This window comes from Sturnira hondurensis, unplaced genomic scaffold (genome assembly GCF_014824575.4).
Source record: "Sturnira hondurensis isolate 20B ecotype Veracruz unplaced genomic scaffold, ASM1482457v3 Scaffold0002640, whole genome shotgun sequence".
In the NCBI taxonomy this organism is placed as follows: domain Eukaryota; kingdom Metazoa; phylum Chordata; class Mammalia; order Chiroptera; family Phyllostomidae; genus Sturnira; species Sturnira hondurensis.
In genome coordinates, this window is record NW_028075271.1 from 81,098 (window position 1) to 221,764 (window position 140,667).

Below are 140,667 nucleotides of genomic sequence, written 5' to 3' on the forward strand. Positions count from 1 at the left end.
ATTGCAACCGGGAGCCTTTCAAAAAAACCGATCAACTTCCCAAGCTTTTGCTGACTAATGATGGCTCTCCCCCAGCTAGACTGACAGGCCTCTGTGGTCAAGCACCCCCATGTCCCCCAGTACTCTGGTACCAGAAGGCGAGCAGAGCTCCTGGGGAGACCCCCATGCTCCTGGGATGACGTCTTCTCGCGGCGCCCCCTGGAGGGGGTGTCAGTCTGTCAGTGGGATAGCCTCCTGGCCAAGCAGGCAGCTCGCGCTCCCCAGGTCATTAAGCTCCATGTCTAATTCTCCTTGCTCTCTTCCTAATTAACAATTAGCTAAGTACCGACAATAACACTCACGTGCAAAACCTGAAAGCAGAGAACAAACCCTCAGGTGGGTTTTTAGGGCATCTGAGAGAGATCTGAGCAAGAAATGCTTGGCCGTGTGGACCGCCTGGGAGGTCGGCGCGGGGCAGGTCCCTGACGTGGTGGGGCCTCAGCGTCCGTGCTCGGCTGCCTTCTGCTCCCAGCCTTTCCCAACAGCCACGCTGGAGACGTTTAATGTTCCCATCGGCAAAGACCCTCTTCCCCACTAAATGCTGCTCAGGCTCCTCTGAACTGTTCAGCGAGGCCATGATGTCAGGGCGTTCGTGTTTGTCTCCGCGTTGTTCACTTTTAGCAAGAATCCTGCTAAGTCAGTTTAAGCAGAATCCCCCCCTTTGATATTTGATCCGGTTTCCTCCCCTGCACCATCCCCAAGTGGCGCTCATCACCCCGGGCCTGTCTGGTCGGCTTGGCCGGAGACCCCACCCCGATGTCTCCCTGACCCTGCTGACCCCGCCCTTCTCCCCGGCTGTGAACCCCATCTTCTCATGTTGCATTCCGAGTGGAGTCCAACTCCCGCCCCAGTCGGTGGACCCTACAGCTTCCACCCTGGCCCTGCTGACTCGAGTCCCCCCACCAGGCTTACCCAGGGCCACCGAATCCTTTCCCCTTCAGCGTGATTGTGACTGGAATCACTCTCCTGCTGTGTGCAGCACCGGCCGGTGCCACAGCCGTCATGGTTACTGCTACTGACACTCAGCCCGGCGGGGCAGCTCCGTGGCACCCCACAGCCTAGATGGCAGCTTCCCCACTGGTCGGGCTTGGGTCCTGGAACCCTAAACTCCAGTGCCTGCTTCCCGCCCAAGGCAGAAAGGAGGGCCTTTCTAGTTTGAAGGATTCCGGGAGCGTGAAAGTTAGTGTTGGTGCTGAGCGTGGGGTATAACTTTGATGAATTTTGATTCCCGACCCAGGAATCAGGGTAGTTCCATCTGCGGAGACGGGAAGTGTGAGCCCCACCACAGAATGTCAGCTGTGCCCCCACGAGGACCACCACCCGAGCGCTGTCTGAGCTTGGAAAGGCCCCGGGCGTGGTGTGCGGGTATCTGGGCCAGATGTTGACCAGGGGAAGTAATCCAAGCAACTCGAAGGAGCATTTAAAAAAAAAAAGATTTTATTTATTTATTTTTAGAGAGAGGGGAAGGGAGGGAGAAAGAGAGGGAAACAAACATCAGTGTGTGGTTGCCTCTCATGTGCCCCCACTAGGGACCTGGCCCACAACCCAGGCATGTGCCCTGACTGGGAATTGAACCAGCGACCCTGGGTTCTCAGGTCAGTGCTCAATCCAGAGCCACACCAGCCAGGGCTGAAGGAGCTTTTTACAGCCACCAAGCCCCGTGGCCAGCTTGTGTGTCATCAGAGAGTCCACCCGCTTCCCACAGGCTCTCTGAGCCTCTCATTCTCATGGCACATCTCAAACACACTGCCACTGGGCCACACCCAGGGCTAAAGGAGACCCCAGAGGAACAGAATTGGGAAGGGGCTCAGAGACCCCACCGTGACGTCAAGGAGCACAAAAGAAGGGACCAAGGAGACTTCAGCGCCCATCTGTGCTCTGTGGGGGTGGCCAGGAAGCTGCCACTGAAGGGTGATGGCTGAGTGTCTGGGACGAATGCTGACCTTTATGAAATGTTCCCGTGGGGGACACCTCAGAGGAAGCTTGGGGGAAGGAGGGTAGGGATCATATGACCGGGCCCAAATTCTGGGTCAATTATTAATACCCATGTGACCTTGGAGGAGTCACCTCTCCTCTGTCTTCACTCTCCTCATTTGTACAAAGAGGCAATCGGGCAAGGTGTCCCCGTTTTTAAGCCTATAACCAGGTGACATTCTTTAACGCTGGATGTCCCGCCTCGGCTGCCGCAGGGCACAAAGAAGGGTCTCGGCTGCAGCCACTGCCAGCAGCTCGGGAGCAGCTGCCAACGCCCGAACAGATGGAGGAGAGAGTAGTGTCACCGTCCCGCACAGTCCACATCCAAGTGGGGTGCACGGCTACAGAGCCCGCCGTGGACATTGCCGGGACTATTGAGACAAGCAGCCAGTGTGCCCCAGACCGCTGGGGCGCCTGGGCAGGCTCAGGTCTGCAGAGAAGGCCCGTCCCTTCCGCAGAAGCACGGCCCGCACGAGCCTCCGATTGACGTCCGAGGTGATGCTTCCGTTTGTGGCCCCATGTTGCTCTCCTGCTGGTCTCCCACCCTTCCTCTGTCCACACACCCACCCGTCAGTCCATCCACCCGTCCAGTCACCCACCATCCCCCACGCGATCTTCCATCTATCGCCCTTTGAAGTGGGCACTGGGTATGTACTCTGCAGGGGCTGTGGCGGGCCCTGCGTGGGACACAAGGGACGAGTCGCAGGTGGCCCTGCAGCAGAGGAGCCCCTCGCAGACCTGGAGAGATAGCCACCGAAGCACTGAAGGTGATGAGGCGAGAGTGGCCATTGCCGAGGACAGTGCGACAGTGTCCTGGGGTCCTCTGGACGCCCCCTCCCATCCCCCATGTTCTCTTGGACACCTGTGCAGCTGACCTGTCCCTGCTAGACTGCAGCACGAGGAACTCAGGGTCCCTGCAGACACCCACAAACTCAAGGGAGCACCTGCAGGGGCAGCAGAAGGTTCCAGTGGGGGAGGGAGGGAGGGTCTGGCCTGGAAGCAGAGCCTGCAGCCCAGACTCGGGCAGCCCACCGACACCACAGGAGACCCCCAAGCTGGAGTTTGGGGCAGGCAGAAGCAGGGGGAGGAGGAGCCACGGAAGGGGTGTTATCAAGGTCCCTGCCGGGGCAGGGGCTGCGCTCCCACGGCAGAGAGGGGCCTCCCGAGAAGACGGAGATGCCTTTCCAGATGTCCTGCTGGAGAGGGGGCGCTGGCCACCGAACCCCCATCTTCTCTCCGTACTGGCTCCAGACTGCCCGGGTGTGTTACCTCACCACGCCGCCACGCTGTACTTGTGTGAGAGCCAAGGGGCCCGCAGGCCCGGGCTTCAAGGTGAGAGCTGTGTTAAAGTGTGTGAGGGCGCAGGGGTGAGGCGGGGACCCCAGAACCTGGCGCCGCATCTGCAGCTGAAGCAGGGCGGCTGGGGGAGGCGCATGAGGAGGGGCAGCAGGGGACCCACCCTAGGGGGCAGTTTGGCCCCATGAACAATTTAATGGACAGGGCTGGCATTATTTTTATTTTAAAACAGTATTTTCACTTATTTATTTTTAGAGAGAGGAGAAGGGAGGGAGAGAAACATCGACTGGTTGTATCTCACACGCACTCCCAGCCGGGAACCTGGCCTGCAACAACCCAAGCGTGTGCCCTGACCGGGAATCGAACCAGCGACCTTTTGGTCAGCTGGATGACGCTCAGTCCACTGAGTTACACCAGCCAGGGTGACTGGCAATTTTTTAAAAACAAAGTCAAATAGAATAGAGGCGATCAAACATATTACGTCTGAAAACGGCATTTCAGAAACTGAGCCCCATGACATGTTGAATATGTCCGTGCGCACGTGCATGTTCTGAGCTGCGACATGCGTAAGACGTGTTCGCCCCCATGGCCCACAGTGGGGGAGGCCGCTCTGCCGCAACACCCCTAAGTCCCCCAGAAAGTGCAGTCCATTTCCAGACCAGCCTTAGTGGAGCAAACCGAAGGACGCGGCACCCCGGAGGGACGCCCAGGAGGATGTCTGAGGCGATTCACGCCCTGGTCTTGTCTCTGTGTCTCAGGAACAATGCCACCCGGGACCCTCACCTTGGGTAAAGGACTGAGTTTAAGGAACTGGCTCACGCGGGGGCTGGGACTGGCGAGGCTGGGGGTGCAGGTGAGGTTTGTGTGTCGCTGTCTTGACACCCAATTTCTTCTTCCTAGGAAGCTCAGTTTTCCTCTCACAGCCTTCACCGGGTTAGAGGCGGCCCACCTGCCTCCGTCACCTGATTGCAGCTGTTAACGACATCTGCAAAACCCCCTATCAGTGCAGCTAGAGGGGAGTTTGGTTACATCACCAGACCGGACAGCCCAGCCGCTGGATCAGAGGGTGGCCGTCCCCCCTCCCCCAGGCTCAGGGTTTAGACTGGTGGCCGCCTCAGTCTCCCTGCCACCAGGCAGCTCCTGGGACGGGAGCTCATTCTCTGACAGCCTGGAAGCCGCGTGCTTCATGGACAGCGCAGTCTGCAGCAGGCAGCCCGGCCTCTGTCCCACAGTTCTGGACTGTGGGAGCCCCACCTTGGGCCTGGCCTGCCAGGTCAGAGGTCACAGGAGCAGAGCGTTCCACCCCCACAGCAGAGGTCCCACCATGAACCTGTGGCCAACCCCTTGCTCCCAGGGCACAGCACATCTTTCTGAGCAAGAGTGATGGGTCCCAAAGTGACAGTGCGCCACAGCAGGGCAGAAGGAGATGCTGTGTTCTCACAGCTCTCGGCCCCCGGGGGAGCGGCCTCGTTCTGTGACCAAGAGCAAGGGGACAGTCATGTTTCTGCCTGGCGGGGCACATTACTGCGAGCACATTTTGATGGGGAGCTGGCCTGCTTCCCCTCCTCATGGGAGGACCCGAGGGGTTCTGGGAGGAGAGGGGTGGCAGCTTTTCTGGGAAATTCAACCTCCTGTGACTGGTGGGGTTTGTCATCATAGCCAGATGTGTGAGTGTGTCCTGGCCCTTCCACCTGGCCGAGGGCAGCTGCGGCCCTCCCAGGCCTGGCACAGAATGGACAGGCTCTGGGGCTGCGGACGCACTGGCCTTTGTCCTGACCCTCCCTCCCCTAGCTCGCTGGCTGTCCGGCCATCCACCCAGCCAGCGCCCAGGCTCAGCTCAGGGTCCCTGGTGGCGCCCAGGCAAGGCCAGGCCCAGTGTGTCCTCCGTGGCCGTGACAGCCTGCGTCGAAGCCGCACTCGTATCCGTTCTGTGTGTTGGGGATCTGAACGCAATCCCATCTGCGAAAGGCGAGCTCTGCCCTCATAGGAACAGGGGCCCGAAAGCCATTGCCGGAACAGCAGGAAGCTGTTCGGGGAGACGGGTTCTAAGTGTGGATCACGTGGACACAGAGGAGAACAATCAGCAAATCGCACGGACCTGCAACATGCCTTCGCTCAGCACCTGTGCTGCTGGTGTCCCTGTGAGAGTCAGGCACGCCTGCCACACTCAGAGGTGGCTGGGGGAGGGTGTCCGGACGGAGGGCAGTCACACCACCTGCAGGTGCCACAGGGCCTGGCCTGGAGCCCAGCGGGGTGCACCTGGATGTGGGAAGAGAGATGGAGTTGGGACACGGTGCCTCTGATCCCCGGCGGCAGCCCGTGTCCTGGTGTCCCCAGCCCCTGAGCACTGCGTCCCCTGCGGGCCGCAGCCTGTCCACCACATGCCCAGCAGGCTCCTGGGGCGCCCCGACTCGAGGAACACAGTGTCCTGCCTGAGCACGGCCTGCACCTCAGGGGACGAAAGCCTGGGTCTCCAGGAGCCTCGAGCCTTACTTCCCCCACGGGCATGCAGTCGGCCAAAAGGGAGGCACCGCCCGGCCTCAGGCGGAGCCCAGGCCTCTGAGACTGCAATACTGGCTGGGACGTCGTTCTGCCACAGTCACTCCCGGGCAGCAGCAGTGCCAGGGGTCACAGCCCCATGAACTCAGACGGCACCTGGAGGCTCTGTCCCCAGAAGGGGCAGTGTCCCCCCCCACTGCTGCTCCGGAGCTGGCTTCTGACCAGTAGGCGGGTGGCAGGGGACAGCAGAGAGTGGCACCTGGGAGGCGAAGGGCTCCTGGGACAGCGGCAGCAACATAGCGTGGGGGCACCGGGCGGCCTGGGCTCCGAAGGTCAGGGCAGCAGCCCCGCGGGGCCACGCTGGGGCTTCAGTGACCCCCTGGTGGGGGCAGGTTTTCTGCCTCCTGGTCCCCCACACAGCACCTGGCCCCACCAGCTGGTCCCATCTCCGGTCCCAGGACAGAAGGGCACTCTGCCTGGGGCCTCGCTCCAGGGCGTGTCTTCAGCTTTCACCTTCCGTGGGGACTGGTGGGCGACTGTGGCCAGGTACGACTCTCAGAGAGGATTTCCCAGTTCGCCAACGTCCTCTGCTCCGCTGCTCACTGGGGGGCCCCTTTGGCTCCTGATAGCAAAAACGAAAGAAAATCCAAATAAATAGAGAAATGCATTCATGGACTGGAAGGTTCAACATAGCAAAGATGTTGCTTCTCCTGAAATTAAGCCAGAGAGTTAACAAATTCCGATCGCTTGTTTTTTTCTAATCGATTCCCAAGCCGCCTGATTAAAGGCGTGACCAGTGCGTTTGGTCACCTCTCCAACCAGCACGCTTTGGAGAATTCTCTTTAATGGGCGACCGAAGGCTTTTTTCTGCTTCTGACTATTCCTTTTCAGGGCTTCTCTTGGACCAATGTGTGAGAGGACACTTTTTCAGATTAGGAAACAATGTGAGGTAGAAAGGGTCAAATAACGCCACTGGTAAGGGAGCTTGTGGGGTTTGGCTGGAATTTTGTTTCAAAGGGATTCGGATGAGTGTAAATAGTAATCGATACTAAAGCCTGAATTTCGGTTCCCAAAACTCCTGTCCAGATCAGAAGGTGGGAAATCACCACAGGCAGCAGCGCACAAAGCCAGGTCATGGGAGCCGCTGGGGCCACCAGCCGCACGGGAGAGTGAGCGCAGCCCCGCCCGGCCAGCCCGTCGTTGGATCGTCCGCCGGCACTGCTGCCTGCCCTGCAGTCCTGCAGGTATTTGGTTCCCCGGGCCCATTGGAAGAGGAGCCCTGGCGATCAGAGTCCTCTGCCCGGCCACGCTGGGTGGTGGGGAATTCAGAGCTGCCCTGTGGGAGCCACGGGTGAGAGAGCAGAACACATTCAGCCTGGGGAACCGGAAACTGGAAGAAAGAACAGCTGGCCCTAAATATTGAAGGGATTCCGTGTGGGCGAGCATCCTGGTCTTGCTCCTCCGGAAAATGTACAGAAGGCAGAGGGGTGTTTGACAAAGACCTGACTCCCCACACCTGGGGTGGGCGAGAGACTGAGTGTCCGCCCCCTGGGCCAGCACACTGGGGCCAATGCCAGGACAGCTCTGCCCAGACAGCTCTGCCATGTGTGGCTGCCACAGGGGCGGCTGAGGGACAGACCCAGCGTGGGAGGCTGGGGACTAGGAGGGAGGGACTCCGGGCTGCTCTCCAAGGTGGAACCGCTGAGAGAGAGAGAGAGAGAGAGAGAGAGAGAGAGAGAGAGAGAGAGAGAGAGAGAGAGAGAATGAGAGAGGGAGGGAGAACAAAGCCCAGGATCCCCAGATCGAAAGGGGAGGAGGACGAGTTTCCCAGGAACAGGGAGGGAGGACGCCTCCATGAACAAGGCCTGTCTGACCAGGACGTGCAGGCAACAGAGGTATGAGAGCGACCCAGCGTCGCTGTGTGCAACAGCATGCAGCTGCATCCCCGCCCCCAGCCCCGTGCAGCCTCGTCTGACTCGGGGCCTCCGGTCACCGGGACAAACCATTGATGGTGAGACAGGCTTTCCTCCAACACCAGGCCGGTTTGCGTCTGACCCTCCTGCCTTTCAGGGACCAACAGCTGAGGTTTTCAGGGGTCTACAGCTTCGTGAACAGGGAACACATCGTCCCCAATCTGCGGAAGAAAAAACTCCCCAACAGGAGCTGAGCCACTGGCCTGAGACCCCAGGGTGAGGGGCGGGGCTGGCCCTGGCGGCCAAGCGTCTGGCTCCGGCACGCTCAGCTGGCATCACAGAGCTGCCCACACGGGGCTGAGGACTGGAGCCAAGATGCGCGAGACCGGTCTTCTCTCTTCCCCATGGAACCTTCTGGAAACTCAGCCTCGAATTCCAGCGCTTTGGTGGGACGGCTTCTTGTTGGGCCTGGGAAGCTGCCAAGTCTTGCCTAACGGGACCAGCAACGAACACCGAGGTGCGTGGAAGCAGCCATGTGCAGGCCGCACTGAGGCTGCAGTGAGGGGCGGTCCCTTCCGAGTGCAGAGCGGAGGCGAACTGGCCGTTGCAGCCTCTTCTCCCGACCCAGCAGCTTCCTCACACATGCGACCCGAGACCAGCTGGCCGGCATGTCACAGAAGGAGGGTCTGAGCCCCTTCCCGCATCTGCTCTGGAAACTCAGATGAGGCCGTGACACCCCAGCCACAACGGCCCCCAGGCCACCACATCCTACAGCCACCGTTTCCTTCTTGTCCCCACTACGTGTCTCTCAGGGGTCGGCTTCGCCCCCACTCACATCTTCTTCTTCTGAATCCAAGCTGGTGACACAGCCTCCTTCTAGACCGCCGTCCTCCTGGTGGGAGAAGGAGGGAGGAGCAGCACCATGCCCTGCTGCTTTGCCGGGAGGCGGCAACCCCAGGCCTGGTGCTGGGGACAGGAAGAGGGACGGCAGAGTGTCACCCCTTCAGGGAGGGCTTGCAAACACTTCTGAACAGCACTGCCATCTATGAGTCTCAAAGCATTAATTCCTTGTGGACGGACTAAAAGTCCTATCCCAAGCACCATGACCCAATAAAACGTCCTTGCCCTTGATCATGAGGCGTCCTGGGGCGCGGGGAGGGAGTAGCAGAAGGGAAGGGGGCAGGGAGGAGCCGGGGAGGCCAGCAGCAGGAATCAGTGTTGACAAGGGGAAGGCACAGAGCAGCTTCGGGGCGAGCGCCCTGGGCCGGGCGGTGCGGGGAGGGGCCGGGGCGGTGCGGGGAGGGGCCGGGGCGGTGCGGGCACAGAGGGAGCGGTGCAGAGGGTGGGCTCGGAGGAGGTCGGCCAGCCCTGCCTGAGTCTATTACTGTCTCGTTGGAAAATGGAGCGACTACTTTCCTGTGACCCAATTTTAAACCTGTGAGTTCTCAAAGAAGCTGGGGTGGGTGGGGGTGGGGGGGTGGCAAACTTTAATCTCTAAAGGAGCTTAATTTCTCCAAAAAAGAAAAAAGAAAAAGAGCACGTCTGTACAGATAAGTGACGCTCAGTTCAAGTCTGAGAATAGAAACATTCAGAGAGCAGGCCAGGGCTGGGCTTGGGGGGCGCTGTCCCCAGCTGTCCCCATTCAGAGGACCAGAGGGCAAAATGACACAAGGGGCTGGCATCCAGCCGAGGGGCCCCCGAGGGCTGTGACGATGTTTCCCCACAAAAGCCGTGGCGCACACACTCACACACACTGTGTGAGCCGGGCCAGAACCGAGAAATGACAGCTGTCCTGACAATCGGGGCCGTGGGGCTTGCTCCCGGTCCCAGACACAGGGCCTGCTCAGAGGGCCCTCTGTAGATGGGCCCGGAGGGCCGGACCTTCCCCGTGGCTGTCTGAGAACCTGAATGTCTTCGCAAGCATTTGGGCCAACTTCCTGGGTGTAAGAAACCGAAAACGGCAAATTGCGCTGGTTAGCAGGAAAAGCCAGGCAATGTGAGCGGACATTTTGACAAGAAAGGGGAAGTTCAAGTTTAACACTCGTGTTTTTCAGGGACCACTGGGGTGCGTGGTGAAGAGCAAACCACTTACTGATTCACGCAGGGTCGGCTGGTTCAGACGCCTCAGCAGAGGTGAGACAGGACGGGAGGCCCATCTCCAATCCGAGCTGCCGGGGGCCTGGGGCCATGCTTCTCTCTGCCCCTCAGCTCCCTGCGGTGTCGCCCCATGGGACCTGGTCCACAGTCCGTCCCCACGCCCACTTTCTAGCCTGGATACGGGTGCGCAGAGCAGGCAGCTTCCCTGAAGGGCAGGGCCCTGGGGCTGGCATGTCACTTCGGCAACGTCCTACTTGTGGGGACTCAGTTGCATGGCCATGGCTGGCTGCAGGGGCGGCGGGAAGTGCCGTCCCGAGGGGGAGTCCTGCACCTGCCAGGTGGGCGGGTGGAGCCAGAGCCAGAGCCAGGCTCCGTGAACAGCAGTGAAGGACGCACATCATTGTGCGTCTGTAAACAGAAATCACACGTTGTTGAAAGCCCCCGAAGAGCAGGCCCTGGCTGATAACGGTGACTGGGACCGTCTCCCAGCGTGACAAGCGCTGCCAGACATTCTTTAGCTGCGGGGTCTCCGGAGCCCCTCTCCAGCGTGCACGTCCAGCAGTGGTGCCCCAAAGCCCCCTACAGGCTGCTAAGCCCCCGACGTCCCTCCCCCCGCCCCGAGCTTTGCCACTGCCGCACTGGGGCAGCATCCTGGGAGTCTGAGGTGGCCACTCCCACCGCAGGTCCTGGACCCCCCAGGGGTTCCCCCTGGGGCTGAAAGACTCTGGCCAAAGCTGACGCCTCTGCTGCCTGCTTGGGCGCCTTTCTCTGTGCTTCCTCCCCCACCTCTCTCCCCATCACTCTCCCTACGGGGGTGACCCCAGGGCCCAGGCACAGCAAACCAGAAGCCCCATGTGGCTGTCAAGATCGTCCATTTAAATGTCAGTCTGCTTGCACTGCTTCTATGGCCCATCCCACCTCAGGCAGGGACTCACGGCCAAGAAAACAAGCCCGGGTGGGGGGGGGCAGGGACATGAGGGTATGTGAGTGCGCCCCCTGCCCACAGACAAGGCCCAGTGCAGCAGGCCGACCACTGTCCCTCAACTCTTGGCCTCTCATCCAGGGCCTTTCTGGTGGTTCATCCAAACCCTGCTAGAGTCCCTGGGGGGGCACGCAGCATGTCCTTAGCTGTCCGGGTGCACACCTCACAAAGCGGGACCAGCAGGCTGGCTGTTCGCAGTGGGGCGGGTGTCCCGTGGTGGCTCTGCAGGCAGGTCCCAGAGGACAGCGGGGGCCAGGCCAGCGTCCCTGCCAGCTCAGCGGCTGCTAAAAACGGCAGCAGAGACGAGGTTTGTGAGGCAGAAGGACATTTGGGTTGAGACTGGCCTCCGCTCCCTCCCGGGAGCTGGTGCTGTCTGGGAGCTGCGGCCAGCTGGTGCTGTGCTGGGCAACCCACATTTGCAGGTGTCCCGCTGCGGCCTCCTGAGGAGATGGACAGACGGACAGATGGAGTCGGGAGGGGTGGGGGCAGGGGCAGTGGAAAGGAGGCACCGGGGAGAGGACCTAAAGCAGAAGGAAGAGAGGAAGAAGCAAGAGGAGGTGTGGGAAGGGAGGGGCGGGGAGGGCGTCCTGTTAGCTCAGCCCAGGGTTCTGGCTTTCCCCATCCAAACCCTCCTCACCGCTGGTGTTATGGTCACATCGGATCCTCACTCCCACCGTCCAAAATGTACAGTGAAGCCCTGCTCCCAGGACCTCAGGGTGTGAGCTTACTTGGCAGGAGGACCACGACCGGCACGGTCAGCTAAGACGCAGCCGCACTGGAGCAGGGCAGGCCTGGCGTCAGTGTGACTGGTGCCCTTTCAGAAAGACCAGAGGCACAGTGAGCAGCCCCATGGGGGTGGGCAGCAGCTGCAGTGCCCGGAGCCACCAAGCTGGAGGCAGCGGGGGTGCTTCCCACTGACCTCCATCCAGCCTGCGGTGGAGGGGGCTGTGTTGTCCAAGCTCCCCAGCCCAGGGCCCTTTGTTGCAGCAGCCCCAGGGGACAAAGGCACAGGATTGTGGGGGGGCCTGGGGCCAAAGAGGAAGGCAGCTGCCCCCAGGGCCACAAGCACACTGCCAGGCGGGTCCCTGGGGGCTGAGTGGCCGTGGAGAGGGTCCTCAGTGAGAGGCTCACTGTTAGGGGGTGCGGGAGGGGGGAAGGGGAGCGTCCAGGGTCAGACCTGGGCACCTGATGGGACACTTGCAGCTTGTGGGGCTGGAGCTATGAGCTGGCTGCGGTCCCGACTGCAGGGCGGCTCCTGGGCACCAGGACGATGCTCCTTGTCCCTCTGCAGTGGCCAGGCTCCTGGACTCCTCGGGACTCCCATTATCCCCCTCCCTGCACCTGCCCTGGAAAAGTGCTCCTCTTCCCCGCACATGCTTTCGTGCGTAATCTCTGGTCACTCCTTAAAATCAGAGGACACATCAAAGGCCTCAGGGAAAACAGAGTTCCTGTTTTTGGCGCCTTCTGCAGGGGGTTTCTTCTGCACAACCATGCCTGCTCCTTGCAGGGGGAGGGGTGGTGCTCACACTTCAGCGTGGGAGCGCGCCCCTGCCAGGAACCAAGTGCCAGGTCCGAAAAGAAAGGTGGGTTGGAAAGAAAGGAGAGGGAGGGGGCAGGTGGTCTGCCCCGCACAAGCCAACCTGGAGCACGGTGTCTCTTCAGCGTGTGGTCAGGTTGAAAGCCCCCAAAGTTCACCCGATGGAAACTCGGGCTTCGGGGCTCATCCACGTCCTTTGCTGACACAGACCCTGCTTCTAACATGGGTGAGAAGCTCTCTGCCCCTGCTCTCAGAGCGAGAGACACAGGGGGCGGGGTGTGTGGTGACACCATGGGGAGCTGGGACGCTGGGCCGTCCAAGCGTCAGGGCAGAGCAAGGGGCTGCCCGATACAGGATGGAATACTACGCAGCAGAGAGAAAGAAGGAGCTCCTACCCTTCACAACAGGATGGACAGAGCTGGAGAGGATTACGCTAAGTGAAATAAGTTAGGCGGTGAAAGACAAATACCATATGATCTCACCTAGAGGTGGAACCTAACCAACAAAGCAAACAAGCAAAATAGAAGCAGAGATATGGAAATTAACTGACAGTAACCAGAGGTGGGGAGGGGATGGGGGGAGGGGAAAAGGCTTTCAGGAACGACTATAAAGGGCACACGGACAAAGCCAAAGTGGGGTGGGACTGAGGGTGGGAGGTGGGGATGGCTGGGGTCAGGGGGAGCGGTGTGGGGGAAGTGGAAACAACTGTACTTGAACAATAAAAAAAAGTTTAAAAAAGAGGGAAACGAGCCAATTAGAGAATGGGCTGAAGACCTTGTCAGACACGTTGCAAAAGGAGACATGCAGAGACAGGTGAAGAAGCCGTGAAACAATGCTCTGAGTCACGTGGCACTAGGGAAATGCAAATTGAAGCAACCACGAAGGAGACACCGCGCACGCCAGCCAGGACGCCGGAGATCCGGGACAGCGGCACGCCCAGCACTGGCGGGGGTGGGGGTCCGGACCAGGCGGAGCGGGACTGTCTCCGCCGGCCGGCACTCATGCTCTGTGTTGCTCATCCAAAGGAGCAGAACACGCGTGTGCACACAGCCCTGCGCAGGGTGGTCACGGCAACTTCGCCCATCGTGGCCAAAACCTGGCGGCAGCTGGGATGCCCCTGGTGGGTGACGATGAACACGCCGTGGGCCGTCTGACTGTGGCACGGTGTTCGGCGATCAGTAGAAGTGAACTGCCAGGCCCTGAAAAGACTCGGAGGAAACTTAAGTGCACAGGACGAAGAAAGATAATCACGGCGAGCTGGAACACAAAAGAAGGATTAACTGCAGCGTCAAACGTCACTGAAGTCTGGGCTCGGGTCTGAGATGCAGCAGGAGGTCGGCTCCTGGAGGCCAACGACTTGCCCGTTGCAAACTTGTGCTTCAGACCAGCAAGTGGATGGCGGCGGGCGGGGACTTCACCAGGGGGCAGGCACAGAAAGCAAACAGACCACATCTGGGGACAGGAGTTGGAGACGCTGCATTCCCTCGGCCCTGCTTCGGCCGGAGCAGCATGGGGCCCCCACCGCAAACCGTGGGCACCGGACACACACGACCAGGCTGAGGAAGGCGCTGAGGAGGTGCCAGCGCCCGAGGTAACGTAGATGACACTCGTGACGGGTTCAACGTCCGAGAACCAGAGGGACCGTGGACCACAACAGGAAACGTTATTCAGGAAGAAGGCGAAGACAGTGCAGGAGCTAAAAAGGAAGGCAGACTCGATGTGGCAGGCAGATGACACCCCGACCACTGTGAGTGACCGGCAGGGACAAGAGCGTAAGGTGACAAGAGCCCACTTAGTCCCGAGTGCGGCTGTTCGGCACTGGCCAACGTAGGGAGACAGAAGAGGACATAAGGGGAAGAACGAGAGCCTGACTGGGGGCCCCAGGAATGAAAGGGACACGGAGCCCAGACGGGGAAGGCCAGACAACCCAGCAGGAGGAAGGCATGTGACCAGGGAAAATAGAGGGACTGGCGATCCGCACATGAGAGACGAAGGACGACAGACACGTCGACAGAAGCTGCAGTTCCAGGAAGCGCTTGACCGCCGTGCTGAGGACGGGAAGCCACAGTCAGGACAGAATACGGACGCAGAAGGGTTCTCTAGGCAAAGGGGTCGGACGAGGGCGTCTGACCACCCCCCCCCCCGTCTGCCCACTCTGTGCACAGAGTGCACCGCGTGAAAAGCTGGGCCGGACTCAGAGGACGGAGGTGTCCCTACTGGGGAAGGACCGTCGGGAGCTCACAACCTGCCGGGACACCACCTCACTGGCAGGAAGCAGTGATGATCTGAAACAACATCTGAGCAGGTGAAAGAGGAAAGTGCCCCCGAGGGGCTGCACTTGACCTTCAAGACGACAAAGGCGCAACTGCAGAAGGAGGTCCCAGCTTTAACACAGACCACCAACATGTCACGGGGTTAGAGGCTTTGCTCCCAGTGGCCCCATGGTCTTCTCAACGGAGAACTGGCCAGAAACCAGGAGCAGCCGGGCTCGGAGTGGCCGCGATGGGGGAACCAGGGTGGCTCCGTGACTGGACAGACGGGTGAAAAATGGGAGGTTTGCAGTCATAAAAGAAAAACATAGTGAAATGTCATCGGCAGGGTTCCAGCTGTGGGCACACGACGTCCCCGCTGCACACTCCTTACAGCTTGGCGACGTGTCTGAGCGTTTTCATGATAAATTAAAGCCCCATCGTGAGGTGGTTTTAGGGCCACGGTTGTTTCCCGTTTCTCCCCTGAAGTGCGAGCTGCCAAGTGCATGTGCCAGGCGGGCGGGCTGCTCTGTCCCGTCTGCTCGCTGGGTGGGTGGGCGGGGACTCCATCTTCTTCAGGCTGTCCAGTCACGGCTCCATCATTCTCTGGACTCGGGGACACCGTCCCCCCGCCATGCCCACAGCTGGACCCTCTGTCCTGGCTCTCAGAGGCGGCCCGTGTGCTGAGGCCTTCACACTGCTGCGGACAGTGTGCCTGCTGCGTGCCACCCATGCAGACAGCTGAGTCCCATCGCCATGCGTGACCCCGAGGAGGCTGAGGGAACCCCAGCTGTGCACTCACCCAGGATGAGGGGACAGTCTCTGAGAACACACAGGGACCACTTACCACCCACCCAACACCCACCTGGGGGCCACCCCAGCAGGTGGCTGACCCCTCGGGGGCAGAAACAGCGCTTCACCCATCTTGGGATCGCTGGAATAACCGTGAGGCCCAGACGAGACGGGTCCTAAGGAGACACTTGCCAGACCAAGCGAGGAGTAACGGACGGACTAACAAAGTGAAGAGGGGCCAGCACGGTCCTGGACCGCGGATTTCCCTGCCTGCGCCCACTGTAACCCCGGAAAACAAGCCACCGCTTGACCTGCAGAATCTGTAATATGTCAGCTCATTCAAATCCAGGAAGTCCTTGTTCATTTAGGAGTCAATTCCTACCCCTCCACTTCCACTACCTTCACGGGGACAAGGGTCATCATTTTACAGAGTTTACCCAACAACCTTAGATGCCTTGGAAGGAAAATGTTTAAGCTGGTTAAGAATGGAAAGTATTTTCCACGTTATTGAAGCACCAGGGTAACAGCCATTTAGGCTGGTACGATGCGAAACGGCGAATGAAAAGTGTCGGCTTATTACAGTCGACCCGTAAGTCTTCCACTTGGTCTGTAAAAATCTATGCAGACACTTAGAAGCATGTAATTATGTTTCTCCCATTAAATTCCCCAATTCTAACTTTCATTAACTCTCATTGAGTTCTTTGCCAATTGACCCAAATTATTGCGTTTTTACCTCACTTCTCCAACATTTAATCTGAGATTCTGAAATATGATACTACTGCAAATGGCATTCAGCTCAAGTACTAACTGGGTCACTACTGAAAAAGGCATTAGAGGAGACCTGACTTTCTGCCCCGTGTCTGGTAGATGTGCCTTCCTTCTGAAGGCCGCCTGGCCGTCCTTCCCAGTTCTCTCCGCACTTCCTCCGAGCGAGTCAGGGCCGCCTGCGTCTCTGCACTCGGCTGCGACGCCCTCGTGCGGGGCTGTGGTCCGCAGTGCATTCCACCTCGTGTCTCACGTCCATCAGCAGGCGGGCCAGAGGCTGGCCCCGAAGGCAGGGTGGATCCTGATGGTCACGCTGGGGGACCTTGTTTGGACAGGCAGGAGGAGCCTGCAATGAGGGCCCAGTGAGAAAGCAGACTGACCCAGAAACGGGAGCCATTCCCACAAGGGGGTGAACGGGAGGGCGAAGGAAGCCCCCCTGAGGATGCAGCAGGAAGGCTGTGGGGGCGACTAGAGGTTAGTGGTGGGGGACTAAGACGGGACCCGTGGGCCAGGACAGGAGGAAGACCAGACTGTCCCCATGGCCTGGGATGAGGATGCGGACAGCTTCTGGGAGCTCCAGCCTGGGAGGCCCGAGCCCCGTTTGGGGGGGCGGAGTTCCAGAATCCCAAACCATAGTCTCTTCCGTCCCCGACAAGTAAGGAGTTTCCAAGACCACACTCCCTGACGCCACCTGCCAGCTCGAGGGTCCTCAAGCCCACCCTCAGGGTCAACCACTGGCTGGAAGGACTCACAGAACTGGGGGGAGCCGTGACACTCCCGGTGACAGTGTGCGAGAGAAGGGACACAGGCTCAGACAGCCAGGGGGTGCTGGGTTGCTGGGCCCAGGGAGGCAGAGCGGACTGGCGGTGAATCGATGACCCCTGAGCCGCAGAGCGCCCAGCCAGAACGAACCTCTTCCCAGGCCGGAGAGCGGTTCAAACTGCACGTTCACACATTTTCATAACGCCCACAGAACAAGACACTTTCCCCGAAGTTGGCTGGAGTGCTCTTTCCTCTCCCACTCAAATCCCACATTCACCTTCAGTCCCGTGTCCCCTTGGGCTCTGTGGCCGCAGAGTGGCCGAAGCGTTTGGGAGGACAAGTGAAGGCGCAACGTGGAATGAATACACTCTGCTTGCACGAAGCTGCCCACCTTAATCCTGGTCAACGTTAAACCCAGCTTGTTACTCTAACCTGATTTTTCTCTCAAAACTAGAGCTTGTGTGTTCAAAGGTTTTGGTTTTTGGAGAACGTTACAGCCCAGCAGTTCCCGTTCCCCCGTGAACCTCGGGAGCGGCCAGACGGGAGGCCGGGCTGACACGGACGCCCAGACACAGCAATGTGCTGGGATCAGAGCTCGCGGGCCCAACCGTGACAGTCCATAGGTGACCAGCGAGGACACTGCTCGTGCGTCCCTGCCGCCCCCCCCCATCTCTGTTCGGCTTTCCCCCGCTCCCCTTACACACCTGCTGCCGCACTGAGAGGCCGAGATGGCCGTGGGGCCGGGAGCCCCCATCTTGAATAAACCTCCTTCCTTCTTCACCAGCACTTGTCCTGAGAGTGTGGCCTCTGGGGTGGCAGACAGCGAACCTGCTCTTGGTCACAGAGGGGGGAAAGCTGGATTGGGAGCCACCCAGTTTGGGTTTGCCGTGACCCCTGATGGCTCATAATTACTTTTGCAGGCCACGGCCTGGGGTCAGAATGGCTGCCAGGAACGTTTCTGCCACTGACTGTGCCGAGTCACCCAGCCTCATGTTGCGAAGGAACCGGGCCACAGTTTGTCTCACTGTGTAGACATGTTCTCAGCCCAGGAATCACGTGGAGTCTGGAGGACGATGAGGTTCCAAACGCACAGAGTCGGAAACCGTCTACAGAACACCCTTCTAAGTCTTCCCAGCACAAATGGGTTGTGAGAGAGGCTTTGCCACGTCTGACGACAGTCCTGCAGTGTGACATGACGTGACGCTGCTGACAACAGGTATGGAACGGCAAGAAACTTTTCTCAATTATGAAAAATGCGAAACGAGTCTGGATCACAGCCAGGGGACAAAGTCGCCATGGTCGGTGGAAGTCCTGGTGTGGCAAGTGCCTTGACCGGACGGGATGACAATGGTGCTCCGTCTGGGTGCCCCTCCTCCCCACGGCCCAGGGCCACAGTCACGCCTAGAGAAAGACGTCAGCCGAACCCAGCTAAGGGTCAGTCTCCCAAACACCCGGCCAGTCCTCCCCGAAACTGCAAGGCAAGGGCAGTCGGAGAAACGGTCCCAGGGAGCCTGCGGAGACACGATGACAATCTAATGGGCGCCCTGGACAGCACCCCAGAACAGGAAGGAGGGGGCCAGGGAACCCAGTGAAATGCAAACGGAGTCTCAGTTTCAGCTGAAAATCACGTGTCACGACTGGCTCTTCAGCTGTAACAAGTGTCCGAGACGGGAAGGAGGCGAAGGACATCCGGGACCCCTTCCCGCTGTCTCCACGCCTTTCCTGTAACTCTCGGGTGCCCGGTATCGCCGAGGTTGCCAGAAGAGAAATTTGGATGAGACCAGGCCAGAAGAAAGACTGTATTGTGTATTCTTTCCAGAGAAAAGATCATAAAATGACATTGTATAACCATATCCTTACACAGCCAAAAATGAAATAAAAAATAGACTGTAGTGGTGTGTCAGGCAAATAGTTAAAACATTATGTAATATTTCCACATTTTATGATGTTTACGGTATTTGTCAGCTTTTAAAATAATTAAAACTTTATGTTTTCCCCCTTATTCTAAATATTTGCTTGTGTGCCTAATGTTCTGTTTACCGTTTCGCATTACCCCCCGAGGTGGGCCCTGGACAGCCGGGTCCGCCCTGGGCACTCAGGCCCGGCGTGACCAGCGTAGGGGAGACGTGGGTGGTTTGGACACTGCGGCCCCACGAGCCCAAGGCATTTACTTAGATGCCACTCAAATAAATTCACACCCAGCACCCACTGCCCACAGCTTCTTCCCGCAGCTCGCAAACAAGACTTTGGCAAACGTGCTGGGCAGCCTCCAAAGCAGAGGTTCCGAGCCAGGCTGCCCACGCAGTCCCAGGCGTTGGGGCCAGTGTCTCCGAGGGTGGGGCTGGCATCGGTGACACGTGAACTCCCGGTGACTCTGACACTTGGTGGGGCTGCGAATCAGGGAGTGGGGTGTGATCACGCCACGGGTCTCATCGTGGTGTCTGTGTGACCTGTGTGTCCATCAATGGGGCTGGCAGGATGGACGCACTGAGGGGTGAGGACACCGTCGGGCTGTCGGTCTGCACATCCTGGAGTGGGGTCAGCGTCTAGATCTTTCTTCAGGGAGAAGCCGAAGAGGAAAGGAAGAGCGGATGCCCATGGGCCTGAGGAGAGGAAAGAGCCCTGATCGCTGCGCTCAGCTCCGCCCCGCCTCAGGGCGCTGCGAGGCTTTGAGAGCGGTCCGTGAGCTCCCAGAAGCTCCGGCCAGCCTGAGCCTGGGAAGAACCTACGCGGCACTCTGGGCTCTGACACCCCTGGGGCTGTGTTGGGGGCGGGGGGGCGGGGCAGAGCCGCTGCCCACAAGGAGAGAAATACGACGACCAGCTAGGAAAGTATGAAGCGGTTGCCAGGTGGGAGGGGGTGCCGGGAACAAGGATTCAGAAGCACGACGAGGTGGTTACAGAACAGCCACGGGTGTGAAGTGCAGTCTAGGAAATGGAGCAGTCAGACAACCTGTGCATGACCCGTGGAGGTGAACAATGGTGGGGCGCTGACTGAGGGAGTGGGGCGTGCTGGGTGGAGGGAGGCGAGGGGGAAAACTTGGACAACTGTAATAGCATCATCAATAACATATAATAACAAAATAAACCGCTGAACTATTTTAAAAAAAGAAAATATAAAGGAAGAGAGAGATAAAGAGAGGGGGAGAGGGAGAAAGCCGTCCAGCTTACAATGGCAACAAAAATATAAAATACTGCCCTGGCCGGTTGGCTCAGGGAATTGAGTGCCAGTCTGTGAACCAAAGTGTCCCCAGTTCGATTCCCAGTCAGGGCACACACCTGGGTTGTAGACCAGGTCCCCAGTAGGGGGCGTATGAGAGGCAGCCACACATTGATGTTTCTCTCCCTCTCTTTCTCCCTCCCTTCCCCTCTGTCTACAAATAAATGAATAAAGTCCTTAAAAACGTGTAAAACACTGGGGGAAACTTGCAGGATGTAGATTCAGAAAACAACAAACATGGCTGAGTCTTACTTTCATACAAATCCACTTTGTAAACAGAAAAAACAGAGTTGGGAAAGTTTGGCATTGTAAACACATGTATTTATCCCACACTAACTATATGTATTCATTAGAATATGCTAATGAACTCCTTAAAACTCCTTTCTGACCTTGACAATAACAGTAGAGCTGACTCAGCAGAACGTGGGAAGCGGGCTGGGCCCCTCCAGGCACAGAGGTGGGCCCACACTTCACCAGACACCGGAACGTACTTCAGTGAGAGCGTGGAGGGCCACTCGGCCCGGGAGCCAGCAGCTGCGGAGAACAGACCACACAGAGGCCTCGGCGGTCACACAGGGGGGCCAGGGCGGTGTCTTGGGGCAGGGGGGGTCTACACAGGACGCGCAGGAATGGGCGACCGTTCGGAAAAAACTGCGCCGGAGCCCCTCACAACACCTGGTCATAACTCAAACGTGGGTTATTGCACATCTTAGAAATCTAAAGGTGCCGGAGGAGAAGAGGTACAAACTTTATGTCGCAGAAAAAGCTTCTTAAGCACAGCACCAAAAGGAAAAATCAATAAAGTAACATATTGCGAGAAAGGATTATAAAACATACCTTTCTAAGTCTGAAGTACCGTGAAAGGCAAAGCACATCTGGGAAAAGAGCCATGACAGGCACGAGACCACAGGGTTTCAAACCCTTAAAGCACAAACAACCCTGGTAAGAGACAAATATTCACACACAATAAACAGGGCGCAGAGAGAACTAACCATTTCCACAGTGACTACACACAGCCAATAACATATGGGGGAAAGGCATTCAACCTCCTTTGTCAACAGAGTTCAGAGGAAAACAGAGAGAAGCCTGACGAAGGAGCCGACAGGGCCCGGAAAAGCACGCTCGCCCCAAACCGAGAATGGGCTCGTGTTTCTGGAAGACAGACAGTTGGACAACACACCCTCCAAAGCTCCCAAAGACGCACAGCCCCGGGCCGGCCTTCCCTCCGGGGGCCGTTCCGAGAGGCGACAGTGTAAAGCTAGAGGCGCAAGGAGGCTGAGTGACACTCACGTGGGGGCTACAGCAAAGCAAGGGAACCGTCTACTAAATTCGAATTATGTATTTGATGTTTCAGAGGAGGACTCAAGCCATCACCACAGACAGACCAGAATCCGTGGAACCTTCTTTATGGTGTCCTGTTGGTTTTAGTTTCTGCTTTGAATCAGACTGACATCTGGTGGGGAGTGACCCTGGTCTCCCCCGCCATGTCTGTTATCTTTAGATATCAAACCACATTCTTTTCTTAGGAATTTATTTGTTTATTATTAGGGAGGGGAAAGGGAAGGGAGGAAGAGGGAGAGAAACATCAATATGTGGTTACCTTTCACACACCCCCTATAAAGTAACAATAAAAGGCATGTGCCCAGGCATGTGCCCACAACCCAGGCATGTGCCCTGACTGGGAATCGAACCCACGATCCCTCGGTTCGCAGGCCGGTGCTCCATCCAATGAGCCACACCAGCCAGGGCTCAAACCACACTCTTGACAAGGACGTTTGATCTACTGTCAACACTGTGGGATGGAAAACTGGAAACACGGCGCAGGAAACAGTGAATCTTTTAAATACCTGGCGCAGCCGTGACAGAGCCCTGGGGCCACCGAAACTCACCACTGCTCTTTACACTGACCGGCACTGTGGGGCACTCACAGCTCGGCAGGTAAGAGACGGAGTTCGAAGGCAGTGTCAGGTAAGATCCCATTTTTGTTAAGTATGTATTTGAAATTGCATTTACGCAGAGAAAAAAAGCCCAGGAGACTAAATAGCAACACGAGCCCAGTGTTTAGCTGTGTGGGGTGGGAGTGGGGGAGGGGATGGGCAGTGCTTTCTGTTTGTTTGGTTTTTTAATCCATATTTTCTGAGTTCTCACAATGAAATGAGTTGCTTTTGTAATAAAGAAATTAACAGAAAATTTTAGCTGCCTAGTTTTAATACTTTCTAGAGCAAGACAGAGTCTGAGTTAATTATTTAATTAAAGAAAAACAGATTGGCAGGCTCCAAGCCCCATCTCTGGGCACTCGGGCCCCCGCCCAGCTGCCGCGAGCACCCTGGTGCCCTGGCTGAGGGACTAGTTACTTTGCCAGTCTGTTCTGCGCATTCTGTCCAGGCACCTCCCCTGAGACGGGACCCCTTCCTCCTTTACTGCTTTACTGGGGTACCAGTGATGGGGGTGGGGCTCCCCTATCCGGTCAACATCTGTGGGGCATAGTAGAGTCCTGGGTGGAGAGGGGAACGGGCGGATTATAATGCTGTCTTGGAAGGAGAGGTGANCCCCCCCCCCCCCCCCCCCCGCAGCCCTGTGTGTGACCCTGGCCTTGGGGAGCTGGGAAGCTTCCCACGTGGGACACTCTGAGGCGCTGGCAGCAGGCAGGCCACACCAGAGAGCCAGGAGCCAAAGAGGGAAGGCAGCCCTTGGGCCCCCTTTGGTCCATGGAGCCCGAAGCTCCCCGGGGCTTTGCCAGACTCTCAGAGAGGCCTCACCAAACCTGTCCCCCAGCTTCAGCCAGGGACAGTCCAGCACACTCCCAGAGGCTGGCCATCCCACATGCCCTCCTGTGATGCTCGGGCCCCCAGCGCCAGCCCCGCTGCCTTCCAGGGTGGAGGCAAGCTGAGCCAGGCCTGGAACCCTGCAGCTCAAGCCGGACAGAGGCCCGGGTGATGTGTGCACACCGCCAGGCCCAGTGACCGAGGTGCGGGGGCTGCGCTGCTCCGCGTTGCAGATCCTGCTGCCCTGCAGCAGGGACTCCGCGCACAGCTGTCGGAGAATTCCAAGTTAGCTCCTGGAGATAGGAAGCACTAGAAAGAGCCAGCTACCACCCGGACCGCAGTCCTGGGAGGGGGCCTGGGCGGTCCCAGCCCACTGGGCTCTGTGAGCCAGCGAGGCCAGAGCCTCTGCCTGCTTCCGCCCAAGCCACCCCGCACAAAACACAGATCACCCTGCTCAGCGCCATTAATTCCCCTGAAAAGATTTTTAAAATATGCATTAGCCATATACACTGTAAACAGATTACTTTTGTTTTTCTGGAAAAAATACGTTGTAGCCTTGTATTCTGGCATAGTGTTCTTTCCTCTTTGCTTATTAAAAAATATCTTTCCAATGGCTTGCCTTCCACGGGAGAATAAATAGTACGTCATTTCCGGAGGGACTTCGTAAATGAGTTCAGGTCTTAGTTTAAAAATACTTTCGTATCATAAGATGGCTGCAAAGCTAATACTGGCTTTTTAGCTGCAGCCGGTCCTCTCAGCTAACCCCGCCCCCGCCACCTTTGTCTTTCGCCCGACTGCGTCCCAGCCGCAGAGACAGTGAGAAGCACGTTGAACAGTTACCTGCGGGTCGACGAGGCCTGGCGGCCGTCCTTCGGCGCAGGTGGGCAGGACGAGGTGGCACCTGCGCTCGGAGGTTGTCTGGGCTTGCAGGGCACGCAGGGCACGGGAACTGGGTGCGCTGGCGGAGGTCGGAGGTCACCGGGGAGGTCAGGTGGGGAGGGTAAGCGGAGGATTCCCGTTTCCCCTCTTTCCGGCAACTGCGGAGCCTGCCTGCCACCCCCAATCTTGACAGTGGGGTGGGAAGCCCCCACAAAGATGTCCGGAGGACCTCCCTCCCGTGACAAGTGTCATTCAACGAAACAGCGACCAGAGCAGGAGCAGCACTTCATAGTTTTCCCGTCTCAACGCGAGCGTTTCCTGCCTTCCGCCCCCACGTTCACTACCACCGCCTTTCGGAGGGGGAAAGCAGAACAGCTGGTGCAGCTTCCGGGTAGATGCCAACGTGACTTCCGGCCCTCTGCCCCGCCCCTTCCGGTGGGCCGCCTGGGGCTGAGCCAGGCCCAGATACGCCATACGCTTGGGGAGCGTGGGGTGGGTGTTGGGGCGCCTGAAACCCGGAGGAGGGAGTGCGGGGCCGCGGAGTCACAGGCCCGGCCAGTGGACGGTTCCAGGTCACGCATCGAGTTCCTGGAGCAGACCGGAAGCACAGGAGGCCCCGGGGTCCGCCTGTGCAGTCGGTGCACATGTGCGGTGCACCTGTCACCCTGCAGGGCTGTGACACACCCAGCAGAGAGAGCCCCTGGGGACCTGCTGCCGCCCGCCTGGGGCTCCAGTGGACTCCCTCACCTGCCCGTTACCAATCTCTGAGTCTTTGGCAGCCACTGCCTAAACGGCCTCCGCTTCGTTTGCCGCACACCGGACACCCCCGCTGAGCTTGGACACCCCCCCACCCCGCCACTTACCTGCTCATCCCGGGCTTGTGTGAGTCTGTGGCCCCTGGCACTGTGAAGTGGCTATGTCCACCCCAGTGTGGGCTCCCGCCTTGTGGGGGCCCCCAGTCCCCGCACAGTGGAAGAGCCGCCCATTTGGAACCGATCGACCCCTCTACTGGATCTCCCCGCACCCAGTGGTGTCCTGTGGCTCACCAGCCTCCACGTTGCGGTGACGTGCTCTGGGTACAGTTCCTGCGGCTGAGCCAGCCCAGGCCTCTGCGGGCCGGGAGGCTGTAGCCATGCTGGACGCCTAGTGCTGTGCGGGAGCTCTCACTTACACAGCCCCTCCCGGGTGCACTGCCGGGAGCCCCCTGGGCCTTTCCTCTATATCCGTGCAATGGGAATGTTCACAAACAGCCCTCTTTTCGTGTGAACGTGGTAAGGACGCAATGATGGAATATGTTCGCAATGCTTCCAATGTTCTGGCCACATGGTGTTCCTGAATGGTAGCTGTGGATGGAGAAGGCCCGAGGGAAAGAGCCTCAGTTTGCTGTTTGTGACCCAACGTGAAAAAACAGGGGGCATTGGGCGGAGCTGTAGGGAAGGTTGCCCCTGCTTCAAAGAGCGGCCAAGGAGGGGGAGGTAGAAGCCAGGTCCTCCCGGGAGAGGTGTTCAACTCAGGAGGGACAGTGCAAGTGACCAAGCGGCCTCAGCGCCACAGAGGTCAGACCACCTTGACCTTCAAGCTCCCTGCCATGCAGAGGCCCGAGGGACACCTGGTGATGGTCTCCCACGAGCTTTGAAACAGACACAGTGGACTCAACACTGTTCCCCTTGTGGGAAACCAAGTGTTAGGGCTTGTATGGTTTCTGTCTCCCCAAAATTCATGTGAAATGCTAACCCCTATGACCTCAGAATGTGCCCACCTTTAGAAATAGGGTCTTTGCAGATGTAAGTAGTTGAGATGAGGTCATACTGGAGTAGGGGCCCCTCCTTTCCTATGGCCGATGTCCTTTATAGAAGAAGGCAGTGAGGACACAGACATGCACGTTGGGATGGCTCCATGTCGACATGGAGGCAAAGATTGGGGTCAAGTGTCTATGAGCCAAGGAACACAAATGGTGCCCGGAAGCCACCGGGAGCGGAGAGAGGCCTGGAGCAAGTGGTTCCGCAGCCTCGCAGGGACCCAGGGAATACACAGAGTCGGATGGATGGACAAATGGGTGGATGGTTGGATGGATGTAAAAATTTTTAGAAATGTCTCAAGAAACATTAACAGCCGATTCCTGCTCTCTCAGCTGTCTCCGAACTTGTGTTGACATGATTCCCTTGCCCTCAGGTGACATTAATAGGTAAGTGTAAAGGGGCTGATGGCCTTCACTCAACCCCACACCTGAAATGCGGTCTTGGGAGATGTCCGTCTGCGTTTGGTCCCCCGGGGCATCTGCCTACAGCAGGTTGGATGCTTGTCCCGGCTGGAGTCACGGTGCCCGCCCCACTCTTCCACTCCCAAACTCCCACGGAAGACCCGCGGCGGCAAAGCCGACCAACATGCCACAGCCGAGGGACAGCAAAGGGTTTCTTAGCATCTTTAAAGACTCTCAGGCTCCGGAAGGAAAAGACTTCCTCTTGTTAAGACAACGTGGTATTTAAGGAAGATCACTGGGTTAGAAACCAGGACACCCGCTCCTGGCCTGGTTCTGCCACTGGTGTGCTCTGGGGTGCGGGGCCAGTCTGTCACCTGGCTAGACTCAGCCTCCTTGTGAGAGAGATGGGAACCGTATGGATGCCAAGGCCCTGCTCAGCCCAGCGTGACTTGGTGATGCGCTGGGCAGCAGGCTCAAGGGAGACAAGAGCTGACGGTGGCCACACCTGCAGGGCGCCTGCAGGGCGCCGTCCCGCACACCTGGGTCAGCGCCTCAGCAGACGAGGAGCGGCACAGCCCAGCCGTGGCCACCCAGGACACTGACTGTCACAGGCTGTTTCTTCCTTCTTCTTTAAATCCTCACCCAAAGGTATTTTTTATTATTGATTTTAGAGAGAGAGTAAGGGTGGGGAAAACATCGATGGGAGGAAGAAACATTGATTGGTTGCCTCCTGTGTGCACCCTGACCGGGAATTGAACCCACAATTTTTTTCATATTTTATTTATTTATTTTTAGAGAGAGGGGAAAGGAGGGAGAGAAAGATCAATGTGTGGCCACCTCTCATGTGTCCCCCACTAGGGACCTGGCCCGAAACCCAGGCATGTGCCCTGACTGGGAATCGAACCGGTGACCCTTTGCTTCACAGGCCCGTGCTCAATCCACTGAGCTACACCAGCCAGGGCAGAACCCACAACATTTTGGTGTACAGGAAAACACTCCAACCAACTGAACCACTCTGCCAGGGCTCACAGGACTCACGGGATGTTTCTTAGTTGATGTAATCTACTTGCCCAAGATAGAATTGCCGGAGAAAAACATCTCTTGAATAATACACAGTAACATAACTCTACACTTTATAGCAAAAGCTGACTTCAAAGGAAAATAAAAACACCTCCGTCTGCCGCCAGGTAGAACATTTTGAAGCCGCCCGAGGCAGAGGGTCACCTCCGAACTATGGCTCCCAGGTGCAGCACACAGTGGGCTCTCAGAGCTCCTAGGGGTCTGCCCTTGTCCTGCCCGGTGCCCCAAGCTCTGGTCTTGTGGTGACCACTGCGTTTAGGACGAATGCTGGCACCCACCCAGCAAAAAGGAAATTGTGCCTCATCGCTTTGCCTCCAACCAGATAACCTCCCTCCTCTCTTCCTTACCAAGAATTCTAAGAGACCAGTGGGAGAGCGGGGGACGCAGGGAGGGTGTGGGGGAGGTGCGGGGAAGCATGCTGAAGGGAAGGAGGCGCAGGGTGTCTGGACCCGGGTCCTCGGCAGGAGGCGCACAGGTGTGCGGGGAGCCCCCCACTGTTGCACGCAAAGCGTGTGTCTGTGTGTGTGCCCCTTTGAGTGCACAGTGAGGAGCACAACGACTGGATGGATGTGCATTTTATAGACCAACCAGATTGTCCTTGAACGGAGCCGGAGCAGCCCTGCAGACTGAAGGCCTCTGTCTGGGGCAGCGGGCCTGCAGCCGAGCTCCCTGGGCACAGGCCCAGCTCTGTGGCGTGTGAGCTGTGTGACCGGGCGGTCACCCACCCTCTCTGTCCTTGGATATCCCCGCGGGAAGACTGTTTGCAGCAGACAGGGGTGTTTCTTTGGTTAGAGAAGAAAAGCGTTCCCTCGGAAGGCCAATAAGAATTGTACTGAGGGAGGGAGGAAAATGGGGGAGAAACAAAAGCAAAGCTCCTCGAGACTCCTGATGACCCCAGGGTGCCAGTTGCTGCACGGACAACCTCTCCGCCGTGGTGTGCCGTCTAGATCCGTCCGTGGAGCTGAAGATAAACGGCCACCACGCCCAGTTATGCAAGTGACATGACTTCGCCCCTCTGGGCGCAGGCCACCCGTCTGCACGTCGCCGTGCAATGAGCAAGGCCTTCTGGGGCGGCGAGGGGCAGAGCGGGGCCAAAGAGAGAGAACAGAGGAAGCAGAGTGACCCCAGAGGGGTCCTTAGACTGAGGAGGCGCACAGGGGCGGGGCGAAAGGGGGGAAATGATGGCCTGGCCAGGCAGCGCAGCTGGTTGGAGCGTTGTTCCAACACTCCAAGGTTGTGGGTTTGATCCCCGGTCAGGGCAGATGCAAGAATCAACCATAGAATGTGTCAATAAGTGGGGCAACAAATCGATGTCTCTCTCTCTCTCACCAATTTAAAGAAAAGAGGCGGGGGGATGATGGTTCGTGATGCACTGACCCATCGCAATCAAGGGCCGTGAACCTGGGAGGGGAGCCTGAGGCAGGAGGTGAGCAGGTCAGCCTGGGTTCACTCCCAGTGCTGCCATTTCCTGGGGTCACCCTGGAGGCAGAAACCTAGCCAGGAGAGATGTCAGCAATCTCTGTTTGTAAGTGCTCACCCAGGTATTTACATGTATGGTCACGTTTATGCCTGCGTGGAAGGAAGTCCACTCAATCAAACCGGGACTGCTCACCTTCCCCCAGTGCCACCACTCGAGGACACCGCCTCCAGAACGCCGGCCGAGGTGGTGCGCACAGGCTCAGCAGGCAGGCTCAGGGCCACGGCCCCACCTTCCCAGCCCAGGAGCAGGGAGACGCCTGCTGGCCACGCACCGTCTGGACTGTGAGCTCCTAGAAGGAAGAGAGAGGCAGCAGGTGTCCAGGCCGAGACCCCACAGTGTCCACACGGTGGGTGTTTAGACCTGTAACTTGACAGTGTGACGCTCAGCAAGGGAGCTCCCAGGTAGCTGGAGTCTGGCCCACAGCCCGGCCTCCAGGAGTCAGGTGACCAGGCAGGCATCCTGAAGCCCTTGGGCAGTGGGCACCTTGTCACACGCTGTGGGAGAGGAGCCTGGGGGGCAGTCCTCACCTGGTCGGTCAGTGGGAGGCTTGCCGGGCTGCTCACGTGAGTGCCCGGGGAACAGATGCACCCGCCCGCAGCTGGGCTGGTCACTCTGCCTGAGCTGGAGGCAGTCACTCTGAGTTGGGGCCAGAAACGGCCCCGCCCTCCCTGAAGACCTTGCAGAGACTGCAGCCCTGCTGAGGGTCACAGGCTGCTGGGGACAGGCGCCCCTGTGGGGCTTACTGGGCAGGTCACACTGAGAATCCGTCTCTCCCTCCCCTCCCCCTCCCGCACCCAGTCAGCTGGGCGGGAGAAAGAACTGCATGGAGAGGATTAGCCCACAGAGCCGGATCAGAGGGCTGGCTCGGGGGGGGGGGGGGGGGGGGGGGGGGGGGGGGAGGCGAGGATGAAGTTGGATCCTGCTCCTCAGACCAGGCTCAGATTAGTTCCAGATGCTGTAAAGGGTTAGCTAGAAGTCCTGGGGCCAGGAGCGAGGGGACTTCAGAGGCGCTGCCGGCTGGAGGGCGGCCCCACAGGGGCAGCTCCCCAACAGGAAAGTGGGGACCCCACCAAGGGAAGGCTGGCTGGGTGCAAACACCCAAAGACACCCTGAACCCAGCGGGCAAATCACAACATATTTGGCGCATACAACAGGGTTAATAGCCTTCATATTTACAGAATTCTCACAAAACAGTATGAACTGAACAACAGCAAAAAAGTCAAGACAGGCCGATACGTATTCGCCAAAGGAATGCAAAGCAGAATGCAAGTGTGAGAACAGTAAAAACAGCTAGGAACCAAGAACTATTTAAACCAACAACAAAGTATCATTTCAACCATAAAAATGAGCAAATGGTTTGGAAAATCTCCTTCTTCTAAGGGTGTGACGTCGGCTGTATGAACAGAGCCACACTGACCTGTGTGGCCTCGCAGAGCTGTGGACACACGCTCCTCGGAGTTCACCCCCACCCCCTCCCCGCCCAAGGCCGACCAGCTCTCCGGGCCTGTCCCCGCTGCAAAGGTTCAGCCATGCGACTGCCTCTCGTTCTGTAGGTTTCAGACGTGCCTGAGATCTCTAGTCTCTATCACCCAACGCTGCGAACTAAAGGACCCAGAATTCAGTGGCTCCGCCCAGCCCTGACGGCACTGGGTGCTCATGATGCTGCACTTGGAATGGAGTTGGGAAAGATGAACTTGCCTCATCTCCACAGGCAGCCGGACCCGCCAGGGCTGCCCCGGGTCGCAGCTCCCGGGCCTTGGTTGTCACTGAGGGGCGTGGTCCCCAAGTCCCCTCCATGTGTCTCCTGCACTCGGGTAGGATGGCCTCCTCCTGACGCTCAGGTCAGGCAGCAGCCTTCTTCCACGGCAGCGGGATCCCCCAGAGCACAGCAGAGAAGCGGTGGGACCCCTTAGCGTGAAGGCCGGACGCGGCTCAGCCTCACTCTGTCTGCAGTTCGAGCACGAGAGTAGCCGGGGCCAGCCCGGGTTGCGGGGGAAGGGGCCCTGGGGTGGGAGGGCAGCCCTCACTGGGGGCCACCAAAAGAGCAGTGTCCCCCGCTCCGCGTTTACAGGAACCTTGTAGCGAATTCTCTGGAAATGTACACTGGCCGATTACAAATGTAGTTGATATTTCTCTACCTAGAAATTCTGACACTCAGCAAAGCCTGAGAAAGGATGGTGCGGTGTGAGCTCTCACCCCACGTGGTTCGTGTTCGATTCGTTGGAACATCCCAGAACTATAGCTCCTGTGCGCCACCCGACGAGGGGGCTGCAATCCAAATAGCAACTCCTGCTCTTTGTCCCCAGGGAAGCAGTGAAGGACATGCATAAACGTGAGCTCAATGTCGCTTGATGTCTCCGGTGACATTCGAGACACAGCAAGCATTTTGGACACAAGTCCCCCAAACTTACCCAGCAAGATCAGCGTTTATCTCCATTAAAAGGTCTAACAGAGGCTGCAGACGGTCAGCTGAAGTCACTCTGGCTGCGGTGGGCAGGAACCCGGCGCGTGAGCAGCCCAATGTCTGCACCAACACCCTGTACCCCGACCTGCTCCATCTCCCCCAGGACCAGGGCCTGGCTCCTCAGCTTTCGCCGCTCTCTCCTGCATTCCCACCTCTCCTTGTCTGCTGGTCACCTGTTGGTCACCTGTTGTATTGGGGGCTGCAGACCGAGTCCCCTCAGATGGAGATGGCACGGGCACTGCATGCCAGTCGTCCGCGGCTCCTTGCACGCCACTCAGGCCAACAGCCACAGCTGCCCCAGTCTCTCACTCCCAGCTCTTCCCCAGAGGCACCTGCCCTCCGTGTCTGCCTTCCCCGTCGGGTGCCAGCCCTCACCCAGCCACAGCTTCCCTGGACAGACCCCGACAAAACTCGCCCATGGCCATCTATGCCAAGTTGCCAGCAGACCCTTCAACCATGTGGCTGAACTTCTTGCAGCACAAAACAGGTGGGCCCCTCAGTCTGTTCTTCTCAGGACAGAGCCTGTCGCCTCCCTTCCCCAACCTTTGACAGCCTCTGCACAGGCTCCCCTCTCTCTGCCCTGAGGCTGGTGTCCCCAGAGCCTGGGTGTGGCCCACTCTGGCTCTCCAGCTCCTTCCCAGCCAGAGAGATTCTTAACCTTGAGCCTAGGACTTCAGGATGTCCGAGATTTGGGAAGCAGGTCCCACAGGGGGCGTTCTGAGCGGGTGGTTTTTCTGATGAGAGTCCCAGAATCTCTGGTGGTCCGGCCTTGGCCAGAGCAGGTGACCAGCCCCTGTCCAGCCCCACGCTGCCCACAGAGCCTTTTCCTGCAGGCTCAGCCCTGCCCCACCCTCGTGCGGCCGAGGACCACGGGTCCCCAATTTGAGGGGAGCCCACAGTAGCCGGCCCGTTACCTCTTGCAGCCCTGCCAGGCGCCCCAAGCGCCCAGCTCCCGGGCCAGGCTGGCTGCATGCCCGATTCCCACCAACCGCAGGCTCCACACACTCCTGCCTTGCCCTGGATGACCTGTTTGATCTGCAGATCTGGCCCGTATCACCACCCTGAAGCTCCATCTGGTCAAGGGGACAGTGTCACCTGACACCTGGCGTGTCACCACCGCCAGCATCCAGGATTCGTGTGGGCTCTGCTCTGTGCCGGGCGTCGTTACCGGCACCCTCGCACAGCCGTGCACCCACCACACATGCAGGGCCATGTATCAGCCGTATTATTTGGCAGGTGAGAAACTGAGGTGAGAGAGGTTAGACACCTGGCCGAGGGCACACGGCTAGCACTCGGCGGTCCTCAGAGTCACACCCCACCACCACACTGTGTTGAGGTGGGCAGCAAGGAGCCCGGGTCCAGCTGCAAAATACGCCCCAGCATGAGCAAGGAAAGCCGCCAGCCCGCCAGCCACGCATGGGGTTCGAAGCTGCTGCCCAGAAATCTTTGACGTGGTCGGGCCCGCCAAGGTCCGGGCTAGCAGGGCCCCGCAGAGGCCAGAGGGAGCCAGCCCGCTCCAGCTTCCAAACCAGCCCTAGGGGCTTGTCTTCTCCTCCTCTTCTTCCACCATCGCCCCTTCTGCTTCCCTTTGATCGTCTGTTCTTGACTCTCGCTGGGGTGGCAGTTCTGTGGGTTCACGGGCCTCCCGGAGTCCTTTCCCCCTGCTGACCCCCAAGCCCCTGAAACTGTGCTGAGTCATCGTGGAAACCGAACAGCCTTGAACTGGGCAGGAATGAGGGCCAGGGACCTCACTCTGTCCATCACAGAAACTCACGTGTACTGGCCATTCTCCCCCCACCCCCGTGGCCCTCTCTGGCCTGCTCTGTGCCCCAGGTGACCCCTGCCTGCTCTCCCCAGGCCCTCTGGAGGCCCCAGCCATAGCCAGGAGGGCAGGAGGGGTCAGGGGTGGGCATTTGGCCTGGATCCCTTGACAGCTCCTCACTGGGCCCAGGTGACCCCCTCCCCACCCTCCCCTCCCCCCAGACCTGGGGGGGTTGAGAAGGCGCTCCTATCGTCAGCCCCTGGAGCCCCTCCTAGGCGTCCCTTCCCCCGCCTACAGCTGGGGACCACCTCCGGGTGTCCCCGCCTGCACTGCCTGGGACGAGGGCTTCTCCTGGGGTCCGGTCAGCTCCACCGGGCAGCTCCCCTGTGGGACTCAGGTATCATCTCTGCATTTCCAGGTGGTGCGAGCGTGGGCTTCCCCCCCTTTTCTTTAAATGTCTAAAGAAATGCTGCGACTTTATTTATACATTATCCTCTGTTACTAACACACTGACTAAAGGTGACATTTATCTGCATTACACTGTGTACATTGCGTATGTGTTTGCCACCGGGGAAAACTTTTATTTTTTCGGTATAAGATATAGAACCATCTAAAGAGCAAAATATCTTAAACAAAACAAGGATAAATTTAGAAAGTACAAAATAAGAAAATACTGCTTTTAAAATTTAACTTCCCTAAAATAACTTATGAATTTCGAGCTAATCTGGTAAAAATACTGAAGTTTGGAAAGGATGTTGCTGCTGCTTTTCAGGGTTTTCCCCCACTTGTTTTTAAACAGACAATCAAGTTTACTCAGGTAAATATTAAATTACTTGTAGAGACTTCCAATAGCAGCTCACGGCAGGTAGAGATGGTCTTCATGGTTTTAAATAAAGTCTGTTCTATGTCAGACTTCAAGGATGGTCAAAGTACTAGTGGACTGTTGATTTAAATCAAATACAACACTTATACTATCTAATTCTAGAGGGTCCAATGTATGAAAATAATGCACAATATTCACAAAATTATATTAACTAAACTTTATTTTAAATATTTTAAAATATTAAGATTATTTTAACTAACTTAAGATTATAATTCTATATCTACTTGCATTAGAGGAATTATAGTATCAATTAAATAACTGTAGCTAAACTCAAAAGAGACGGATCAGAGTCACTGGAATAGAAACACAGGCAGATGTTGTGTCCTGGGTATCAGGGCTCAAGGCCCAGCTGCCTCGGGAACCGAGTCAGACTTACAGGTGTTCCAGGGTTCACGCTCCTGCGTGACCCTGCTCCTTCCTGGGGAACTGGGGACCCAGGGGACAGACTGGCACTTCTGGGCCTCGGTAGGCTGCGGGTGGAGCAGCGGGAGCAAAAGGGCCACCTGGGAAGGGCTGGAAGGTGAACTGGGCCCTGGCCAGCAGCTGCCTGTGGCGATCGTTTTCTCTCCATAGCTCCTGGAGCTTTCTCTCCGTGCTCTCGGCGGCCTTCCAGGCTGCTTCAGCTCTTTCCCAGTGGTACCGAATCTCCTTCTCATAGTAGAAAGTGCTCCTTCGTAGTTCCTGGTGCATGTCTTGGGCCATCTTCTTGTAGGTGCTCAGCATCTCATAGGTGGACTTCATGTTTCTCCCGTCGTCCAGCAGTTTCTCCTCCATCTCCGAGCAGCGCCTTTCCGCCTCCAGCACCTGTTTCTGGAGCCGGGTTAGACGATCCTCATAGGTATCAGGCTGAACTCGAAGCTTCAGCTTCAGCTGCTGAATCTCAGCGTTCAGGTCTGTGTTTTCACACCGCAGAGACGCTTTCTCGGTCTGCAGGCTCCTTATTTCTGCTGCCAGCTCTTCACTTATTTGCTTTTGCTCCCACAGTTCTCGGGCCCTTCCCTGGTCTTCCTCGTCAGCACCTGGAGGGGACACGCTGAGGTCAGCATCACTGGGGACACCCTTGAGATCACCTTCCCACCCGTGGACAGACTGATCAACACTTCCTGCTTCTTCTGACATTCGACCTGCCACTTGACGTGAGCTAGGTGACCTCTAAGGACCTTGGGCCTGGGGCTGGTCTGCCGTGGGCCTCCCCCCAGGGACAGGGACTGGCTGACTGTACCTTGCAGGTCCCACTCCACTGGTGCCGTCGACGGCTCCGGCCCTTGTTTCTCCTCCTCCTCGTCTTGGACGTCCTGCTTCCACTCCACAGTTTCTTCTTGGCGCACCTCTGGACTTTCGGGATGACGAGTGTTTTTGTTCAAGTCACCTGGCATGTTCTCCTGAAGTTGTTCTCCGCCAGTCCCCGGTGCTTTGGTGACAAGCTTCTCATCAGTCACGCAGGAATGTCCAGGAGGCTGGATCCTGCGCACCATTCTCACTAAGTCAGCCAGGTCCTGAAGTGACGACATCCTGCTCAGGTGCTCGTTCAGGGCCTTCAAGCACAAGGTCTGTAACCAGAGAGGACCGGCCTCCACCCCAGGTGGCTTGGGGGTGTCGTCAGCTTCTGTCATCGGTCCGGTATTCTCACTGCGTCTTGCACAGGCTTCTTCACGGGCAGGACACCGTTTCTCGGGCGCCTTCACACTTCCTGACATGTGTCGTCTCTTCACCATCAAAGACACCACCACCAGAGTGCCCACCAGGATCACAGAGAGGAGCACAGGGAGAGCTGGGACGTGTCTCAAGCTCTCAGAAATCAGCAGCAGAATCGCGCACAGGTGCTCCAGGATCAGCTGGAAGGTGGACGCGGTGGCCGTGGCCGTGGCAGGCACCAGGCCCTCCATGGCTGGTCAGGCTCACAGCTCTGCCACTGACTGCCAGTGTCCTGTGGGCACAAATAACTGCTCAGAACCCCAAGGCGTGTTCTGTCTCCATGGTGAACAGGTGCCTAGCAACCAGGGTGGGGCAGTGGGCTGGGGGAGGGGCGCCGGGAGGTCTAGAAACAGCCCCTCACTGGGCTCTGAAACAGCAAGTGGTGGCATTCTACAGGCCCTGGGGCCCAGGGGGGTGCTGCCGGCACCTGGAGGTCGGTCCCTTCAGGCCCACCGGCTGCGCAGCAAACCCAGGGGGTTGGAGCAGGGCTGGGCTGTCCCCTTCTGTGCACAGGAGCCAGTCAGGGCCGAGGGTGGGATCATCCCTTTGGGTCCATTCTCCCGATTTCAAGTTTCCTTCTGCTGGGGGGATGTCTGCTGCTGCCCACACAGGAGCCCTCTCTCCTTGCCTGTGGTCACCGTGGGTGAGCAGAAGTCTGAGACCCAGCAGGTCCTCACAGCTACTAACTACAGGACCAGATGCCAATCCACAGTCTCGGGGGAAAGCATTTAGAACCAGGAGAGTCTTACAGTCATGGGCCTGTGGAGCCCACACATCCTGCTCACCTTTCCTTGCCGGGGGTGACTCCACCCTGGGGTGACATGGTGACCCAGGCTCCTCCCTGAGAGTCCCCCCATGCCCCCAGGGCTGCCTGGAAGAGTTGACAGCCCACTGAGTCTTGTTCTCCCACCTGACCGGCTGTTATGTGTGCAATTGCACCCCCAAATGTATATGTTGACCTCACAACGCGGCCTCATTTGGAGGGGACCCAAGGTCAGCAGGGGTGGCCCTAATCCAGCAGGACTGGGGTCCCAATAGGAGAAATGGGGACAGAGAGGCGGGCATGCAGCCGGTGGAGGACGAGGGGACGCCACTGCCTCGGGATTCAGCCGTTGTTGGTCTCGGTGCTCCTCCCACGATCGCCCTGATGGCTGGCTCCCTTTTGCATCTGAGAGGCACACTGTCCAGCCGGTCACTGCAGCACTGTCACGCTGGGGGTCACTCATCAGCAAACGGTCTCCGGACACTGCTGTCACCGGGAAGGTTCTCCTCCCCCACCTCTATCTCTCCATCATCTGCAACAGAGTCCATGAGACCCGGTGACCTGCAAAGTCCACCATGCCAGTCCCTGAAGGGCAGGGGGTGGGGGCCTCGTGGTGACCGTTCTAAGCAGACGGTCATGCAGCCTCGCCTCGGGCAGTTCAGCAGGGAGACTCCGCCTGGCTCTAGATTGGGGCGCTGGGCTCCTGCCTGGGAGGCTTGGATGGTGGCCCCAAACCCACTGCTTGTGGTTTGGCCCAAATCAAAGAAATCCACAGCCCACACACCACAGTGGGGTGGGTGGCTGGTGATTCCAAGTGGGATCGTGAGCCCCAGCTCCGTGTGGTTTGGCCACATGAGTCACTGGCAACACTGATGGGCTCACACCCCAGCCTCCCTGGGTGGCGAGGGAGGACGTTCGGGGAGCCACCTCGGCCCCCCAACCCCCACTCCACCCTAGGGGCAGGGCTGCCTGCCTGTGCACCCAAACTCAGCTCCTTAAGAGTGACCCCATGCTCACATGGGGGTGAAGAGACGACTCTGTACTGGTCAGTTCTGGGCCATCCAAGCCACCACCTGGTCCGGGCCCAGGTCAGATCTTAAGGCCGGGATGAGACCACTGCTCACTGGGTCACTCACCAAGGGTGGGCTGAGCACCGTCGGACTCCAGGTCCGGTGGGTCACGGAGACACGAGATGAGGAGACAGGATCCCAGACTTGAAGGGGGTGAAGGGGTAGCGTGGACGCAGACATGGACGACTACAGGCCAGCATAAGGGGCGAGGTGAGCAGGACACCCACACACAGTTATGGAGGAATCAGAGAAGGGCACTGGTTGGCTGATGCCCCGCCCCCAAGATCTCCATCCGCTAATACCCAGACTTGTGTGTGTTAGCTGCCCAGGCCAAAGGGACTTACAGCGGTGGTTACAATAAGGGTCTTGCCAAGTGGGGGTGGGGGTAGCCTGCATTATCCAGGTGGGTGCATCTGGTCACAAAGGTCCCTACAAGGGGAAGGGAGATGGGGGTGGAGGCGGAAGAAAGCGGCGTGACGAAGGCAGCAGATGGGAGAGGGGATGTGGACGTGGCCACAGGCCAAGGGACCCGGGCAGCCACTCGAGGCTGCAGAGGCAGGGAGACCTTCTCCCGCTCGACGCTGCGGATGGTGCCGGCCCTGCTGGGGCTGGGGCTGAGCCCCGTCGGACTCGCTTCAGCCTCCGACCTGCAGAGGAGTGAGGATGCCTTGTGTCATTCAGCCTGTTCGGTCTGGGGACACCGGGAACAGCAGCCACAGGGAACTAAGGCATGACACCACAGAGCTGGAGGGTGGAGCGGGGAAAGGGACGTCCCCTGGGTGAGAGGTGACCTGACAGGTCCCACAGCTGGGAAAGAAAAGTGGGAGCAGGGGCCCAGCAGAGACGACGCGGGTGCTGTGGGAATAGGAGCATCTGAGCGTGGCTGGGCTCGGACTGGATGTGGGGAGAGCCCAGTGTGGGGGACAGCGAGACCCCCAGTGCACAGAGCCCCGCATACTCACCAGGGAGGGAGGGTGCGGTCTGGGGCTGCCCTGGGACCTTTGCGGGGAGGGGGTGTGTGGACAGAAGTGGGGAGATCCAACAGCCCACCCAGACCCCCCCCCGTCCTCCTCCTCCTCACCCGCCCCCTGAGGCCCAAGCAAGGACGGAACCTCCAGGCGACATTCTCTGCGTGCCGCTTTCAGAGTTTTTGTGGGAGAGCCTGTGCCCTCCCAAATTAAAATGCTGACTCCTCCCAAACTGCCGTTCGCTGCGTGTCCACCACTTGGACCTCGGCTTGCAAAGCAGGGAGGCGAGGGCAGCAAACACCCGCAGACCACCCCCGTGACCCCCACCTTGTGGTCAAGCACCGCAACCACCCGCGGCGTGTTTCACGATGTGTCAGCAACCACGTACGAGGCAGCACAGCCAGGGCAGAGTGTATTCAGTCTTTGTAAGGGTACAGACACTCAATAACGGTGACACGCACGGTCCTTGGTTACGACCAAACCTACCACCGAAGCGGGCTTTTCCTCCCGGACCTCACATGGGGCCGGGCCGGTCACTTCCGTCAGCAGGCACAGGAGGACCGAGGTCACAAGTGAGAGACAGTCATGGGTCGAAGGGACAACGCACGTCGGACTTACCAATGGGACAGTCAGGCTTTCCACATAAATACAATAATAAGGAACCGAACACTTCTCCTCTCCTCCGATTCCACACACCCGCCAGGAGCTCACACACAGCAAAGACAGTGCAGCCCCTCCCACCGCCCCCCCCCTCACTGGGTCTGCCACTCGCGGAGTGCATTCACAGTTCAGGGTCCGGAGGGAGGTGCGGCAGCTCAGGGAGTGAGTGACAGCGACACATGCGCTCCCACCCTCGAGGGAAGGGAGACGGGAGGCCAGCCAGGCGAGGGCTGCGGAGGCACAGGTGCGCAGCCTGCCGGGAACCACTGTCAGGACAGGTTTCCTCCCCGATCGAAAACCAAGCTCCGTCCAAAGGACAGGGTCTGTTTCGCTTGCTTCTCTCTGCTGTAAAAGCTCTACTTTCGAGGGAATGTTCCAGAACCCAGCCTGGAGCTGTACAAAGAAATCCCAGCACAGTCAGGAGCCTGATGTACTCTGGCAAGCCCGAGGAGGGTGGGGAGCCCATCTGCAGGTCCGCCCAGGTCAGCCAGGACTGGGCAACACCACGTCTCCTGGGGTCAGCAGACCTCTGCCCTCCCCTCACTCCATCAGGGACGTGGGGGCAGAGGAGGTCCCCACAGGCAGAAGAGAAGACACGAGCCACCCCCACTGGCCAGCACTGTCGGGCCACCAGTGCAGGCGGGTGCAGGCTTTTCAGCTCTCAAGGGCCACTGTTGGCTCCAGTGGTGTGCCCCGGCACAGCCACCACGGTGGCTTCCGTCTCTCCTGCCCGAGGACTCCAAGCTGCCGTGTGGTCTCTCTGCTGCTTCAGTCGCTCTCTGACCTTGCTAGTCCTTCTTCCCATGCTGCTCGTGACTGAGTCGTCCCCAAGTGCCAGGCCGAGGCCCCACGAGGAGACAGCCCCTGGCAGTGCCAGCAGACACGGTCAGACCTCACTGGGGTCCACAAAGCACACACGGCAGGGCGGCAGACACAGAACTGAGAATGTCTTTGGCTCGATCCTTGGTGGAAGGTGCAGAGACAGCGACTTGGAGCCTGTCTCTGGGGACCGCGGCTGTCCTGAGAGAAGACAGGACTGTCCTCAGAGGGTGACCCTGCCAGGCCAGCCTTCGGACTCCCAGGAAACCAGCTGAGCTCTGAGCCACGCCCAGCCTCTGGACAGTTCAAGAACCGGTCGTTGTGAGGCCTGCACCCCCTTGGTGCGTCCTGATCTGACCTTAGCCATTTTCTCTTTGTAATTAACCCATTGAAACCATGTTCTGTGTCTTCCAGAAGGCTCAGGGCTATGTTGCTACAATGGCGTGCACACGGGGCTGGCTGTCAGGCCCGTGTTGTCCTGCAGGTCGCCGTGGGCCACCAGCCACGACAGACAGCCCCGTGTTGGCCTCTGTGCCTCCACACTGATCCGGAAGCGCGAGGCTGGTGGATCACTCCTCTCTCCCTCTGGTTTCTGAAACAATGTCACGTCAGCCTCACGATGCCACACAGAGAAAAATCATCTTTGGGGAAGACCACTGACCCATCAGCAAGTTTCTACCAAAAAGGAAAGAATCTGTCAAAACCCAGTTCAGAAATGAGTGCACGGCCTGTTGGTCTGCTTCTCTCAGTGGGTCTCCATGGTCTGGACTGGTCTTTACCCAGCTGTCCCCTCCTGTTCAGAGGAGCCGGCGCCAGTGGTGAGGGGCCTGCCTGGCTCCCTGCAAGGCAGTCACCTCTGCAGAAGGACAGGCATCGTGGCCGGATGAGCTGCTGCAGGACATTGCCGTCAGTGTCCTACCAGTGTGGCCGACGGCTAAACAAGCAATGACTGGGGAGGCCCAGGCAGGGCTCACAGTGAAGGTGGGTAACAGTCCATAGTCCCAGGGGCCCCAGGCCGGTGCACAGCGCCCACGGAGAGTGCCGCTGAGGGAGCAGGAGGAAATGGCTGTCCTCAGCTGTCACCACAGCCCACCCTGCTGATAAACCCGGGCCCTGGGGATTTTAGCTGCCCCCAGGTGGGACACTGCCCAGCTGGGGCCCCGCAGCCCTGAAGGCTGCTGCAGGTGAGGCGTCGGCTCCACTGCTGTCCTCAGGCCACCGCCAGTCCCCGTCAACACTGCCCCTTGACACCATCAGCCACATCGAAGGGAAGGCCACCGGGCGCCGCAGGCAACAGCGCGGGCATGCTGGCCTCTAGGGGTCTGTCTGCAGGGGGCTGCAGGCTCTGGTGCCGCTTCCTCAGCATCTGCCCGATGCCCATCATGGGGAACCTGCCGCGGCTTTTCACGCAGTTTGGGCTCCCCAGGGGCCGTGCCACGCTGGCACTGGGGACCAGAGCGGGGGCATACACACCACCCTCTTTTGGGGGGCAGCTCCTGTCTTCGTGAGCAAAAGAGATCAGAGTGGGATGCAGAGAAGTCTGGAGAGGAGACGGGCTTCCAGGCAGCAGGGCTGGGGACAGCGCCCGCTCCCCGGGGGTCCCGTGTGCTGAGCCCCCTGGGGAGCCCAGGGCCCCGCAGTGATGGGCTGGGGACAGCAGCTCCAGTGGGTCGTCGCGGTCCCCAGACTCGAAGGAGCGGACCATGTCGGGCACCAGGGGGTCCTCCCGGGGCAGGACCCCGCTGCTCCCTGGGCCCTGCTGAGGGGGCTCCACCTTCTTGACCACCCTGGGGGTCCTGGGCGGCGGGACAGCGATGAACTCCATGGAGGAAGAAGCCACGCAATGGGAGTCTGAGGTTTTGCGGAAAATGTTGCGGCAGCCGAAGGAATCTGCACACCAAGAAAGCCAAAGACATAGTGAGATCCCTCCACAATCCCCGCCCCCACTCGCCCCCACCCACCCCCACCCCTGCTCACTCCATCTCCTCTGCACAGGCGGCCGACACACACGGCTGGGTCTCCACTGTGCCCACGGGCACAGGACCCGTGTCTGTCCCAGGGCCACATGGCCATCGCACAGTCTGGCACGGCGGCCTGGAGAGCAGGCCCGGCAGACCCACCTTTGTCGGGGAAGCCGGACTTGGTGGCCTTGCGGTCCCTCAGCAGCAGCCTGGCGCCCTGCACCTGCGTCGAGGGCGAGGGCGAGGCCGGGGGCTGTCTGTGCGAGGGCAGGGGCTTGTCCAGCTTCCTGGAAAGCGGCCGGTGAAGGAAGTCCCCTCTTTTTTCTTGTTCTTTGGGCTTTTTGTCCTTCAAATCAGAAGTGGACACGTACTCAGACACACACGAGAATCTACCACGTCAGCCAAAAAGTCCGTTTAGTTGATCCCTTACGACGGCTCTAATAGGGCTTAGTTGTCTTAAACTTCATTCGAAACAAGTTTGTCAGGTTGTGTTGTGACAGCTGTCCTACCAGTGTGCCTTTTTTAAAGGATTTTATTTATTTATTTTTAGACAGAGGGGAGAGGAGAGAGGAAGAGGGAGAGAAACATCAATGTGTGGTTGCCTCCCACACGCCCCCTACTGGGGACCTGGCCCACAACCCAGGCATGTGCCCCGACTGGGAATCAACCAACAATGCTTTGGTTTGCAGGCCCACGCTCAATCCACCAAGCCACACCAGCCAGGGCTATGACTTCACTTCTCAGCGTGCATTTAAAAAAAAAATCAAAATTGGAGAATTTTTGTGCGGCCATTTTAATGTTGAAGATGGGAGAAAATACACAACCTTTTCAGCATATTATGCTTTATTATTTCAAGAAAGGTAAAAACATAACTGAAACAGAAAGATGTGTGCGATGTTTGGAGAAGATGATGTGGCTGATTGAATGTGTCAAAAGTGGGTTGTGACATTTCTTGGGACTATGGACATTTTGGCCAAGTAAGTCCCTGCAGGGGGGGGGCTGTCTCAGGCATGGGAAGGTGTTGAACAGCGCCCTGGTTTCTGCCCAGTAGAAGCCAATAGCGGGAGACAGTCGCCAGGTGTAAATTACCCAAGTCAATAAAGTTATTGGAGAAAATGAGAAATGCGTCCTCTATGGGAAAAACGTAACTGACTTTTTGGCCAGCCCCAGTGATTCCTGCTTGAAGGGTTATCCACGCAGATTTGAGAAAGCCGGTTTTTCACAAGTCTCTGCACAGAGCCAGGCCTGGGGGTCCTCAGGCGCCTCGCCCCCCCACCTTCCGCTGTCCCCGGCAACCCACGCTGTGTCACCTCCAGGGGCCCCAGCCCGGGCAGGGTCACCCTTCGGAGATCGATTACTCTAGAACAAGCCAGACAAACGAAGGCAAAGCAGGGGAGGGCTTCTGGAACCTGCTGTCCCCTATAAAGCAGAGCCCCGAGGTCCTGCCACAGCAGGAAGGCGGCTAATTCGCCGGGACGTGGCTGTTCTGGTGGGCTCGGCTGCACCGAGGGCTGGCAGGAAGCCCATCGGGCCCTGAGCCAGTCGGGGGGGGCTCTGACACTCTGCCACCCCCGGGTCACGCGAGCACTCACTTGTGTCTCCAAAAGGAGCGCTATCTGGCCATTTGTGCCATGGTCTTGCCTTCACTGAACTCGACTGCAACCCCCAACGGGAGTGAATTCCACTCCTGTACCTTCAAACCCGCAGCCTCAGCGTGAGGCCAGCCCCCCGGGGGAGGCTTAACAAATAGTGATCAAATGTTGAAGAAGGAAACGCCCGTGGGAACCGCACGGCATCAACATGAAAGGAGGTCAAGCTCCCGGGAGGCGGGGACACCGAGAAAAAGAGGTTTTCTCCTCTGGCCCCCGGAGCTGTGTGGTGGCTGCTTCTCACGGAGCAGCGGCTGCTCGACCCCACGGGACGGGGGGAAAGAGGCCGGCGGCCCCACTCCTGCCTTGAACCTGGGAGCCTTTTCATTCCCGGGGCCTCGCCTGCTCTCCTGGAGGAGCCGCAAGCTTCCCGGGGACACAGCTTGACCCGGGCCGCGCCTTTGTGGTGAGGACGCGGGGAGGCCTCACAGACTCAGGTGTGCCCCATCCTGTGTCTGCGTGGGAAAGAGCGGAACGCAGGGAGGCCACACTGAGTGCAAGGCCGGAGACCCGGCTGCGGCGGCCTGTGCCCCAGGGACAGGTGAGGCAGGAAGAACGAGAGGTGAAGCTTCTGCTTCCCCGGTGTCTGCACAGCCACCAGCAGCCCTCACCAGGGACACCAGAGCCCGAAGCGCCGCACACAGAGGGGACGCGATGAGGCAAGGCCCGTGGTCCACCCGTCCTCCGGACAAGGGGCAGTGGGGGCAAGGAACGAACCCCAGAGCCCGAGGAAGCTCCGATTTCCCCAGAGCCCTGGAACCAGAGTTCGTAACCCAGACTCCACAGTGCCCCCGGGAGCCAGGGACAGGGAAGGGCAGGCCGTCCCGGTGGCACGAAGGGCAGAGGCAGCTGCTGGCCAGGGCAGACGTCACTCGGAGTCCGAGGGCCCTGGGTCACAGGCTCCATACTACCAAGGGGAGAGGGGCCCATCGACTCCAGGTCGCCTGGGTCAGTCCCCCGCTTCCCTCTCCCTGCCCCTGCAGAACGGCCCCCTCTCGAAGGCCGACGAGAGCGAGCTCCCACGCCTCCCAAGCATCGGAGGGGCCATGACAACGGTCCTGCAAAGCTGGGCTGCTCTGCGGTCCCTACGCTGTCTGTCGGGGCTGCGGGCGTCTCCATGGCTTGGCCTCGGGCCCTTTCCCTCGCTCTCTGGGCTCTCCAAAGCTGTAGGATTGGGATACACAGGTCACCCCCTGAGGGAGGCGTCCAACCACGAGTTTTCTGCAGAAAGAGACCAAGGTTGGCTCTAGAAGCCTCTCCTCTGACCGACAAGGGGACGTTTGGTGACAAGCCCTGTGAGGGCAGGAGAAAGGAAAGTTCCAGGAACCCTGCTCCAGCCCCTGCTGGACTTAATCCCAGGACCCTGTACCCCACTGTCCTTCAGCCTAAAACGGCGAGTCATTCCGCAGTGACTGGTTTCTCAGGCGGCTGCCAGGAATTGGTCACCCAACTGCTCTCTGCCAGGGACAAGCCACGGGGACCAGCCGCTGGGTCAGTTCCTGTGGAAGGGTCACCGGCCCGCAGAAACCTGTCTGCCTCTGAGCGCAATGTCCCCAAGTACAGGTCACAGATGCAACGCCCGTCGGGTGTGCCCTTCCCACTGGCATGGCCTGCATTTCCCAAGAGGGTCCCTAGAAAGCAGTAGACTCCACTGCCCCATGGGACAGACAGAGCGTCAGATGTACAGACATTGCCCGCCTTCCACATGCTGGCGCCTGCTCCCCACTCCCCACCCCCCTGGGGGCTCCTGTCCGGTGCAGGGCCTCCCTGGCTTCCTTCTCAGTCTGAGTCTCCTGGGAGCTGAGCCCCACACCCCCGAGCCTGAGGGCAGGCGGTGGATCTGAAGCTGTGGGTTACAAGGTCCCCTTTGGGCCACCAGGCACAGTCCCAAACCCCCCAAGGCAGACCTGAGAGGGGACCTCAGGCGGCCCCTGGTTCGAGCCGCACACGCAGCAGCTTCTTTTGTGCAAACCACCCACTAGGGACGTGCGTGGGGATTTACACAACCTGTCACTGACAGTGTGGGGGGACCCTGAGTGTTCCATTTAGGACGAGGACTGGGGCCGAGCTCCAGCAGCCCCCAGGGGCACGCGTGACGGTCAGTTCTGTGCCCAGGCGGCTGGGCCGCGGCAGCCAGTGTCTGGGCAAACACCAGCCTGGATGTGGCCGTGGAGTGTTTTTCAGGTGAGGGCGACATTTCAATCAGTAGACTGAGCAAAGCTGGTGACCCTCCACCGCAGGTGGGTCTTGTCCAGTCAGCAGACGGCAGGGTCCCCAGGAAGGAGGCTCCGGCCTCCTGACGGCTTTGGGACAGGAGCGGAGACACCACCTCTGCCCCGGGTGTCCACGCAGGGGCACAGGCACCCCGTGGGGTCCACTTCTCCGGAGAACGCTGAGCAATGCGCACCAGGGCCCCAAGGGCTTGCTTACCTGAACGGCAGGGAAGTCCAGGTCCCGTGTCCAGGCGTCCAGGGAGGTCTGCGGACAGCAGCATTTGTCACCAATTCAGAGGCCGCACCTGCTGTTCTTCCCACACCTGCCCCCCCGCCGCTTGCCCCTCGGTGTGAGAATTTTTCATCTCGGTGTTCACACTAGCCACCAAACCCCCCGGTCTCGGTGGAGACAGGCAGCAGGTGTCCTAAGTCACGTGCTGAATACACGTTCCGGGGACCTTTTCTCAGCTCTGAGGCACCACAGAGGAGGGCTCCCGGGGTGAGTGGGCAGGTCAGGGGGTGTTCTTGAAGTGCAGACCACACTGGACGTCCCTCGGGCCCCACCCGTGTCCCCTCCCCCAGTCCCCAAGGCAACTACCGTCCTGGTTTCTAACAGCTCAGCTGGCCTGAGACACTTCATTGTAAAAAGGTGTCAAGGTCGTGAAACAAGACACAAAGCAGGCAGCCTAGCATCTGACCTTCACACACACAGTCCCCCCTACGGGTGGGATTGTATTTCCCCAAGTTCCTACGTGGGGGTCCTTAGCCCCAGGTGCTCAGGACAGGCCCTCTCCTGAAAACGGGATTGGGACAAGCCTGTCACATCCCTTTGAAGTTTGGGTCAGTGGGGCTCGGGAAAACTCAGTCCTTTGCCTTGTGGAAAGGGGCAGGTTGGCATTACTGGGCGGTAGTCAAGTTAACACCAGGTCCCCAGGAGACCCTACTACAGCGTGACCAGTGTCCTCACACGAAGGGCAACCGGACACAGAGACAGATGTTGGGAGGCTCCCGTGTAATGATGGGGCAGCAACTTGGACGATGCTCCCACACGTCCAGGAGCCAAGAGACAGCCAGCCCCTCCAGGAGCAGGGAGAGGGGCCGGGGACAGAAACCCCCAGCCTCTGGGACCGCCCGGCCACACCCTGGTCTCCGCCTCCCAGCCTGTGTGTCATTTAAGCAAACACAGTCCCCCACCCCCATGCCCAACTCTCCTCCCCCAACGGTGAGGCCACTCTGACACCAGAGAGGACCCCCTGGTTCCATCGGAAACTCTCCTACACGTCAACATGACTTTATGGAAAATGTCTTCCGGCTCTGTGTGGCTTCACACGCCAGTTCAGATCCGAGGACCGCCCCTCCCTGACCCTCTGGTCCTCCGGGGCCCCTTTAGGACAGGGAGTCCCCGGGGCCTGTGCCCAAGGGGTTCACACGGCAGAGTCGGTCCCAGTTTCACGGACACTGCCGCCGGAAGGAACAGGAGGTGGAGACGGGGCCGAGTCGCAAGGTCCTGGCACTGAAATCCCAAGAGGGAAGGTTTGTCCACTTAGTTCAGCCCTTTGTCTCCTCGAGAGAAGTGGGATCGAGAAGAACGCCAGGCTGCCGGGGCTGCGTGTGCGCAGGGCCCCGGAGCCGCTCCCCGACACCTGGCCGCTGCTCCCCGCACCCAGGCTTCCCAGCCACGGAGGGCAGCTGTTCTCAGACAGCCAGGGGCGCCGTGGGGCCGCTCACCTCATAGGGGTCCTTGCTGGGCCTGCACCTGCCCCCCTGGGACGGCGGGGTCTTTGGGCCGAGGCCGTCCTGGGTGTCGGGTTTCTGCCGAGGAGAAGACAGAAAGCACGCTGAGCACACGGGAAACAGAAACGTCTGTGAAGGACGATTCGGCTTGAAACCAGGGCTGGGCCCAAGGGGCTGGCAGGGAAGGGCAGGGAAGGGCAGGGAAGCGCCCTCCCTGGCTCTGCTGGGAAAGGCCGGGGGCCCCAGGTAGGTGGCAGATCCCTGCGGGACCACATCCCCCATCTGCTCAGTGAGATGCTCTGTGGTGTCAACGCAGCTCAGGGGCCGAGCTGGGAAGGGTTAACTCCGTTCATTTGAACTGCTACCCGGGACATAGGTCTTCATTGTTGGCTTATCTGACGACGGTCCCTGTCTGCCCCCGACCCCAAAAAGAGTCCCAGCAATTCATCCAGGTCCAGAAGAAGACAGACAGCTGCACCTGTGATCGACGGCCGGCCACCCTCCCCACCCCCATCTGCAGACAGGTGAGACTCCTGCCGATTCATTCATCCACCCGTACATAGTCACAGATTGTCCCTGCAAGGTCTCTAAGTTAAACCCCTGCTCCTTGGCTTTGGGAAAAGAAACAGGGATCAAAAGAGCAGGAGAGACAACAGGAGGTTGAGGTCTACCGTTTCTCCCTTTCAATCACGAATTTCATCTTCAAAATCACACGTGTTGTCCTTAATTAGCAGAAACTAAGAACTGGGACAGGGCACACGGCGCGATTAAATTAGCCACTGTCCGCTGGAGCCGAGGGGTGCCGTCCTCGCCCGTGGGGACACGTTCGCTCCAGTTACAGCAGCTGTGAGACCAGGTGCGTCCTCTGGTTGCAGCGCCGAGGGCGGAACAGACACAGGGAGAGAAGGCCCGTCTACAGCGAGCAGCATGAGCTGAGGTTCCGGAGAACATTCTCCGCAGACAGAGACCCACAACCCTGAGGCCAGGCCGCGGAGGGCAGGCGCGGCAGGCGACGGGACTCCCTGGGGGAGTCAGAAGGGTCTCTCCCGCGCTGGCCGAGCCGCAAGGGTGTTTGGGAGGAGTGGGCGAAACACCAAGTTTGCCCCTGCAGATGTGGAGGGCGACACTGGAGAGAAAGTGTTTAAACAACCCGACCCCCGGCCCCACCTAGCGGGTCAGCGTCCAGAGGGTCTGCGGGCCAAGTGGCGCCTCTGCTGGCCACTGAGGGCAGGAGCCAGGCTGCCCTTCACACACGCAAGGGCGTGGACCTCAGGCCAGTTTCAGGGACACACTAACTAAAGACTCATTTTCTGAAGGTCGTGCCTCTGGCGGCTCGCTCCTCTTCCCTCCCTCTGACTTGTTTCAATCCTCGGTGGCTGCCCTCTGCCGTAGTGGCTGGGGGTGTGACCTCGAGCCCCCCAGGGAAGGGTTGTGGGCGGGCGCCTGGACTGCGTGCCCATCTGTTGACCAGTCACGAGCACAAAACGCCCTACCAAGGTGTCACGTGTATTATAAACGGTGATAAAGAGGGCACTGGAAGTGACAGGAAAGAAATGAGGAGGGACACAGGCTCCGATAAAACACAAACGGGAAACAGCTCCGAGCGCGGCCTGTCCTTCGATTCCCCGTCGAGGCAGAATGGCGAGCCCTGGGGAGGAGAGAAGTCTCTCCATCACTCCTTGTCACACAACCAGTGACATAAAGCAGCGCTGTGTCGAGAGCCCCCTCTCGCTGCCTTCTTGGACTGCTCCCCGCAGCAGCTCCCCTGTGACCGTGGCATGGTCCCCAAATCCACGGTCCCACCCTCTGCTCTCGGAGCATCTTTCCCCCTAAATCGCTGCTATTGTTGTTAAAAGCCTTTGGACACGGAGACTGTCACTTCCTGAGAACACCCTTCCTCGGGTGGTTCCACAGACACAGGAGTTCTGTGGACCGTTTCCTGTGGAAGCCAACGTGAGCACCCCACGCTGCTCCAGCTCGGAAACACCTGTCCTTCCGCCCGCCCAGCCGTTCCCCCAGGAAGGCCAGTCGTCTGCACATCGATGTTTCCCGGACACCTCCCAAGCCCGTTCACTGCAGAGACACACTCTTAACCATCTGCCTCCGGGCATGACAGGGGTCATCGCTGCCCTGGCAAAGAGGGGGCTGTTTCCCTGGTTGTAGGAGAGTGTCCATCTTTATCTCTCAAATAGAAACCTCACAAAAGGCTTCCACGCCCCGGCCGGGATGGCTCAGCTGGTTGGAGCATCGTCCCGTAACCGAAGGGCCGCGGGTCCCATGCCCAGTCCAGGCACCGAGGGCAGGCAACTGACTGATGCTTCTCTCTCACATCAATGTTTCTCTCTCCCCTTCCTTTCTCTCTAAAACCAATGAAAAAAAAAAGCCCTCGGGTGAGGAAAGAAAAGGTTTCCAAGCCTATTGTAGGGAAATTTTGTGAAATATTAGGGTTATCTTTTAAACAGCACCAAAACACGCTGGGTTGCAGGGGTGTCCAGCCCACAGCCCAAGGATCACACGCGGATCAGGAAGGCTGTGAATGTGGTCAACACGAAAGTGTAAATTCACTTGAAACATGATGAGATTTTTGTGTGTGATTACGTGTCACAATGGATTTAACGTGTGGCCCAAGATAACTCTTCTTCTTCCAGTGTGGCCCCGAGACACCCAAAGGTCGAACCCCCTGCGAGAAGTTCGCCTTCGTGGTGGATTTATGTGTCCTGACAGCGACGGGCCCCACAGCCAGGCCTCAAGGCGCCGGCCCACAGGGCGGGCGCCCTCCGTCCCGACAGCCGGAACAGCATCTGGCTGTCTGACAATCCGCATCTCTCGGGCGGACTTCCCCTTAGGGCGGTGCAGCCCCCGCCACCCTGCATACGGGGGCAGGAGGCACGCTTCACAGCCCCTGCACCACCCTCCACCTGGTCTTCCCTGCAGAGTTATTTCCCAGCCACTGTCCACCGAAGAGAGCTGGTTTGGCCAAGACTGACCCTTGCTACCACATGTGTGAACTTGTGGCCCCAGGTAACCCCCGGGCGGTGGGACCCCGAGGGACCTCACAGGGGCACGGGCCACCTGCACTTTTCTTGGAGAAGAGAGGCCAGGAGCCAGGCAGTGGCTCTTGTCTCCTTCTTCTGGAGAATAAATGTGCACAGGGGGTCTCCCCAATGCACCACCCCCAGCTTCAATGGCCGCATGGGTCCCCAGTGCTTCCAGCGGGGACCCCAGGATGCTACGAAGAAGGCAGAGGAGAAGCCAAAGGGAGAAGAGGCCCCGGCCTCCCAAGAGCCTGCCTGAGCCTGACTGCGTGAGGACACAGGAAAAACGCCTTGGATGGACAGTATGCTCCCCGCCCCCAACACGCAGGTTTGCTGCTGTTTTCACCTCCCCCCCCGTCGGGACCCTCAGCCTCCCCTCGGTCTGAAGTAACCGCCAAGATCAAGCGTCATGGAGGGGACACCCGGGGAGATGCCGCGCCGGCCCCACTCACCCCTGACAAGTAGCGCTCCAGCTTCTTGTTCAGGAGGAAGTAGACGGCGAGGATGTGGCAGGCACGGTTGGCGAGCACGGTGCTGATCACGTCGCTGTTCTTGTAGCCCAGCTTCTCCGTCATGTGCAGCACCACGCTCGGGCTCAGGTCTGCCAGCGAGATCCTGGCGGCAGAGGAACAGGGTGCAGTCACCCCTCCGCCCACACGGAGAGGCCGCGAAGCAGCACTGTCCCCCATGCAATGCAGGGCCGCCGCCCTGGCTGCTCGTGGACTTTGCATCGGGTCAAAGGTCCCTTCTACAGAAAAGCGGAGGAAATAGTGTTATTCCCCTGCGTGGACCCAGCGCCTGGGGGGGCCGAGGTTAATTAACACTTGGCCGTGTTTCCTTCCCCTTCCTCCCTTCCCCACTCTCTCCTCTTTCTTCCTCCCTCTCCTTTCTTTCTTACTTTACACTCCAGCCATCCCGGCATTTCTTCCCCAAACACCTCAGCATGCATCTTCGAAACCCAAGGGCGCAATCTCCTGCAGAACCACAGTGCCACCCACGCACCCAGCCAGGCTGCGGCAACCTCTCGGGACTTCCTAATACTGGGACAGCCTTCCGGTGTCCCCCGTGGCCCCGGACTTCGCTGCAATCGGACGTTCTTTCCAAGCTGCACTTGTCGGACGGGGTGGAGCCCCCACGTAAGTGGGTGTAGGTTGGGTAATACAGCCGGTTTTCAGGAACCCGCCCAGACGGGGTTTAAAGGAACCGTGTGAGCTCATGTGTTCATCAGCAGGAAACCGGGGGCCCAGCTGCAAAGCAGGGTGCTCTCCACAGACAGATCAAACCTTTGCAGGACGACGGTAAAGCTGAACTCCTTGGGATAAAGCGCCAAAGAAATACAGGCGTGCGTTCGCTCACCCATCCACTCATTCACTCGTTGGTTCGTTCGTTCATTCAACAAGCCTCTCCCCATGGGGAAGAGGGACAGGAACCCACGCAGCCTCCACAACATTCCCATGAGGGGGCACTATTATCCCCCCAACTCACAGATGAAGAAAGACGGCCCACAGCAGTGACATGACGCGCCCCCGGTCCCAGAGGCAGGGAGGGGCAGCCCCTGAGTTCAGCCTGGGCCCCCTGGCCAGGCGGCCCACCTCCACGCTCACCGCCTCTCAGACGGCCAGGCGGATGGCCACGGAGCACAGGCAAGCAGGCTGAGGGGTGCGGGGCGAGGTGTGGCGGCCCTCCGGGGGACGCGTCTGAAATGCCGGACCTTCCTCCCCTTCCTCCCCAACAGGACACGCTGACCACGTCTAACACAACTGAACCTGGGGCGAGGCATGCTGGGAAGCCACAGAACACGCTGTATGAAGAGAACATTTCTTTCTCGGGTCCCGTGTTCCTACTGCATTTACCTGCGGGCCGGTAAAACCAGGAGGGCAACTGTCACTTTCTCCCCACCTCAAACGCTCTGTAAAACGAAGACAGGAACTAAGCTGTGCCTCCCCAACAAGATCAGAGCTTCCGCTCCATCCCTGGGACACCGCCCATGGAGCTGCCTCTAGGGGAAGACGGGCAGCGGGCCTCCACCCACAGGCCACGGGAGCCCCGTCTCTGCGACACATGAGACCCGACCGTTTCTACAGCCCGCCCGGCTAGCGCACACGCAGCCTCCTACTTGCGACCGAGTCCAAGTTCAAAAACCCTAACCTGGCAAAGCCAGCACAGGACGCTGGAGTTTAAGTTTTCATCTGCCAGAGCCTGCCTGCAACTTGTGGGGGACAGCACAAAACGAGATGCCACGGGTGAGTGACCCTTTGGCCAACGAGGGGAAGCACTTTCTAATAACAGGCCTGCTTCCTACGACAGCTGCTGTGTTAGCAGATCGAGCCAGCTCGCTGGCCCAGTGACACCTCCGGCTGCCGGCGGCACCCATGCTTGACACAGGGCATACCTGTGTGCTGTTGTCCCCCGCCTCCCTGGGTGCTGGCAAGCAGGCCTGGCCCAGCTTCACTCTCTGTCCTGGGCTGGGGTGACTTTCCGGGGTCTGTTTCAGATATTGGCCCGAGCCGAGCCAGTGCGGGAACCAGCAATCCAGTCCCAGGTGCCCCAGGTAACCAAGGAACCTGGACTTCGTGTGAATCCTAGGTAACAAGTGGGTGAAGCCCCCCCTTCATCTGTTGCCATGGGGAGTGTAAGTTTGACCCAGTAATGTGGATGTGGTCCCCAGGAAGGCCACTCATGTCCCCTTAGGTTCTTCTAGAGCAGAGGTGACAAACTCATTTTCACTGGGGGCCACATCAGCCTCAAGGTTGCCTTCAAAGAGCCAAATGTAATTTCAGCTCCTTAACAGTGAAGGAATAGTTACATTTACACAGTCCTAAACTTATTTTGGCCCTTTGAAGGCAACAGACCTTGAGGCTGATGTGGCCCCCAGTGAAACTGAGTTTGACACTCCTGCTCTAGACCTTCCTCCCCAGACAGACCCCTGCCAGCCCCTCTCATTTGGAGAAGCCAGCACTACGACGTCCGTAAGTCCTGGTGGAAGTTTCCAGACCCTCCTGGGCAGCCTGAAAACATGGTCACAGAGGACACTTCTCCCTGGCCTGTCGCGCCCTGCCCCTGTTCACCAGCGGTCCTCGTGACCTCAAATGTGCAGGACACTCCGGTCTGAAGAATGAGTCGAGGGCCCCAGGCCTGAGAGGTGTCGGCCCCACGCGGCCCCCACGCTGGCTCTCCAGTGACCACGGTCCGGGCCCCCATGCCCTTGCTCGCATTGGCTACAGCCACACGTCAAATGGGAGGGAGAACAGACGGGAAAACGCTCCTGTGAGCTGGTCTCAGAGCTGCGGGCAGCTCCCTGGCGTGGAGCGGCATGTCACTCGGTGTCTCCACGCTGGGGTCCCGGCCCAGTACCCTCTGTACAGAGGCAGGAATCTTGGGGAATCTGTTCCGGGAGCCTTCACGGGGAGCCCCAGGGGGACACCGCCCGGAGCCAGCGGCTCTTGCTGCCGTCTGTCCCTCCCACCCGGACGCCCCGAGGCAGGGCCTGCGGGTTGTCTGGAGGAGAGAAAGGCATTTCACGGACGCTGGCAGGGGGACTGGGTGGGTCTCCCACTCACTCACACATTCACACACATGCTCACACACTCAGACACACACACGCCCCTTTGGGCGCAGCTGGTCTAAAGGGTCCCTTCGTATGAAGACGAGGTGCCCCTCCGGGAAGGATGCCCCCCAGTAGTAGGTGTGACGAGGGGGATGAGGCCCCCTCATCCGAGCGGATTTCAGGCTCATCCGCCCTCCGCAGGCACCATGCAGGGTGCACGGGGCGGGGGCGGGGCTACGTGGGTGGGTTCGGGGTGAGAGCAGCTTTGCCTTGTCACACACAGCTCCCTGCCCAGACTGTTCAGGGCTCGCTGAGGGCCCGTCCGACCCGAGGAGGCTCCCCCGGGAGACTCACCTGTTGGGGTAGGCCACACTGCACGGCACCCTGCCCACGTAGTTCTCGTTAAGCCAGCGGTTGGCCAGAGCCTGCTGGATGTTGGGCCTCTTCGCGGGGTCGGGCTCCAGCAGCGAGCGCAGGAAGTTGATGGCCCCTGTGGAGACATCGGCCACACACACGTCATAAGCTGCACCCACTGCACCTCGGAGACACGATGCCGGCGACTCACCCCGCCCTGAGCTGCCAAGCACCGGCCCATTCCCCGGGTCTCTGGGCACCACAGGTCCGAGGAGTCCAAGACGCCTGCTCAGCAGGTGCGCCTGGTATAGGAGAACGCCTAGGGTGCGCGGTGCCCTGCGCTTCCCAGTGGAACCTGTGGTCTGGTCTGGGGTCATGCCCTCAGAGCCAGGTCCTGTGCGTCAGCCCGAAGGGGCGAAAGCGGGTGAAGGGAGATCGCTTCATCTCACAGAACGGATTTGAGCACTTGGAGGAACCAGCGGGAAAGGCATCGGAAGCTGGACCCTCTGGGTGGTCCTTGCCAGGGGACATCCCGTCCCACCGGGCTGGGGAGGTCCTGCTGCCTCTCTGGTCCCTTCTCCACGGCCCCCACATCGTCCCAGACTCAGAACAGGCCAGCAGCGGCCCAGGCCCACCTGGGCCAACCAGGCCGGTGCGACGCCGGAGGGTGTTTTGTTCAAGTGTATAGCAAACTGGAACAGCCACTCAAGTTTGAAGTCCTAGTTCGTGGGCAAAGGCCCGGCAAGCACCACATGGGAAACCCACGCCTGCCCAATGGGCCTCTCCTCTTGTGCTGGCCTCCCGCCCCCACTTGCAGCACCCCGAAGGTCGTCTGTCTCGAAGGGCATGCTGGGAAAGGCCAGGGTCCAGGGAAGAGCTGACCAGCTCCCAGATCTCGCCGGCCCCTTCCTTCCTTCCAGGCACGACGCTCCCATCGGCTGCCCTGGGTCTCCGGTTGCAGCGCGGATGTTCACAGGGCACATACCGCCCACCCGGCCACGAGGGAGTGGAAGCCAGCTCATCGCTGGGTGGGATGTCTGCACCTCCGAGGTGCAGAACTAAGGACACGAGTGCTGAACACAGGAAACAACTTCCCAAGGCGCCCGAGGGTCACGGGCTCCCCAACGGTCCGGCGGGCGAATGTGCATGTCCTCAGGAGGGCAAGGGGTGCTGGGATGGCTTCAGAATGGGGGCGCCTGTCCCGCTCAAGCATGGGACTGTGGGATTTCCCCCTTCACAATATGAAATGCTTTTTATGTAGCTTCGTGCATGAAATTAATTCCCAATACACCCCATCACGGATCCTGGGGAACCACCGTCTTTGCTGGGCCCCCAAATTGCTCTACCCTTCTCTCCAAAGCTGTTTTCAGTTTCCTGAGATAATTGAACCTTTTAGGAAAAGTCATAAAAACTCTCACTTTCTCCTGGGCTTTGGCTGTCATTTTTAAAAAGATTTTATTTTTAGAGAGAAGGGAAGAGAGAAAGAGAGGGAGAGAAACTTCAATGTGTGGTTGCCTCTTGTGCACCCCCTACTGGGGACCTGGCCTGCAACCCAGGCATGTGCCCAGACTGGGAATCGAACCGGTGACCCTTTGGTTCACAGGCCAGCACTCAGTCCACTGTGCTACACCAGCCAAGGCCCAGCTGTCATTTTTAAACTTTGCAGAGGGATGGGTGTGTTCTGTCAATTCATTTTGTGCAGGGGAAAAACGAAGCCACCCAAAGAGGGATGGATCAGGACGTCAGAGCGACCTTTGCCAGATCACGCCTCCAGGTGAGCTCCCATGGCAGCCGCTGAGGCCGCAGCAGTCACTGGGTGCACTTTGTATTCCAAGTCTGATCAGAAAAGGCACCACACCAGAGTTTAAAATACAACAACTCCTCTAAGGAGCTAAGTCTGACAGCCGGGTCTCCTGAGGAAGCCCCTCCGTGCTCCGAAAAGCCCACGGATCTCCGAAGACAGAACTCCTCCGTTCTGGGACCTCTGTCCCCTTCTCTCAGCTCCCTAACTTGGCGAGAGTCCGTTGGACGCTTAGCTGGGGACGTTTCTTGTTTAAAGGAGAAATATGTAGCTTCGTGAACTGAGACGGGAGGCTGTTGAGGGACTGACTGACTGATGCCTTGGAGACACCCTGTCGCTCACCCTGAAAGGACTCGCAGCTCTGCACGGCGTGATTAACCGGAGGAGCCGGGAACAGACAGGATGTGTGCTCTGGTTCTACTTTCAGAACCCAGCGCTCTGCACCTCCTCAAACAGCCGAGGAGCCCCAGTAGCTGAAACAGGGCTCTGCAGATGGACTCTGGCACTGTGGACATCGAAAACGTCACGCTATTGGCCCAAAAGGACATGGGGCGCATGCGAGGAGCTCTCCGTTTGGCGTCAGGGCCCTGAAAAGCCCTGAGACTCAGGAGCAGAAGGGACTGAAACACACTCGGCTGTCCTGGGGGCCATGGTGGGCGCAGCCCCGCTGCACCCTCTCTCCTGAGCCTCCACATGGCCTCCCATTCGGGCCGAGGGTGGGGACCCCCCAGAGGGTGCTCCCTCAGCACGGTCCCCACCTCCTGTGCAGCACACACCCCATGAGGTGCCAGCTTCAGCAGCGTGGACCTGTGATGCCTGGACGTTGAGCCCAGGGAAAGAGCCACGGGACACGGGGAGTGCAGCCCCTGAGTGCCAGCCGGTCCTGTGCATCCTGGGGCTCTGTCCCCACTGCCTCCCCGGAGAAGGCAGCTGTGACGACAGTGGGACAGTGGAGCCTCCTAGAAACCGGTAACCAGCGTTGGCTCAACCTGCACGAACGCCGTCCCCAGCTCTGCAGCCTTACTCCCTCGACTTCCCAGCACGAACCCTCCTGATCCGGAGCAACTGCCTGGGGACACCTACAAGGGCCATCACAGACCTGCGGCAAGGAAAAAGGAGCTGTCCCTCGAGTTGGAGACCAGAACTGCATGCGCAACGCTGGGACTCACGAGTGCCCACAGGCAGGAGCAGCAACTGTTTGTTTGGTGGCCGGAGCTGGGGGGGCCCCAAACTTACGTTTTCAAACACAACCAGTGTCTGATTTACGACGGCGCGTCTCGAGACTTTGGGACTTGGTGACAGCGTGAAAGCGACACACACAGGGTTACACCAGCGAGTCGACACGTGTCGGCGAATCGGGTTCTGTGCTGTGCACACGACCCCACCGCAGCGTGGGCCAGGGCACGGGTCCCCACGCGTCCCAGCCGGGTGTCCCGGGTCGGTGTCCCGAATGCACTTACTACATACACTACTCCCCCCCTCCCACCAAGCTGGCTTTACCAGGACGTGGCACGGTGAACTCTCGGGGCCCGTGACCCCACACCTTCTCAAGTCAAACCTCTTCCCACTCAACCTAAAAAAGTAGACTCATCAACAGATGTGAAATCATTACAGTAACGAGGGACAGAGTCGTCACGTAAACAGGATACGTTTGTGCGACATGTGCTAAAGTGACCTGTTTGCGATTTGGACGTTCCAACTTCCACATCGCCCCGAATGTCAGGACAACAGAGGACACCACCAAATCTGGGGTGGGGGCTGGGGGTGGGGCATCTCAGACCCCCTAGGACGAGGGAAGGGAGGGCAGCAGGTTTGGGTTCAAAGAGAGAGAAGCCTTTCCTCACGGACAGGCTGGGGACGGCAGCGCTCCCTGGTGTGGCCGGAGCCGAGACAGTGTGAGCGGCACGCGCCCGGTCCGTAGCCCGCCCCCTCCCGGTTACTGGGAAACTAGCACTGGGGGTACAAGCAGACGGTGTCACTGATGAAGGGGGCCAGGCCAGTGGCAGGGAGAAGAGGTCAATGTGGGTGGGTGCAGAGGGCAAGAGCTGGGAAATAAGGGCTGCAGAGGGCGGCAGCTGAGCCCCCAAACGAATGCCATCCGCCCTGTGAGCAGGGTCAGGTGCCCTGAGCCCCTTGGCAGCTGGTACCTGGCTTCTTCGGACCCCAGTTCCCAGCCCCAGCTGTCCAGCGGCCCTGGGGGCTGCACGTGGACTCGCCAGGCGACACGAGTGCTCGGCGTGTGCAAATGCTACTCGGCACGCAGAGTCCAGCTGAGAGAGATATTGACGTGTCCCACAAGAGTTTTTGAAAAAGGGCGGGGACCCAGATTCCTTAACACAGACCAGACGTAGCAACGCAGGCCATGCCTGGCGAGCCGAGACCGTGGAGGCCCGGGTGGGGGGTGAGACCTGGAGCCGAGCACAGAGCCCCAAGCCCAGGCACCGCTGGGACCTTTCCGGTGGATCTGCTCTGGAACTTCCTTTGGACTCTTTACTAACTTCGCTGGGGGTGCAACTCCCACTTCCTCAGGCCAAATTTTACCCCCCTGGGCGGGAAGCACTCACAGCCCAGCCCGCTATGTCTGGGGAGAGTTCGGGGGTGACTCTCCTGGGGAGAGTCCAGGTTGTCCTGAAGGAACGAGAGCGACTTCCCTGTGTTGCCACCTCCCCGCCCCCTCACCCCCCCACTGCAACAACCGTGGGCTGAACCTCCGGCTCCTCCCTCCACGAAGGCTGCNCACTTCCTCAGGCCAAATTTTACCCCCCCTGGGCAGGAAGCACTCACAGCCCAGCCCGCTATGTCTGGGGAGAGTTCGGGGGTGACTCTCCTGGGGAGAGTCCAGGTTGTCCTGAAGGAACGAGAGCGACTTCCCTGTGTTGCCACCTCCCCGCCCCCCCACCCCCCCACTGCAACAACCGTGGGCTGAACCTCCGGCTCCTCCCTCCACGAAGGCTGCTGAGCAGACGTCCCAGGCGCTCTGCCTCGTAGACACCCAGTGGGGCTGTCCTTCCTCATGCGATGATGCCTCTGAGGAAGTCAGGAGCTCCGGCCCCCTCAGTCTGGCCCTTCCTCCCCCTCGACAGAGGTGAGGCGTGGAGGAGAGATGTGTGCCCGCTGCCGCCCGCACTGGGAGTCAGGGGCTACTTGTTGCCACCCACCGCCCGGCCGTCTTTCTTGACCAGCAGGATGAGAGGCAGCTCCCCGGGGCCTTCCTTTTGCAGGCACGGGGGTGCAGACACCCTCCAGTTGATGCCTTTTTGCACGGGTCCCCTGGACCAACAGGCTCAGAGCCCCAAGCAGAAACCAGAATCACTCTGAGCGGTGACATCGTGGGTGACAATGTAACCCAACGAAGAGGCTGCTGGGAACGACTATCTGTGGACACTGGACCTTACCACGAGACATCCTTAGACACTGTCAGAAGGGCTACGACAAGGCACAGTGCAGGCAGAGCTGCGGACGCAGAACCGGGGTCACCCGCCCACGACCAGGGGAGGCGGCCACGCAGCCCCTCTGACCAGGCAGCAGTGGGGCCACGGAGCGGGGTTCACCGCCTGCCTGCAGTTCCCCTCGGGCCTGTGCCACAGAGGACAGAAACATGTCCACACGGAAACCTGTACCCGGAATGGAGTTGGTGGCAGCTTCGCGCAGGAGAGCCCAACGCTGGGGGCCACCAGACGCCCTTTGGCGGGTGCGTGGTTGAGCAGACCGCGATGCCACCACCGCCGAAGTCTGCTCAGGGACTCCAGGACACACGGCCGACGCACTGCCGCGGGGAGGGGTCTCACGGGATGCAGCTGAGCAAGCAGCCCTGTATGCAGCCCTTATGAAAGGGTAGGGCGACAGAGACCGGAGCAGGTCATGGGGGCCAGGCTGAGCGAGTGTGGGGGCAGGGGGTGTCGACATGGAGAAGGTCAAGGGTCTCGTTACTGTCGCTCTCCTGGAGCCACACGGCACTGCAGGCGCCTGACATGCAGCCAACGCAGGGACCCCGGTGAAGCAGACGCAGCCCTGCGACTCCTTACAACGGCACAGGCCCTACGGCTGCGCCGTGACACAAAGGTGCTCAAAAACTTCATCCGTTTTTCAAAAAGCCACCTTTCCTCCTTGTCCTCTCACTCGATCTGCTTTGCTTACACGTCCACAGGCGAACGTCACACGCTCAGTGCGTCGCTTCGCAAGCTCTACACAGCAGAGACCAAATCTGTTTCGTCTCCTGCTTCCTGGCGCCCGGCCTGTTCCTACCATGAGGGGGGCGCGCAGTACGTTCTCACGGACAACGGGGTGAGCGAGAACTGCGGAAAGAATGGAGGGCGCTGTCGGAGGGCTCCGCGGCACTCTCGGCCTCTCTGAGCGCCAACCCCGAAATGCAACCGGTGTCCCTTCAGCGCCCGGCACACTTGCCAACTCCGCCTCCCTGCTCTCCGACAGGGGCTGCTGCTTTGACAACGTCAGGGCCGTAAGTCACCTTCCCTGCCCACCCGCCACCCCACCTGCAGGGGTATGCACCCCCACCTGCAGGGGTACGCACCCCCCACCTGCAGGGGTACACAGGCTGCCATGCTTCCGGCCTCTCTAGCAAAGGTGCAAGTGTGGATGAATCCAGTCATTTCAAACAAGAACTCGTTTCTGCTTTGCAAACACAAGTTCAGGGTCAGTTTCAGGGATGCTTTATAAACTCAAGAGAAACATATGTAACAGTAGCAAAATAAAAATGCTACATTTTAACCACATATCCTAGCTGAAATTAACCAATTGCCTCCTTTGGTCACCTGTCTTATCACGGAGAAGCTCCGTTTAGTCTAAGGGGCCAGTTCAACGACTGCCGAGACCAACTGGGACCAGGAACCAATGTGAACTGCGATCCTCACACGAAAACAAGCTGCACTAATTTCCTGGGTCTGAAGCCAAATCTGAATGTGAACCATTTACTGAAACGGAACCAACTGAGCCTGAGGTCCCCCACCCCCACCCCTCGACGACACACCTGGTGGAGCGAGCTCTAAAACTGAAAGAGCAAAACAAATCAGAGACCAGCCTGGAGTGAAACGAACACTTCTCCCCAGTGACCCGAGGAAGACGCACACACACGGATCACAAACGCTCGTTTCCCAGGCGACCTTACAACACGGTGCGTTTCAAAGCCATGAAGCTGTTATTTCTGCAACGGAGACGGTGAGATCCTTCTGCTCCGTGTGTTCAGAACTCCAGTGGGAAAGGGGAGGAGGGAGGAGAGACGGCGGGAGAGGTTCCGCAGTGAAGGGAAACCCAGCCGCCCTCGAGCTTGTTCCAATTCCAGGAAGAGACCTCGAGCCGCGGGTGGTCCTCACACCCTCGCTGCCAAACCCAGCCCGTGCCCAAGTGTGGACCCCCGGCAGGCAGGCACGGTACCTGTGGAGACCTGCGTGGGGAGGGGGTTCATCTCCTTGTCCACCATCTTCTGGTACAAAGCCCTCAGGCTGAAAGGCTCCACGGTGAAAGGCAGGGTCCCGGTCAGCATGGCGTACATGTTCACGCCTCTGAAAAGAGAGAAGCGCAGCGTGAGGCCACAGCGAGGCCCCCGAGACCTCTCCGTCCTGTCCCTCTAGAACCCTCTGGAATGTGCAGCACCACCCTGGCGTGGCCAAGGGGAAAGCCCCGGGCGAGTACGAGGCTGCAGTGGCACAGGCGCTAGACCACAGCGAGAAGGGGGGTCGAGGGTCTCCAAGAGCTGCCTCAGGAGGGGCGCACCCGCCCCTTCCTTCTGCAAGGACGTCCAGACCGAAGTACGTAGAAACCCCAGGGCATGGGAGGAGCCTCGAATGAATGCAGTTTGGTCATTACATGGTCGTCCAAGTGTGGTTTACGAGGCAGAGCCAGGGGCAGGGTGGCACCTGTGTGGGGCACAAGTCACGGCCCCGCTGGCAGGCCTAGCAACGGCTCGGCCCCGTGACCTGCAGTCCCACCCAGCATCGGGACTCTGCTCTTTCCTGGACTTCAGGCCGAGCCTGGAAACAGGGAGACTCCTTGCAGGGGACGGGTGTCTCCTAGCCACTCATTACGTCACTGTTTACTGGGACGTCCTGCCACCCAGCCCCGGCCCGGTCTCTCAGGTGTGGTCAGAGTACCCTCTGAACGGGGTTCTTTGCTCGTCTCCGAAGCCAATAGAGAAAACTGCAACATCTCCTCGGAGGGTTTCTGTTTTCCTGACCTCAGAGCCTAACAAGGTCTAGATGAGATTTCCTGCCGGGGTGAAGTGTCTGCCTGCCAAGAGGCCTGGAGCGTTCCAACACGCCCAAGGAAACGTATTTTAAAAACAGGCAGTCATAGTAAGACCCATGAGACGGATTTCAGTTAAAGAAGACCCCGGGGCCACATGCCACTGTGGCCCCTCTGAACTGGAGCCCTCCACCACAGGTGTGGCCGTGCCAGCCGGACCTCCTCCCGAGGCCTGCTCCTTCACTCGCAGCATGGAGTCGGGACACACACCCCCCCACACACACACACAGCCGCTGCACAGGTTCTCCCTGGCCGGCTCTCTGCCCCAGGCAGGGGTACAGGTGTCAGGCGGGGGGACCAGACAAGGCCCCACCTTCTCAGACTGGGGGGCATGATCAACAAGGAAACAGATCAGTGAGCACAGCCCCCCTCCGAATGCTGGCGGGCGGCTGCTGTGGCCCCTCAGAGCATCTGGGGCTCCTTCCAGACCTGGCTGTAGTTAACCTCTAATTAATTGTTTTTTGGTTTGTGTCTGCACAGAGCCATAAATAAAAGCAGTTTAATTTTATGTCCATGTGCATCAAATGAAGTTTAAATAAAAATAACAAGTAAAGGAGAGGGGTTACCCAGAACGCCTTTCCTTTACAAGGCTGTACCACACTCAGTTTGACGAACATTGCCCTGTGACCTTCCTGTTCCTTGTCAAATTATAAGAGGACTACTCAGAAAGTCACAGAGGGAGAGGAAGTAAGCCGCCTGGGCCACACAGGCCCAGGAAACAAGTTACAGAGGCGAGGGGGCCTCGGGCTCGGGAGAGGGCCAGGCCAAGGTACGGTGCCTGGTGGGAGGTGGGGGGCAGAGGGGGAGGGGAAGGCACGGGTGTGCTCCGGTGTGTCCCTGATTATAGGGGGTCCCGCAGAAGTAAGGACTGCCCGAGGGTGGTTGGTGGGGTCACGATGTGGGTGTGATGGTTTCTAGTTGTAATGTGAACATTTCACTTAAAGGACCTCGTGGCGGCTTGAGTGGGGTGACGGGCTCATGATTTTGTAATAAAAGATTTTTTAGTCAAAGGGGCGTCATTTGTGCCGGACCCCACACTTCCCTTTATCTTCAGGGGACACGGGGGTGCCTGCGACAGGCGCAGAACGGGGCAGGGACACTACGTAAAGCGGCTGTCACCTCACAGCCTGGTAGGGCCAACTCTAAACCCTGCGGGAAAGTGTCCCTCCAGGGCGTCCTCTGGACAGGAAACCCTGGCCTCCTTGTCACCTGCCGGCTGCAGAAGACGACAGAGACCTCAGGTCCCTTCCTCGCCCTGCTGCCCGGTGGGGAGGGACCACACACACAGGTAGCAGGGGCTTGTCCTAATGGTGCCAGAACCGCTGTGGGCCGGCTGGGACCGAGCTGGTGGTTGCCATGGTAACGCCCACTGGGTGTTTTACCAAATGGACTCCAGGATTCCGTTCTTCGGGAGGAGTTTGTCACCAAGAAAAACAGTCACAAACCCCTAAGAGCACCCACCTGTTCACTCCCGAGGCCCCGGGTCTACAAAACGGGGACGTAACTGCACTCAGTGCTGGGCTGTACAAGGGGCAAGTGAACTACCCCGCAGGAGGAGCCGAACCCTGGGTTTTGGCATAAACTCACTGCCTAACGAATGTGACCCACCGTTTCATCACAAAACTTAAAAACAACAGGAGAAAGGAGATGCGGTGTCATCGTATTTCCCCAATAATTAGGGACACCTACGTTAACGGTCGTGTGGTCCCAGAGATTCTAAGAGGGAAGCCAGGTGGAGCATCTGACCCCTCCCCGGGCAGATCCCACAGCCCCTCCTTCACTGCCTGGGCAGAGGGAGTGAGCTGGCCCTCTGACCTTTCGGGAGTCTGTGGGAATGCCGAGGAGAAATGCGGGGTACAGCCCATGAATCTCGGTAACCCCCCAGCATTAGCCTGGGCCCTCGAACCCGTTCAGCATTGCCCGATGTGGCTTTGAAACGCAGCCCAGGGGCCACCGTTTCTAGCTTCTCCACGGCGAACGTGGGGACCCTGAGAACCACAGAGAGTTTTAAATAAAGAGAGTGACGAGACTCTGGCAATAAGCAAATACGACTTGGGTTTTCTGCGCAGAGAGAAACAGGGGGAGGGGGGTCATCACTGGGTGGAAGAAATCCCAGAGGTACTGGCCAGGGTGGAATACACTGGTGACGAGAAAAAGTGACCCCAAGGGGAAGCTGGAGGAGTTGGGGGAGAGGCCCTAGACAACGGAAGTGGGGAAAAGTCGGAATTAAATCAGGAGCCCCTGTTCCCTGGAGGAAACGGGGGTGTCACCTGCCATCGTTGAGAAGACAGAGTCCCAGCCACTGCGAGTGGGGAAGTCGGCCAGCCACGCTAGGAAGAGGCAGGAACAACGCTGGGGGCAGAGCTCTGCTGGCAGGCGGGGGGTCGGATGAGCCACCTGCACCGGTGGGCGGGTGGCCAGGGTCCCCAAACACTGCCCCCATATGCCAGAGGCAGCGGACAGAACCTTCCGCCGAGCTCTGGCTTCTGCATGACTCTTCAAGAAACTGCCTCGGAAAAACTCAACCCTGTACCTGAAGCAGCACTGACTCTGCACGCCGGTTCTGGGGGCGGGGGTGGGGGTGGGGAGCACCTCTTCTACTTTAAATGCAGATGCTAACTACAAAAAAAATAAGTCTTAGATTTTGTAACTGAAAAATTTCAAAAGCCAAAACAAACTTCTCTCTTAAAAGTCAAATGCTCTGCCCTGGCTGGTGTAGCTCAGTGGATTGAGTGCAGGTGTGCGAACTAAGGGATCTCGGTTCGATTCCCAGTCAGGGCACATGCCTGGGTTGCAGGCCAGTTCCCAGCGGGGGATGCACGAGAGGAAACCACACATTGCTATTTCTCTCCCTCTCTCCTCCCTTTCCCTTCTAAAGATAAATAAATAAAATCTTTTTAAAAAAGTCAAAAGCTCTAAATGACCCAAAAGAAGGCCTGGGTCCCCCCTTTCCATCTCCTCCTCCTGCCACCCCTCGTTTTGAGGGGTCTGCACGGGAAGAAAATGCTGTCCTGCCACACGTCACTCTTTTACAAAATAGAGTCAAGCCCTGGACCAAATGCCCCTCCCCTACTACCAGCCAGGTCTGGATGGGCTCCCCCCCGCCAACTGGTCTCCCCAAAGACAGCCCTGGGGGCAGAGCACCCTATGAAGGGAAACAGAATCGGCAAGGCCGGGAGGGAGTGCCACCCCCACAAGCACCGGGTGCGCAGACAGCCCACCCCAGGGGCCCCCTTGACAGCCAACAGCAGCTTTGGTTGGAAAATACTGGATTCTCAACCTTTTGGGGCCAAAAGTCTCCATTTCCATCTTCCTCCTCCTTAGAGAGACACCAGTGTTCTCCAACGAGCATTACAATGTTCTGAAAATAAAGTCGATTTTGATTCTTTTCATTTAAAAGGTGTATCTGTATTAAGTTTTTTGAATTACTGTGTATGCCACTCTGAGGAAAAGTCGGTTAGCAATAAAAAAGGTTCACCGCACCAGAGCGAACATTTCTGGCTTTGTGTCTGAAATCTCCCCGCTGGCTGGAAATACAGTCTAAGTATTTCATTCATCTGCGTGAGAGGAAGGAAGTGGACGATTTTAAAGACGTTCACACGTGGTCCATGTGCGAGAGTAATGACCACTGAACATGACGGAACCCCCCACTGTGCAGGCAACGTCTTCCATCCACCTGGGTCATCCGGACTCGGGGCAGGGAGGGCAGCGGGGGCCTCGTTCATGGGGAAGAGCCGTCCCTCCCGGCGACAAGCCGGCTCTGTCCCGCACTCAGGCACAAGTCTCAGGAAAAGGCCCCTCTGTCCGTCCAGGGCCAAACCCTTTGGACGGGTGCTCACTTTCAATTCGGGAAATGGACTCTTCACTGTTTGTTGTTGTTTCCAAGCAAGAAAAAGGGATGTTTGGTGACAACAGTGTGTGACCAGAGAGGGGACTGGCTCCATGTCTTCCCAACAGCCTTTTACGTTACATTCTCGCTGGGTTTTCCATGTCTGACACTGGCAGCCAAGGCGAGGGTCCCAGAGACCTGCTGCGACACAGCCTCCCAAAGCCGAAGAAAATTAATCCCCACCACAGGCTCTGAAGCGTCCCGTGTTCTCTGAGATTGAGAGCGACAGTGGCCTTCCCGCCTTCGCTGGGAGGGCCCCCTGCCCCTCCACCTGGACCTGCAGGCGCAGGCTGTGCTGGCCTCCGACACCCTCCCGACCCGACCCACGGCAGACTCGGGTGTTCCCCACACTCCACCTCCTGCCTGCTGTGTGCTCCCAGGGAGACTTGTGGGGAAGCCAGTGGCCGTAACAAGTACGACGGGCAGGGAGGCTTCGCCAACAGGCTTCTATCTCCCTCAGCGCCAGAGCTGGGTGTCCCAGGTCAGGGTGAGAGCCGTCCTCCTGGCTCACCGGTGTCTCTCGTGTCAGAGGGCGCAAGAGCTCTCCAGACTTTCTTTTTTTTTTTTAAGATTTTATTTATTTATCTTTAGAGGGGAAGGGAAGGAGAGAGGGAGAGAAATATCAATGTATGGTTGCCTCTTCTGAGTCCCCTGCTGGGAACTGGCCTGCAACCCAGGCATGTGCCCTGACTGGGAATCGAACCTCGATCGTGTGGTTCGAAGGCCCGTGCTCAATCCACTGAGCTACACCAGCCAGGGCCGGACTCTCTTCTGATAAGGACGCTAATCTGGTCCCGGAGCTCCGTGTGCATGCGTGGCCTCACCTAACCCCACCTAACCCGAAACACCCGCCAAGGCCCCGCCTCCAAACACATCACGTTGGGGGTCAGGACCTCGATCTATTAGGCTTTATCACAGCTCTAAATAGACCTAACCTAGGCCATGCCTGTGACCTGGGAGCGGGTTATGCAGCCCCCTCTGAGGAGTGCTCCGGGGGCGGCTGGCAGTTTGCTCCAGGGAAGGCACACTCATTAGATGGACCGACAACACGGTCGGGGCTGAGCAGAGGGAGCCTCCCCAGCTGTACCTCCGCCCTGGGGCATGGGGACAGGGACCGGGGGCACAGGGACAGACCGTCGTGGGGCTACCCTATCTGGTCTACCCGGAGGTCCCGCCCGGGCCTCCAGAGCCACACCACCACCGTCGGCTTAGGGCTGGCACCAGTGCGGTGCAGCCCCGCCTAGTGAAGCCTCTGGAGCGTGTTACTTGGTGGCACCAGGACCAGGAGGGAGGCCTGCTGGGGGCTTTGTGGAGGGCCCTCTGCATCGTGTCTCCTTCGTGGGGAAAAATGCGAGTAAACAGGACGTTAGCAAAGAAATGTCCAGCGGTCCCCCATCGGCCCAAGCCCGTCGGTGGCCAGGGAGCAGGAAGGCACGTCCCCGATCCCTGGTCCTGGGCCATGTCCACCCTTCCTGCACCTGCACCCCCCTCCAGGCCCCCACTGTTTCTGGGTGCAGTCTCTGCTCCCAGGTAACGGCAGGTAGCAATGGACACTCTCCCAAAGTGGAGAAGCGGGTGGTCACTGAAGGGGGTCCCTGCCCCATCAAGGGACTGGGCAGAGGGGCTGAACCAGAAACCGACCCTCAGACCACATGATTTGGGAAGTATGGGTTTCCGCTGCCCCGTATTTGGGGTGAATGGCTTGCTCCCACCTACAGTGACTGGGAGGGAGACTGGGACAAGAGTCCCCTGGCTGCACAGCCCAGGCCTCTCCCAGGGCTGTGACAAGCTCGGGGCTCCTTCCTTCTACCCTACTCCCAGACCTGAGGACACTCCTGCCCCAGCAGAGACAGCTGGAAAGAGGCCCCTCCCACAGGCTGAGCCCCGTCGTCACCATGACAACCGGTGGCCACACCATATTATTGTCCAGTCCCCTCGAGAGCTGGACCTCAGGGGCAACCTGGCACCTGCTCTCTGAGCCACAGTCTTCACTGTCCCTTTGGTCACTGTGTCCCCACCCCCTTCCCTGTCACCAAGCTTACACAACACCCCCAAATCTCTTGGCCTTTCAGGCTCCCCACTCTCCACAGCCTTATTTTCTCATTTTTTGGTGCAAAAGCTGTCCCTTTCAGAGCTTCCCATTTAGCATAAATGGGTTTGCTGTTAAGGGAAAAAAAAACGTATTCATCCATAAACAGGTGCTGAGGGCAGTCACGTGCCCCACACTTGTGGGAGGTCTCGCATGCCAGAGGGACCCACCAGCGCATTTCATTTCCTGTACGGGCTGCTGCTGGGGTGGTGGCTGCCTGGGCGGCTGTGTAGGGGAGGGCCCCGCCGCCCTTCGGGCCTGGTCTGGAGTCTGTGGTCAGCTATACGGCCAAGTCACCAGGGTCCCCGCAGCCCCTCCCTGTCAGCACCCCCACCGGTCACCTGCGGCCCAGCCACACCTCCTGTGGGAAGCGGCGAGGAGGTAGGGCTGGCCCCTCCTATCTGTCCTGGGGATCGGTGATGGAAGCCTGTCCTGACTAACGTGCCCCTGCTGATGAGCTGGACCTTGGGGTGGCGGCGGGGAGGTTCAGGGAACTCTGTGGCCCTCAGACCCCATTCCCACACCCAGTCCTCTCTCCGACTCCCATGGAAACCTCGGGCCCCTCCCACTTCTGCAGCCCCTCACGCGCCTCAGTCGGCCTCCTCCGCCAACTGTAGCCCTGACCCTGTGCTTCTGCTCGCCCAGGCGACAGGCCTGTCCCTCCCCTCTGTCCCTCCCTCCCTCTCTAGCCTGCACTCTGTGTCAGGTGCCAAAGGATCCCTGAACAACGTGGGTGCTCCTTGCCTCTGGACCTCAGTTGGAGGGGTTCCAGCAGGTGAACAGTGACTCCAGGACCACAGGTGAGGGCCAGGAGGGCAGAGATCAGGGACTTGAGGAGACGAGGGAGGCCGCCCAGCCAGCCTGCGGGAGGCAGGAGGGACCAGGGCAGCTGGCCCCCACAAAACACCAGGGAAAGAGAACACTCCTGGCCGGGAGACTGCACTGGGTGGGGGGGCCGTCGGGCCACATCGGGGGAGGGAAACTGGCGTTAGCTACAGGAATGGGTGGGGGACGGGGACAGGGAGAACGGCTCATCGGAGGCCCAAGCAAGGGCACATATGCCACAATCAAGACTCAGTCCTCCCCCTGGCTGGTGTAGCTCAGTGGATTGAGTGTGGGCCTGCGAACCACACAATCGCGGTTCGATTCCCAGTCAGGGCACATGCCTGGTTACAGGCCAGTTCCTGGCAGAGGACACACCAGAGGCAACCATACATTGATATTTCTCTCCCTCTCTCCTTCCCTTCCCCTCTAAAGATAAATAAATAAATAAATAAACAAATCTTAAAAAAAAAAGACTCAGTCCTCCATCTCGAGACCCTGGGGACCACCAGCTGCCCCACTCACAGCTCCGTGACCTTGAGGCATTTCGTTAGTTCCTCCCATGATCAGTTTCTCCTTCCAAAAGTGGGGCTGATGGAGAGTCCCAGCTTCCCTGTCACCACGGAGAGTGAATGGCCCGGGGCCTGCGGACACCGAGCCCCCGCGAGCTCCAGCCCTTCTGCACCCCAGACAAAGTGCCCCGACGCGGGAGAAGCTGGGGAACCCCAGGAATGGAGCTTCTGTGCCTCCAGCAGCAGCCTGCTCTGTCTGTCCGAAGCCTGTTTCCCAGAGCAAGGGACCTACTCCCCGTGCCACCGACATGTGAAACAGGGGACTGTGAGGGACCTGGATCCCGGGACCAGCACCCCAGTGGGGCCCCCAGTGGTGGGCACTGGTGGGCTGGCCAGCCAGGCACCCCCCGCCCCGAGGCAGCATGGGGACCCAGACACAAAGGGACGGAGGAACAAGAAGGTGCTGCACTACGAGGTGCCGGAAGGAGGTGAGAGGCAAAGAGTCTGAGTGAGGAGCGAGAGGGAACAGAGAGACGGCCCCTGCGGGGCGGCACGAGGTGCAAACTGGAATGTGGGCCAGGACAGGCCACGTGGAGAGCTGGGTGGCCTTCGGGGGGTGGGGAGCAGATGTGCAAAGCCCGGTGATGGGGTGACGGGACGCAGGCCAGCGCAGCTGCGGACCGTGAGCACTGGGCAGGGTGGGGGAGGGGTGGGCGCTGGGCCAGAGGGTCCTGCAGGGAGCCTGGCACCTGGCCCCCGTCACCCAGCACTGGGCAGAGTTTGTGGGGATGCTGGTGGAAAAAAGCACGGGAGGATTTTAAGCAGCAAAACGACGTGAGTTCTGTGAGTACAGGGCTGGTTCTCTCGCCTCCCCGGTACCTAGACGCGTTTAGGGAACGGCCTCTCTGGCAGTTTGTGGAGGAACGACCAGAAAGGAAGAGTTGGGAAGCCAGGCCCCAAAGAGTCACTCAGCATCAGTGCCAGAGCCTCCCACCTAATACCGCCTCAGCAAATCCTGGAACCGCCGCTGGGGGGAGGGGCAGCAGAGCCCTCGGGGTGGCGGGGCTGTTTCACAAACTCAGCAACTCACATGGACCAGACGTCAATTTTGGGGCCGTACTTCTTCCTGGCCAGCAGCTCGGGCGCGGCGTAGGCGGGGCTGCCACACTGTGTGCTGAACGGGTCGGAGTGGCCCAGGATCCCGGCGCAGTTGCTCAGCCCGAAGTCTGTAAAGACGGGCGACAGAGAGCGCTGGGCATTAGCGAGCAGTGGGCACGGGAAGGGAGGGGGGAAGGGCAGCAGGAAAGGAAACACTCTCTGGCTCACGCCTCACGGGGCATCAGAAAGGAAGCCTGGCAGCAGCGAACCCTGACCTCTGGATGAGGGGCTCCAGCTGGCTGCGCTGGAAACATGTTTCTCTTGGGCCTCCCCACAAAATCCAGCTCGAGCCAAAAGAATGTGGAACTGAAACATATTTCTAGCAAGTCCTGAATGAGTCATCCATCCAGGAAAGACAGATATTTGCTTTCTAGGATGGAGGAGGAAGCGAGGCCACGCAGGGGGCCCTGGAGTCCCAACCCAGCCCCCCCGTGACCCCTGGGGAAAAGCGGAAGGAAGACTGAGTTTCTCCGGCTGGTGTCAGCGTCACCCCACGTGACAGGCGACCCCACCATGTAGAGACGACTTTTGCAGCCGAGTGTTTTCATTTCATACAAGTCTTCCGACAATGCTCCTGATGCAGGCGGTGACAGATGGTGCCCTGCACAGCGGAGTGCCACACGCCCCGTGATGCAGACAGCGCTGGTGCTGGCTGCAAAAATAACGCCGGGGAGAGCGCGGCGAGCACTAGACGAGGGCACCTGCCGGCACCACTTTGTTCCTGGACGAGGAGGGCACCTGGGAAGAGGCAGGAGGAGGACCCCATCCAAAGCGCCCTCCTCGGCCCTTCTGCCTCTGGAGCCGAGTTTGCCTCTGATCGTAAAGACAGGTGACTGGAGAGCTGCGCGTGTCCTGCCCTCACCTGACAGCTGTCCTCAGTCTTTGCTGAGCTCAGAACCCAGACCACACACGGATCCTCCTTCAACTTTGATGTAAACACAGTGGTTCTCATCCCCAAATGACAGTCCCCTGACTGTCCGCCCACAGGGCTCGGTCAGGAAGGGGCTGCCTGCCGTCAGGGACTCACTGACCAGCTCTGCATCTTGAACAAAAGCCTTGCACTTTCCCACCTTGTGGGATGTATGTCTAACTTCACTTCTGCGTTTCCTCTTGGCCTTTAACATGTCTCCACCCGCCAAGAGCATGACCACTGGGCACGCTCTGGAAAGGAGTCACGCGAGTGAGTCCGTGAAGCTGTCCCACGCCGTGGGTCAAGAGGCTTCAGTGCTGCCCGCAGTGTGGCGAGATGCGCAGCCCAGGCGGTTTCCCAAACCCCGTCTGGGCAGAGCTCCACAAACTCCTCCAGGCTCTCAAAGCCTCCACCTCAGGGCTGGAGATGGACCCTCAGCACCTACAACGGGGCTGGCTAACCAACCGCCAAGCCGCCTGTACGTCCACACACGGAACTTGACTTTCATTTGTTTATGACTCCCTTTTGACTCTCTTAGCCTCTCTCCTCCTCTCGTCCTCTGCTTCCCACTCCCCCAGCCCCGCCCTGGCCCCACTGCCTCCGCCTCCCCACCCCGCACCTCCAGGAGGCCCTAGGGGGCGGGGTGGCTCTCACACTCCCAGCTTCCCAGCTGGGTGGGATCCCTGTTCAAAGGGAACTCGGCCTGGGTCATGGAGGCAAAGGCAGGGCGGGCGTATGACTACTTTTACAAGAAGGAAGCTCATGCTGAGCTTTGCATCAGACGGCTGTTGAACTGCTTTCAGTTTGAAAACCGACCTAAAGGAACTTGAACAAGGAAGGCCTGAGGGCGCCCACTCCAGGGAAGGACAGCCCAGGGAGTAAGGGCCACATGTGGCCTGGGCAGCATTCCAAGGGGTGTTTCCTGGGCCGCCCTTCTCCTGGGGTCCCAGAAAACTCAGCTCTCAGTTTCTGAAATTAAGACAGCAGCCCAGGCTCTGCCCCTCACCTCCCCAGGGGCTCCTTCCGATAACGGCACAGAACCGCCCCCCTCGGTGCACTTTCCCTGGGCGGGCCTGCCAAGACCTGCTTGACAGCAGACAGGGCCGCAGCGAGATAAGGGGCAGCAGAGGTTCCCAGGCCAGCGTGGGAACAGAGTCTTGCCTTATCTTACGCATAGTTTCGGGAAGATAAATTAGCAGGGGGGGGGGGCAGGGCATGGAGGAGACGACGTCTGCAGTTTAAGTGGCTTATCCTGGTCCAGTGGAAAGGGTTTCGTTTAAAGTATCTTGTAGAGAAATAAGCAGTACGTTCCCCGTGCATCACTGTAATTACTGGCGTTTTAGGGAGCCGCCTCTAATTAAGGTGTGACCCGGAGAGAAGCTCCCAGCCAGGTCCCCAGGTGGGCGTCCATCGGAGCTGGTGACACCTGAGTCAGCTGTCCCCATGCCTTCCGAATGCTGCTCTGGGGATCTTGAGCTCCCAGGGAGGGCTGCCGTGGAAACCGGAGGCGCAGCGCCGTCCGGAGTCACACGCCGAGGTCGCATCAACGGTCAGGCGTCAGGCAGCTTTGTTGTGGGAGGAAAACGTCCTGATGAAATCAAATCTCACTCCTGCTTAACTCTCATTTATTTGAAACAGGGCTTCTGTAAATCCATGTAAATCAAAATATTTCAAAGGAAGAGAAACTATGAGGAAGTGGTAGGAACCATAATCGACTTCTGAAAAGCAACGAGGTAAAGTTCCTTTGAAGAAAACGTTCAAAGGGCTTTCCAGCTGCAAGAAGGCAGCTGTAGAGACCCTTGGTCCAAACTGCCTCCCCCGGGGGCAAGAACACCCGGGACCGGGGCACGGCTTCCCTCCTGCACTTCCCTTCCCGGCCCCACCGTGTGAAGAACAACGAGGAAATGCAGGCTCTGCTGAGTAAACCAGGTGCCATCTGGGGCGGAGAGCTGGGCTCCTCAGGGTCCCCGACACCCCGTTTCCGGGGGTGCCCCTGGGGCCCAAGGCTAGGCCGCCTGGCTGAGGGGTGATGGCGTCCGAGCAGCAAGGTTCCCAGTCTGTGACTGTCTCACCACACCTGACACTGACACGGAGTGATAGTGACAAAACTGCACCTGAAAAAATATTCAAAAAAGTTAGAAATCGAACGCACGATCCATAAAAGGTGAACGTTCGCCTGGTTCCTGGTCTCCAAGGGGCCACCGCCCCGAGCACACCGCGGGCAGCCAGCGGGGCTCCGGTCCAGGTCCATCGTTCTATCGTCTTCTGTCGCAGGTTTGTCAAGTGGCCCGTCTGTGAGAGGCGTCCATGTTTACAGTCACTGGTTCCTCCAGAACCTTCCGAGCAGCACTGCTCACCCCCGTTCACCCTGCAGCACCTGCCTGCCTAGCTTTCCAGATGTTGGTACTGTTTCCGCTTGGAGGCACTAGGCTGGCGATGGCCCGGGGACCACACTCAGCCGATCGTCCGCCTTGGGCTCCACTGGACGGGAATGCACACCCAGCCTGCGTGCAGCCTGTTCACCCACAATCTCAGCTGCCGGAGGGGACCGCGGTCCCTGTCACCACCATGGTTTCTGAAGGCAGGTTACCCATCAGGTCAGCCTGCTAGGGACCCCCCCCAAACCACTTTCCCTCTCCACAGCTCAGCCCCACCAGGCCCAGCCTCAGTGTCCTGCTGCCGCAGATCCGGAACCAGGACCAACAGCCCGCAGGCGTCAGGTCATCAGCCTGGTCAGCATCTGGATTCAGCCCTCGGGACAAAATGCAAGGGTCAATCCGATACGAAGAAAATTCTCTGAGTTGTTCAAGCATCTTCTAAGGATACATTCTTTAAAATCATTGGGGGAGCCCTGGCTGGTGTGGCTCAGTGGACTGAGTGCAGCCTGAGAACCAAAGTGTCATCAGTTCAATTCCCAGTCAGGGCACATGCCTGGGTTGCCAGCCATTTCCCCTGTAGGGGGCGCATGAGAGGCAACCACACATTGATGTTTCTCTCCCTCTTTCTCCCTCCCTTCCCCTCCCTCTAAATAAAATCTCTTGGAGGGAAAAGAGTTGGCTTCCTCTGAATTGCTAACCTTCTAACAATGGGCATGTTCACTACTGCCTGTCACTGGTCCGTCTCTTTTCCCCTAATAGAAAGTTTTTCTCAGGGCTGGGGAGAGACTCCCCACCCCTGAGGTGGGGAAAGAAAGAAAAGAGTGGAGCAAACACTGGCGCCGTCTGGCAGCTGGGAGTGGAAGGGGCGCCTGAGCCTTGGCCGAGAGCCGCCACACAGGCAAACAGAGACAGAAGCTTCTAGAGGAGTGTGGAGTGCGTCCGGCCGCTCGGGGGCCCTGAGCCGTGCCCCGGGTCCGACCTGCTCTCTGATTGGTACAGAGAGAAACCGCCTTCTGATGGGTACAGACCTCGCTGGGCCCTGGGCGGCGTCTCCCTGCAGAGCCGCCCTGCACCGCGGGGCTGGGGACCGGGGGCCAAGCAGACGAGGACACTGGGGCCTTCGATTCCAGTCCCCACCGCGCACTGAGAAATGAGACGGGGCTAAGCTACGGACAGCACTTCTGAACCAAATGCCAGCCACCATTTTTTAAAAGATTTAGAGTTAATCCAAATTTAAAAAAAAACATATAAAAGCTCGGCTCCATCTTGAGTTTAGGGAGAGGTTGAAGCCTGAACAACCCAAATACTTACTTCGGGCTGTAAAGCCCATTTCACGGTCGCTTCATAGCTTCTCACCTTCCTACTTAGGTTTAAATTATTTTTAAGTTAAATTCCACTTTCAAAACCACTACTAGATATTGGCGGTAAAGGACGTGATCTAGACGTACTGTCCGGGGTTTGACAATGGGCCAGGCACACTTTCCTGAGTCGGTTATCCAGAAACACAGAGGAGCTGTGAGCAGCGCCATGCTCAGCGGGTTATCTGTGAGAAGAAAAACCAGGTCCTACCAATCAGCTTGATGTTGTTGTCTTCATCCAGCAGCAGATTTTCTATCTTCAGGTCCCTGAAATAAACAAAACCACACAAAGCGTCAGGTGGGCATGTGAAGTCACGAAATGGCATTTCGCTTCTGAGGGGAAACAAACAGTCTGAGAGCCCCTTGGAAGCCGCCCACAAGGCTCTCTGCCAAAACGCCACAATCGGAAAGTAAATATTTATAGGACGAAGCAAATATTTACAGGACGTGATAGAGGTCGTTGCTGCAGACTGAAACAGCTAGCGATTCCAGAGAGGAGGCGGCGCACTGAACACAGGCGTTTCCGGAGGAAGCGGGACGGACACTGAAACCCAGGCGTGACCAGAACTGTCAGGGGCAACAGCACGGCCGAGCGCCGGGGAGGCGGGGCAACCCCTGCCGCAGGGGACGGCAACAGGCTCGGGAAGCAGCTTTCACAGAGCGGGACGCAGACACAATCTGTCAGGCCTACAGCCTCCCCGTGGGGAGGCCAAATTGGAGGCTGGTGGCAAGGTCACCTTTTCACCAAGCAGGCGCCATGATGGACAGAAAAACGGGGCCCGGAGACGCCAGGGCCCGAATCCCGGGTGTTATTGGGGAGCGTGTGCTCACCTCGCAGGACCTTCTAGGTCGAGGATTCAAGCGTCGAAAGTGGCAGCCTGCCGACTCGGACACCCATGACTGTCCCACCTGGGGGAAGGTCCCTCCTTTCCCCGACACTCAGGACACTCTCCACCAGTGTTTCCAGACACAGTGTCCCTGATGCAGCTCCCGCGTTCTCACCTGGGAACAGGGACCTGGCAAAAAGACCATTTTTCCCTTTCTGATCTCTCTTGTGAGGCCCAGAAGAGAGCGATCGTGATGAACAAAAATGGGGACAAACGACACCGTGCCAGAGTCCTGAGACAGAAGGGGACAGTGGGTAGGGCTGCGGTACTGGGACGGGGGCCCACTTCCCGGGGACAGTTGCTCACCTCCCCACCCATTTTCCAAGAGAAACTGGGGATCTGGATTCAACCCCAGTGTTTCAATGTTGGCAGTAGATGCACAATTAAAACGGTTACGAAAGCCACACCAAGTGGGCGACCCTGCAGGCAAGACACGGCCTGCAGACACCCTGCTCTCGGGCTTGGGTCTCGGCTCGGCCTGGAAGGGATGTGCGCCCACCGGGGAGAGAGCCCACCAGGAGGAGGAGAGACGGCCACGAGAGCCGGTGGGGAGCCTGTTCGCCCAGGAACCTCGAGGGCAGCGCGATGAGAGGGGAGAGGACATCGGAAGCACAGCCAGGGCACGGACGTGGACCTTCCCCGCCCCCACTGCACGCGCGAGCGGGGGGAGGAGCGGCGTGACTTCCCGGCCACCTCTATGAAACAGCACACAGAGGCCACCACGGCCTGTGTCCCGACGCGGGCGACCCCAGAGGTAAGGGGGTCCCCCCCATTTTTCCAAAGGGAAAGGCAAAGGTACTTGGAAAACACAAATATATCATTTTTAAAAATGCGATGAAATTATCGAGTGACTAGCTACCCTGCTTACCACGGAGCCGTACCATCCTGTTTAAGCGCGTACACGACATCAACGTCATTAGTTTTAGAAACATTATCCCCACACCCTCACCTCTTACGAGAGAAGTCACCGACACCTGTTCCGAGCAGCCCTGGGGCAGCAGAGACGTGATGTGACCTTTAAGTGGACGGGGTGCGGGCCCTAGACCGCTCTGTGGATCTCCGCAGGACGCACCTGCTGGAAATCTTCACCCACGCCATTTAAATAGCAGGTGCCCACTCAAAACCTTTATGAGTGAGCCACTCCGGGTGGTTTCAGGTGGTCTCACAAAGCCTCGCCAAGGAGGGGACTCTGGGAGCTACAACAAAACTGTGGTGAGAGGCCCCCCTCCTTTCTACTGGTCTCCTCGGGGGGCGCCCGGAAGCACCCAAAGTCATCAGTGAGTCGAGCAGAGCTTGATGTGTCTTCCCCGACTAGTGTTTGTGTTGCGGAATGAAGTCCCCGAGACTGTGCCCCGTCCAATGGACGTTCTGCAAGGAATGAAGTCCCCGAGACTGTGCCCCGTCCAATGGACACTCTGCAAGGACTCGGGAAGGCGCTTCCTCCTTTCTGGAGGTTCTCAGGACAAACGGTCGGACACCCACGCCGCGGTCCCTGAAAACCGATCATAACGCCGCGGCACTATTCAAATCCAAAGGCAGGCCGCGCTTGTTCCCGGCAGATTGAACCTCTGTCTCCAGAAAGAATGGAAACCACGCGAAGACATCGAAGGAGAAATGGAGTTTGGAACAAACACTGTGGAGGACAACAGCAGAATGAGGTCAGAAAAGGCGACTGCCGGGAAGAACGAAACAAGCTGGGGCCACACGAGCCTGGGACCGCACGAGGCAGAGAGGAAGGGTGAAAATGGAAGAGTGAAAAGAAGAGAAAAGGCCAAAGGGGACAACCAGGGGGACGGGAGGAGGTAGAAACCTCATCATTAGGCAAAGCAAGAAAAATGAAATCCTCTGAAGTCACTCTCTTCCCACACACTGCCTCCCACAGGGACCCACCCCAGCCCCCGGCCAACCCGGGTCTGGGCCTTCCTGTCACCTTTCTGTGGGGGTTTCTCCCAGGCACCGCATCGCCCGCTCATGGCGGTTCGGCCAAGGGCAGCCCTGCCAGCCTCCGCCCAGGTGGAAGCACCGACTGCCTGAGACAGAGGAATGCCCCTCCCTGCCCGGCTTTGCCCGTTTCCGCCTCCTGCCCGTCTTCTGAAAGGCATCCAGAAGGGAGAAGGAGGACACTAACTTTCTGACTCGAGGAAAACAGGCCTATTTTTAAAAGTAGCTTTCACGTGGGTATTCACCCCAGTGCACCGATAAGGCAGGGACGCTGAAGTGTGCGGCAGCCGTGCGCATAGTCGCCGAAAATGGGAGGCGCCGGGTGTGGTCAGTAGGTGAGGGACGAGTAGACGGTGGGGCATCGGACCTTGGAGGGTCACTACTCAGTGAGCAGAATAAATGAGCTCTCAAGTCGTAAAAAGATATGGAGGAACCTTCTACACAAGTTTCTAAGTGAAGGAAGGCAGTCTGAAAAGATGGCTGACTGTAGGAGTGCAAATATGTGACCTTATAGAAAAGGCAGAACTATGGAGACAGTGAAAAAGGTCAGTGGTGGCCAGAGGTTTCGGGAGGAGGGCGGGGGAGTGGGCAGGGCTCGTTTTTCTCAGGCTGGTGAAACTTGTCCTTACGATGCTGCAATGGCAGCTACATGACATGGTGATGTGTCAGGATGCACGGAATGCAGGACTCAGAGCATCCCATGCGCCCGGGCCTCAGCAAACCCAATGCAACGCGGGGACCCTCGTTCGTGACAAGGGCTGGCTCACCGACTGTCTGGAATGTCCGACACTCTCCCAGGTATTAAAAGTTAGCGAACAGATGCACTGTGGGGGTGGGGAAGAACGGGGAGCTCTTGTTTCTGCACTAAACCTAAAACCGTTCTGGAAACACGGCCTGTTAAGTTTCTTAAAAGGAGGCTGAGTATCCATCTCTCTCCTACAAGTTGACCACCAGGACCGGCATGGCCACAGCCACGTGCCTCGTGCCGGACGTTCACTGTGAGCCTCCTCACCCGCCTGAAGTTTACTGCCAGCCCCTCAGCATAGCAGGACCCCCACCACCACCCCTGCGGCCCCGCCACGAGGCAGTGACCCCAGAGGCCACCGAATGGAGAGGCACCTCCTGGGATAATGAGGAAGACAGATTTATTTGGAAGGTCTCAGCGTGAATGTATTTTAATGAACCTTTTTGAAAACACCAGCAGACCTCTCACCACGGTGGGCGGTGGGCCGGGGGAGGCTCTGGGCAGTGTCCCACTTCCCGCTGGGTAAGAAGGGTGACGGAGGTGACGCTCATTTTGCATTAATGCCCCCTGATCCGATCTGTCACTCTGTGACAGGGAGAGAGAGGAAGGGGCTGTTCCTCCCTGTGGCGGGCAAACCAGAAGTTCAGGGTGAACCAGTGGCCATGACCAGAAGGGAAGTGGGAGGAGAGGGCCCCTGGACAGAGGGAAACAGGTTTTTCTTGGCCAAAGGGGCTTCTTGAAAGAGGCAGGACATGGGAGGAAGAGCCCAAGCACCCCCTATGATAAGGGGTGATGAATCAGGTTCATGGTGGGGGTGGGGGAGGCAACAGTCTTGGGAACTGCTGTGAAGAGGGAGCCCAGGAGCACAGAGGCACCGCCCACCCCTCTGGAGACGGAACTGCACCTCGGGGCCCCCCAAGGCCCTCAGCTGGCCAGGCAGTGGGTCAGTGGGTCGGTTCTCGCCTGTGCTCGGGGGCGGGGTGGGGGTGTCGGAAGTGGGGGCAAACCCGAGGGGACAGCCCGACTCACCAGCCCCTTGTTCTGGGTTCTTTCAAAAGAACAAGCCCCAACAGGTCAGACTCATCAGAACAGGCTCACCCTACAAGCTACCAAGTGCCCCGCCCTCCCTCCACCCACCCAGGCTCTCCAGGTGTGTCTGAAAGGACGGCGATCAGTCACCGAGGGCGGGAGGCTGACCGCAGCGAACCCCACCGGGAGAGGAGGGCCCTGTGGCCAAAGCAAGCACAGCGGTCCCCGTGGGGGCCCTGCAGAGCAGAGGGACATGTATGCGTGTGCCTGTGCACAGGTGCAATGAGTGTGAGCACATGTGGGTCTGTGCGCGCATCCGGGAAAGGCATGGGTGAGTGTGCAGGTGTGTGCTCCTGTGTGCAGGTGCAATGAGTGTGAGCACGTGAGTCTGTGGGTGCACACTGCACAGGCGACCATGTTCATGTGTGTGCATGTCTGGGACATGCATGCATCTGGGGAAGGCATGGGTGTATGTGTGCACAGGTGTGAGTTCAGCTCCATGAGCAGGTGTGTGTGTGGAATGCATGTGTGGATATGTGTGGCATGCACACACGAACGTATGAGGGTACTCCCACTTGGCCTGAGCACTGGGAAGGGATGACTGAGTTTCTCCCAGGCCCAGCCAAGGCCAGCAGAGGTCGAAGGTCAGGCTCCAACACAAATGAGGCCCAAACTGAGGGGTAGAAACTCAAGAAGGAGCCTGGGGAGCCCCTCAGGGCCTCCCTGACATGAAAGGGGAGAACTGGCCCTGGCTGGCGTAGCTCAGTGGATTGGGCGCAGGCCCTCGAACCACACGATCGCGGTTCGGTTCCCAGTCAGGGCACATGCCTGGGTTGCAGGCCAGTTCCCAGCAGGGGACTCACGAGAGGCAACCATACATTGGTATTTCTCTCCTTCTCTCCTTCCCTTCCCCTCTAAAGATAAATAAATAAAATCTTAAAAAAAAAAAGAAAGGGGGGAACTGAGTGACCTAACACAGAACAGCAGGGGCTGCAGGGTTCAGAGGGGCCAGAAGGCCAGAGGGAGCCTGGCGGGGGAAGCCAGTGGAGACCCACCTGGAGAAGCCCGGTGGAACCCACCCCGCCCGGGGAAGGACAGAAGGCAGCTCTGCAGCGGGTTCTCTCCCACCGACCGGCCGCTGACCGCCCGCTGACCGCCCTGCCCTAGTCACAGAAGGATCGGGGCTTAGGACTCTTCCCGGACAAAGGGCCTCAAAAGAGGGTTTGTCCGGCAGGGCAGCTCGCCGCAGGCAGCGAGAACGAGTGCGCCCCTGTGTTCGGGGCCACGCTGGGCTGAGTGGGCAAGTGACCGCTTCCCACCTACATCCAGGGGGAGGTTTTGCCCGCGGACACGGCCGCAGGGCAGATGTCAGTAATCACCTGAGAACAAAGAGTCCACAGAGAGCACATGACTCCCCGGGCAGCAAGCATTTCCCCCGAACAAGGGTTTTGCGGGTTCGGTTTTCTCATCAAAAGCTCTGTATTGAAACCAAATGACTTTTAATCTTCCACTTATTTATAATACGGGCAACTTGGTAAAACACAAAAAAATGTTAAGCATATACCAATTTTATGTATTCAAAATGAAAGCCTAATTGACTTCCTACATGTTAACAAAACGAAAGAGGTATTCATCACTAAAAAGAGGCCACTCTCCACACTGCGACCTGAAAAATAAACAAATCGGTACCACATCAAAGAAGAAACTCCCTCAAATTCCAGGGAACACATGGAACATTCCAGAACGTACGTGGGACCAGCAACCAGAAAGCTGCCACCCCCATGCTTGCTCCCACAGTGGCTGCACTCGATCATCTCCCCTCCTTCACGAGACACGTCCCACTGCGTGCCCCATGGGCTGGCGCTGAGCCAGCCAGGGGGCCTGCACAGAGGACAGACCTCACACAAGGAAGTTGTCACGTGGAAAGTGTTTGGAAAGCAAAGCAGAAGGTGCTGTGGAAGTTTGTGACCAGGGCCTGGTCTGGAGGGCCTCCTGGAAGAGGCGAGCTTGGAGCTGGGACCTGAAGGATGAGTAGGATTCGGCTGAAGATGGCCAGAGCCACAGAAGCGGAGACCAGTGAGCGGTGGGGCCTTGGGCCCACAGAACTCCGCTTCCTGAGAGGGACGTGAATGACGCACGCTTGTGACAGGCACAGCGAACCTGTCCTCAGCACAGCAGGTCCCCAACCAACATCCTTGGGCTCAATTCGATATCAGCACCACCCCGACGAGCCGTGCTGGGCACATAACTCTGGTCTGTACCAGTCACCTGCAGCCAGGTGGGTCTGGTTCGGGATCATTCTGCTTGAAGTTGCACAACTGACCAGTCGTGTAAGCGAGGACGGTCTGTACTCCCAAGTGTTGGCCTGGCCCACCCCTTCCCTCTACTGCGCACTTGGAAGCCTGAGCAGTGTGCGGCCCGAGCTGCCGTGGGGACGCAGGTGGTCTGGCTTCAGAATCAGCACTGCTGGCCGTGGCACCCCCCTCCCCCCCCCCCCCGCCAGGCGGCAGGCCAGAACATGGGAAAAGCTCCCGTCTCCCTCCCTTTTAAAAACCCAGCCGCACAAAAACCCCTCAATCTCTAGAACCAGCGCCTGCAGAGAGGCACACGCTCCCAGCAGCAGGCCCTGTCCCAAAACTCCCCTCCCATCTGCCCGCTCCCCCTTCCCCTCTCCAAGAAGACTGGATCGCTGAAAGAACGGCTTCATTCCAGATGGGCCCGGGTGATGCCTGCTTCTCGTCAGGCCCACAGAACAAAGCAGGGCCCCCCTCTTCCCGGCATTCCTCCCCAGTGCAGGCAGCCCCTGCCCGGGTCAGTGGACGAACAGGGTCATGCCTGGGGTGTGGGGGGGGTGGGAAGCAGCCCCACCCCCGACGACCACGCGCCTCTGCCCTGCAGCCCGCTGGTCTCTTCCCGCTCAGGGAGCGCCGCACTGTGCTGCCCTGTGAGGTGCGCTTGTGCGGTGCGCTTGGACTTCGTCAGTTTGAAGGCGCAGATGACCCTCAGGTCAGCAGGTGAGCAGAGTCGGCGCCATCGGGGATCACGGACACGGGGCTCGAGCTCGGTGTGCAACACGCAAATCATCAGATGTCGGTGTCCTGCTGGCTGAGCACGTTTGAGAAAAAGAAAAACACTCGTCAGAGTGCAAACCGGGGAGTGTCTCGGACGACGCTGGGATGAGGATGCGAAGACCATGCCGTGCCGCTGCCAGAGTCACCAACCGCCTGTTGCAGCCCAGGACACAAATCTTTGGGCCGGTCCCGTGCAAGAGGCAGTTCTCCCAGCCAGTGAAGGAAACCCGCTCCTACTTGAGTTTGGGTTCCTTTATTTTTAATGTCATGTTTACATGATTGTTGAAGACTGACCTTCAAACGACACTGAAACGGTTCTGGTGGGTAATCGGGTGTCCAGATTTAACATCCCAGGAAGACGGCTCTCCGAGGTGTTGGTGACGACACGCCAGCACTGCAGCAGCAGCCTCCGCCCCACGGACCCAGAGCCCTTGACGCCAGGGAACGCCGTCCGCACCCTGGTGCCGTCCAATCCGGGGGCTCGGGACTCTTCCCCGGAGGGCCGGCCCCAGGGCACCTCTGCTTCCCCCGAAAAGTCTCGGCCTCCGAATAATGTATGAAACGCATCCCATCAGAGCGGCACCGAGGCGGAAGTTCCGCGCCGTGGAAAAGGGCCGCAGTGAGAACACCGCAGGGGCGAGCCAGGTTCCGGGGGGTCCAGCAGGAGCCGAGTGGAGTCGGAGTCAGGGCGTCAGTGCAGGCCGCCCGCGTGCACTCCAAACGAACGTCTTCCTGCGCTGTCCCGGCCATGGGACGGGCCACCTGCATCGGAGTGACTGACGCCCAGGGACAGGATTTCCACAGAGACAACACGGTGCCCTCCCCCACGAGCCCCGTGCTTCTCACCTTCCCTAACTTTCCAACAACCTCAGCACCTCGGCCCAGATTGGCTCACGGATGCATTTCCAAGGAGAGGCGAGCAGCCGCGTGCAGGAGATCAGAGCAAGAAGAAGCGTCCCATCTTTGCTGTCAAAACATTACTCTACTCCTTCCTCTCCCGCTGAGACAGCGAGGGCAGGGACAGAGGCCGGATTTCACGAAGATTCTTTCAAAGAGCTGTGGAGAAGTTCCTTCCAGAGAGACCACGGCACAGCTGCCACCGGCTTCTCCTTTGTTGTCCTCAAAATCCCCAAAGCCAGGCGCACGATCCCCCGTCCCAATGCCCCAGGTCCCAAGGAGCGGGCTGCGGCTCTGCCTTCTGCCATGGCCAGGGGAGCCGGTGCCCCACGCGGATGCACCCAGACGGTGTCCGTGGGTGTCATCCTCACCAACAGACGCAGCACCCAGCACTCTGGCGACCGTCCCTTCCCTAACAGCCGCAGAGCTAGGACACGACGGGCAATGCAGGGAATTGTCGGAAAGAGCCAAAAATAGCATTATTCACTCAGAATTTCTCAATGTTCCCTTCCCCGCTGATCTAAACTCAAAGAGCCCTAACGATGCGTGATTTCGTGACAACGCGCAGGACTAAAAATAGGGACTTGGAGAGGTTCTCTCACTCTGGGAGGAAATGACCTGCCTGAAGGTCACCCCCCCTGCCCCCCACGAACGTCTGTCTCCACCCGGAGAGCCCGACAATGTGGCGACTCAAACACCCGCAGCCACTCCCCCCACCGTGTGTGAGCGACCCCCAACCGACAGAAGCACCCTCAGAAGCTGTGTGTTCTAAAGCCACGTGTTTCTGAAAAAGGTCAAACGCAGGGTTGCCCAATGACCCCGCGGTTCCCGAGAGCGGGGCCAACACAGGGTCACAGCGCAACGTGCACGGGAGCCTGGCAGCGGCGGACTCACCACAACCGAAGGCGGGACAGCTGCACAGACAGCCCCGCTGAGGGTGGACAGACCGGCTGTGGCGCGAGAGGCCCCTCAGGGGTAAAGAGGAGGGTCGCGCGGACACCTGCCCTGCCGAGGCCGGATCCAGAAGACACGGCCCTGGGGGAAGGCGGCCGGTCGCAAAAGGCCACAGGCTGTTTCTTCCCACTCAGAGGAAACGTCCCGAACACTCGAATCCACAGTGACAGACGGGAGAGGCGCGGCTGCTGGGACTCGTGGGAGTCGGGACCAGGGGGGTGAATGGGTTTCTTTTTAAGGTGATGAAAATTCTCTAAAATTAGGTTAGTGGTGAGAGTTACACAACTCTGTGAATATACTAAAAATCCACTCCACTGCGTACTTTAAAATGCTGAGTTTTATGGTATGTGAATTGTCTCAATAAGATGTTATACCTGTGCAGATACACACCCACCCTGCCTGATGCTTCGATCTTGCTTTTTAAAACAAGAATCCACCAGCTCTGGCTGGTGCGGCTCAGCTGGTTGGAACAGCGTCCCGTGACCGAAAGGTCGTGGGTTCAATTCCCAGTCAGGGCACATGCAGGTTCAGCCCTCGGCTAGGGTGCAGTGAAAGAGGCAACCGATCCGCTTTTCTCTCTCACACTGATGTTTCTCTCCCTCTCTCTCCCCCTCCCTTCCCCTCTAAGTATGTCTTTGGGTAAGGAGAAGGAAGGAAAGAAGGAAGGAAGGAAGGAAGGAAGGAAGGAAGGAAGGAAGGAAGGAAGGAAGGAAACGAGGATCCACTAAATGTGAACACTCCCTACGCTGCCTCCACAGCCCAGAGTTTTCACGGCGGCGACTCCGAGGAGACAGGACTCTGCCGTCCTTGGAGAGGTGAGCACCTCCTGGGGAGGGAGAGGGGCGCTTCCATTTCTCATCGAATGGCAGCACGTCCCTGAGAGCAGGCACCTGCCACCGACGTGTCCGCCCATGCGGCTTCCACCCTCTTTCTTTTTTAACTATTTTATTTATTTTTAGAGAGAGGGGAAGGAGAAAGTGGGAGAGAAACATCAATGTGTGGTTGCCTCTCACGCGCCCCCTTCCGCGGACCTGGCCTGCAACCAGGCATGTGCCCCGACTGGGGATTGAACTGGCCACCCTTTGCTTCACAGGCCGGCACTCAGTCCACTGAGCCACACCAGCCGGGCTCCACCGTCTTTGTGGGGCTCCACACAGAGGGAAGCCGGCCGCTGCTTTTATAATGTTTGACTTTTCACAATTATTTGTGAGGTTGGTTTGGCTCCTGGGGGACACCTGTCACTTGGCAGGGCCAGTCCACAGTTCCACGGTGACTCAATTAAACTGAAAGAACAGCTGTGCAGCAGCCACCACGGAGACGGCAGGTGGGAGGGCCCCGCCGCCCAGCACTGGCTGCAGACAGCCTCCTGCCACCGTCCCACGCCGCTTCCTCAGGCCCCGCGCGGCTGGGCCCCGTCCTCTGCACATGGTAAGGACAGCGACTGACACCTCCCTGTCTCCTCCTCTGGACCAAACGTTGGTCCCAGCTTTCCCCAGAGATGAACTCGTTGTGCTCCCTGTACGTTCCTACGCCACCCACGAGGTCGGCACCACCATCTGTCCCGCTGTCCAGGGGAAGAGACCGAGGCTCCTCGTGGCTCCTTAACCGAACGCAGGGCCACGCGGCGGGCGCAGGGCAGAGCCGGAACGCAAGCCCGGGCCCTCAGCCTGCAGACGCCCCTGCTGGAACCCCACCCCCGCCCCCCACGCAGCCAGCTGAGTCACGAAACGGTGGCTCCGCCCCGGCCCCAAGCGGCGCTCACCTGTGCACCACCCCGGCCCGGTGCAGGTGCTCCACGGCGGACACCAGCTGCCGGATGTATCTGCGGGCCTCGGGTTCGTCCAGCCGCTGCTTCGCGTAGATCCTGTGCATCAGGTTGCCGCCGGGGCACAGCTCCATGACCAGGTAGTAGCTGTTCTCCGTCTCCAGGATGTCCAGCAGCTGGGTGATGTTGGGGTGCCGGATCATCTGCTGGATCTGCCCCTCTCGCCGGAGGTTTTTGGTGACGTACGTGTCCTTCTTGGCGCGCTTCTTGTCGATGACTTTGATGGCGACCTAGGGAGACCGCGAGAACACGGCTATGGTCAGTCCCTGCGGGCCAAAGTCATTCCCCGACTCCACCCATGAACCGAGGAGAACACGCAGCTACTCCGCACCAGGAGGCAGGCGCGATCCAAGACGCCGAAAGGGAAAGAAAGCGAAGTGTGACCTTGGCAAGGACCAAAAGGTGCAATAATTAGGGAGACAGGGAAATTTACTGAAGCAACTTGGATGGTGGTCTGCCGGGCTCTGCAGAGGGGCAGTGTCCACCTGGGGTCCCCAGGGGTGAAACACCAAGATCTCCCCAGCCAGGGGCCTCCCTCCGCCCCTCAGGCCTCACTGTCCCCCTCCAGGGAGGGTCCCCCCACCACCACTTCTGCACCAGCCAACGGTGCCCTGCCTGCCATGCGAGGCTGTGGGTCCGGGATGCAGGGCTCAGTAGGAGGTGGTGTGGCAGCCCTCACACCCGACACCAGCCCCTGGACCAGGCCACCCCACCTCCAGTGCTCAGGTGTCCCCCCAGGAGATGGCCGCAAAGGGTGACTCTCGGCCCCACGTCAGGCCCCAACCTGCGGCTGCTCCCAGGCCTCATCTCCAAAACTCACAGGGAGCTCCTCCTGGGTCACTTCCCCAGAGTCGAGGTGTCGCATGCGTGGACCCTCCAGCCTTTATCAGGCACGGACGCCCTGCGGACCCCGCCTGCTAACGGCCTCCCTCACCTGTCCTCCTCCCTGTTCCAGAGGCCTCTGGTCTGGCTCACCCGGGGCAGGACCTCCCAGCGCCCGGACACAGCGCCCCTCCCTGAGACTCGGCAACCCGCGGGGGGTGCGTCCGTGGCCGCCCAGCCCCCGGGCGCAGGTTAAAACCGCAGCCTCCCTGTTCCTGTTGACATCCTCCCTGTGTAAGTGCACTTGTGACAGTTTCCCAATGATCTCAGCGTGTTAACACAGAAGTTGACACAGGTCAGTGATAAATGACCAGTGAGTGGCTGATACACACAGACTCGTTTGCAGAAAGACACTGAAATGCCGTTTTCTTGACTCCGGTTTGTGACGGAACAATAAAAGTCCGGCTGCCACCAGGCGGGACCATGACGTCAGCAGCGCTCGTCCGTCTCTGACACTCACCCTGACCCCTGGTGGTCTCTCTATGCTCGCCCTTGGGACCCCAGGTCCGCACTGCTCCATCCAGCTCAGGCCCCGCTCACCGAGCCGCCCCGGGACAGTCGGCCCTGCCCCTGGCTCTCCTGTGGCGCTCTCACGCTCCCAGGACACACAGTGTCTCTCCCCACCTGCACCCCAACCACTACCCTCACTCAAAGGTGCCCAGTCCTTCAGACACTAACTCAAGTCCCACCTCCCCACTAGAGTGGGTCCCCTTAACTGTCCTTCCTTATGTCCCCGCCTCACGCACCATCTGTGGCACCGTTAAAAGCACTGGGCCCCTTCACGCGAAGGCCAGCTCCCCGGCCTCGCGCACCCGCCTTTGTGGGCAGCGAGTGACCGACAGACGACTGACAGAGCAAACACCGAATTGTGTTTTTTACTACGGAAGCAAAAATGGCTACAAACGCAGAATGAGCCGTCTCCTTGGGAAAACAGTCTCTTTTTCACTGAGATATAAGTGACATGAGACAGGTCCTGGATTCTGTCGCATGACCTCACGACGTGACATGTTTATACACCCAGGTGCGGGGTTATCTCGTCCAGTGAACAGCCCTCACCACGCCCAGGTGCAAGTTTGGGTGTGTGCGACGAGAACCTGTGAGACCTCCGGACTTGGCGACCCTCACACGGCCCTCCGCATGCCGTCAGCCACAGTCACCGCGCCGCCCCTCACATCCCGGGACACGTTTCTCTTCCGACTGGGGGCGCCTGGGCCACCTTCACTCACTCTCATGGGGATTCTCAGGCCCTCAACCCAAAAAGAGGATGCAGAGGGGACAACCAGCCAGTGGGACCAGATAAACTGGGGGCCGCACTGTCCCGGGCCAGCCGGACGCCGCCGCTGTCCACCTGCAGGAGGGAGGGACGCTCTGGCTAAAGTTTGGCCCCAACTAGTTCCATAGACACTGGACTAACAGCTGTAAAAACTGTACTTGTTCGTGACCGTGCACACGCACACACACACACACGTACTCACTCACGCTCACACTCACACACCCACTGTCTTTCAGAGGGACTGAGAGGGGGTTGAGCAGAAGGCTCAGAGTCTGCCTTTGCTCTCATCGGTGCTGCGGCTTTAAAAATCACACCCTTTGCCGACGAAAAACGAAACACAAGTCTAAAGCAGTAACAGGACCCGCCTTTGGAAACAGACCGCACGGTTGTTACAAGGGCCATCCCTTCAGCTCCGAGTCGCCTGGAGCAGGTTACGCAACAGCCACCCAAAGACATGAAGTCCCCGTCCCTGGATGGGACCTTCTTTGGAAGGAGGGAAGGGACCTGAGAGGAGAGAGGGGCCGGCGTGGCCAGGTGGGCCCTGCACATCCTCTCCAGCGTCCTTATTAAACAGGCAGAGGGAGAGGAAGGGGGCAGAGGGGGTGGTGACGGGCCCTTAGCCAAGGAGCACCACGGCCACCAGAAGCTGGGAGAGGCGGAGGGCTGAGGTCCCCTAGACCCTGGCAGGCAGCACAGGCTGCTGTCACCTGAGGTTCGGTCCAACAAAGGGCATTTCGACTCCGGCCGCTGGAGCTGTGAGACAGCCAGCTCCTGCTGTTCTGAGCCAGGCGGTTTGCGGCGCCCAGCCGCATTCCCACAGGGTGCCAACGCAGCGGGTGCCCCGGCCCCTGCCAACAAGCAGGGATCTGCGGGCCTCACTCTGGGCAAGGGGGGGGTCTCTCATGGAGAAGACAAGCTGCCTTAGTCAGGGGTCTTCAGGAGGAAAAGCAAACCGCACATCCTCGCCCAGGACCGAGGGTGAGGACCGGACCAGACCCCCCAGCTGTCCTGAGTGGGCTGAGAGGCGGGGGTGCCGGGGGCTGGCAGCCTGTGTGTCCCCCTCGGCGACCAAGAAAAGGGACGATGGCATTGTGAAAGGCCCTCGAAACAAAGACTCCGCTCTCCCACGGCCAACCGGCTGCCAAGCCCCCGGAATTTCACAGAGGCTGCCCGCAGGTCTCCCTGCGAAGCAGCACAGGGAGCCGACAGCAAAGGCACAGCAAAGGCACGGGGCTCCCCCGCGGCTCCCCCACTTCTCCCCAAATGAAGGAACTGCATTTCAGACAACGCAGCAGCCTCACCCTCCTCCCCGCCCCCACTCCCGCCAAAACAATGCCCACCCGCCAGGGATAAAATCAGCAAACTTTTAAATAGCTAAGCTCATAGGAAAGAAAAGGACAAAAACAAAAGAAAAAGCTCCAAGGAGCCGAGGTGGCAGCTGCAGGGGTGGGAGGGGAGGGGACTGGAGAGGTGAAGGGCGAGCTAGAGGGGCTGCCCTGAAGGGAGGGGCCCCACCCTTCCACCCCGGGGACAGGGACACAGGCCCCGCCCCCCCCCCCCGTGGGTCCCAGTCATCGAGGGGGGCCTGGAGGGAAGGAATCTGCCCTTAATGGCCCCTGTCAGGCATCAGGAGAGAAATCGCCCAGTAAAACTGTACTGGATGAGGGCGCACCAGGGATATGGCCCAGCCAGGGCACACACCCCACACACCAGTGGGTGCCTGAGGCTCCCAGGTCATGCCCTTGGTGTTGGATTACTTTCTCCAAGGAGCCGACCTGTGAAGAGGGCAGAAAGCATCTAAGTTTACTTCCGCCGAGAAAAAATGTGCATTTCCTGGATCTGCGGTTTTAGCATGTTAAAAAAAAAAGGCCAGACCACCCTGTGGTGTTTTGAACCCCAGAACAGAGTCGCTGCGCCCCCCAAGGCAGCGGTTTTAGCACCAGTCTGGTCTCCTGACTTCCTCAAGTGGCGATTCGGCTGGGACCGTCCACCCAGGAGCAGGGTTATCGGGTGTCAAGTTCGTCCCTCCGTCCTTGCCCTTCATTGCCTGCAGCATCTGTCACTCCACACCCCAGAGCAGCAGACACACTGTCCGTGTGTCCCGCCTCCACGGCAGGACCGCAGACGGACTGGGACTCCCCCACGAGAGGAAGGAGAAACCGCAGATCAAAGAGACGCCTCTTTCCCATGACAAAACACTCACAGGGGGCTTCACCCACGACACAGCGAGTGCTGTGTGTTCCAGAGTTCCCATCCCCCTTTCACTGATGCCGCTCTGCACGGCAGTGTTCCAGAGAACCAGGGTGTCTGGGAAACCAGGGGCCTGACCACCTGGAGTTTCTTCCTACCTGGGAATGAGCTGAAAACAGCTTTTTCCAGAACACTTGGGTTTCGTGATGAGGACTGGGTGGCGAACTCACACAGACCTTTCCTCCACCAGCCGACACCAATGAAGCGCCTGCAACATCCTCAGTCACACTGTGCCGCATGCCAAGTGTGCACGTCGAGACAGACACCAGTGTTCAGGGCCTACGTGTGTGGAGAATGCAGATTCCCTCACCAACACCACCTGCCATGGGGCTGAGCAGCACTGCCCCCCAAATTCACAGGGAGAAGCCCAAACCCCCAAGGTTTGGAGGTTCAGAGACTGGTTCTATGTTTGGAGACTGGGCCTCGGGAGGTTACAGTATGGATGGTCGAGGCCATAAGGGACGGCCCGATCGGACGGGACTCATCCACACCACAGAGAGACCCCATGAGGAGGACCCAGGGAGAAGAGGTATCGGCTAGCTGAGCAGCAAGGACTCAGGAGGAACCAGCCCTGCTGACACCCCGATCTCAGACGCCCCGCCTCCACGACCGGGGAGAACACGTCGGCTGTCTGCGCTCACGTCAGAACACCCAGCCTGCGGAGTTCCGTCCGGGCAGCCCTGGCTGACTGTTCCAGGCCCCTCTGCAAGTCGTCAGCAGTGACGGACAGCTCCATTTGTACCTTCCATCACAGCAACTGAATCTGGACAACAGCGACTGGGCCAGGGTGTGCTGGGGCTGACGCCCCAAGACCCATGAGGACTGTGACAAGGGGCCCAGGGCTCCGAGGCTCCGGGAGTAAACCGGAGCCTGAGCCGGAATCCGGAATGCGGTGACTGGCATGACCCAGTGGGAAGGTGTGGCAATAAACTGGTTTCACACCTTCTTCCAGGAAGCAATCTGCATAAGCATCGGAGCGGAGCGTGCTTCTGTGCGGGGGAGACTTATTCGACAGAGAGCAGAAAACAACCTTCACTGGCTTTATAACTAATTCCAGGGCAGCGCCGTCTCCCGGAGAGAGGGTGCCAGACAGCGAGCACGCGGGCGGCTGTCTCGCACGAGGCCCGTTAATGACGCTGCTTACGGAGCACACGGAGGCAGCGCTGACCCCGGCTCCCTGCAGGCCGCCCTGCACGGCTGTGACTAAAACCCGTCTTCCTGTAAACGAGGGCAAGCCTTGCTTCCCGAGTCTGAACAACGGAGCTCATTAGGACCAGTCTCGGCGACTGTAGCAGAGGCCGGTGCTGAGGGAGAGCAAAGGCTCGACTCTGGTGGAAGGAAGGCACAAAGCAGGGCTGTCCGACCTTGTGGCGTCTCCGGGCCACACGAAAAGAAGAGGAGTTGTCCTGGCCACCCATTAAATACACCAACACCAGTGAAAACTGATGAGCAGAAAAAGGATTTAAGTACATTTACGATTTTATGTTGGGCCACATTCACAGCCATCCCATTGGCCACCCCTGCAGGGCAGTGGGCAGGGCTGGGAGACCCTCCACACCCACCCCAGGGGTTCAGGGCCATCGTCACAGGGACCAGCTCCGCCCTGACTCCAGCCGGGTCCCCAAAGCAAATCACGTCCCAACACCCTGGGACTCCCTGCTGGTGGGAACCCAGAAGCCTGTCCTCCCGAGGGAGGAAGGAAGCCGGCAAGACAAGGACTCTGCGATGACAGAAGGGACGCCTCCACGCGGCCACTGGGATCCCCCCCCCCGCCCACGGAGCCACAGCGTGGTTCAGAGTGCACGCATTACCCACACGGAAAAGTAACCCCAGGCCCCTGCTCGGCAGGCAGTGGCCACAACTCAGGAACCCGAGCAGGGGAGGAGGGACGAGTTAAAACAGGCAACGCTCGAATCGTTTCCTCGGCTTTGGAAACCAGTCAACCAGGCCCACAGGTAGCCCCTCTTGGTATCCCCTACCATGGCTGGCCCCCAAAGCACCAAACACAGTGAGTCAATAAATACACCGGTTAAAGAACCCAGCGTCCAGCCCTGGCTGGTGTGACTCAGTGGCCTGAGTGCTGGCCTGCGAACCAAAGGGTCACTGGTTCCATGCCCAGTCAGGGCACGTGCCTGGATTGCAGGCTGGGTCCCTGGTGGGGGGCGTGAGAGAGGCAACCACACTTTAATGTTTCTCTCTCTTTCTCCTTCCCTTTTCCTCTGAAAACACATAAATAAACAATGTCTAAACAGCAACAACCACTGAGCAACCCCGACCCCACGGCAGCCTCTCCTGCTCCAGCTTCCTCCGCGGCCCACTGGCAATAAACCAGAATCATAACGGGGACAATGCATCACCAGAGCATGAACGGACCCACAGAATCCAGGACAGCCGTGGCTGCCACTGCTGGGAAGGCCTCCCCTGGGACGCCCCCCGACTCCTCCCTGCTGTCCCCTGAGAAAGTCTCCCTGTGCTCCAGTCTGGTCCCTAAGGCCACTTCATCCCCACCCGCTGATCCCCCCTAGAACAGTCGGGAGGCCCCCTGCCCCAGCCCACCTGCTGTCCGCCAGTTCCCCGGGCCCCCTCTCCATCCCGAGGCCCCCAGCTCCCCCCTAAGGCCAGCAATGGACACTCCCTGTGCCCAGACACCTTCAGAAGGACCTCAGTCCCCTGATGAGAAATTAAAACCCCCCCATGACACCAGCCCCACACAGCTCCCCCGGGAACCCCGGCTTTTTTCTTTAAGAAAAAAGGAATTCTGTTTCCCACATGAAAGAACCAGGTCACTCACCGTGAGAACACGTTTTAAATTCTGAGCTCTCTCTCTTTTTGGCAGAGGGGCCCCATGACTGGAGGTGCTGCTCCCCTGTGTGATCCCCGACCTGTGAGTGAGTGGCACGCTCGTCACCCTCGTCCTTCGAGGAGACCCGTGGGGCTGCGTTGGGTCGGAACGAGGCAGGACAGGTGTTAATCCGTCTTTCCCAGGCCCCAGGACCTGCCGCCCCCACCGCCCCTCCACCAAACAAACCCGACCCTCTGACTGTCACCACAGTTTGTTAGGGGCGTCGGTGGTGACGCCCTCACTGTGCTGGACGCATGTTTCTCACGACGCAGAGGAAAGACCGAGGGCGCGGCTCACGGCGCCAGTCGTGATGCGGCCCAGTCTCCGGGATCCAGACCAATCGGGCCGCCCATCCATGTCGGCGACTTAAGCCGCATAAACGTTCCGTCTGGCTGGGGAACCATTCAGGGACCGAACGATCTAGCTCAGCTGTCCGCAGACACAACGGAAACCAGCTACGAGCACAACCGCCATTTCCTCGGCGGCCGCCTGGTGTGAAAACCGGTAAGGGGGCCCACAGCCCACAGCCACCAGGCCACATGCATCTCAGAGCTGGTCCCACCACGGACCGCTGGACAAGCGAGACATGGCAGGTGCATTGGAAGGAGACCCTGCCACACCCCCTTTTCAAGGGGGACCCTCGGTTCACAGAAATATGCCCACTGGCCGCCCAGCCGGTGCGCGCGTGGCCTGGGCCTGACTCTAAGCCATGGCTCCACAGGTTCGGGGCGTGGCTCCCAGCAGGTCCCCACCTGGTTCCCACAGAACCCATGCAAATTATTCACACACCACGCGTCGACAGCCTAGAAACGGACAAAACCTAAGTCCCTTTGTGGACAGTCCTCGAAATTTTGTGTGTCCCTTAAGAAATTCCAGTGGAGATGTAAAATACCTGATTTTCTTCAGGCTGCAGAAATGAATGCATCGGGGTACAGAAGCCACTGCTGGGAGCCCCAAACCTGGTTTACTTTGCTGCTAGGTTAGCCCCCCCGCGCACGGGGCCAGACAGCCCGCGGCAGCACAGCACGAGGGCCAGTCGGGAGTCCCACGGGCAACGGGAGTTGCCTCACAGAGCCAGAAGTGGCCCACAGGGACTCGGGTGTCTCTCTGCACGGAAGGCAACTCCCCACAGAGTGAAAGTTGGGGGGCGAGGGGTGTGAGACAGAAAACCCCGAAAGTAAAGAACCCCAAGAGGAAAAAGTGACGGAGAAGGTGAGTGGATTCCAGCAGAGAGTGGTCTCTGTGCCCTGCTGCCCCTGCCCAGTGTGACGCCTGGGTGGCCTTGGCTGGGCTTCCGGACGTCTCCGCAGGCTGTCACTCAGCATCACGGGCGGGGCGGCCTGAACGCCACCTGGGATCGAGACATCCACCGGCTTCGCTGCTGCTGAGCGCGCTCTCCTTGGCTTGCAGTCTTCTCCTGGGTCCTCGTGGGGCCTCCTGCCCTCACGGGTCTGTGTCTGAGTGTCCCTTCCTCAGGAGGACACCCACGGGACCCCGATTCACTGTGATCACCTCTGTAAAGACCCCATCACCAAATACGGTCACATTCCGAGTCTGGGGGAGGAACCCTAACAAACACTCCAACGCCTCAAAACCCTCAACCGACACCCCAACAGGCGCTCACATGATGAGCGGCTGCGGAGCACCAGCCCTTTGGGGGCGGAAGCCACCTGGAGCCACACCAGGGCGGCACGGCCCGCCCAGCTGTGGGTCCTGGGTCACAAGTCACCTTACGGATGTCAGATCCTCCTCCACCACCCAGAGACGCAGGAGCTCGGGTTACACTTGGGTTACACTCCGAGCAACCCAAAACCACCCTGCTCCTTTCCCAGGAAGAAAAGGACAAAGAAAAAAGGAAAACTCTGTTCAAAGGCTCTTGCTTTCCATCGTCTCCACTTGCACGTGACTGTCACGGCCCCTAATTAAACTGTCATGCTGTTTACACCCAGACAAGGGAAAACTGGGTGGGGGACCATCAGCCCTTCAGGGGACTTTTCTCTTCCAACTTTCGGGGGCGGGGGGGGGACAGCTGATGGTCACGTCAACCCTTAACACACAGGAAGCCCGAGCCAGGGGCCGCTGTCAGCTCCAGCTGACTCAGGACACAGAAGGGCCACAGGCCTCCAGGCTCCAGGGCAGGGCATGTCCCCAGACCCCCTCCTCTGTGTCTCCAGGGCAGAAACCCAGCCAAGCTCCTTTACCTCCCGCCTCCTTCCTCTTGTTGTCTCCGGCAGAGCGAAACCGAGATGCGCGCCCCTCCAGAGGGCCACCGGGGCAGAGTGGAAGACATCTCCCCACGGTCCCCGTAAACCCTAGGGCCCCTCATGCATTGCACTTCCAGGAAATGTTTTCACTGCGATGGGGCGAGTTCTGTGTGTGGGGTTCCCGGCTTGGGGCAGATCTTGCCCCTGTGTGCAGTGCGTTGGGTGCCTTACATACAAACGCCCACTGCGGGGGGGGGAGGGGGGCATTTGGGACAGGAACCCCGCCCCCCACCCCGGCCTGCCAGCCTGCCTGCCCTGAAGCAAAGGCAACTGGCCCTCGAGTGCCCCAGGGAGCCACGGACACCCAGAGGGGTGCCCGGGACCATGTGGTCCCCCCAGAGGGGACACCTTTGCCCCGACCGTTGGCCTGCGCAGGCACCTCGTAGGAATTTGTGCAGATGCCCCTGCCAGCGCTCCACGTCAGGAAGACGATCAATAAATGTCGGAAAGAAGCAACCGCCCGTCTTCTCCGACGGCCAGGGAAAGGCACGGCTCTTCCTCTCGGAACTGCTAGCAGCTGGGAGTCCCGCCCTCCAGGACACCCAGCAAAGGGCTGCGGGACAAGGAGTGTGTGTTTGAAAAGGGCGTGAGGGGAGGGGCAGCATCTTCGGGGAGGAAGGGGGTGCGCTAGTAGTGGGGGGGTCCTGACCTCTCTCTCTGCCCTCCCCCGGCCTCAGCCTTGGTCACCTTCGCTTCCACAACAAAGAGATCAGAGAGAGGTCTTCAAAATTGGCATTTAATACTTTAAACTCCAAAATGAGCTCTAATTCAAGAAGCATCCCCGCCTGCAAGCTACAGGAAACAATCGATAGTCTATTCTCACATCACAGGGCACTGGCAGCCCAAGGCAGCTGAAAAGGGACAAGAACAAAGTCGCTCTGGGGACCCGGGGCGGGGGGCGGGGCGGGGGCACTGCAAGAACGGGAAACGCAGAAACGCGGCCAATAATAGTCCAAGACACAATCCTCAACACAACCCTGGAACCCAGAGGCGTCTCAGATCACACTGGACGTCACAGGACGCCCAGCCAAGAGCCAGGGAACAAATAAGGATAGCCACAGCCCCTAAGGAGGCCAAGTTCGGAGTGTGACAAAGACTCGGCCACCAAACCAAACGTGGAGAGCACGGCTGCGCGACCAACCTCCCCGACGCCCTCTTTCTTCCACAGTTAAGACGCTTTTCTGCAGGTGAAGGAGCCAGATGCCAAGGAAGTTACACGGAAGGATCCGAGGGCACCTTCCCAGCACCATGGCCCCACCCAGGAAACGGGGGGCGACCCAGAAACATCTGGAAAGAGCACAAAGTAAAAACCAGGAGGCAGAGAAGCCACAGTGAGAAGCCCCAGCCAGAGAGGAGGGAAGTGGAATCCAAGGAATGCAGACACGGGTCCCGGTGGACTTCCCGTCCTTCGGGGGGTGTTGACTGCAGGGGGGACGTGCAGCCAGTACCTTCTTCCTCACCCCCTTCCTCCTTAGAGCCAAACCGCATCGCCCACGATGAACAGTGTGGGCGTCCGTTTCTCTGTGTCTGAAAGAGGCGAGTTAACACAGACCTTCAAACACAGATGTGAAAGCCCGACGGCCAGGAGTTACCAGCTGTGTTCCCTGAAACAACGCTGAATCTGCTCTCAGGCCATGCGCTTCTCACACACACACACACACACAGAATATATGTGTGCGTACATTTCTAACACACACGCGTCTCTACTTAGTCCAATTCCCACTGAATCCCGTGAGGTGGCGGCATCATTTTGCAGATTCCGAAACTGAAGCTTCGAGGGTCTGGCCTCCTTCGCGAAGTCTGGGCAGCTACCCAGCAGCAGAGGTGGCCGGATCCGAAGCCTGCTGCCATCGGCACTGCAGTGCCCAACACTGTCAGGCCCTGTCACTCGGCAAGAGGTTAGAAAACCAAGTCAAGGGTCCCTGCCCCGTGAACATGACGGTTTTCTGCAGACGGCGACCACACCACTTCGGGTCCTGTCGACAGAGCAGAACCGACAACGAACCCTCGGGTTTACCGAAGCCTCAAAAATAAGGAGACTAAAGGCAAAGACTAACTGGTTGGAGTAGATGAAAGATGAAATTTCTGTGGGCCGCCTCCAAAAACACAAAGACAAAAACTGAGTCAAAGGCCAATGACCAGCTGGAAGAAGGAGTTTTTAAAGTTATAAGTAACTTCAAGTAACAGAATCCTATTTGTCCCCAAAATCAAAAGTTAAAAGAACATTCAACACCGTAGGACAATGTTCTCTATACATTAAGATAGGGGGGAAAACAAAGTTACAATATGGATGTCGTAATCTCAATTTTGTAGCATATGACTTCAAAAGGGTAAAAACAGCAACCACAGCCTGCTCTGCGTCACGGCAGAGACACATTCTGAAAAACGCGGCGGCTGCAGGTTCACGGCCGCGCAAACCATGGAGGACGTCACGCACACCTGTACCGCTGCCTGCTCCACGCTCTGCAGGCAGCCGGTCACCCCCGGGCTGCGAGCACACGAGCCACCCAGGAGCAGACGTGGTGAACACGCGGGTGTGACTCACGTACTGTTCACAGCACCTGTGTTTCACAAGCAGGAAGAGTCCACTCTGAAATAACAATAAAAATGTAGCAAATCCACAAACCAGGAGCAGAGCTGCTTATCTCCGGTGTCCAGCATGCTGTCCTGCACGGAACTGCGTGTGCTGGCCATGCAGGAGATTCCTTCGTACCAGCCTCACTGCAGACACAGAAGTGAGTCCCGGGTGTTGGGGGACATCGGGACGGCTCCGTGGTCACGGGGTGATGGGAAGTTTCCAACTCTGTCATAATCCTCTGGGGCCACTCCTGTCCACTGAGACAGGTCGTTTCAGGACACGTGCCTGACAGCCACGTGTACACTACATCTGTGTCTTACACACCCGGCCCACACGTGGAGATGTGCCTGGGGATGGATGACTGCGGGGATGTGTGACTACATGTGATTTTTGTTTTGTATGTGTGTTTCTATGTATTTTCCACAAGGAACCAGGGGTAAAAAAAAATTCATCTTTAATTAATCAGAAGAAAGAGGGTAATTTTTAAAAACAGGAGTGTTGGTAATGGAATGTGACTGGTAAGGTGAAGTAGCAAGCGGCAGAGTTAGTGGGTGTGCCAGAAAAGTATGTGGCAATGAACAAACGTTAGCCCAGGATTTATCGTAGATTAGTAACTTCGAATACTCCAGAATGCACCAGCCACTGGACTGGGTTTAAAGGATTTTAAAACACTGAGTACTTGGTCCAAAGGACTTAAAGATTTATTGTTACAATATTTATGCTTTAAAATAAATAATTAAAATATTTATATTTTACACTTTAATTTTTAAAGAGTTATCGCTGACCAAGGAAAAACACTGATTTACATTAGATAATTTGTATCTATTTTTAAATAAGTGTGCCCCTTCCGATCTGGAAGGCACCGATTCTAAGTCTGACTATTGGAGAGAAACTTTGTTACTCACTCACTCCCCGGTGCTTCAATTTAACGCTTGCTACGGTAGGAAGCTGCTGATCTACGAAAAAAATATCTCGCATAATGAATTAGGTGGCAGCGCGACAGCCACACACTTGCGTTTCCCCTCCGGAGGGAAATTCGAGTTCATTTTGGGCTTGAAATTGCCACTGCCGCTCACAACTGCTCCTTCCTCCCGCAACAAAATGTCGCCCCGTGGGAACGACTAGTTACAAATCTGGACAAGCGCTCCCGGAGCCCGTGTCCTGCTTTCTCTGCATTCCTCACTGTAAGGGCCCCGCTGGCTGAGGACGCAGTCGCGGCTGGTCCGGTCGACTTTCCACCTGGGACGAAGAGTGCACTTGGAAAGCCAGGCTCCCTGTCAGAGCCGGCTGCAGCGACTCCAATGCAAACCAGACTGTGCCAACGAGGGCTCCTGTCTCGGTCCCTTTGCTTTCCTTCACTGACTTGGAGCTCAGATAAAATGCTAGAATGTTCTGACCCCAGACTGGACACCAGCCTTCCCGGAAGCGTCCCCATGTTCCCCAGCACGTCCTCATTCCAAGTGCCCGAGGTCCCAGCCCAAACGGAGCCGGAAAAGCTGGCCTCACTCCAGACCGTCTGCGTGGCCAGCCAGCAACACTGGGTGTGTGGCTGTCGGTGACAAGTAATCTCTGTCCCTGTGTCCCTTCCTGGAGGAGGGTGGCATCACCGGGGCCTCCGGGGACCCTGGGTGTGCGGCTCTGACCACTGGGGGCAGCTGCTCCACGTCACCCAGAATCCTCGCTCCCCCAGAGGCGTTTCTCCTCCCAGCGCAAGAGAGAGGCTCAAAGCCCGCTCACCAGAGCTGCGCACGGAGAGTTGGCTCCCAAAAAGTCATGCTTAGCATGACGCCACATGATATACATGCAGGAGGGTACACACGCACACACACGTCTGTGTGTGCCGACACAGTTAACCCTGCAGCGACACGGGTGGGAACTGACGGGCCCACTCACACGGGGATGTGGGGTTTTCTCAATCAACACAGTAAGTATGTTTTCTCTGTGATTTTCCCAGCACCATTTTCTTCTCTCTGGTTCACTCCGCTGTAAGAAGACAACAAACTACACACGTAACACACGCACCGTGCGCGCATCATCAGGAGGCTGCTGGCAGTCAGCCCTCGGCCTCCGAGAGTCCCCATCCGCAGACGGAAACACTGTTCCCCACCAGCAGCCCGCTGGCTCTGCGCACGGGGTGGGGGGCCTTCGGACATAGAGGCTGACTATAGCAGTTTGGGAGCAGGCAGGAGTTGCATGTGGATTTTTGACTGTGCCAGGGGGTTAGCACCCCTAACCTGCATTACTGACGGGCCAACTGTATGTGCATACATGCATTTGGGGGGGACACACGCATGTGCACACACACGGTTCAACCTTCTCACTTCAAAGTGAGCTTGTGAGAACTGGCAGAAAGGGCAGCCCCCCAGGCCACATGGGAGGCCCCGTGCCCACGGTGAACCTCGAATGCTGGGGCAAAGGGGCAGGAAAAGCAAGCCTGGGGCCCACAGGGCGACTGTCACCCACACCCGGCGTATCACTCACACTCAGGGCTTCGGCATGGTCACCGATGACCCTTGACCTCACACTTTTGTTAGAAAACCCTCAATGGGACCCCAAACACTCCGTTTGCTTGGGCGTGAGGGATTCCCCAAAATGTAGCACTTCTGGGGCTAAACTTGAGAGAGTCCCAGACACCCCAGGACATCTGGGCACCCTCACTGTGAAGTCGGGACAACAGTAGCCACCGGAAAAGGTCACCGTAAGGACTTGTTGTGCAGACAGCAAACCCCTAGGACAGAGCCTCGCAGGCAGCCCAAGATCCATAAAGGTCAGTCGCCCCCATCAGTGGGACATCCCCAAAGGCAAAGCTGGCCGAGGCCCTGGGTCCTCTCCCACAGGCTGTGGTGATGTGGGCGGTCACAGGGCCCCTGCCCTGCTCCAGGCAGGCAGAGGCCTCGCTGGGAGTCTGAGCTGGGAGTCTGAGCTCAGCCGACGACCTGCACAGACACGTCCAGACCCCTCGCTGACAGCTGCTGCGGCGCCTTCTCCTTCCCTGGCCAGTGCTCCGAGCCCACTGGGTGCCCGTCGCTGCTGTGCCCACTCCCAGGCACTGTGCAGAGAACTGCAGCACAGGGCGGACAGTGAGCCAGAGGGAACCTTCACAGCGCATGAGCGTCGGAACCGAAGCAAGAAGACAGGCAGACACCGCACCAAAGGCCTGGAGGTGGGACGTCCCGCAGCAGACGAGACGGCAGAAGTGGCTCGGGGAGGGAGGCGAGGCGCCGTGGCCCAGAGGTCGGGGGAAAGCAGCCTTTTAACTCAGGAGACTGACAAACTCACAAAAAATGTGTTGTCCGAGAGACAGATCCCAGCCTCCCTGTATCTCCACGGGAACATCCAAAAAAACGCATGTTTGCAAACAGCCACCTCGCCCATCTGTAGCGCTGTCCCTGCAGTTTCCCAGAAAGCGCCGAGAGCTCATTAACCGTCCCCTGACCCAGCAAAACACTCTCTGCTGGGGCTGGTCACCGTCCCTTTGACACCGGTGGAAGGCACAAGTGTCCGGGGCTGGAAGTCCTCCCGAGGAGTGCTGGCACATAGCCTGCTCAACCCCATCACTCACTCGGGCACCCCCCGGGGCTGCAGGTGAGACCAACGGCACTTCTAGACTGACCCCGCAGGCCGACCCCTCTGGCCCCGGGAAGCTCAGAGCGCCCGTGGTACCACCGAGTACCCGCTCGGCTTCTGGGGCCACTCAGGGCCCTGGATGGAGCTGCCCTCCCTCCCTCACAGGAGACGAACAATCCACACAAATACACGCCGGGGGGGGGGGTCAGGTGAGGGATGAGTCCAGGGGTGCCTGCCCCCCAGACCCTCGTGTTTAAGTCTCCTCTTCGTGTATCTGGGCTGGGGGGGCTTGTGAACCACATCACCGATCAACACCCGCTCTGGCCCTGCATGGGTGACTCACGTGTGGCCGGGCAGGGGGCAGCAGTCAGGCGTCCGGGGAGCCCAGTCCAAAGCCTTGGTGCGGCCTGGGCCAGCCCGCCTCGCCTGGGCGTACTCCGCAATACACTCACAGGTGCTGACACCCATGGTGACGTGCCCCCGGCCCCGCCCAGTGACACGCAAACCTCGAGTGGCTGAGGGCCAGCTTGACCCTCGGCTACACCGTAAACTTCCAAAGTGACAAACGGGCACGGACATTCACTGCAGTGCGATTTGGGAGTGACCAAAATGGCACGTCACCCACGTGTCCATTCTTTGACCGTCCCTAGCTCTTTAAGCAACAGCCGATGACTCACGGGACGAGGATGGTTGTTGCAGACCCTCCGTCCAGGGAGTGCTGGGCGGTCACTGACGGGACCCACAGTAGTTTTGGGAAGGACGTTCGGGACATAATGCTGGGGGGAAGTGGGACACTGAACAGCACGTCCAGTGGAAAGTACATGCTTCTACTCCTGGAATTGACACACGTGGACAGACATGCGCTGGCCTGTGCAGGCCCACGGGGGGGGGGGGGGCACAGCCTGAGGCCCAAGGGTGAGAGGCAGAGTTCTCTGGCTGCAGCCCCTTGACCCTCTGAATGTCCACCCAGGTGTGGGTAGGAACTACGCCAACACGAACCCGAATGGATCTTAAAATCCCACAAAAGTGATTAAAACACAAACAAAACCCAGGCACTGGCAGTCACCTCACTAGGCGGGACAGAGCGGGCACAGTGGCAGTGGCAAGAGAGTGCCAGCAGGTGGCTCGGACCCCAACCCCACACCCCTTCGCAGCTTTCCCAGGAGTCGGGGAGGCAGAGCCTCTACCAGGCAAGCAGCGCTCCCTCTCGGCAGGCACCCTGGTCGACCAGCTGGCCAAACTCGGCCGACACAGGGTCCTCCGGTGAGAACACACAGAATGCATCCAAGTGCCCTGCAGTGCCCACAGACACAACAGAGGGGCCCGAGAACCCCAACCAAAGGGAAGGGGGGCGGAGCTTCTCCCAGAGGCTCGGAGGGGCTGGACTGCAGATGCCTCGGGCTCCTCATTTCAGGGCCAGAGGGACCAGATCCGGGTGGGCGGCCAGGGCGGGGCAGCTGCCCACGTTCTGCATGGAAACGGCTTGAACTCAGGGTCAGACCCCGTCCCACTCAGGAGGAGTGGGCGCCAGCACCTACTGCCCGGATTTCCCTTCGGGGCTACAGGCCTTGCTGGCTCCCAGCACAGGATAGGGAGGGGACGTGAGGGGGAGGGGGGCTTTACCCCAAGAACTGCCCCCAGCAGGGGTCCGAGGCCCCAGACCCTTCCCAGGGCAGCCCACGCCCAAGACAGGCCCTGCAGAGGCCCAGTGCCCAGAGGCACTTCGACCCCTCCCGCCCCTCTCCTCCCCTCCCTCTTCTCCCCTCTGCTGCCCTCAGAGGCACTGGTCCCCATGTATTACCCAAGACCCCATTCCCTCCCCCTCAAGGCCTGCACACCAGGAAGCCACCTCCACACAACCCTAACGCCCTGAGGGGGTCTGATGTCATCGAGTTAAGACCAGGCCCTACTCCATGAGGGTCATCGTCGTCGTCGTCATCCCCTAAGTCCAATGGCTGGTGTCCTGATTAGGAAGGAGAGGGCAATGTAGACACAAGCGTCACATGGGGGAAGATGGCCGCTGGAACGCAGAGGCGAGGGTGTGGAGTGACGCGGTGGCAAGCCCAGGGCTGTCCGTGGCCACCGGAAGCTGGGACAGACCAGAAACGGTCCTCCCTGCAGCCTTCGGAGGGGGCCTGGCCCCACAGACACCTTGAGTTTGAACGTGTGGCCTCCAGAAGCCTGAGAGACTAAATCCCTACAGTGTCGAGCCCGGGGCAGGTGGCAGCTGCCCGGCAGTGACAAGAGAAGGTCAGACGGAAGCCTACTCGCAGCACTCCCGCTCCGTCCGTGGCCAGGGTCCCCGCAAGCCTCCGAGGGGGTAATGCACGGGGGGGCTGGAGGGCCCCACAGTCAGCACACCACCACCGCACCGGTGGGCAGGCAGAGGACAGGCAACAGCTCGCGCTGCCTCACAGAGCGGTCGCCTGCTCAGCATTCCCCAGGCCCCGGGGTTCGCCCCCTTCCCACCGGCCATCTCCCCAGCCAGCCCGCAGCACCCACTCGAGAGCATGAAACTCCACTCAGCACGGCACGCAGGAGGGGGTTTCTCCAGTGCGCTGACTGGGGCTGGGCAATGCCAGTCGGCAGGTTTCAACCTGCAGGCCGAGCAGGTGGCTGTGTTACCCTGAAGAGCCAGCCCGGTGCCCGGGTCAGGGTGTGGCAGCGCTTCGTGTCCGAGCCCCCGTCCCACGGTGAACTGGCCTGTGTAGCATCTCCCAGGCAGGCACAGCCGCACGCCATCTGGGAGGGTGCCCACGGAGGGGAGGAAGGGGTCTGCCTCGCTGGCCGGGACCGCCAGTGCTGGTGACATCCCACCTACAGAGACCACACCAGGCCGCGCTCCTCCTCCCGTGTACCACGCTGGCTGGGGCAGGGCCTCGGGCACCCTTTGCAGTCCCTGGGGCCTGGTCATCAAGGAGCAGGGATTTCCATCATTCACGGGCACTTCAGAAAGAGGTGGCAGCACTGAGGCGGCCCCGCCTGGTCACGCACCCGCACCCACGGACGTCCACAGCACGCTGAGCAGGTGCTTTGGCCAGACGCCACCCGCGTGCCGAGAAACCCCGCCGAGGACTAATAAGAATCTCCAGGCTCTAAGCATTTCTCGTTCCTCAGAGCCATTACCACTCGATTTCTAACACTAAAAAAAAAAAACAAAACAGGATTTAGCACCTGTTTGTTTCAGAAATACTCGCTAAAAATGCTAAAAACAGATCTGCCAAAAGGCCACCTTTAAAATTAGTCGTGTTTCCCGCCCGGGGCAGAGCACAGGGGTGTATTTTTAGTAACCCTCCCACCCCAGGTAGCTGGCAGCCACGCTCCACGCATCATTATTGGCAACTTACTAAGCAGGCGAATGCTATTTTTAGTCCCCAAATAGCTCCAATGAAAGTCATAAACAGGCTTATTTCTTAAACCAAAGGTTAGAACAAGATATTTAAACACCTTCACGAACCGTGTTTCCTGCCCAACTTCGGATCTGAGACCAACCTCGGGGTTAAAGGTAAAGGGGACCGTGGCCTCGAGTCCTCTCCCCATTCTGCGCCCACGGAGCCAGCTCTGGACCCGACGCGTGCCCCTGCCTTCCTCCGCAGGCCTTCCCCACTAGCTTGTATCAGTTTTTTTCCAAATGTGCTAAGCACCTCCTATGTGCCGGAGACTGCACTCTGCAGAGCTTGGGGACCCAGGTCACGGCCCGAGCACGGCCCCTCTGAGTCTCCCGGGCCATCAGCCGGCACTCCTGGTCAGCACCCTGGCTCTCGTCTCGCAGTCTCAGCGCCTCCTTCTCCAAACCTGACTTCCCGTGAGTTTTCCTCCGCTAATCAGCGATGTGGGGCTAGTCAAAGACGCCCGGCCTCGACTGAGGACACAGCTATCACGATTTCCCGGGAGCACATGAACCATTTATTTTTAAAGCCACCCGAACAGAGATTGCTCCGACTCCAAGTTGGAGGACAAAACTAGGTCTCGGCCAAAGTCATTCTTTTTTTTCAAGCAGTAAGAGGGCCATGTTGATGCGGACGACTTTTGAACAAACTTCGTCGGAGGAAAGGCAGGAAAACCCTGTCCCCGCAGGAGATGGTGGGGGCTGCCTCCAGAGGAGACAAGGCTGAAGCCCGACGTGAAAGGAGAAAAGTGAGTGTCTGCCATCCAGACTCAGGCAGTCACTCCTGGCAAGCCCTGGAGGGTTTCACCCCATCTTTTCAGAAATGTGCACTAGGTTAAAACACAACATACACACGGAGACACACACCCCCTCCATCCCCCTTCCAGCTTTTTCATGAACTGACACCCCCGCCACAGCTGCCCTAGATCAGTTCACTCAGGGGTGGCATGGGGGAATGCATCTATTTCTTACTATAGTGTTCATGACTTCCCCACCACTATGGTCAACATCCTCTAGAAAAAAGGAGGAGAAAAGTGAAGTGCTTCCTCCCAAAAGTCTGCACCTTATAAAACCCGGGAGGGGGGGGGGGTACTGTCCAGTGAGAGCCCCTCCTGAGCCACCAACACCACCCACCCTGGGGGACACCGCAGAGCTCCTTCCTCCTGCCTGTCACCCCAGGTCTCCCCTCGCGTGGCTCACAGGAGTAGCGCTTCCCCAGGGGAAACCTCCTAATAGCTCTCCTTTTTAAAGAGACCGAAGGCAGAGAGTGGTGTGGGGGTGGCTATGCCCTGGCTTGGGCTTCGGTGAGACAGTGTTCATGACCGAAGTGGGGACGGGACTAGAGAACTCAGCAGTCCTCCTGGGCAGAGGCAGGCAGTCAGACGGACAGACAGACACACGCACTGTAACCTCTACAGTCGGCCCAAACCCAGGCCTGTCAATCAAGCACCAGACGTGCTGGGTTTGGCAGGCAGACGCCATGGACGACACCACAGTTTCCTCGAGGCCGGAGGTCACAGTGCTGGAGCCCAGGTCACTCCTGAGGCTCCAGGCTGGGCCCCGGAGAGAACTCTCCCTCCTGCCCCTGCACCCTGGGAACCGCTGTCCTCCACTAGACCCAGCCAGGCCTCCGACTAACGTTCAGGCCTTACGGGAGTGAAGCCACTTTGGTGATGAAAGAAGGGGAAGATGAGAGAGAAAGGGTGTGAGTGCCGAGGGGCCAGGTCTCCCTGCGGGGACCCCATTTGGGCAGGAAATCCCCGGGGCCCAGTGAGCCCTGTGTGCCCAGGGCCGAGCCCCAGAACCCAAGCACTGGGTAGGGACAGAACTCAGAGTGCAACCTGGCCAAAGCAGCCCAGGCCAACAGCCCTAAGTTACCATGTTGGGGGTGGGGGGGGCGCCAACATGGAGTGGAGCAAGGAGGTGGCCAGAAGCTGAAGCAGCCCAGCACAGGGCAGGTGACAGAAATATGCTGTCATGGGGCCACTGGCTGCCAGCGTCAAGCCTCATCTCTTCTTGCCAAGTTCATGAGCAAACAGGACAACCACCTTCAACCCCACACACCTGGGATGAGGATCGCCTCCCACCACCCACCCCAGCAGAAAGTGAGTTCGCAGGGCACACGGGGCAGTGAGCGCACAGCTGAGGGACCCTGGTGGCACTGTGTACCCTCCCCCGCTCCTCCAGAACGGTCTGCAGTTTTTTGTTCGGTTTCTGTCTTCTCTGAAGAGCTGCGTGGTTGAGGAAGTTCACCCTAGGCACTTCCTTTCCGAGTGGAAATCCGAGCAACAGGCACTTTTTGAAGTGCTCTCTGCCCCCACTTCCCCCAAACGCAGGGTTGTAGGAACAGCGGGCACAGGACGAGGCTGAGAGGAGACCTGCACTCAGACGCAAGGGTCTCCAGAGCAGAGTAGGGAGACCGGAGGAAAAACGGGGGGGGGGGCAGGGCACCCCGCACTGCCATCAGGGGTGGCACAGCAGGTTCGAAGGCTGGGCAAAGAATCCCAGATCGGCGGGTGGAGGAGGGGTTAGGAAGTCCCAGCTTTTCTGGCCCCAATTCCTCGCTCCACCCCCACCCCCCCTCACACTACTGATGCCTCCCCGAGCTTTGGGCCACAAAAGCAACTGCTCCCAGGCCAGTGCTGAGCGACCCCAGCCAATAGGAGCCTACAGCCTGAGCTGACCTAAGCTTCAGGCAAAGTAGCTCTAAGCGTGAGGCAACTCCAGGCTGGGGCAGCCTGCCCGCTCGCGGTGACACAGTGCCTGGGCCGCTCACCTCCGAAGTCGGTCACCGTATCTTGGGTTTCTTCTCGCAGATCTAAGTTACAACGCGAATGCGCCTGGGCTTGGCCTGGCACTGGGTCACAACTGACTAACTTCTAACTTGACCTAAGGCTGCAGAGGGTGTCCCCCCAGGCCGGTTCTCGCCCCACCAGAGCAGGGTCGTTCCTGCAGCTTCCACGCAGGCACGGGGGGCGGGGGGCGGGGAAGGGGGCCTTGATAACCCTCCCTCGCACAAAAACTTCCCTGGCTACCCCCGCGCACAGGTGAAAAGGAGGGCCCCCCACTTTCTCCCCAGAGCCCAGGTCGGGGCTCAGACCCTGGCCCCTCCCCGGGGTTGGCTAATCAGCCGGCCCGCCCTCACCCTAAAGGCGCACGGGCCCCGGCCCAGGTCCTTGCCTCCCCGGGGATCTCCAGCGGGAAGCCGAGGCCCCCAACCCGCGCTGGTGTCCGCCAGGCGGCGCCCTTCCAGGAGCCAAAGAGCTGCAGGCGGCTTCTCCGCCGAGTCAGCCTCCCCCCGGGGACCGACCCCCGATTCCCTCCCGGCAAAGGCCGCGCCGGGGCCGAGGGGCCTGCGCTCGCACTGGGGTCGACCCTTCTCCGTCCGGAAAGTAAAGGTGGGGCGGCCAGGACTCCGCGGCCGACTCCCCACGGGGCCCCGCGGCCGGACCCCAGCCCAGTCCTGCGCCGCGCCCCGCCGCTCACCTTCTCGCCGGTCAGCACGTGCAGCCCCTCGCGCACCTTCGCGAAGGAGCCTTCGCCCAGCTTCCTGCTGCCGACCAGGTAGTTGCCCACGCGCTTGTGGTGCTGGAAGTCGCGCAGCCGCTCGCGGGGCACGCCGCTCACCCAGGCCGGCAGGAAACTTCCCTCGCAGGCCGCCGCGGGCCGGGCCGCGTCCTCGCCGCCCCCCGCCTCAGGCTCGCCCAGGAGCCCGTCCCCCGCCGCCGCCGGCATCGCGCCGCCCGGCTCCTCCTCCGGCTCCGCTTGGGCTCCGCTCCGGCTCCTCCCGCCGCCGCCGGGCCCGGCCCCGCCGAGCGCGCGCAGACAATAGCGGCAGCCCAGGCGGCGGGGCCCGGGGACCCGCCCCCAACAAGTTCTTCTTCGGAGGGTGGCCGGGCCCCTTGCTGGACGCTGGCCCCGCCCCGGGTCCCGTTCAGACTGCCGAGGTCAGCGGCCGCGCTCGGGGGCGCGGGGAGCCGCTCTGGCCGGGGAGGGACGGCGAGGGCGCGGTTCGGTGCCCGGGTCCCGGATCCCTGCGCTCGGGTCCCCGCGCCCGGCGCCTCCGCAGCCTCCGCCCTGCCTGCTCCGACCGCGCGGGCTCGGGTCCGCTCGCCTGCTCGTCCTAGCTGGGCGCGCAGCGGGCTGCAGGCGCCCTCTGGACGGCGGCAGAAGAAAGCCCCATTCAGTCTGAATTTGCAGAAATTTAATCCGGGCGCAGGCGGCGGGAACAGACGCGAGCTCCGCGGCACAGCCTGTGCACTTTCAAATCCCTCGTAGCCCCTCCCTCGCCGCGCGCAACAGCCGCGCTCGCCCCTAGCTGGAGACGGAGGGCGGGGGCGCGAAGCGGCGGACCGGGGGACCCCGCGCGGCCTGGCAGGCGCGCTCCCGGCTGCCGGATTCCGGCCGTCTCCCGCCGTGCCTCCCGCCGGATTCTGAGCTCCGGCTTTCTGGACCTTTCGGCGGTGAAACACTCTTCCAGCCGCACCCACCCGGGGCAGGAGGGAGGAAGGCGCCCGGAGCCGGTGTCCAGCGCGGGGCCTGGCACGCAGCACGGCCCCCGGTCCCTCTTGGGTGGAAAGGGTGGGGGAGGGGCAGGCGGGCGCCTGCCTGGGTTCGCACGCTGATGGGACCGCTCTGTTGCGAGACTAGCCGGCGCGACAACAGTCCGGCGGCCACGCCGGAGCCCGGACGATGGCAGCCTCCGCCAGCGCGTTTTACACCTTCGCGTCCCGCTGCGGCGCTGCGGGCGGGCGGCGGCGGGCTGAGCGGCCCCGCGCTTCCCGCTCCCAGAGGCTTTTGTTCTGCGCGCCCCGTGACTGCTTGCCCCCCGTAAACGAGCCCCTCTGCCCGGAGGACGCGGATCTTCTGCAGGTTCCCCAGAGTCTTCTCAAACCTAAAATAGGGATCTCGAGAGGGGATACACTGGCGGAGGAGGGGGAGGGGGCCCGGAAAGAAATCTACAAAACGCTACCTGTTGAGGTTGAGCGGCCAGATAAAAGGCGCCAACGCGCAGCGCGTACTCCACCCGGGTCCTACAGCGTCAGAGTTGCAAGGGAAGGCCCGGCCCCGCCCGAGTGCCTTTCCCCGACTGCCCCTCCGCACACCGGTAGGACACTCCCTGTCCGCGCTCTGAAGGTGGGGGGGCGGGGGGGCCGCTGTGGTTAATCCAGCGCCCTGGGAGCTTTCTGACCCGTGCGAAAGGTGGCCAGAGAAGCATCTACTTTAAATAGATCTACTTTTAACTATTAGGCTATAATCGACTACTCGCAAGTGTGCAAGTCACCGGCCTTGGCTTCCCTCCGTCTTCTTGATGTCTCCATTTTTCCATATTGAAGAGACAGTTTCAAGTGCATCTCTTGCTGTGTTGAAGGGACTTTTTTGGCACCACCCCACCCCGCCAATTCCTGCAAGGCCCGTTCCATCTGTCTAATGTCTCTAATTGAATGGTAAAATTTCAAGAGGACAGTAACATGGGGGGAGGGGACAGTGTCCAGTGAATGAGGACTGCGAAGCTCGCTTTGAGGTCCAAACCATTGTCTTCCTTCAGAAGAGTGCTTCGCGTCCCCCCCCCCCACCAATGTCGTATTAATAGAGTATGACATTTTAAAATTCCGGGCATTAGCTGTATACGAAAACTTAGAAATTCCCTTATTATGGTGAGAGGCAAATGTCAGAGACTGTTCATCAAAGCGTCTTTACGACCTAAAAAAAATTAGCTTCAGGCATAAAAATGGTGGGAGACATTTATAATAAAATATAGGTTTTCTTTCCTTTTAATTATCCTCTGGGGGGTGGAGGTCAGCAAAGGGGTGAAGAAGAGAGAAAAACCAGGCCCATTAAATCTTCTTCTAGCCTGATGCCTGGGCTTGATTCAAGTTCACTGCCAATCCCATCAGCTGGAATGGATGCCAAAGGGAAGTCCAAATGCCACGCTTGTCTGGGCTTAGCGACTGGTTTCTGAACTGCAGGTCCTGCTCCCTGAATGACCTGGTTTAATAAAAGTAACCCCAGAAATTCCTGTTCTTAAGACAAATTAGTGCATGATGTATCACCCTCCTATCAGACTCATAGAAAACATCTGCTTGAAAAGCACCCCCCCTCTCCCCCCCCATTGGCCTGAAGACTGTCTAATCGCCCTGCACTAAATGTCTTCTCCCCCCGCCCTCTGTGGGGTCACCCTGGGCCCTCGATGTCCCCTGTTCTCACCCCTACATGTTTTTCCTGTGCCAACCCACTCCCCGTCCGACACCTCTGCCTCCTTCCTACCTTGTCCCATGGGTCCCTGTCCCATGAAGCCCTTGCAGTCCATGGGCTACAAAAGCCAGGGGCCCCTCCCTCCTCTCCCACCCCACAGCCCTCACGCATCACACTCTCCTGGCGGTGTTCTCTGTTCTCGGTGTTCTCGCACTCACTACACGTGTAGTGTCTCCTCTTTCAGACGCACTGAGGGTGGGAGTTGTGTTTCATTTCACATTCTATTTGCCCTGGGGGCCCTAGCCCAGGGCCTGAGACCTGGCCATTGTTCAACAAATATCTGTGGGACAAATAAGTGGAAGTCACTGTTCGCTGATTCTTGAATGAGTAGCATTTCAGGGCTCCTGAGCTGCGGGCCCCACCTGTCCTGGGGGAGGAGAGTCCAGTCTCTTGCTGAGAGCTTCGGCAGTCAGTTGTCGGTTGCCTCGTCCAAGGTGGGCCCTTCTCTGACTTGGGTGAGTTAGCCCTTCCAGAAGCGTTGCCTAGCACAGTGGGCTAGAAGCCTGAAGAAGCTTCCTCGGTTGACTCGCACCCGCCCCTCCCTTCCTCCCCCTCTCCTTCCCCATCTTCTCCCCCATCTGGGCAGGAGGCTGACAGCGCCCCCACGGAGCACCAGCCGGGAGCCCAGATGGAAGCAGGGGAAGACTGAGGAGTGCTCAGGCTGGCACAGCCAGGGAACGCGCTAGGCCAGAGGACCCGGCTGCCAAACGCAGGCTGGGGCTGAGAGAGGAACGACAGGGAAGCCTGGGAGGCAGGCACAGGCACCCTCTGCCTGGAAGACGGTGTGTGAGCTCTACCCGTTAGTGCTCCCCAAAGCTCCCAGGAAATAGTAGAGCAGGACTGGCACCCGCGTCCCCAGCGGCCACGGCCACCAGGATCTTCCCTGGCTGTTTCAGGTGCTTGATGCGAAGCTGAGGGGGGAGGGCTCCGGAGTGAGACAGGCTGGTGGTCTTGCAGAGCAGGCTGTGCGCTGCACCCTGTAATGAACTACTGCTCTGAAAAGGACACGTGACTCGGACCTCTGTGCCTCGGTTTCCCCATCTGTAAAACTGGGATCTCAAGGAAGGAAGTGTGACCACTACACGAGATCAGGCACGTAAAGCCCACTACCAGCCTGGGCCCCAGCACAGGCTGAGTTTGCCGTCAACCCAGTCATCACGCCCACGCTGACAGAGGCCACTGGACAGCACCCCAGAATTGCACACAGATGGCTGTCTCTGGTGTTGAGCCACCGAAGGCGTTCTCCCCAAGTTGGATCTCATCCCCGACCCAGTGTCCCATGGACAGTGCACCTGACAGGAGGGCCTGACCCAGGCTCAGCGCCACACGGCGCCCTGCGACCTCCTCCCTCCTTCCCTAGGACGTCACCCAAATCCACCCAGAAACCCAAGGGGCGTGCTCTGCTTCCTCTCCTTTCTGGCCCTCAGCTCCAACCCCTTGGCCAATCCTCTGGGCCCTTTTCCACAAGGCACACACATGTGACTACTTCCCTCCACCCTCTGTCCCCATTGTCAGACTGCCTGGTGCCCGGTCGCAGCGTGCAGCCTGATGCAGCGTGCCCTCACCACCCCCACCCCACCCCCTCCCTCGTCTCCTGGGGCCAGCCTCCCCAGGCCCAGAGCTCCTGCCTCTAGCCCCTCCTGCAAGCACAGGACTTCTTCCCCTTCAGAGCCTTTGTCCTTGACATCCCCTCCACCAGCAACACGCTGCTCCTAGACCGACTCCTTGTCCATCTGTCCCTTCGTTCCCGGCTCTGCTGTCTCCATCTGGGAGCCACCCTCTCTGCCCCGTCCCTGCTCAGTGTCTCCCCATGCTACCAGTCACCTGTCACAGAAGACTGCATGCTAGCTCATGTGTTCACTGTCTCTCCTCTGGAATGCGAGGTCCCTGAAACCAGGGACTTCATCCATATGTCCACCCACTGTGCACGCGTGGTGTGTATTAGGTGTCTCATCCCGACTCCCGGCCTGTGCGTCTGGGCTTTGGGTGGCACCTGCCGCGTGATGGGGTGTGGATGGAGGCACCCAGCTGCCCTCCCACGCCTGTTTCCCAGACGCACCGAGCAGGTGCTCAGGGAGAGAAGGGGACACGGCTCCAACAGGACACCGATGGTGGCCCCCAAGGAGCGCCCACTCTCATCCTGCTTGTCCCTCCTTGGGTCCCGGAGAGCCCAGTGTCACAAATGTTACGTAAGAAATGTGCCCCCAACTCCCAGCCACTGGGCAGTCCTGGGACTCCGCATCCTGGGGTTGGGCCCCTCTCTCCGAATCCTAGAAACAGGATGCTGAGAAACAAAAAAGTTAAAGTAACCTGGTCCCCAGAACAAGGCCATCCCACACGGCTCCGGACCGTCTCTCCGTGTGAGCATCTCTGCCCTGGAGGTGGCTTCCTCGGAAGTCAATGGCAACAGCGGAGGGGCCGGCAGCCTTCCCTTGTCCCCACCTGCCAGGGCAGCTCCTTCTGGGCCTGTCTAGGGTCAGGGCCCTCGCTCGCCTCTGCCCTTCTCCCTGCAGAGCTGGCTCCTCCCACCGCTGGGAGCTCGCTGGAATCCCACCTTCACTGGGAGCCCCTGTCCGACCCCGTCTCCGTTTGCAGCACAGACTTTTGGGCCACACCCCACACACTCCCACCCCACTCCCTGGTCCTCTTCTCCGCTCTTTTTCTTCATGGTGACACTCGGTGCTGGGTGGACCGTCTTTTCCTCACTTATTCTGTCTGCTGTCCGTCTCCCTCCCTGCCGTGCAGGCTGGGTGGGGGGGCTGCTGCCTGGCACACAGGAGGCAGGGAACACAGGGTCCTGGTGGGCAGCCTGACTTGTAATTCACAGGGCGCCCCCTTGGGGAAGAGGGAACGGTAACAAATGAGAAGGCAGGACCATAGCAGATGAAAATGTGACATGGAGCCCCGCCCGAGAGAGCTGGCAGTGCAGAGGCCTGGCTGGGAACCACCACCAAGCCCCTGTTTGCATCGTGGCAGGAAGCAGACAGGTACTGTTAGCGCACGGCTGGCGGCTCCCACCTACGGGTGCCAACACCTGCCCCCTTTTTGCTGCGGACTGTGCAGAGCCTGGCAACATCAGTGGGAGTGCAGAGACCTGGGGAGTGAGCACAATGCTTGGGCAGCCCTGACATGTGATGAGGGGGAGGGGCTGCTGGATGGAGCTGGGCCCCTCACCAGTATGGTCCCGCAGGCACCCAAGCAGACTGATGACCGCCGGCAGCTCCAGGCAGCAGGTGGCTGGAAGTGGACAAGGAGAGTGGCGCCCCCTGCTGGTTGAATCAGCTCTCTGCAGGCGGGACACTGGAAAGCCGGACCAGGGTCCCCCCACAGCTGGGTCCCTTGCCTGCAGGCTCGGTGACCCTGAGTGAGGCACAAATCTTCTCTGAACATCCCCTTCCTCCAGTTGCGGAGGAAATAACTCCTCTCTGTCGTTTCTAGTTCCCAGTACTAAAGGAGGAAAATACATGTGAAGAAGCCATAAAAATAGAAACCATTTTTGGTTGTTGTCTTAAGTCAACGTGGAAAGTGTCTGGGACATACATTAGAAAACAGCGACTTTAAAATAAAATGAAGAGAAGGTGGCTGGACACGGCGGGCGCCCCATGCCCCTTCCTTGGAGGTGAAGGCTCTCCTGAGGGTGCTGACCTGGCCGCAGCTGCCCCTAGCCAAGGCGACTGTCAGAGGCCCCTCGGGCACCCTGAACCCTCATCTTCCGATCTTCCTCCTTCCAGGATCCTGCTTAACACATGGGCCAGGCCATGTGTTTCTGCTGATGAGTCGGCAGGAGGAGCGCCGCGTGGGTGGTACACGTGCTCTCTGCCCAGATGTCCAGGGGGCGGACACCTGGACAAACATCTGGACAGACATTGGAGCACGCCCCAGAAGGATCCCCGCCCCTCACTGCTGTCCCCGTGGCCAGTCCTGCTGGGCCTGAGCCCCATCACTGGCTTTTTGGGGCTGAGACCCCCAGGCTCGTGCTTTTTTCTCCTCTGCCAGTGGGTGCCCACCCTGGTGGCCACGGGGGCGAGCTGATGGGGCGGTGCTGGTGCACATGGGGCAGGTCTCGAGGGCCTGAGCCACCTACTCGTGCAGCTTGCCGGGGCCCCGGGGTCTGCCATGTTCCATCCTGGCACAGCACCTGCATCCCATGCCGCCACCGGGAGCCCGAGTCCTGTCCAGGGCGTCTGGCCAGGTCCTCCCACAGTGGGCAGCTCTGGGAGGTGTCGCCTGGGGTCTGTGTCCAGGTGCTCCATCCCTCCTTTTTTCTCAATTTTGTTGAGTTTTCGTTGACAATTAAAATGGTGTATGTTTAAGGGCTACAACTCGACGGTTTGATATATGTATACGTTGTGAACCAGTTACCAAAATCAAGTTCATGAACACATCCGTCACCTCACACCGTCACCACATGTGGGGGTGTCGTTAACACTGAGGACCTGACCTCTTAGTGAATTTCAAGCACACAACACAATATTGTCAACTCGAGCCTCGCTGTCAGACACGAGACCCCAGAACCTATTTCTCCTGTTTACCTGCAGCTTTGTGCCCTTGCTCCGCAGCCCCCACGCTCCCCTCCCCCAGCCCGGTAACCGCCACTCCGCTCTTTGTTTCTAGCCTGGTCACCGTTTGGGGTTCCCCGTAGAGATGAGGATGTGTGGCATTTGTCTTCCTGAGCCTGGCTTATGGCACTTAGCACGATGTCTTCTGGGCCCCCTGGGTGGTCCCAAGAGTCTTCTTGTCAGAGCTGAATCACATTCCACTGCACACACACTCCGAGTTTTCGTTTCGTTTTCTGAGGGGCCTTCCCCCCGTTTCCACAGTGGTCACGCCAATGTACATCCCTACCCGAAGTGCACGGGGGCTCCCTCTGCCCCGCACCTGCTATGGCTTGTCCTTCCAGTGACGAACACTCTGACAGGTGTGAGGTGAGATCTCAGTGTGGCTGGTCTCCCAGTGGTTGTACAAGGTGAGCTCTGTCCCTGTGCCTGACAGCTACTTGTCTGTCTTCTTAGAGAAATGTCCGTTCAGGTTCTTTGCCCATTGTTTAAAATATTTTATTTATTTATCTTTAGAGGGGAAGGGAAGAAGAGAGGGAGAGAAATACCAATGTATGGTTGCCTCTTGTGCATCCCCTGCTGGGAACTGGCCTGCAACCCAGGCATGTGCCCTGACTGGGAATCGAACCTTGATCGTGTGGTTCACAGGCCCGTGCTCAATCCACTAAGCTACACCAGCCAGGGTTTTTGCCCATTTTTAGTTGGATTATCCATTTGCTTTTTTGCTTGAGAGTTGTAGGACTTCCTTATGTGTTTTGGATATTAACCCCTTCTCGCAGTGTGCAAATATTTTCTCCCATTTCACAAGCTGCCTTTTCATTTTGTTGGTTGTTTCCTTTCCCGTGCAGAATCTCTCTGGTGCGATGCAATCCCACTTGTCTCCATTTGCCTTTCTTTCCTGTGATTTTCATGTCAGATCCCCCAAAATCATCGAATAGTTTGTAAGATCCTGTGTCCCAGGAGAGGGCTCCCAAACCAACCAGCTCTCCCTTCTCTGACCACGTGGTCCCGCCTCGCGGTCCCACACCTGAGAGCTGCAGCCCCTTGCGTGCCCTTTGGCCTCTGCGCACGTGTGGGCGGGGCCCCGCAGTGCCTGCTGCGCAGGGCCCGTCTGGGTGTGGCCGCTTCGCTCCTTCCTGGGGACCCGCACCTGGCACCTCGCAGCCCTGCTCTGCCGGGACTGACCCGCGCTCCAGGCCTCTGGCCAGGACGGGAGGCTGGACCAAGGCGTCTGCATTATGTTCAAGCAGGAGGAAGGCGCCAGCTCCTAACAGGAGAGGGGAGGGCAAGAACAGAGAGGATAACAGTCTTCCAGTGTCGAGATGGGCATGAACAGAAAAAGAAATATGAACACTCACTGTTATTTTTAGATCAGAAGCACAAGATTCAACATACAAAGTGATCTCAAAAGAGGACAAGATTGTGCACATTTAAGCTTATGCAAAAAAAAAAAAAAACCCTAAATGAACAATAGAAAGCCCAGTGTCCAGACTTGTACCAAAAACGCAATAAAAGATTTCAATAATGTCGACTTAATAAACTGGAGCTTTTTTTGTCGGTTCAGAACACGGTACAAAAGGAAACAGGATAAAGGAAAGCTCTCCAGTGGCCGATGGCACGCAGGCGCCTCGCGGAGAACGCAGGGCGCCGGGGTGTGCCTGGGAAGACGGGCAGCGGGTGGAAACAGCAGCTGGGGGGGGGGGGTTCGGAGGAACCACTGGGCTTTCCTGTCCCTTTCTTCTTTCAGGAAAAAAGAGGTTTAAGAAGGAGGGTTCATTCGTGAGTTCAAGTAACAGAGTACTTCTACTTCCACTGACCTGACCTGTCCCTGAGTTTCTGGGCTTCCTGGAGTTTTAACTAAGAATAAAGACACCTGAGCCCTGGCTGGTGTGGCTCAACGGATTGAGCACGGGCCTGCAAACCGGAGGATCAGAGAATCGTGGTTCGATTCCCAGTCAGGGCACATGCCTGGGCTGCAGGCCAGTTCCCAGCAGGGGATACACGAGAGGCAACTATACATTGGTGTTTCTCTCCCTCTCTCCTTCCCTTCCCCTCTAAAGATAAATAAATAAAATCTTTTAAAAAAAGAACAAAGACACCTGAGAAATGTTGTTTATAATTTCCACAAACTCTAAACAGACCCAGACAACTCTGGTGCACACTGGGACTTCAGGGACTGTGGATACACCCAAAAACCTCCCAGGGGGCAGGACAGAGCCTGAGATGCAATGACATAGTGCCATGGGCTACTGTGACCCACCAGCAGGGCTCCCTCCAACCACGTGACAATGACAGACAGTAACACAGACATTCCCAAGAGTAACTGTTGTCCTTTAGAGCCAGATGTCCCAGGCGCGGTGCTGACCCCACCCAGCTAGGACACCTTGTCAGAAGTGCACAGTCCTTGAGTAATTCAAGCACCAAAGTCTCGGCCAATGCGCGGCACAGACACCCCAGCACGACAGAGATTGGCCTGGTCCGACAGCCAGTCAATGACCCTGAATCTGTTGAATGAACCTATGTGAGCTAATTTCCCATCTGAAAAAAAATTTAAGGATCTTGAAAGGTTCATTATTCCATTTTTTTAAAACTCCGTTTATATCCCCTTCACCTGCCCGTTTTAATCTTCTTCCCTAGCAGAGATGCAACCCGAGGAAGCGCCAGTCTCCGCAAGTACCGGTGGAAAACGAGGGAGCAGGGTTCGAGCCCACAGGGACAAACCCAAGTGCGTGAGGCTGCGGCTGGACTACGACTCGAACTGTTTCAGAGAGTCCCTTGTGATGCTGGAGGTCACTTACGTGTCACAGAGGAGGACAATGAAAAGGACAAGCACTTAGATGGAGCAGGAAACCTTTACCGAACAAAGCTATGAGTGCCGTTCACACGTGGTGCCGTCCTTCACAGCGACAGTGGACCTGCCCCAGGACAGTGACTGTCGCTGCCGTGACCAGTGCCCAGGGGTCACCACAGGTCATTGGGACGGGGGCAGAGATGGCTCTGGGCAAAATCCAACATCGCTGGGAACAAAACCTCTCAACGCCTGGGGTCCAGGGTGAACGTGCCTCGACACAATGGAGGCCACGGGGGACAAGCCCACAGCCGACGGCACCCTCAACGGTGAGACACCGAGCGCCTTACCCTCAAGATCAGGAAGAAGACAAGGGTGGCCTCCCCACTCTCACTGAATCTGGGGCTGGACGCGGTGCTGCCCGGAGCAACAGGCGAGAGGAGGAAGTAAAAGGCACTTGTCCGTCAGCTCCCTCTCAGTAAAACTCGGAGGAGGGGGGGGAAATTAACTCAAATCATGGTTTTTCAATCTAAGAACTTGGAGCCTTCTGTGCTTTATTACGCTGATATCACTTGCTCTCAGGCAGACAGACAGACTGACAGACAGTAGATAGATGGACGTTCCATACACCGTCTTCCTGATACGGCTGCCGCAGTTAGACTTCGCACCGGCCGAAGTCGACGTCAGATGCCCAGAAACCAGCCGTCTCCTGGAACGTGCAGCTGTTCAGCGGGTAGAAGTCAAAACACCAGTGTAGGGACAGCCGGCTCACACGTGGGTCATAGATCGCAAGTGCACCTGCAGCTGCACGATACACGATATGATACATGGTGTGATGATACGACAGCGTGTTTCTTAGCTCTGCGCTTCCGTGTGACCGCCGGAAGCAGCCCACGCGTCCCTGTAACACCCAGCACCAATGTAACTGATGGTGTGTGAGAGGTGGGAGAGGCAGGACGGTCCCCAAAGAGGTTAGAACTCGTGGCCTCCGATCGCGTGCCCAGAGAGGAAGTGTCATGTCACCATCACGAAGCTAAAGACTTGAGCTCTCTTGGTGCGCACCCGGGCCGCGGTCCCGCTCAGTCAGATTTGCGAGTCACGGGCCCGGGCGACAGGCACACCTCGCACCGAGCAATTTTCTTTGCTCTTTAGAAATGCGGTGAATTGGTTTTCAGTGGGATTCAATTATTAGGGACACATTTCATTTTCAGATCTGAACAGTTTTGCAAAGATGTGGTATTTATAGAAAGCCTCCTGATATTTCTTTTCAGAAGTTTTCTTTTACTACTGATGTCATTGAAATACCGAGTATGAAAAAGCCAAAGCCATGGAGGGGCATTGCCGTGGGTTGAAAATGCGTTAACCCTTTCTGGTAAGAAAGAAAATAGGCCTAATGTAGAACAGGCAACAAGAACTTTTTGTGTTTGGTTTTGTGTCTTGGTGCGTGCGCATACATGAGGAACTTGGACCTGGGTGCCCCTCCAGGCCCAGGCGTCTGTCCCTGGGAGAACCCCCAGGCCGGCACAGGCAATGCCGTCCACGCACACTGTCAGAGTCACTGTGTGTGTGGGTCCTGGCGGGGCTTGGAAATATCGGGGGGACCACTGAGTGAGGTATGGAAATGTCTGATCAATATGCTGTATAATGTAATGTGGAATGTCAACTGTAATTGAATAAAATTCTTAATTTCAAAAAAAGAGTTTCTAGAAAAGTGAATAAAGACACACACACCCACAAAGTCCCTACTTCACGCCATCAGTGCGAATCGATTGTGTCAGAACTGTCACCCATTTTTACAGCGATCGTTGAAAACAGAGGGTGATATGTTCATTCTCAGCCTTCTAAAGGGACAACAAGCAAGGATGACACCCACACCAAGGACTCATCTGACCCCTCCAGGGGGCTGCGAGGATGCACCGCCCGGGACCCTGGGACCAGGAGAGGACCTGGCCGCACCCATCGCCCCCCGGCACTGGGGCCGCGCTGCCCACGGGCTGCTCCTGGGCAGTGACTGAGCCCAAAGGGATGCCAAGGCAGGCCCGGCCTGGGCACAGGGCCGCTCCTCCAGCCCAGGACCCCCACTCAGGTCCCCATGCTCTGAAGGACCCCAGGACTGGATCACTTTTAACAAGGAGTCGTTCAGAATCCTTTCATGCCACACACACACACACACACACACACACACACACACACTATTTATTTTACAGAATTCGCGCGCCCTATGGGGAGTCTCGAAAGTTCACAGTCGGCAGAGCAGCCTGGGGGCTAGGAGAGAATGTCGCCCGCAGTCTCCAGACTGCAGGCAGGCCGCAGGCAGGGGTCCTTCCCCCAGGGACCCTCCCGCTGTCTCTTCAGGCGCCAATGGATCAGATGAGGCCCCCACCCCACTCTCGGCGGATCCATCACCGCCTTTACTAGAGTCACCCGATTTCCGTGTGGCTCACGCCTACTAAACTCGTTTACAGACACCTCTGGCCTGGTGTCCGGGCAGGCGTGGGGGCGCCGTGGCCGAGCCCCAGAACGAACCGTCGCACCTCCAGTCTGACTCCAGCCCTTTGCCAGGCCCCTCTGTGGTGCAGGAGTTCTTGTCCGCCTGGCCCACCGCTCCGGCACAGGGACCGATCCCCGGCACGCAGGAGGCATGCGTTTTATACTTACAGAACCGCTAGGTCAGTGTGTAAACTGTCGAGGGCAGTCACTCGACCGGGCAGGTCAGGGATGCCCTCACAGAGGGGACAGTGTTTGCGCAGACACAGAACAGAATGGTCAGGCGTGTGAAGCGTGGGCAGCGCGCAGAGGCCGCCCTGCCGAGCGCGGAGGCGGGCAGGCCCATGGGCGCTCGCTGGGGCTGCAGCCAGGCCCTGCTTGCAGGGCCCCCTCCAGTGGTGCCCTGTCTGCTAAGACCGTGTGAGCCCGGTGTCCATCACCTGCCCTGCGGAGTCCAGCCGTCACGCTCCCCGCTGTGTCTCTTTGCTCCAAGAAGCACCTTTCCTCCATGTTGCCCAGGTACGCAAAAATGTCTGCGTGCTTTCCTTCCCCTTTTTGCAGAAAGGGGAAGTCTCAGGTTCACAGAGAACGTGGTTCCCCAAGAGGGTCTTGTTTCCATCAGGAAGGGCCTCAGGGAGGTGCGCACCCCTTCCAGGCCCCACCCGGGGCAGACGGTTCATTTCTCCTGGGGGCCTCTGCATGGTTTTTAAAGCCCCATCTTATTCCATCTTGCTCCAGAAGCAAGCTCTTCAACTCCTCGGGGTCTGCGGCCCGGCACTCTCCTGACACAAATCCCTCCCTCCTGCTTGGACGTTCTGGAACTTTCTCCTTCTGATGTTTTTCTACCTGTCTCGAAACGGCAGAAGACGCGTGGTGTCCGGCAGTGGCAGGCGTGGTCTCAGGGCAGGATGTGGAAGGGCAGTCATTACTCAGTGGCAGCAACGGAAACCCTGAGATTACTTTAGCCTGACATCCGCTCTGTGTGCAGGTCCAAAGCACGCACAATCGCGGGCTTGTCCTCCGAGAGACCGGCGTATCTGGCTGGGGTCTGAGGCCACGCTGGCACGTCCTTCCCTCCCTGCAGAGAGACGCTACGTCCCCGTGCCAGCCACAGCAGGCGAAGCCTTGGTGCTTGCTTTGGACAATGAAAAGTCTCCGCAGTGACGTGTCATGTCCGCCAGCGGCTGTGAGGCTCCGTGTAAGTTCCACGTGCCTTCACACCAGCCATGGGCCGGCCGCGTTCCGGACAGAGGCTGCCCTGTCCACGTGTGCCATACAGCAGAGCCACGGAGGACGTGCCGTGGACCCTACCACGGGGGAGAGGGAGGCCTTTCACCTCGTGAGCCACTGAGTGTGGGGGTCAGCTGTCCTACAGGAGCTGATGCATACGCCGCCCTAAATAGCACCCGCACCCGCTACCCGCTCATCATTGTGCTGGACGTGCAATTTACTTACACGGACAACTACTAGGCCGTGACCCCGAAACAGCCTTGCTTAATAGCAACTTATTTTAAATCAGGGCACTACACGTCACAGAGGACTGCAAGCTTCCTTTGCCCAGAGCCCCCCGGCCCAGATGCCGACTGGAAGACGGACACCAGCAGATCTCCTCGGGGTGAAAGCCCAAGGGCCAGGCCCTCGGTCGCTCCGTCTCCCCGGAGACCGCACGCAGCTGCGAGGCAGACGTCTGGCCGGCAGTTGGTGCGTAGTCAATGAATAACTAAATGGATTATTTCCGGCAGAACTTTCAAGGATCCTCTGGGGAACTATGTCCACAGAGAGAGAGAGGGAGAGAGAGAGATTGATTTCCTTTGCCATAGCAACAATGGGGTCCTCCGGCAGGTTTCGAGTTCAGAGGTCAAATTCACAGACATAAAATAAAAGGATGGGGCACCAATGGTGAAAATTCAGATCTTATTGTGACCGCGCTCCAGCTTCCCCATCACAGCTCCGTCAGAGGTGCTAACGACTGGTGGTGAAAACTCGTGTTCGGCTGCCTGCTACCCATTCCTCCCTTTTTAGGGACCACACCTCGGTTCCGGGGGACCCACCCTTCTCCAGGAGTGACAGTCAAAAGAAGTAACTGCTACCATGACATGTGAATGACCCTCCCGACCGTTTTGAATGAATGTTGACTGGGACAGCCAACGCGCACTACCCGGTTCGGCTCGGCGATCCCCTGACATCTGCCTTTCGTGCGTGGCCCAGCCAGCATCAGCAATGCCGAGAGAGAGAGGAAAAGAGAGAGAAAGGCCGAACCTCTGATAACTCACGCAGGGGCCTTCAGTCCCGGGGCAGTAACGCTGCCCTGCACGTCAGGGCAGGCAGACTGGCCTGCAAGCCCAGCGAGCCCCACACTGCACCTTTGCTGAAAGGAGAACCCGCTCCCGGCTGAATGCCTCTCTCTCCCCGGCAGGGTGGCCTGCGGGACCCGACCGCACAGGCTAATGTTTGCATCGTCTGGTGGTGGGGATCACTTTAAAACCAGAATGGGGGTGGGGCAAGCGCCGTGGGCAAGAAGGCAGCTAACACAACCCGCACCTCTCTCAGTAAACTCTGGGTACACTGCCTAGAGTATGGTTTTTAAAAATGTGTGGTTGAGCTCACAAGAAAGAAAGACGGAGTCCCAGGACGGTGTCCCAGAGAGAATGTGCCCCAGAGAGAATGTGCATACAGTGGGCTGGGGGGTGGGGGCTGCTGGTCCACGTGACCCAGGCACTCGGTGTCAACATTCCTGAGAAGACAGGCTGCGGCCCCCGGGACAAGATGAAGTGGGGGGTGAAACCCCCCACATGGAGCTCTGTGGTCAAGCAGCCACAGCCTCAGCGAAGGGGGGGCCAGGAAAACGTCCTCCGTCAGCACTGCCAGCCGTGGAAGAAACAGCTCATCAGCTTCTGCGTGAGCCCTGGGGACAAAATAAAGAGAAATAAAAGCTTCATGCCTCTGAGACCCTAATTTATACTTGTTGTAGAGTCCTGGAAAGACCAAAACTGGAAATTAATCTAAATATTCATGAAAACGTAGCCCAGAGAGAAGAAAATGCAAGGCGATCTCTCAGATACTGTGCAAAGAAAGCCACAGCAGACCCCCCATGGAACAGAGCCATCATAAACATGGACTTGCCAGTATGTTACATTACATATGTGTTCATATATGTGCATGCATGTATACTCACACAAATGCGCAGTCCCCAGGTATCATGAAACAAAGCACACGAGAAAATTAGAGACCCCCCAACTTCAACATTTAAAAATTAACACAAATTGCATGTGCTAAAAACAGGTAAAAAATTAGGAGATATGACGCCTTTCGTGGTGAACAAATAGCTGTAAAGAGAACAAGTGGATTCGAACAGAAACCAAACAGCGCTTCTGGGAACGCAGAGTGAGTTCAGTGATATCAGACCTCAGCTATCAGATACTGTGTTCACCTCTGTGCATGCACAGAGGAGCCGAAGATCGGACACAGCTGCGAAGAGGACCCAGGAGACGGAAGGCCGAGTGACAGGATTCCCGAGGAGGCAACGCAGAAGGGACCCCGGCTCGGCCAGCCTGGCGAGCAGCGTGGCGGGGCCTCGAAAACTCAGACACAGAGCTACCGCGTGAGCTAGAAACTCTGCCCCTGGGAACACATCCCAGGGGAACAAAAACACTACCTCGAAAAGGTGTCCACGCCCCTGTGTGCACGGCAGCACCGATCACAGGAGCTGAGACGCGGAGGCGGCCTGATTGCACGTCAGCGGGTGAGTGGGTAAGGACACACATGCGTGTGCGTCGGCCATTTTTAAGTGAGGAAACTCCACCACTCATGACCACGTGGATGGACCTTAGCGTCATGCTAAGTGAATAGGTCCAATAGTCAAAGGCAGACACTGTATGATCTCACTTACATGTGAAATCTTAAAAAAGAAAAACTCGTAGAAAAAGAGGTCACACTTGTGGGTCCCAGAGTGGGAGGGTGGGGGAAGGGGACCTGGGGGAAGGTGGTGGAAAGTGACAAAGCTCCAGTCACCAGAGAAATCAGTGCTAGGAAGTAATGTACAGCACGGTGTGTATCGCTGCTCAGTGATTAATATGGGAAGGTTAGAGACTAAAACATTTTAATGTAGAAGTTCCCATCACGGGAGAAGTGTTTTTCCTTTCTTTCTGTTGTGTCTCTGTGAGGAGACGGGTGTTAGCTGAGCCCACTGCCGTGATCACTTCCCAGTACAGTCTGTGTGCACCCAACCACCGTGGGTGTGCCTTGGACTTACGCAGTGAGGCATGCCAATTACGTCTCAGTTAAACTAGGAATAAAAGTTTTAAAGAAAAGAAAAAAAACAAGTGCTGGCTGGTGTGGCTCAGTGGATTGAGCACCAGCCTGCAAACCAAACAGTTTCTGGTTTGATTCCCAGTCAAAGCAAATGCCTGGGTTGCTGGCCAGGTTCCCAGTAGGGGGCGTGGGAAAGGCAACCACACATTAATGTTTCTCTGCTTCTCTTTCTCCCTGCCTTGCCCTCTAAAAATAAATAAATAAAATATTTTTAAAAAAGAAAAGAAAAACAGATGGAAAAGTGGTTAATACATTATTTGGAGGATAAAGTCAGAATATCTAATACAGGTCCCCAGAATTTCACGAGAGAGAGGAAATATTGGAATGTAAAATGAGTGAGAATTCCTAGGAACTTCATGTCTTAAATAAAAGATGCTAAAACCACAATGACTCAAGAAAAAAATAGATAAATTGATCTTCACCAAAAATAAAAACTTTTGCCCTGGCTGGTGTAGCTCAGTGGATTGAGTGTGGGCCTGAGAACCAGAGGACTGCAGTTCGATTCCCAGTCAGGGCACATGCCTGGGTTGCAGACCGGTTCCCTGCAGGCCAACTCCCAGCAGGGGACCCATGAAAGGCAACCATACATTGATGTTTCTCTCCCTCTCCTTCACCTCTAAAGATAAATAAATAAATAAAATCTTTAAAAAATAAAAAAATAAAAAATAAAAACTTTTGTGCCTCAAAGAACACCATCAAGAAAGTGAAAAGACACCCTGGCTGGTGTAGCTCAGTGAATTGAACAAGAGCCTGCGAACCACACGATCGCAGTTCGATTCCCAGTCAGGGCACATACCTGGGTTGCAGGCCAGTTCCCAGCAGGGGGTGCACAAGAGGCAACCATACTTTGATATTTCCCTCTCTCCTTCCCTTCCCCTCTAAAGATAAATAAATAAAATCTTAAAAAAAAAGAAAGGGGAAAAGAGGAAAGGTTTGCAGGAACAAGTATAAAGGACACATGGACAAAAACAAGGCAGGGTGGAAATGGGAGGGAGGTGGGGAGGGCTGGGGGGAGCTGGGATGGGAGTAAAAGCAGAAAACTGTACTTGAACAACAATTACAGTAAAAATTTTTTAAAAAAGAAAGGAAATAAAAAGACAACCCACGGACTAGGAGAAAAAATACAACTCATGTATCTGATAAAGGGCTCAAACCTACAGTATTAAAAGCTCTTACAATTTAGCAATAAAAAGACAAACCCATGTGAAAATGGGCAAATGGTTCAAATAGCTCTTTGCCCAAAGAAGACACACGAGTGGGCAAGAGCAACGTGAAAAGCTGTTCAATGGCATTGTTCACCAGAGAAAGGCAGATCAGAAGCACAGTGAGATCTGCCACTCAGTGGTTGCCATCAGAGAGAGACGTATTTGCAAGGGCTGCCGAGGGTGTGGGGAAGCTGAAGCCCTCACGCCGGCCGGTGGGGAGGGAAAACCGTGCAGCCACTCCGGAAAACAGTCTGGCGCGCCCGCAGAAGCGCAGCGCAGAATCACCACGTGGACTGGGACTCCTACGACTGGGTGTGTGCCCCACTGAACTGAAGACCGGTGTCCAAACCAGAACGTGTGCATGAATTCTCAGAGCCCCCTCAATCCGAATAACTAAAACTCGGGAACGGCCACAATGTCCACCAACCGGTGACCGGAGGAACAAAACGCAGCGTGTCTGTGCCGAGGAGTGTCATTTGGCCACAAAACCAAAGCACACACACCGCGGTGGGGACGGGCATTGAAAAGACTCCGCCAAAGGGAAGACACCAGACGCACAAGGCCACGCGCTGTGTCATTCCATTTGCAGGAACGGTGTAAGACAGGCAAATTCACAGAGACAGAAAATAAACCAGCAGGCGGTTTGGGGCGCGGGGCGGGGGGCGCTGCTCTGCGGTACCGAGGTCCTCCGTGGGGATGAGGCGGAGTTCTGAAGTGGTCAGGGCAGCTGGTTGCGCATTTCCGTGCATATGCCTGACGCCACTTAGCTGTACACTTGTCAAGGGTGAGTCTTCTCCTCTGTTCATTATATTTCAGTGTGTAAAATGGCTAAAACCTATACCCAGGGAAAACAGGCAACTCTCAGCACAGTGGTGCTTTCATTAGAAAATACTGTTTTCCAAGAGAAGACTGTGGTCATAAATTAATTCCAATGTGGACAAACAGAACAAAACTGAAGAACTCGACGACAGTTTCCCGCTCACCCTGGTACTGAGTTCGGAGCGGGCTTCCCAGGACCCCCCTCCGCAGCGGCTGTGGACTGTTTGGTTCTGGGGCCACTGCCTGGGGCCGAGGAGTGGGGGAGGGGGAGGCCCAACCACAGCGCCTGGGGGGGTGGGAAAGGGGGTGCGAATGTGCCTGCATTCCTCTTCCAGCACCTCTGCCCTGCCCTGGCCAGTCCCAGGGGAACTCAGGGTCAAGGCCACCAGTGCAGGTGGTAGAGGTCCACTCCTCCAGACACTGAGCAGGGTAGACAGAGAAGACCCAGCTCCCGTTTCTATGTCCATTTGCATAAGAGGTAAAGTCCAAGGAGAGTCCCAGTTGCCCAGTTAGGTCCCACTCCTCGCCTCTCAGGCCGGGAAGGGCAGTGTCTTGACCGCTGTCACGTGACACATCAGGAAGTACATAGAGACACTTTGGGAAGAAAGGTGCCTGGCTGCCCAGACAGGGCCATCTGGCCTGGACGTCTTCTAGAGCTCGTTGCCCAGGCTCGGAACTTCTGTCGTCCCAGAGGATGGTCGCAACCCAGAACGGAAGCTGCCGTCGGTCTCCCAAGCAGCTGGCACCTGGTCGTTCTATTCCTGAGAAGCTGCAGTTCCGGTGAAAGGTCAAAAACGATCTCTGCAACCAGCGATAACGAAAGTGCTTCTCAAGCCCAGCTGGTGTGGCTCAGTGGATTGAGCACCAGCCTGCAAAACAAAGGGTCGCAGGTTCGATTCCCAGTCAGGGCACATGTCCAGGTTGCAGGCCAGGTCCCCAGTAGGGAGAGCAGAAGAGGCAACCACACACTGATGTTTCTCTCCCTCTCTTTCTCCCTCCCTTCCCTTCTCTAAAAATAACTAAATAAAATCATTTTAAAAAACGAAGTGTTTCTCAGACTCACAGAGAGCAGGCTGACAGCTGGGGGTAGGGGACAGAGAGAACGAGCAAACAGGAAAAAGACTCGTGGACACAGACAACAGTGTGGTGATTGCAGCGTCGGGGCCGGGGTGGAAGAGGGTATTAGGGGATAAATGGTAATGGAGAAATACAATAAAAAAGAATGCAAAATAAATAAAATAAAGAAATTGCTTCTTTGCCCTGGCTGGTGTAGCTCAGTGGATTGAGTGCGGACCTGAGAACCAGCCAATCACCATTCAATTCCCAGTCAGGGCACATGCCTGGGTTGCAGGCCAGTTCCCAGTGGGGGACACATGGGAGGCAACCACACACTGATGTTTCTGTCCCACTCTTTCTCCTTCCCTTCCCCTCTCTCTAAAAAATAAATAAATAAACTAATTTTTTTAAAAAAAGAAAGAAATTGCTTCTTGCCCTGGCCGGGTGGCTCCGGTGGTTGTAGTGTCGCCCCATAAGTGGAAGGTTGTGGGTTCGATTCCCGGTCTGGACACATGCCTGGGGTCTGGGGTGTGGGTTCCATCCCTGGTCTGCTTGCATACGACGGCAACCAGTCAGTGCTTTGCTCTCACATCAGTGTTTCTCTCTCCCCCATCCTCTTTCTAGAAGTAATGAAAAAATGTCCTCAGATGAGGATTAAAAAAAATAAAATGGAAAAGAAATCACTTCTCTCCCTGGCACAGCTCAGGGCAAGTGCTTGTGTGGGGACAGGAAGGGGTCTGGGTCACAGAACCGGGCCCTCCCAGGGACCTCCACACCCAGACCCTGTCTGAGGAGCGTCGGGGCTGAGGGCACGGAACACGGTGAGAGACTTGAGGTCGGTTTCTGCAGGTTCCGCTGGTGGCTCTGAACACAGCTGACAAAGCAGGTGCCCCCTGGGGACCGCCCTGGTGGGCGTGAGCCCCACGTGGCCTGGGAAGGCCTGAGCTCCTCACCTCCCGTGCCACTGTGACCTCGAGGGCAGCGTAAACAGGGTCCTGGCAGCTGAATCATCCCTGCTCGTGATTTTGGAAATTGCAAGCCTGGACCGGTGGCTCAGCTGATTGGAGCGTTGCCCTGTCAACCAAAAGGCTGAGAGGTCGATTCCGGGTCAGGGCACATGCCTAGGTTGCAGGTTGAATCTTCAGTCGGGGGTGTTTCCAAGAAACGACCAATTGATGTTTCTCTCTGTCTTCCTTCCTCTCTCTCTAAAATCAATAAACATTTTTTACATTTTTCTGAGAAATCACAAGCCTCACACAGGGTGGGAACAGGCTGGACTGGCTGTCGTCGAGTTGGATCCCAAGGGCTGTCACACGTGGTGGTTAAAGGAATTTGTCGGAGGGCGAGCTCTCAGCTAGTGTGGCTGATGCGAGGCTGAAAGGGCCCTTGCGTTGTCCACCCGCCACCCTGCCCGGAGACGTCCAGCCAGCGTTACACTCCAGCGTCTAACGTGGCAACAGGGCCGGACAGGGGAGGGGTCCCCCTCCACATCCCTTGTTGCTGAGAAAGCTGGAATTAAATGGCTTCTGGCTCCTGGATACCACAGCAGAGGGAGAGACTTCACTAACCCTCAGCTGCCTGTTCTCTCCACTCAGAAGTGGAAGCAGCCCTGACTGGTGCGGCTCAAGGGGTTAGACATCGGTCCACGGACCGAAAGGTTGCCGGTTCGGTTCCCGGTCAGGAAACAGGCCTGGCTTGTGGGCCGGGTCCCCACTTGGGGCACAGGCCAGGGGCACCTGTCGATGTCATCGATTGTGTCTTCCTCTCTTTCTCTCTCCCCTCCCCCTCCCCCAAAGGCATAAGTGAATGAGGAACAAACAGGAACGCCTCTCTGTGCTCTGTATTTTCTCTTCTGGCTGGGAGTCTGGACAGCCCCCCTTTCTCCAGGGGTGCGTGAGCGAAGCTGACACAAACAGCTGGCGTGTTCTCCCAGGACTGGTGGGATGGTCTCAGGCCCCGAGCGTGTGCGCCGTTGGAAGCTGTGTGCACATTCGGTGTGAGGAACGCTCGTCGGGGTCCCCATCTGTCTCCCCACTTAATGACTGAACCATAAATTAGCACTTTTCACTGGCTACATTCAGCAAATTCGATCAATCCACTGACTTTAATGTCAAATATGGAATATTTTTGACTTTTAAGTGTTTATCCTTTTAATTTATATTCACATTTGGAAATGTAAATAAGCTATTGAAATCTACCCAAATATCATAATGTCAGGGATTTTTTTCTTTGTCTTTTCATGAAGAAGTTTCTTTGATTGAATCATGGATGAGACGACTGTTCGAAATATGGCTTTTTCCTCTAAAGGGCAAGAAAAGCAAGTGTTTTTAACACTCCGAGGCTCTGACCAGGAAGCGCACTGTGCAGCGCGGGGACTGAGGCCTTCCAGCCCGGCTCCCAGGACAGCCGTCCGTCCTGCCCCCGCTGACCGCCCCCCTTCCTCAGCAGGGGAGGGCGGCCCCGCTCTGGCGCACTCTCCTGCAGAAGCCAACTCCCTAGCTCGTCTGTGGGTGAGCCCCCCCCCCACGGTCTGGTGCACTCCCTGTGCGCCACACCACCGCAGGCCCCCGAGGTGACCCCCGACAGTCTTGGACGACCGGGGTGCACAGGACCCCAGGAGGAGGGACGTGTTAAGGAAGCGTGTAGGAAAAGAACCACATGCACGCATGTGCCACACGCATGTGCCAGTGTGCTGGCACCCCCTTTTTCTTATTCCTTTTCCAGAGAGCCCCAGTTTTGTTGGGAGAGGTATTGTGCCCCACTCGGAGCAGTGGGTCCAGACCAGGTGAAGCCAGTCACTGTCACCTCGTCCTCTGAGCTCCCGGGTCTTTGTCACCATACCAGGGGACACAACTCTCGCTCGCCCACTGAAATCGCTTCTGGGGCCTTCTGGGGAGACTTCCGCCTCGCTGCCCTGAGCTCCTGGGCAGCCCTCCCACCCTCCCCTGCTCTGAATGTCGATGTGATCTTTGAAGTGGTGACGCCGTCATGAGCCCTCGAGTGTGGGAGAAAGACAGGGCGGAGGGAGAGACCGACCCAGAAACCCCTCCTGCCGAGCTGGGGCCGGGAGCCGCCCACCTCTGAGCTTTGGGTTGTGCGAGAGGAACAAGGCCCCGTGGCAGCCAACAGACACGTCCCCTGCAGACACCTATGGGCATCGCGACCTGTGTTTAAATGCAGAAGTACTGAGATGCACTCACCAAGAGGGAAGAGTTACTGGAGAGCTAAGAATTACTCCCAGGTCTGCTTCCCAACCAGACTCAGAACACCCAGCTGGTCCGATTTCAGCTCCTCACTTGGGTGCTGATTCATCAACTGCTAAGAGAGTGGGCCCCCGAGTGTGGGATCAGAGAGAGAGAGAGAGAGAGAGAGAGAGAGAGATGTGCTGTTTCAGTGCCACTCCGCCAGGCCTGGGGGAGGGGACAGGCGCTGAGTGTTCTGCTCCAGACCCGCCGACCCCTGGGGACAGGGCGCTGGGCAGGTGCTGAGCCTCTGGAATCGGATGAGAAGGCTTCTCCACAGTCCCAACAGGCGGGACCCACAGTGATCTACAGATTTAATGCAATTCCCATAAAAATTCTGAAACCCCTTTTTAAGAAGACGAAAAGGCCAATCCCCACATTTATATGGAATGGCGAGGGCCTTGGAATCACCAGAACAAACCAGAAACAGAAGAACAAAGTTGGAGCACCCACACTCTTCCCAATTCAAAACTTACCTAAACCAGGTGAGAGCAACCAAACCGTGTGGAGTCGGCCTACGGGTGACAAGAGCAGGGGAACAGAACGGAAGTCAGAAGTAAACCCAGATGGAGATGGGCCGGTCTCCTTTCCGCCAAGTTCCCAGACTGTTCAGTGGGAGAACACAGTCTCGTCAACAGATGTCGCTGGAACAACTGAGTAGCCACGTGCGAGAAGATGACACACTTCTGTCACCGACAAAACTTCACTCAAAAGGGGCCAATGACCTAATCGTGGCAGCTAAAACCCTAGACATCTTAGAAGGAAACATACAGGTAAGTCTTTTGACATTGAATTTGGCAATGGACTCCTAGACAGAACACCAAAGCGCAGGCCACAAAAGAAAGCACTGATAGACTGGACTTAATTAAAATGGGGGAAAAAATCATCCATCAAAGGATTTTTAAAAGCCCACAACATACAGAATGGGAGAAAATATTTAAAAATCGTTTCTCTGACAAGGGTATACCATGCAGAATATATAAAGAACTCCTATATCCAACAAAAAAGGATAAGCAACCCAATTTTAAAAACAGACATAAAAACTTGAACAGGTTCTTCTTCTAAAAAGATATACAAATGTCCGATAGGCACGAGAGAAGGTGCTCGACGTCCTCAGTCGTTAGGGAGGGGCGAGTTAAAGCCACACCTCCCTGCCCTGACCGGGTGTGGCTCCGTAGGTCAGGCACTGTTCAAACAGTCGATGTCTCTCTCCCTCGTTCCCTTCCTCTCTTCCCCTCTCTCTAAAATCAGTCCGCTTGTCCTTGGATGAGGGTTTTAAAAAAAGAAAAAACGCCATTTACTGTTAAAAATCCATTTTTAAAAAGGAAAAAGATACATACTTAGACACTTCATTTTAACTTAAAGCGTATAAATATCCATTCCTATCTTTTATTTTAAGACTTTATTTATTTACTTTTAGAGAGAGGGGGAAGGAAGGGAGAGAGGGAGAGAAACATCAACTGGGTTCCTCTCTCACGCCCCCAGCTGGAGGCCTGGCCCACAGCCCAGGCATGTGCCCTGACTGGGAATCGAACCAGTGACCTTTCAGTTCACAGGCCATTGCTCAGTCCACTGAGCCACACCAGCCAGGGCTCCTAGCTGCTGACAAACACCCAAAGCCTTTCTTGGCTGTGGGTTTGCTGATTGGACGGCTTCCTTGTGTTTCTTGTATAAATCACATCCATATATTTCTAGCTTTGGCTTCTTTAAAATAGAACAAGAATCTGAAGATACTGTGAAGTGTTCTGAGCATGGAATCCTTCCAGACCTTTGCAACATTCTTCAAATTATTTTACAGTTTTCTCAACTACACCAAATTAAGCAAAATTTTTGAGGAACTCACATTTGTTGAGTCTCGCAGATGCATTCAACTTAGTGTCATAGACACAACTCCATGGGGTAAATGAAATCTTTTTGCATAGAATCAAAGTTACAGAAAAAAAAAAGATCTTTGTCTTATTCACTGGTTTTACTTTGAGCACAAAGAGCTTAGCATGTTGGAGGTGCTCACTTTCTCTTAAAATTTGGTTCACATAATGTTAAATTAAATTAGATTAATTAACCACACCCCTGGCAGATTTGCTCAGTGGGTTGGAGTGTTGTCTCAAGCACCAAAAGTTTGAGGGTTTGATTCCGGGTCAGGGCACAGACCTGGGTTGCAGCCTCAACCCCCCCCCCAACTGCCCCCCATCAGGGCACACATGGGAGGCAACCAATCAATGTTTCTCTCTCTCTCTCTTCCTCTCTCCCTTCCTTTCTCTCTAAGCATACCCTTGGGTGAGATTTCTAAAAAATATTTAATTAATCATGGTAACAGTACAATCAGTATGAATCAGTGTCTTGTTCGGCCCTTTGAAGGCAACTGTGAGGCTGAGATGTCCCCCAATGAAAATGAGTTTGACACCCCTGGCTTCAAGAGAAACATGGTAAGATTCCTGGGCGGTGGGCAGCGGTTCATGTTTGAATGGCTGGTCCTGAACGTGGAAGGAACGAGGTGGGAGAGCGAGTGACAGGGAGGGTGGAGAGGGCAGGTGGCGGGGCCTCTCCTCCAGGAAGGCGCCCCGAGTGCACATCTGCCCACAGACCCTCGCTCTGCAGCGGGAAAAGTGCTGACTGAACGGCGACCAGACGCCCGGCCCTGTCACCATCGTGGCTCTCCTGTGGGCTCCCCGGCCGGACGGCCGTGGCGGTGGGAACGGAACTCACTGGTGGATCGAAGGCACGCCCGTGGACGTCCCTGCGCCAATGTCCGTCTGGCTGCTGGTGAGAAGGACAGACTCACAGTCGGCATGAATCACTCTCTATCCCCTGCTATTGTCTTCCGGTGATGGGCCAACCTGTGGTGACAGACAGCATCCGATCCCTTCTCTCACGAGGATCAGCGTTGGCGCTCATGGATCAGACGGCTATTCTGGACTTGAACTTGCTCTCTGCACCGGCCGATTTTGGTCGGCATCTCCACCCACCCTCCGATGGTTTCTGTCCAAGGAGCACACGTGAGAGACAGGAAATGAGTCTGTGAGCCGCCACCCACGCAGTGCGCTGGCGCTACATTCCCCACTTCCAACGAAAAATGGCTTTGCAAACGTGCCCCAACCAGGAAGACAGGACGGATGTTGACTGGGTTGGACTATGTTACAGCGAGCTCTGTCCTCTCCCGGTGGTTATGAATTTCTGGGTCCTCCAAGGTTGCCGCCCTCTTTCTGACTAGGCTAGAGGCGACTGAGGGGCACCAGATAAGACCACATCGAACACATGGGTCACTGCACCTGAACAGGACCCCAGGACAACCCAGGCCACCTCACGCCCTGCCCCCTCCCTTCCTGAAACACCCAGCTGCCTCCTGAATGCAGCCCGGGGGACCGGCTGGGCCTCCCTGGTGCAAGAAAAATTGCTCCACTAGCAGCCTGAGGCTTGCCCATGAGTGCCCCAGGTCCCCTCGCCATTTCTCCAAGGAGCTTCGAACCCTCGTGCAAACAGGGCTGCTGGTATTGCGAGGCCCCAGGTGGGCAGGCAGGTGGAGGCTGGATTGTGACCTTCCCATGCAAGGAGACAGTCAGCGCAGTCAGCAGGGAGGCAAACCACCCCGGTGTGCTGGGGGCTGTCCTGGCTTTGGCACGGGCAGTCCTGCCCAGGAAAACCCTCAGGCCTGGGAAAACCAGGACGGCTGGTCCCCCTGGCAGCCGGCCGAGGGAAAGGAAGGGTCTGCATGGTGCGGTCGGCCGCAGGTTATAACAGGAGGAGCTGGGACTCACAGTGCTGACACGGAGCAGTTTCCTCTCTCGGACCTGCACGCAGGGCCCACTCCCAGACCTTCCCAACTGCTGACATCGCCATGTCCCCTGTCCGTCAGAGCTGGGAAGGATGCGTGGAAGTCCCAGAGCCCGCTTCCTCCCCGCACTGGCTAACTGCTTCTCGGGACCCAGCTTGGGTGGTGGCTTCAGCCAATCTTTTCTGAACCTCTGCCAAGGTTTCTGCCTCTGCCATCGCCTCAGCCCTGGGACCGAAGGCCAGGCACAGGCACCTGACCCCTCCATCCTCTCCTGATGCTCCCCGCACCCGAGCACGGCAGAAACCACGGGGGCGTCTGCTCCCAGCGTGGCGCTTGCTTCTGAGGCGAATACGCCTGCGGGCAGGTGCACTTTGTGGGTCAAGAGAACGAACATCTTCCGAAGCTCAAAACCACATCTTTGGGGGTTGCTAGACGGCAATCTTAGAAAATCAGTGTGCATGATGGTAGGAAGGGAAATGGACGGGGTCCCCAGGGTCTTGTGGGCGCCCAAGCTCGGCCACCCAGCTGGGGGCCCTGGAGAAGTCACCTCACCAGCCCGACTCTCCGGGTCCTCGTGAGTGACAACAAAGGGGTCACACAGGGCATCACAAAAGTCCTCGCCATCACTGCCAACCGGGAAAAAACAAAACTCCTCAGGCTGACGTCTCCTCCAGCAGGCCGATGGGGGCGGGGCTGAGCCGGCACCACCTGGGATGCTTCTCCAGCCCGCCACCAAGGCACGTGGGCTCCCGGAGAAGGAGCGAGAGGCAGTCCTGCTTTATGAAAGGTCTTCGAGGGACCGTGGTGGTCCTGTGTGGGCAGAATAACGCCCCCCGCAGCTCCTGGGACTGTCAGCATGTTGGGTTACCTGCCAAAGAGGAGTTGAGGCTGGTTGGGGCGGCTTATCGGCCGACCCAAAGGTGAAGGGGCTCTCCTGGGTCCCCCGTGGGCCTGCAGGCGGAAGAAGAGGTCGGGGCCCCCCGACTGAGGAGGGCTCTGCCGTCCACTGCTCGCTGCCTTGGGAGGCCAGAGACGGGCCAAGGAACGCAGGGCCCTCCGGCAGCGGTCCGCGACCAGGCACAGACGCTCCCCTGGAGCGTCCAGAGGGAGCACAGCCCTGCCCAGGCCTTGATTTCTGGCCCGAGAGACCCAGGCTGGACCTCTGACCTCTAGAAATGGAACCAGTTGGTGTCGTTTCAAGCCAGTGAAGGGTGGCACCCGCTACACCTGCAACGGGAAATGAGTTCAGTGACCTCTAGGGCCGGGTTGTGGACACCCACTCCCTCTCACCTACACACAGGCTCTCACACTCACTCACTCACACTGACACTCTCACACACCCGCCTGCTCACACACGTATACACTCCCATCCCCCTACACTCCCTCACGCACACACACTCACACCCCTTTAAGGGCTAGTCCCCTCAGCTGCCCTGGATCTTGTGAAATGACGCCCAGGGACTCTCCAGGGTCCCCAGAGTAAACTTTAATCTCCTGGAGCCAGGCCAAGGAGAACTGGCAATGCCACAGCTGCGGGACCTGACGGGGGTCCACAGCACCCTGTCCCGCCTGGCTCCGCCCCGGCCTCCCTGCCCCATCCCCCGGGGGACGACCCGCAGGCCTTGGCGACTCCCTGCAGCCCCTCCCTGGACCACACGGATTGCACCCTGACCCCTGGAAGAATCCCTCTGCCCGCCCCCACCCTCCCCAGCTCCCTCTGGCGCCTGAGGGAGCCCCTTGCTTTCTGTCTCCCTCCCGACGCCGGACTTGTCCCCCACCAGAGGCGTTCCAGATGTCCTTCCTGACACCGGCCTACGGCTCTGTCTCACTCACCACAGCTCTCCTCAGCACTTGCTGTGCACTTTTTAAAATTCACCAATTAAGCATCACTGGACAAATACCCTCCTTAAAGTAGGAGGCCCTGACTGAAACACTGGACTTCAAGTGCGTAGTGACAGAAGAGGGGTAGTGAAGAGTGTCTTGGGGACACTGGAGTGTCTTTGTCTCAAGGGCCACTGGATGCCAGAAGTTGACTCAGGTGCCGAGTTGGGAAGAAGCCTAAAACTGCCCTCAGAGTCAGCGAGAAAGGTGTCACATGGACCCGCGGTGCACCCGTGGGCACAAGCGAGGGGGTGGCCCCTGTGCCATGTGCGTGCGGCCAGAGAGGCAACCCCCCGACTGTCAACACCTCTCCCCTGTGACTGAAGCCCAACATCAAAATAGCTTCTTGGCAGGAAAAATGCAATTCACTTATATCGAGCTCCGCTTTCCCACTTTTTGCAAAACATTGCAGCATTCAGAGCAAAGAGAAAAACATCGGGTCCAAATGTTCAAAACCATATGTATTTCACGGAGCAAGAGCAACTCGCTGTGACAGAGAAGCGGAGAAACAGAGAGCCGAGCAGATGCACGCAGCGTGGCCGGGAGCGCTCGGGAGGGCTTCGTCCGCACACAGGGGGCTCCGAGACGAGAACCGGGTGAAAGTCCAACCTCTCGCTTGGACCACACTTGCCCTCCACCGTCTGCCCTCTGCTGATGCTGACAAGCAACAGGCTCGTCTGAGACGGAGCTTCCGGGGGGGGGGGGTGCGGGGAGGGGGGAGACACCGCACCATGAAGAGACCAGAGACAGTTTGCTGCCCTAAGTCCTGGTGAGGGTGGTGGAGGGGAAATGCTGTGGCTGTTGGTGACGCTGACGCTGACGGTGATGGTGAGGAGGGGGGTGGTGGTGATGACGGTGAAGATGATGGGATGATGGTGGTGATTGTGATGGTGGTGACAATGACGATGGTGACGACGGGGGTGACGGTGGTGATGACAGTAATAACTAATGCACATGTCGCACTTCTCCATCTCTCCGTGGCTCTGCTGCAAACACCTTACGCATGTACACTAATTTTATCCTCATCAGGTACTGTCCTGATCTGCTTTTTCATTTAAGGAAACTGAAGCACAGAGAAGTCATGACACTTGCCCAGGGTAACACAGCTAGTAGGCAGAGCGAAGTGGAGAGGCTCCTAACACCTGCTCTGAAGTGCAGAATCAATGACTGTTCCTGATACGTGTCCTGTGTAGGGTTTCATGAGGGTTCCCTCTCAAAGGAAAAGCGCAACCTGGGGGGTGAAGGCAGTCATTCACACAGGTGTGTGCAGCACCTCAATCGAATGTTACTCCAGACACTTGGGGGGTTTCACTGAGGGTGGGAGGGGAGGAGTGGCACTGGAGGGGCAGCCCCTGAAGAATAGGTTTGGGGGAAGGGTAGATGTAGTGGGAGGGGCTTGTCTCCGGCATCCCTGAGACAGAGACACATCTGAGTGGGGAGTGAGGTGTCTGTGGCCAGGAGGGCTCCAAGCCTGAGGCTTATGCACCTCCTGATTCCCCAAGAGACCGTGGACCACAGAAGCGGGGAGCACACAGGAGCAGGCGCCGGGGCAGCTGGCGTAGAGCACAGGTGTCGGCAAACGGGGAACAGCCTGACCAGGTGGGGCTCCCAACCTCCTTTCCTTCCAGTGCAGTGGAGAAGCCTCCGTGGGCCGGGAGCGGGGGTCAAGCAAGAGAGTGTTATGGGGGGAGCTGCTTTTAAGGAACTTCAGCTGTGTTTGAGGGGGGTTACAGGGCCCAGAGAGGGAGCAGGGACCACCAGCAGGTACTCTCAGCAGAAGTCCGGGCCAGCCCCGTGGTGGGGGGACAGCTGGAGCAGAGGGTGGACCGGGGCCCTGTGCAGAGGCAGGCAGCAGGGAGCAGAGCGAAATCGAGGCTCTGACCTTTGGCCGGAGCAGGTGGCGGATGTGGTGTCACCATGTGAATGGGGGAGGTGCAGATGGAGGCCGGGGTTTTCTGCTTTGGAAGCGGGCTGGGCAGAGGACTGGGTTTGGAATGCCACCAGATGTGGGGAGGAGTTCGAAGCAGGACATTGGAGATGCAGGCCTGCAATGGCGGTGTCCTCTGCGCCCGAGCCAGCCCGGGAGAGGCAGTCGAGCCACTGGAAAAGGAGGCAACAGACACCCCCCCACCCCAGTTCACAGGGGTAGCTCCTACCCCTGCCATTTTACCGATTGATCCTGTTCTGCATGTGCATCTCTCTTCAGAGCTGCTGCCACCTCAACCCCACCCACCTGCCCGCAGGCCGTCTCTGTCACCGTCTGTCCCTTTGAACGGCACTGGGGAGTAGAGATGCAGCCACGAGCCCCGTAATTACACCTGTTGGGGCTTGCACCTCAGAGGCCCCCCGATGCTGACGACTGAGGTTCGCCCACCTTGCCTGCTCTGTGCAAGTGCCCGGGCTGGTGTGGCTCCTCGGGCTGAGTGAGAGCCAGGGAATGTCTGTCCCGTGCGTGGGAGCCCTCTGCTGGCCAGCAGAGCCTCTCCACTCACTGAGGCTTCTTGGCTGCATAGCGTGAAAGCATTGCATCAGCATTCCCTTTAATTTTTGTGAAAACACTCTTGGGATAGAAATCCTGCTGAGGGACTCGAGAGTTGGAAAATGTTAGTATTAGGTAACAGT

The 140,667-nt window shown here is 58.2% G+C and overlaps 2 protein-coding genes across 2 annotated transcripts; both read right to left on the reverse strand.

Moving 5' to 3' along the window:
* Positions 1–33,901: 33,901 nt before the first annotated feature.
* LOC118983292 (cTAGE family member 15-like) lies at positions 33,902–35,775 on the reverse strand. Its single transcript, XM_037040638.1, has 2 exons — positions 34,860–35,775; positions 33,902–34,656 (listed from the first exon to the last, which is right to left on the reverse strand). The coding sequence occupies exons 1-2, from the start codon at positions 35,521–35,523 to the stop codon at positions 34,028–34,030; spliced, it is 1,293 nt and encodes a 430-aa protein (XP_036896533.1). The 5' UTR covers positions 35,524–35,775; the 3' UTR covers positions 33,902–34,027.
* A 2,488-nt stretch (positions 35,776–38,263) lies between these two features.
* HUNK (hormonally up-regulated Neu-associated kinase) lies at positions 38,264–109,408 on the reverse strand. Its single transcript, XM_037040552.1, has 11 exons — positions 109,160–109,408; positions 86,567–86,859; positions 75,492–75,547; positions 70,567–70,702; positions 61,298–61,425; positions 54,106–54,241; positions 50,657–50,819; positions 47,164–47,247; positions 45,653–45,700; positions 41,733–41,919; positions 38,264–41,502 (listed from the first exon to the last, which is right to left on the reverse strand). The coding sequence occupies exons 1-11, from the start codon at positions 109,406–109,408 to the stop codon at positions 40,844–40,846; spliced, it is 2,139 nt and encodes a 712-aa protein (XP_036896447.1). The 3' UTR covers positions 38,264–40,843.
* Positions 109,409–140,667: the final 31,259 nt, after the last annotated feature.

Excerpts from the sequence above, each read along its gene's own strand:
- LOC118983292 (XM_037040638.1), bottom strand. The coding sequence starts at position 35,523 with ATGGAGGGCCTGGTGCCTGCCACGGCCACGGCCACCGCGTCCACCTTC. Across the intron at positions 34,657-34,859 it reads AGTGGAGTGGGACCTGCAAG|GTGCTGACGAGGAAGACCAG; the intron begins GTACAGTCAGCC and ends TGTCCCCTCCAG.
- HUNK (XM_037040552.1), bottom strand. The coding sequence starts at position 109,408 with ATGCCGGCGGCGGCGGGGGACGGGCTCCTGGGCGAGCCTGAGGCGGGG. Across the intron at positions 86,860-109,159 it reads ACGTGCTGACCGGCGAGAAG|GTCGCCATCAAAGTCATCGA; the intron begins GTGAGCGGCGGG and ends CGGTCTCCCTAG. Across the intron at positions 75,548-86,566 it reads CGGGCCGGGGTGGTGCACAG|GGACCTGAAGATAGAAAATC; the intron begins GTGAGCGCCGCT and ends TGTTTATTTCAG.